This window comes from Gigantopelta aegis, chromosome 9 (genome assembly GCF_016097555.1).
Source record: "Gigantopelta aegis isolate Gae_Host chromosome 9, Gae_host_genome, whole genome shotgun sequence".
In the NCBI taxonomy this organism is placed as follows: Eukaryota; Metazoa; Mollusca; class Gastropoda; order Neomphalida; family Peltospiridae; genus Gigantopelta; species Gigantopelta aegis.
Window position 1 is genome coordinate 76,051,141 of NC_054707.1, and position 121,896 is coordinate 76,173,036.

The 121,896-nt window shown below is 35.9% G+C and overlaps 5 protein-coding genes and 1 non-coding gene across 8 annotated transcripts in view; 2 read left to right on the plus strand and 4 right to left on the minus strand.

The window, feature by feature from the left end:
* LOC121381763 (protein HGV2-like) overlaps nt 1-600 on the minus strand; it is a 2,614-nt gene extending 2,014 nt beyond the window's left edge. The window contains exon 1 of the mRNA XM_041511113.1: nt 1-600. This exon is cut by the window's left edge and continues 55 nt beyond it. Within this exon, the coding sequence (XP_041367047.1) occupies nt 1-570 (570 nt within the window). The 5' untranslated portion in view covers nt 571-600.
* A 10,808-nt stretch (nt 601-11,408) lies between these two features.
* LOC121382153 lies at nt 11,409-25,279 on the minus strand. The gene is made up of 12 exons (XM_041511665.1): nt 25,164-25,279; nt 23,124-23,627; nt 22,115-22,206; nt 21,291-21,424; nt 20,066-20,152; nt 17,858-17,914; nt 16,873-16,993; nt 16,373-16,487; nt 15,095-15,218; nt 13,865-14,044; nt 12,461-13,210; nt 11,409-11,786 (listed from the first exon to the last, which is right to left on the minus strand). Exons 2-12 carry the CDS (start codon nt 23,535-23,537, stop codon nt 11,698-11,700), a joined length of 2,163 nt encoding a protein of 720 aa, XP_041367599.1. The 5' UTR covers nt 23,538-23,627; nt 25,164-25,279; the 3' UTR covers nt 11,409-11,697.
* A 1,571-nt stretch (nt 25,280-26,850) lies between these two features.
* LOC121382154 (mitotic-spindle organizing protein 1-like) lies at nt 26,851-30,727 on the plus strand. The gene is made up of 3 exons (XM_041511666.1): nt 26,851-27,003; nt 29,665-29,810; nt 30,292-30,727. The coding sequence occupies exons 1-3, from the start codon at nt 26,928-26,930 to the stop codon at nt 30,322-30,324; spliced, it is 255 nt and encodes an 84-aa protein (XP_041367600.1). The 5' UTR covers nt 26,851-26,927; the 3' UTR covers nt 30,325-30,727.
* Nucleotides 30,728-37,308: 6,581 nt separating this feature from the next.
* LOC121381083 lies at nt 37,309-112,609 on the minus strand. 3 transcript variants are annotated; one of them, XM_041510183.1, is made up of 8 exons: nt 112,496-112,609; nt 96,966-97,255; nt 70,025-70,188; nt 45,176-46,775; nt 44,294-44,400; nt 40,608-40,892; nt 39,898-40,170; nt 37,309-38,687 (listed from the first exon to the last, which is right to left on the minus strand). In XM_041510183.1, the coding sequence occupies exons 2-8, from the start codon at nt 97,156-97,158 to the stop codon at nt 38,514-38,516; spliced, it is 2,796 nt and encodes a 931-aa protein (XP_041366117.1). In that variant the 5' UTR covers nt 97,159-97,255; nt 112,496-112,609; the 3' UTR covers nt 37,309-38,513. The 3 variants fall into 3 exon arrangements, with proteins under 3 accessions (XP_041366117.1, XP_041366118.1, XP_041366119.1); XM_041510184.1 differs by lacking the exon at nt 96,966-97,255 and having other exon boundaries at nt 112,496-112,563; XM_041510185.1 differs by lacking the exons at nt 96,966-97,255; nt 112,496-112,609 and adding an exon at nt 90,225-90,358.
* Nucleotides 112,610-112,700: 91 nt separating this feature from the next.
* Nucleotides 112,701-112,772, plus strand: Trnaq-uug. The gene has a single exon. It is a non-coding gene; the product is annotated as a tRNA-Gln (tRNA).
* Nucleotides 112,773-114,370: 1,598 nt separating this feature from the next.
* LOC121381293 (60S ribosomal protein L15-like) lies at nt 114,371-119,388 on the minus strand. Its single transcript, XM_041510540.1, has 4 exons — nt 119,343-119,388; nt 116,540-116,728; nt 115,640-115,776; nt 114,371-114,705 (listed from the first exon to the last, which is right to left on the minus strand). Exons 2-4 carry the CDS (start codon nt 116,709-116,711, stop codon nt 114,400-114,402), a joined length of 615 nt encoding a protein of 204 aa, XP_041366474.1. The 5' UTR covers nt 116,712-116,728; nt 119,343-119,388; the 3' UTR covers nt 114,371-114,399.
* Between the last annotated feature and the right edge of the window lie 2,508 nt (nt 119,389-121,896).

Sequence of the window (121,896 nt, forward strand, 5' to 3'; positions counted from 1 at the left end):
TTTAGAAGACTCTTTTTCATCTTTTTCTTTCCTCTCCATTACTTCTTCATCAGTTTCCATTTTATCTTGTGTCGAGTCACTTTCCTTACCGATAGACTTTTCCACCTCATTTTTTATCTCGGTGGTTGATTTTTTATCTCCATTTTCCTTGGATTCCTTGGATTCCTTCTTGTCAGTGGATGTTCCGTCCCCATTCTCCTCGGCTTTATCCTTCTTTTCTTCAGCCATGGCTTCTACGACTTCCACTCGTAAAGAGAAACGTTCCTCGTCTGTTAGTGGGGGACCCTCAACTCCTTCCTTCTCAGGTTTTTCTTCTTCCTCTTTCTCCTCTTCTACATCAACTCCTTGCAGAGCATTTCCCAGCACACCCGTTTCCATCCTGGCCAGCTCGAGTAAAGCTTGTCCGTAGTAGAAATAAGCCTCAGCACACTCTTTGGCAGTTTCCCCATAATGGCTGGCAAACATTTTGCAGGCTTCTTGAAACTGGTTGACAGCGGCTGGAATTTCCCCACAGATGATATTTCTTCTGCCCTGAGCCACCAATCCAACTGCCCGTGTTACTTCATCCATCTTGCTGTCACTGTCTTTGATCTCTGCACCGCTGCTACGGCGTTATAACGCTTTGTAATGCCGTAAAATAAGGCATTATAATGCTGTATATGGCGTTATAACGCATTACTAAAAAGTTGCAATCTTATATTATGTTTACCCACACCTTCCTACCACAAAGAAATACTTTTAGTACGGCGTTTTAATGCCATAAATTGGCATTATAACGCCGTATTACAGCGTTATAATGCCCTCTTACGGCGTTATAATGCACTATTACTGCATTATAACGCCCTATTTTACGGCATATTAACGCCATAATTTACGGCGTTAATTCGCTATAATAGCGTAAGGGCATATGTAATTAAAATAGGTCCCGTGGGAATTTCATGTTAATTTTTGGAACCAATGATATTAATAATCATTATTGTATACAGATTCAGAAAAAAATATGGTGCCATTTTTTCTAACGAATATCAAGGTCATTCTGAGGTCACTAAAGGTCATCACTATAAATCTGTTCACGGCGCTAATTGAAATAATGTGTCACCGTATACTGTCTTTAAAATACTGGCATGTAGTATGTTAAAAGAAAGGAAACCACTACATTAAAACATCAGTAAATATTTGTTTTATTGTTGTTAGGGGCGGATATAGAAATTTGAAAAGGGGGGGGTGGGTGTGAAATATTCTAACTACTAGATGTTATATCATATTTGGTCAAATTAACCACAAATTTGCAGTTTCTGTTTTAAAAAATGGTACATGTATTTAGTGTCTGTCAAAAAGGGTCTGTTCAGTGTAACTCAGACGTAGTGGTGCACACACATTTCTGATAGTGTGTACAATGTGGGCATCGACTAAGCATAGATAGATATAGATGTGTGCAATCTTTCCACTGTAAAATAGGTAGTAGGGCATTCAGACTACTAACTGGAGACCATCCATAAAGTAATTATTCTTAAAAATCAAGTATTGTTTTATCACCCCTCCTCAGGTACATGTTTTGTACATTTGATCATTACACACACACACACACACACACACACACACACACACACCACACACACACACACACACCGCATGTTGAGGACAACGTTGATCTTTCACGCTGAAAAGTACATCGGATACACTTAGGAGCATTGATTGCATCCATCTTACACCAATAAAATAATGTATTTTGGCGTATGTAGGCCTACCCCTTCCCCTTGTAATGCCCAAATCCCTTCCCAAATGGGCAAATGTACGTTAATGATGGCCCTTTTCTGCATTTAAAAAAATAGTCACTAACAAGTAGTGTTTGACCTAACAGTCTGTCACAATACAAGAAATACTAGTATGTCATAAAAAGAGTATTACCCCTTGTACCCCCAGAATTTGCCTGTTTAACATACCCCACTAAATAGCTGTAGTACCCCAGTGCTCCTTTTTTCAAATTTCTATATCCGCCCTAACAACAATAAAACAAATATTTACTGATGTTTTAATGTAGTTTACATGGTTTTCTTTCTTTTAATATACTACATGCCAGTATTTTAAAGACAGTATACGGTGACACATTATTTCAATTAGCGCCTTGAACAGATTTATAGTGGTGACCTTTAGTGACCTCAAAATGACCTTGATATTCGTTAGAAAAAATAGCACCATATTTTTTTCTGAATCTGTATACAATAATGATTATTAATATCATTGGTTCTAAAAATTAACATGAAATTCCCACGGGACTTATTTTAGCTGCATATGCCCCTACACTATTATAGTAAATTAACGCCGTAAATTATGGCGTTAATATGCCGTAAAATAGGGTGTTATAATGCAGTAATAGTGCGTTATAACGCCGTAAGAGTGCATTATAACGCTGTAATACGGCGTTATAATGCCCTATTACTGCATTAAAACGCCATACTAAAAGTAGTGATTTATTTGTTTTGGCGGAAATCAGCCACCGTAATTACTAGAAAAGCGCTTATTTGATACGTGGTTGGTTTGCTATTTGTCATACTAACCAGTTCACCCTACTGGTATATCAAAGGCCGTGTTATGTGCTCTGCTGTCTATGGGATGGTGCATACAAAAGATCTCTTGCTACTAATAGGAAAAAAGTCAACAATAAGCTAGGTTCCTATTGCGAACTACTCGGCATACTAAGTTCAAAATTATATGTAGCTCCCCTTTATTTTTCGGCGGACCGTTAAAAAATGTGCCAAAATTCCTTCATTAAAAACTGCGCAATCTTTCTCCTTTTTTTTTTCTTTTTTTTTTTTGGGGGGGGAGCTTAATCCCATGGAACCTTCAAAATTTCATAGCACCAAAACTACTCTCCACCTGCTACCGACCCCCTCTCTCGCCCACCCCAAACCTTTTCCTGCCCTGGACAGAGGAGCTGGCCAAGGCCGGCACCTGTGCCCATGACAGGTGTGTGCTACAACAGCTTGTTCAGAATGTGCTTGTAAAACCCTCTGACCTGGAAAAATTTATCAGGTTTCCTTTCTAAGACTTATAATATTATGTCAAAATTACCAAATGTTTGATATCCAATACATCGATTTGCTCTAGAGGTGTTAAACAAAACAAACTTCTGGGGTTTTTTTCCTCATATCTTGTCAGGGTTGGAGAGAGCCTGTACCCCTTACTATTATTATTTATTTATTTTTGTCATACTCCATATAAAAATATGCATTGTTCCCTCACTAGTATCTTCGCAAGCCAAGGTGCCATTCCGTATAACTACTGCATATACAAAATGGGACGTACCTTAGCTTGCGAAGATGCCCACTAAGAGACTGTACCTCCTCCACTTGAGGGAGCGAGACATAGCCCAGTGGTAAAGCGCTAGATTGATGCGCGGTCGGTTTGGGATCGATCCCCGTCAGTGAGCCCATTGGGCAATTTCTCGCCCCAGCCAGTGCACCACGACTGGTACATCAAAGGCCGTGGTATGTGCTATCCTGTCTATGGGGTGGTGCATATAAAAGATCCCTTGCTGCTAATCTAAAAGAGTAGCTCATGAAGTGGCGACAGCGGGTTTCCTCCTTCAATATCTGTGTGGTCCTTAACCATATGTCTGACACCATATAACCGTAAATAAAATGTGTTGAGTGTGTCGTTAAATAAAACATTTCCTTCCTTCCTCCACTAAAGATAGTGCCCATAAGATATTGTTCCTATGGGCACGATTTGGCAGTAGCCTGTGACAAGTTAAAACAATTAAGGAGGGGATTCGGGAGGTGGGGGTGGGGGAGGGCAGAATATGATTTAAGACTAATATACTAGGGTAAGTCCCTCACTCAAGCGTGTTTACAGAGGTGCGGAGCATATGGTTAAGTACCACACAGATAATGAGAGGAAATCCACTGCCACTGCTCTTTTATATGCAGTGTTCCAGACAAGATAGTACATACCATGACCTTTTTTACACCAGCCGTGGAGCACTAGCTGAATGAGTTCTACACGAGAGTCAATGCAACATTTAGGATGATAAAGTTTGTTTTGTTCAACAACACCACTAGAGCACATTGATTAATTAATCATCGGCTATTGGATGTTAAACATTTGGTATCGTCAAGGTCCCTAACTGCGTTATGCTTCCAATTCCGTTCACTTTGTTTTCTCGTGCACGGTTCGCGCAATCAACATCCGATTTGTTGTCATCGGCATGTCGTTCATTTATGAGCTTTTTCTTCACAGTTCACGAACATTTTCATAAATAATAAAGTTCAGAAAAGTAAGTATCTAAATACAAAACTTTACAAACCCCTAAGACCATTAATTTTACTAAGTCGTTTTTGTTTATTCCTTAAAATTACCAATATCGGGTCCACATGACTCGTAGAAATTGACTTAAAATGGAGAAAGATAATCGGTGCGTGTCACATGTCCTCACACGTGCCATATCAATAAGGCCAAATCATTTAATTTTTACGATTTTTAAGACCCCTGTTGTTAGAATTTGTTTTCAATTATTATATTCGATCTGCAAAAGGTATGCTACATTTTTGTGCCTCTATTGTAGTGAATAGTATTCATAATCCATTCATAACAATTGTAAATAATTTTGAGTGTATAAAATGTGTTAATTAAGAATCAATTCATTAAAAAATATTTATATTTTACAAACTATTCACTGGTATAAACGTAATGCCTATCAGTATTGACATCAAGTGTTATTCATGTGTGTTGATAAAACGCGGACCGGACCAGAACGCTTCACAAATTGAATTTTTCCTTTTAAAAAAATATTAATCTAAGTATTCGTCAACTGTGCATAGTTAAGAAACATATATTTTTTCATTTAGTGGCTTTAAAAATGCGCGTTACCATACTTTTTGCAAACGCATGCGCCTGAACGCAGTTAGAAACGTCGCACTCTTTCCTGTTTACCAGAGGTTGTTTCACTTTTGTTTACTAGAATGGATTTGTTTTACATCCAAATTGTTGATTTTATACGTTAATTGATTACAATCTATTTTGTTTCACGTATCGTAACTGAAAACTGTAGAATAACATTTCCGTAAATATCGTATTCGTGTTTTTGTCGTTAGGTGAACGCAGTTTGGGACGTCGATGGTAATTATGACTTGTCAGTAAAATTTGTTTTATTTAACGACGCTACTAGAGCAGATTGATTTTTTATCTTATCATCGGCTATTGGACGTCAAACATATGGTCATTTTGACACTGTTTTGAAGAGGAAACCCGCTGTCGCCACATAGGTTACTCTTTTTTTCGACAGGCAGCAAGGGATCTTTTATTTGCGCTTCCCACAGGCAGGATAGCACAAACCATGGCCTTTGTTGAACCAGTTATGGATCACTGGTCGGTGCAAGTGGTTTACACCTACCCATTGAGCCTTGCGGAGCACTCACTCAGGGTTTGGAGTCGGTATCTGGATTAAAAATCCCATGCCTCGACTGGGATCCGAACCCAGTACCTACCAGCCTGTAGACCGATCGCCTGCCACAACGCCACCGAGGCCGGTTTTATGACTTGTCAGAGGAAACCCATTTTTCCTAATGCAGAAAGGGACATATATATGCACTTGACATGCCATGGCCTTTGTCCAGTTGTGGTGCACTGGATGGAACCATGTAGGATGATGTGCTGTTTCATAATCCAGTGGAGGTCAACTTTGAATACTGGGGGGGGGGGGGGGGGGTCACCATAAGCCACTAAAGATCACGGGGCTACAAATTTGAAAAAAATAAGTAAATTTTCATTTTGTTCATGCATCTGCAGTCATACATTTTATATAGGGTTACTTATAAACACAAACAAAATAAAGAGTTGCCTAATTATTGCTTTAAAATTTCAATACAAAATCTTAATTTGTTTTCAGTTTGACTTAATTTTCTATTGTATCTAACATATGGCACACATGCACATTTTAATATTATTTGATTAAGTACCACTTTGCAAAGTATCTTATACACATTTTTAATGATTTTAATAAAGTTAAAACCAGACAAAAAATTTTTTGCCATGTTCTAGTCAAATATGTTTTTATTTCCAATAAAAGCTATTTCAGTTTTATATACATGTATATCCATCAGGAGTTTAATGGAGAAGCATACACATTTTTGAATGTGTTACATGTTGATAAGGAAGAGTCTGGACAAGGATTTCCTTTCATGTGCAGCAGTGCTTCAAAAGTAGGTCACAGTAACATAGTTGTGGTATGCAACACACCACCTTCCCAAGTTGTACTTGCATGGATTGATCAGGAAGATATGGCCTAAAAAAAAAGATTTCCTTTAATGTGCAGTAATGCATTAAAAGTAGGTTACAGTGACCTAGTTATGATACACAATACACCACCATTCCACAACATATTTGCATGCAAGATTTGATGATCCTGTATGAATCAATAAGAAAGATATGCTCCAGAAAAGAAGTTTACAAACAGATGTACAAAATGTACAAACAAAGCCATTAAAGACACACATATACATAAAGGACCGAGTTAACCTTCTTGAATAGTAACCTAATTTGTGCCAACTGCTGTAGGTTCCAACATACAAAATCGATTCCTATTGTCAAAAATGTTAACATTTACAAATAAAAATCATACAAGCAGCAGCTCAATAAAAAGTGTGACACCTCACATTTAATTTACGTGCAAGTAAATAGGGGATTAAATATCATTTATGAGATTTTATGGAGGTTTTTATTAGCTACCCTCCATTTTAGGGGGTACCCTGCACTGGTTTCAACCTCTTGTGTTTACAGCATAACAAATAAAAGTGTATTTATTAGCCATGGATAATACTAATTGTACAAATAATCAATGCCACTTATTACTTCCAATTAGAGCCGCAGTTGTTTCTACTTTGTAAATATTTTATGGCGCATTCAAACTTCAACACAAACTCTCGTTTGGTACAATGCAGCCTGTATAAGAGGAGCCAATAATGTTTAACAAGCCACGTTCTATTTGTGTATTTTACAATATCATGAAACCTACAGGTCTTATCTGCAGTGGTGACAGGAAAAAGAACTAGTCATTAAATTCAGAAAGAAAGAAAGAAATGTTTTATTTAACGACACACGCAACACATTTTATTGATAGTTATATGGCATCAGACATATGGTTAAGGACCACACAGATATTGAGAGAGGAAATCCACTGTCGCCACTTCATGAGCTACTGTTTTTTTTAATTAGCAGCAAGGGATCTTTTATATGCACCATGACATAGACAGGATAGTACATACCACAGCCTTTGATATACCAGTCGTGGTTCACTGGCTGGAATGAGAAATAGCCAAATGGGCCCGATGGGGATCGATCCTAGACTGACAGCACATCAAGCAAGTGCATTACCACTGGACTACGTCCCGATCCCCTTAAATTCAGAGTCTGCATATTATGCAAAGTCCATGTTACTTATGACAGGTTTTTAAAAAAAACAAAATTGCATAAATAAACATATTGTTTTCCTTTTACTAGATGTGTTGATGACATTTCTGCTAATTTATATAATTGCTTGTAATTTTTTAATAAATTTATAAATGTATAATGGGTACAAAATAATAATAACAATTCTTATAATTACAAAGACAACTTATTTGGTCAAAAATACACATAAATCAGATTCTAATGTTCTTTCCATAACCTGTTTTATGTAAAGACTTCCCATTTGACATAACAATGTAATTTTCTGAGGTTTATTAAATAATATCATTCAGGTTTTTATGCCATCCAATCAGAATAGAGTAAATTGTATAACTGAGGAAAGTTTGAAATAATAAATAAATATCACAAAACAACTAACCTGTCCTTAAAGGGACATTCCTGAGTTTGTTGCAATTTTTAAGATGTTATCGACTAACAGTCTTTTTGACGACTGTAATTACATATCAAATATAATTTTCTGCATAAAATATTAGTGTCTGTATTTCTGTTTCTGATCGTTCTAATATTTGTACTAGGTTAAATTTGATTTGATTTCCTAAAAAAAATATTTTTTCGTACGTACGAAATTATTAGAAGACAAAATCCAGTGTGGGCTTCTTACAAATATTAAGACGACCAGAAACACATTGAATATACAGACACTGATATTCTAAACAAGAAAATATATTTAATATGTAAGTTTAATCGTAGAAATATTGTATTAGTTGAAAACATCTTGCAATGCAGCAAACTCGGGAATGTCCCTTTAAAATAGGTATAATAAATAACAAACAAAATTCATAAAATAACATATTAAATTTTTTTATTTAAATATTAAAGTATTATGTACGGTAATTATTTAATCAGTATGTACAACAAAAGATATACACATACACATTCAGTTACCATTACAAAATACTGATGTACTGTTGACATAATCAGTGACAGAAATAAACAAAACTGTTCACCAGTCCACCAGACAATAAATCATTTGTTTCATTCAAGTGCATAGACTATGTTTACTTGTCCATAGGACAACCATTCAGGTAAAAAAAAAATTGTCCAAGCACATTTTCACTTGTCAGGACAAAAAAACGGCCAAGTGCTTATTTCGAACACTAATAATAATAAAACAGTGGAAAACAAAAAGGTAAGATTTTTACACAAAAATACTTTAGCTTTCAATTTACTCTCTTCTCAGTAATACTGCTACAGGTAACAGTTGACAGTGTAAAATCTGTGGTAAATTGTCGTACAAGGTCATGTGTATACTACACTAAACAAAAAGATATGCAAATGTTAATTTAGTTTTCGTTAATTTATTTCACAATTTTCTGTTTCCCAAGGTCTTGTGAATATTTTAAGCCCATTTAGACAGCATTTAGCAAATTAATTTCATCACGAATGAAAAATATATGTATTAAAACATTAGTAATTCTTTTGTTGTGTGGCGTAGTTCTCGAGTTCTTGTTAACTTTCCTATCCTCTCATTTTTCCCCAGTCTTTTCAACAGGTACATTTTTTTTTGGCAGTGGAAAAAAAAAAATCCTTGTTTTGTCTAATACCTGCTATGTTGGATATTTATTAATCTTTCTGAGGTTTTCTTTCACAGATATTTACACAATACGTTAGTAGCAAATGATTGTTCTAGCATTTTAACCACATAATTAGTGAATGGAGCACTTTGAAGATCAAGAAACACTCACTTTCAGTTACTTGTTCATCGAAACTGCTCACAGAAACCAGTTTTTTTAGGGTTGCATGGCAGCCATTAAAGATGAGTTTGTTTTGAGCAAATTTATCACAGCAAGTTTTGATTTGGCAGACTTGAATTTATAATAACCACTGATGAAAAAAATACTGTATATTATGAAATATTAATGAACATAAAATGTACACACCTGGACAGTGGCTGACATTTTCACATTAGTTACTCAACCAAACACAGCTACTGGAGCTCTATAATTAGTCTTACTGGGAGTGTGCTTCAGGCTATCGAATATGCATTCAGTTATAATAATCTTTAAAATGATAATATGAGCATCCGCAAGCCTCGATACCTACACAATAGTGAATCCCTACAATCAATTGATAAATTTAGAAACTTCACATCCCAATTCAAGAATTCTGCATACATATTGGTGAAGTACTTTTGATGAGTTTAAAAATTGGCTTGTGTTTAAGATTGCCAGATTATGTACTAATAAGAATGGCCAACAGACTGAAAAATTACTGTCAAATGTCATATACGTTCCTACAGTTCAGGAGACTATTTCACAAAAACGTTCCTACAGTTCAGGAGACTATTTCACAAAACGTTGTATATGTTTAAAACTAGTAGTTATACTCGTCATACGTTTATATGTGCCAGGCAACTAAAGTTAAACCTGTCTAAACCTGATCCTGAACAAACCAGCCAAGTTTTAAGGTCTCCAATGTCTAAATCTGATAAATATTATGTTGCCGTCGTGATCCGGTTTAGACCGGTTTCATTGTATTTCACATAGAAAATTACCTCATTAACGAAGATGGAAGGAAGGAAATGGTTTATTTAACGACGCACTCACATTGTATTTACGATTATATGGTATTGGGCATATGGTTAAAGGAGAGGACAATTCAGCATTTGGCCTGGTATGCATATTCAACGATATATAATGCACATTATTGCTTAATATCAACAAGTATAATCGTATAGTTAATTAATAAAATGGTTAAATGTGACGGCTATTATATATAACGGGTGCAGCCATTTTGTACCATCCCAGTGAGCTGGTGGTTACGTAATACCTAACGTGTCACGTCAGGAATTAGTCTTCGAACTGAAGAAACAAAACGTACCTGATTTTTGCAGATGCATCGGAATGTTCTGTAATAATAGCCATCCCAGTAAGCCAGCAACAATTATATATTATTTTTCAATACAAAATAAACCACCAGTCAAAGTGTTGAAATAACTATATTATGTACATAAATTAACCCGTGTACTGAAATAATAATCCGAGTGTTTTCTTGGTTAACTGGTCTTTTCTTTCCGTGGCCTGTACCTGTGGTTCCTGATTGGCAGGTGTATATTTAGACGGTCCCCAGACACTGCGTCTAGACACACTAAAAAGACGTGCCTCTTTTATTAAGATCAAATCGTAATGGACTTATCAGCCTTCCTGCTTTATTACTGTAAGTAATTCTGTAAAACCTTTGATTAAGTAGACTTTCCCATCTAAAATTACAAAACTGACCAATTAGGTCATCCCAAAGAAAAGAAAAGTATCACTTGGGTATTGTGAGTGGTCATTTTTGCTCGAACGTACCCTACCAATAGGCCCAATAATATGCATTTTTTTCTTTGGATTTTTTAAAAAAGAAAAATACTATAACTCCATTTCGTTATATTGATGCAAATTGAAATATATTTAGTTAAATAGTTTATTATACTATCAAGTCATTTATGTGGTTTTACAAGTCAGGTTGATGAAAGCGAAGCGCCTTGTCGTAAATTAGAGTGTTTGTTTACACTGTTTGTTGACGTCACTTCGCCCCAAGCTATACCACCGGACGTCACAAAAACGAAACAAAATGGCTGCCCCCAGTTAGCAGGAATAATCATGTTTTTTTATTAACTCTAAAATTACGCGTTTTTCATTTGTTAAAGTGTCAGTATGTGTTGGTCGTCTGGGTATGTATTTTTCCAACACATAAGGCTCTTGTTTGAGTTGACTCTACCATATATATATATATATATAATATATATATATATATATATATATATATATATATATATATATATATATATAATATATATATATATATATATATATATATATATATATATATATATATATATAATATATATATATATATATATATATATATATATATATATATATATAGAGAGAGAGAGAGAGAGAGAGAGAGAGAGAGAGAGAGAGAGAGAGAGAGAGAGAGAGACCCCCGCTGTTGCCACTTCATGGGCTACTTTTTTCGATTAACCTCAAGAGATCTTTTATATGCACCATCCCATACACAGGATAGCACATACCACGGCCATTTATGTATCAGTTGTGGTGCACTGGCTGGAGCGAGAAATTAACGAAGATGGAGCATTGTAAGGACAAAGGAAAATGAAATATGTATATTAGTTGTACTGTTAGTAGTAATACGAACTGTCGTTTAGTCATAGATTTATGTTTATGATGCTTTCTGAAATTGGCCCTAGTTCCTTTATGCAGACAAAATATTTAACACATAACAGTGTTACGATCCAGTCTGCTGGTCACTTTGAAGACTGCCGTACTTTGCTAGGTCACTTCCTGCACGTTTTAATATCTCCAGAGCCACATCACCTGCAAAGACATGACAACTTTATTTAGTGGGATCAGTTGACTTTTGTGACACCTAATAGTCTATATGTATTTTTGTGCTGGGGTGTTATTAAAACATTCATTCATTCGTTTGATTAAGAAATTTCATTGCACATATATACATCTATACCTGGGCCCATAATTTAACTCACAACTTAAAAGAGGCCAAATCGAACTGATGGAATTAAAGTAGCTTGCTCTCTGTTTCACTTACAACAGCAGTCAACAAAAATTAAGTTTCACAACTATATATTATGAGTTAACAGCCGGGAGTAAATTCTGGGCATACACTTTAGCTATCTGGGCTGTTTGTCCAGGACAACAGTTTATTGATTTAGTGAGAAATCAGTTTAGCCTTACATCTTACCCACTAAATCTTTACCGAGTGGGAGCTGGTACCAGGATGCGAACCCAGCCTATAGTCCGATGGCTTTACCAAATGCTACACCACCAACGCATGTCAAAGGATCAGTTGGATGTTATTATTAGATCCCCTCGGTGACCCCCACTCACTACCAAAAAAACAATTTTAAGACACAGTAACAAATATGCATCTCTAATGTTTTTTTTGTTTGTTTTTTTACAAAGACAGTATGATGGTTCCAAAATCAGATTTCCAAAAAATATTGCGCCACCGACAGTGGTACAATACTCACTTGCTAACTGTGCCCCACGATCACAGAGCGTTTTGCGTTTTTTATCAACAGCGTCCACTTGTTCCTCCAACTGGAGCATGATGTTCTTAGTGGGTGTGGAGGACCCAATGGGCTCGAGAGACGACACGTTTGACTGGTTAATATTGAACTCTCCTGTCGAAGACGAGGGACAAAGTGCGTTTGCCTGAGCCAATACACGCCGAGCTCTCTCCAACACATTGTCTTCCGACATCCCAGAGTCAGCACTGACGTTGCTCTGTGGACATTTGTCGTTCTCCCCTCCCGACTCCATCTCATCCGTGAAATGCAGACACACCCTCGGAATACACTTGGATGCCGATGAGGCACTCTCCGTGGAATTCAAACTGCTCTCACTCTTAAAGGGCAGAGAACCGAACTGGTTGGTCAGGTTACTGTGCAGCCCCATTTCGCCGCTGGTCAGCTGCAGGCTTCCTGTCTGGTATCCCGTGTCCTGCGTGGTGGAGCTGGGATGGTGCGCTGTGTGGTCGTTTATCTCCATGTCTGTGATGGAATCCCTGCCACTGAATGTCTCGTCGCTGGAACGGTACATCAAGTCGTGGTATAAGTCGAGTTTCATGGGTTTCTCTGCATCAACGGCCGAGATGGAAGAATGGTTCAACAGCGCCTCCATCAACACAAACGGTTGAGGCGACAGTGTTGGACTTGGATATTCACGATCGTTGAAAGCCACAGGGGTCGATTTATCTGCAGAGTAATCTTGGTTGTTATCTGAAAGAAAAAGACCCCCCACATATTTTAGTGTTAACAGTGATGTATGAAGGAACAAACATCAGTTTTTCCAAAATACATTAATGAAAACAAATTCTATTGGATAATCTACACTCTTGACATTTTCTAAACAAGCATTCTGAGAGTATGTCCCCTACAGAACCCAACAATTTTCCGTAATTTGTCAACTGTACATTGCCTGTTTTAGTAACCGCTTTTACTTTTTTCTTCTTTTAATATTAGTTTTTAACCAACATAGAACATTCTGCTTTGTTCTCTGTGCAATTACAATTGTTTCTGGTAAAATATTAAAGTTTGGTGGAACATTTTATGAAGACATTTTCTAGATTTGTTTGGTTTTCATATGCAATTAACCGATATTTGTCTTTATAAAGCTATTCAAATATGCAATATAATTTGTATTGGTTTAATGCTAAAAGGTTCTGTGCAGCCAAATAAAATGCAAATAACTGACTTATGCTATAAACCGATATGCAATAAAGTGGATTTGACTGTATTAGAAACCAAATTTCTGTATTGTTTTAGAAATTTAATAACCTGTGTTTTAATTAACTAGTTAACTGATTTTTTGTTTCAAAAACATGCACAAGATTCACATTCTCAACTATGACCCAAGTTTCACTGATCTAGGACCTTGTAGAAATGAAGATCCCAAGTCTTCGATATGCCCGCTGTGCTGAATTGGCGACATCTTAGGACTAGGTAACAAATGCATGTCATCCACTGGCTGACTGGAAAACAGATTCTGACCAACAGGACTCAAGCTGAATTTTATTATTGGATCGCCTTTTCTGGAAGAATTTGATATTTTACCTGCAATAAAAATTAACAAGTGAAATCAATGCAGTTAACAATTAACACAATAAAGCTTGCATTCCTCCAATGACAAATAAATAAAAGTTACAGACTATTAAAAAATCAAAAACACTGCTTGTTAAAACTAGCTTGGAGCCTAATTCACTAAATTCTCGCAACTTTGCGATCTCGCAGTGCGAATGCTAAAATACTTGCAAAGAGGATGCTTTGTTGTCCAACAGAGTGTAACAGACCGTTGTGAATTAGGCCCCTGAATGGTAAGTTTGTCAGTATGTTATATATCAGAAATCATGCACATAAATCGATTTCCAGGGTTCTTACACCTGAAAAAACACAAAATTCAAGGACATTTCCAGGACTTTTCCAGGACACTTTAAAAAATTTCCAGGGCACGAAATGTTCAATGAATGAATGTTTTTATACCAAACTGTCTGAATTTAGCCAAGTTATGACGACAACAAAAGCAAAGATGCGAAAAAAAACATAAACCATCAAATATTTGGCCTAAATTTCCAGGACATAATGAAATTTAATGCTTTTTCCCAGGCCTGGATTTTAAAATCACAAAATTCAAGGACATTCCAGGATTTCCAGGACACGTAAGAACCCTGTTTTCTATGTAAAAATGGTAATTAAAACTGAGCATGCTACTAGCTGAAAAAACATAATTAAGCTACATTTTCCGTGAACGTATTTGCATGAAGCCACAAATCTGTGTCCATGTTGATCATCTCCATAGCTGTGCTTGTATGCACATCCGTGACGACGTAATGACAGAAAGAAATTTGAAAGGACACAGTAAGAACATCAGTCAATTCAGACTTTCTTCCATATGACATCATTTCTTGTGGCATTCTGCACCTCTGGTATCTATCAAAAACTGGCCAAAAAGCAATTACAAATTTACGTACAAGGATCACAAGGTAATAAACTGATTTATAGAAAAAATTTACATATGAAAACATGGTTTAAGCCTTTGTAGCAAACTATAAACTAGTACTTGAATTAACAATTGTTCTACCAGAGAAAAGAGGAAGAACGACATACTTTCTGTGTGTTTTTTACTAATCGGTGATAACTCTGGTGAAGCTAGAAGATCTGTCTCGGAAGAACGATGAAAATATTTTGTCTGTTCTTTGGAATCACGAATCGGACTGGATGAAAAATGACCCTACAGAAATAAAAATTAGAAACAAAGAAAAGATCTATTATTTTAAGCTAGAAACAAAGTTTTAGTCAGTAATATAAGAGGGCAAAGTACATTTAAGAAATACAGGAAGTACTAGCCTGTTTGCCAGGAAAAAGTCTGACAGTTAAAAAAAAAGAGAACTTTTCTTTTCTGACTGTCAGCATTATCTAGCTTTATTTTTAATTTAGATCTTTCTCTATATCATATTACTAAATTGCTATTTCAATGGATGGTATTTCAAGTAAAGTGTTTATTTTAACAATAATAATGTGCTCTAGACTGACAGACCAGAACATTTTTCATCTTTGCACCCTTGGTAATATACTGGGTGACAATGAACTGCAGAATCACACAGATCATACAAAAATTTAAATACCATTTTTAGATTTAAAGTGACTGACCCTAGTTTTTAAACACTACAATGTATTTTTCACTATTAAAGCCATTTTGGATCATTTAAATTAGCAGTTCTCACATTTTATTTAGCAGTGGTTCTGGTCATTCAGGTTTTTGTGATACCTCAAAATGCATTTTTCATAATTCTAAAAATGCACGTTCGTCTGTGGATTGATGGTTATCGAGACAAGCTCTGGTCTATTTTTGGACAATATTTCCCCATTAAAACATACAGACTTTAGCTTCTCTCTGTTATAACCTTATTCAAATGTGTTGCAGGTTTGTAGATTAACTAAACTTGGTGTTAACTTTCATGGGCTGAAACTAGTGTCTGCATCTTTAATAGATCTAGATACACAATTAGGCTATTATGCTAACATGACATTCACCTCAGCCAAAACTCATCCTAATTTAAAATAAAATTTAAAAAAACTGAATTAATATTCACAATTCTATTGCTGTCTGGTATCTATAATATTATATACAAGGCCATTTTTAACAGTTTCTGATTATTCCGATCTCTTCTCTTTTGATTTGTACTGCCAACTGCCTTCGTTGTACTTGCCCGATGCCGCACTTCACAACTCCGTCGACTACCATACAAACATTGTGCTAAACATTGTGTACAAAGATGAATTCCATAAATACAACTGCAGTGGAAGCTGCCATCTTTTTGTCAATTAATTTCTCTGTTCTCATATCATACTTAAATTCTTAAAAATTACTGAAAGGGAACGAACCGAGTTAGGTGTTTTGTATGGAGTTTGGCCTTCCCACTCCGGTGTGGCCTGACGTGATCCAGCAGGAGATACTTGTGGTGACGTCACACAGAAAGGTGACTGCGTCTGACACACCCTGCAAAAACAAAACAAAGGAGTTTTCTTACTGTCCAGTGGCTTTTATAGTACATGTTCATATGGCTAAAAAGGTAAATATTTACACCAATTCATTAATATTTACAACAATTCATTAAAATTTTACAATAATTCATTAATATTTACAATTCATTGACTTTTTAATTTTTTAAAAACATTTATTAAATTCTTCACCTTTGAAATGCCATTTCTTTTAATATCACAAACACACCATGTTCAAGGCATATGGAGTTAATGTGCTGTCACTAAATATTGTAATTCTAATAAAGTGACAATAAAAACTTAAGATGGGTCTCTTTAATATCCATACCAAGTCTTATTACAGTACTGGTGACTAAATTAATAGTATCATAAGAATTACATACTTGACAGGACTAACAATTGAGCTTGTATCTCCTTGGAAAAACAACTTGCGTCGAAGTGACGACGAACTTAGATCAGCTTGGCTTATCGATTCTTCTTGCTTATCGAAGGTCATAAATTCCCCTGCAATTTAAATGTGTTGTAACATTCAGTTAAAAATAAACTTTTAATGTCAATTTAACATAGTTAGAACTAAACTTTGCAAGAACAAAAATAGTCTTAATAAATTCAACTGTAACAAAAAAAAAAAAAAGCATGTAACTGAGTGGATATCTTTATATAGCAAAAGGGCTAAAGTATATACTTTAAAAAAAAAATCAAACATCTGGCTTTGAATATTTTAGTGTTTTAGGATATGTCACCATACAATGTACAGATGCTAAAACACTGTACATTGTATGGTGACATATGCTAGTGTTAGAAAAAAAAATCAAATTGCATAAAAGAATGGAATAGACATTGGAAAAAGTAGAAATGTAAGTGTCACATTTATTTATTTGCAAAAAAACCATAATATATTGAAAACAAGCATTCTGTGAGTATTGCTAAAACAATATATGTTCTTTACTGTGCCCGACAAATTTCTGTATCTCCGAAGTTCAAGGGTCATAACTATGTGAAAAATGTGTAAATCGCCATGAAAGTTAAACTTGATCTGTAACAGTACATGATAAATATATACATAAAATTCGATCTTAATAATCTTCAGGCACTGAATTTTTTTTTATAGAAGTTCGGAACTAAATTTTTGTATCTCCTAAGTTCAAGTGTCATAACAGTCAAAAATGGATAAATCGTCATAAGAGTCGAACTTGATCTGTAATGGTACACGATAAAGCTAAACATAAAATTTCAGCTCAATATCTGAAAAACTGTATTTGTGACAGACAGACAGACATGAAACATACAGTGCCCTCCGATTGGACCGGTAAGGGAACTAATAAATATAGACCATTAAAACAAATTGCTACACCAAACAAAACTTACCTAGAATACTTTGCAAGTCAAAGTTCATGGGAAGGGTCAGCGTGGTTTGACAAGAAACTAAAAATAAACAGAAAACAAAGAGGACATAACAGGGTGTTTCTTTAAGTGTATCATTACATCAAACAATCAGTCTTCTCAATGATCACGAGAAACAAGCACACTACCGTTTTAAAAAAATAAATTAATGCATGTTTCTAATTATTTTATGCCTGCAATCCATCACATGCAGAATAAAATTTAAAATAACATTTAGCTTAAGTGCACTCTTCAATCATTAAAATTATTTAATTTTATTTACCATTTTTGGACAACCAATAACCTATGTATATTTTCTGCCTGGGTGTGGTTAAACATTCATTCATTCCACCTACCCACTCACACACAGAATGGATGATTTTCCTTGGCCAATTTTGGTAAATTCCCTAAACTCTGTAAAATCACCCACACATGAGAGCTGTAACAGGGCTTCTAGATAATGGTAGCCCCATTCCCAAAGCTACTTATAATCAATGGTGGGCTAGTAAATAACTACCAGTGTTCTCGCTGCTCCATTTAAGCGCCCTGCCCCACTATTCCATTTTGCCGCCCTCCTTTATTTTGAGCACCCCTCTTTATTTTCCAGCAACTATCTCCGCTATTTCCAAATGCACACTTTTTTTCCCACACAAAAAACAACAATCAGTCTGCACACTGGACAACAGCCTCTATTTTGTCCATTATCTGTATCCATTTGTATGTTTGACAGACACAACAAAAGTTATATTTTATGTGAGCATTGAAAACATTTTATTTTTTACGGATTCGGCAATCTCCAATTGAAAAAACCCTCACTTATTTGGTGCCAAATTTGTCACGTGATCAGAACAGTCATTCTGTCTTTTGTTTCCATTAACTATCGTCAGATATTTTGTCCTCAGTTGCAGTTGTAACTGATGATTTTTACTTTCTGTCATTCTGTTTACTCAGCAGTTCTTTATAAAATATTGTAAACTTTTCATTTTGGGGGATATGAACGCTTATAAAAACAACGTAAGTGGTAGTGTTTATCATTAAAAGCATTTATCTTGAGTGCCAAATAATATATACACAGCCTTTACAAAAACAAAACTACTTTTTATCAGCTGGCGATAATATTTTATAAGCGGTGATATCACACCACCCACCACCCCACCCCTCCCCAAAATTAAACGTTTCTATATTTTATTAAGAATTGCTGAATAAACAAATGACGAAGTAAAAATCATCAGTTTTGACTAATTAAATCTGCAACTGAGGATAAAATATCAGACACGAGTTAGTGGACACAAGACAGAATGACCGTTCTGATCACGTGACAAATTTGGTGCCAAATAAGTGGTTTTTCAGTCAGAGATTGCCAAAACGATAAAAATAAAAACATTTTATTGCTAAAATAAAACATAACTTTTATTGTGTGTATCAAACATACAAATGGATACTGGTATGGGATACAACAGAGGCTGTTAAAAATAGTGTTAAATTACGTTACGATCACTGTCATAAGCTACTGAAGTTTTTCATCAGTTGGGCTTTCGTACACAACACTACTGTTTCCTTTGAAGTCCAGTGTGCAGACTGATTGATGTTTTACAGTGTGAAACAAAGTGTGCATTTTGAAATAGCGGAGCTGGGTGTCGTAAATTATAACAGGGTGCCAAAAAATAAAGAGGGGCGTAGAAAAGAAAAAAAATGGGGCCGTCAAACATAAAAAAGGGTAGGCATAACACGAAAGCAAGGAGGCAAAATGCAGTGAGAACGTATATTATACAACAACACAGGGTACGCGCATGACTAGTTCCATCAAGTGGTACTAACTAAACACTCATCAACTCCAACCAGGATCTGAACGTTCGTGTTACATACTGGCAGATAATGTTCATACATTTTGTCGTCGGTGAGGAGTTTTACCAACGGCAGTAATTTTTATCCAGTGGCACAAAATTGCCATCAGTGACGCCCCCAACCAACGGCAGTTTATATGTCAACGACAGCAATTGCCATTATTGCCCCCGTTAAGTTCGAGACCTGTAGTGAATTTTTAATTGTGGCTAGTACATTTTTAAAATCACTGATCCCATGGCTAGTGGAATTTATAAAAATGTGAGAAGCCCTGGCTATAAGCTAAGCAAACAATATCAAGTAATTTTTCTTGTGTGGTAGGCTTAAGCATCTGTTCATACACTGAATTACCATCTTGAGTAAGTCTTTTCTTGACCAGCTCTTTCTGTATGGAGCCTTGAAGGTCCTCGGGACACATGTTTTCTGGACGTTTATAACCTGCAAAAATAAAACGGTCGTTAATAGCAATAATAAAATATTTTAAAAGAGTAATTTATTGGGCTAACATGTCGTCTTTCAAAATCATATCATTCTAACCCACAGCTGAATAACTATCCTGCATTTGACCATTTGCTGGTTTTTGTACTTAAATGAAGTTTCACCAGCCGCATACTACATGCACACTGAATTAGAATATACATCTTTTGCAGTGACACAACTGACTATGATTATCATTTAATTTACATTTTCCAAACAGCTATTTTCTCCATTACTGATCAGATTTTTTTTTTTTTTAAACCTAAACATGTAGCTACATTTTAAACTGTCATCCCCTAAAAAATATTATAATACATTAGAAGCCAGGACCCATATTCACAAAAATTTGTAAATTTACGTCTACGACTAGCACTTACGTGTGCCGTAGATTTACGTTTACGTGCAAGAAGCGCCGTATTCTCAAAGATGGTCGTAAATATAAACGTAACTTAGTTGGACGTAAATCTACGATTTAACATTCTCACTGGAGTAATTAATAAAAATACATTAGAAACGATGGCTACCGGGTAAATAACAAATGCGCAAAACGCAATTTTGTTTGTCGTCTGCTAACAATAACATTGCGAACAGTGAACCATGGCATTTTGGTATTGGTGGGGATCCGCGTTTTGGTACGGACTTGAGGACATTTCTTAAAAAGGAAAAGATAACTCAGGAGAAATTGGCCAAATCGAAAACATCCGTTCGATCATGAACAAAAATATGTTCAATCCGTGGGCGTTCGCCATAGCAAACTGCTTCATTTATTGGAAATGCTGCTAGTTTCCGTAAATAATAGTAAATAACGGCGATCGTGCTTGATTTATTATATGTACACAACTTACGTGCAGCGTTAGTTGCAACCTGAGGCACTCTTATATTTACGTCCAACTTTACACGTAACTTACGTTTTCGTTGTTTCGTGAATAGCTCTTCAGTCGTAGATTTACATTTGTGTAAAACTAGGCTTACGATATTTTGTGAATATGGGTCCAGGGATGTTAATATGTCAAGACAATTATGTATTTGTCTGTTTACTTATATTTCTATATACAATAAATCAAAATCCTATAACATGTATCAAGAAATGACAACACACGGTTCTCTGATCCCGGAGTCGTGGGTGGGCAGTACTTCTTCTTGCCATCACTCCATGGCGACGGGGCAATGAGATGATTGGCAAAGTAGTTCTCTATAGCTCTTTGTGCTCTCTCCTCTATATCGCAGTCAAAGCTAGTAAACAAATAAAAAACAATCAATACTAAAATCAGGAAAGGAACGCAAATAAATTCTAAAGATTTGAACCAGCAGGTGATAAGATGGGGATGCGGGTGAAGTAAAATGGTCTTCAATCAATATTTCAAACCCTGCACAGCAATGTCGTGGAGTTTTAATTCTCCACGGCACTTTTTTTCTTGCGACTATATTCATTTTATTTTTTTAACAGCATGTTTTTTGCCATGGACATTTTCTTAATTGCATGGGTTGATGTTTATTAATAACAAACAAGAGACATTACAGTTTGAACATATCAGGCAAGTACAGTAATAAATCACTTGTCTCGTAAGCTCCAGCTGAGTGATTAGCATTCTACAGGAATGAAGTTGAGTATAGGACGTACATTAACAAAACAAAATTTTTAATAGCAGAAACATAAACTATCCCAACTTACAATAACAACTCAAAGATGTATCAAATACTGAGGCCAACTAGGGTTAAAGCAGCTTCTATTTAAACAACCAGCAGAAGGTGTGTTGTTCCCCTATGTGAAGTGGACTATAAAAAACGCTCCTGTGATAAAATTAAGTAGACGAGCGCGTTCGAGCATCATAGATGTGAAGGACTGAAACAAAACAAAATTCTAGTGTGAGGCTGTTCATTCCAAATATTTGAAAAACACAAATACTAATAATAGCAGTTTACTGTTTTGGCACATTATCCTGATAGAAAGGCATTTCATCTATGTCTGCTGGGTTCAAAGCTGCAATATGTTCAATGTTCCACCGAAAGGTACCCTGAAAGGAAAGAAAAAACCAGAATAAAAGTGTGCTGAATTTGTTGAATAATTATGATATCAATAAATATACTGATATACATATATGTATGCACAAGTCCATGTTAATGTTGACGAACATGTTTTCGTTAATAACTTGATAATAAAACAGTGCTTACTAATATTAATGGTACGGTACTCAAAATGGGTTTTCACAACCTGTTATCAAAGAACCCAAAAACACTTTCCAACAGCTACCCTTGATAAAAAGATACAGATATGGAAAAGTTCTTCCCTTAAAATCCCATGGCCTGTATCTTCTTATTTTAGTTCTGAGTACTTATAATATATAAATTAATAACATTACATACATTGTATATCTTAGCTAAAAATATCCACACACAATTCATTTTCTTATTTTCATTTAAAATCTGAATATTATATCATTCTATGTAAATAAGCATTGTGAAAGTACTGCTAAAGCAATACATTTTCTCCACAGCTACAAGGCACAATATATTTTTTGGTATTTCCTAACTTTAAGGGTCACTACTAAAAAAAAAAGGGGGGCCCAATAAACATGAAAATCAAATTTAATATATTTAACTCTATATGATAAAGATATACACAAAATGTCATCTCAGTACCTTGAGGCATGGTGAAAAAACGGAAAACTATATGACAAGAGACAGATCTATGGAGACAAAAACATCTGGTCGAATCAGTAGAGGATTAATAACATCTGACAGGCTTGACAAATTTACAGAATTATCTACTAAACTTCAAAAATAGCAAAAACCCAGTTTTATTTTATAATAAAACATCAATTATTACATTAAACTATTTTGCCAAAATTAAAATAAAATTCAGCAATTGTTTCTAAAATTTGTAATTGCCAAAATTTGTTCCTGCATCAGACCACAGCAGTAATTGAATTACCCCATCGTCGCTGCCCGGAGTTGATGTCACAGTGAATAAGCCGGGGCTGCATGACGGCAAGTGCAGTCTTTCGTTGGTGTCGAACGGATTGACAACCATGCCATGTGGCGTGGTGTACACACACTCCACGTGATGGTGCCTGCTGCACTTTGGAGTTTTCGGATTCGACAGTGGGGCACTTCGGATGGGAGTCTTGAATACTGGACTGTTCGCCGATGAATGCTGCATCGACAACATGGGAGTACCCGAATACCCTTTGCTGCATGGGCTGGACAAAACATGTCGCAAGTAAACATCAGACTTGAGGCTCTGCATGGGGTTGCAGAACCTGGCTTGAGTCGAGCCGTTGTTGGGACTTCCATGAACCGGACTGCTTGCCACCATCGTTACTGAATCCGCCACAGCCGAATCCATAATATTATCTGGGACACCTTTTATTTATTTATTTAATGTTTTCACTTATTATATAACCACATTGTTTGATTACAGCCCAACATCAAAGTCCTGAAAATGGAAAACAATATTTTTAATCTTTAATGATGATATTAATGTGTTAATCTGAATTAATGCTTTAAGACTAAAAGTAAAAGCTGATTCTGAAACGGAGTGACTATTAGAAGACATTGTGAATTTTTAGTACTGCAGGGTTTCTGCCAGAGGGTAAAACGGGTATGGCACCATACCCAAAAAACTTTTTGCAGATTTTTTTTTTTAATTTAACCTTTTGACAAAATTAATTACTTTAATCATTACTGTATGATTTTCTTATTAATCTTAATCCTAACCCTAATTTTAACCCATTTTCTTTCTTGGGGGAGGCCCACTATACCCTGTATTGCCTGTGGTTGCATTCAATTCCATAGTGCCATACCCAAAAAATTCTTTCTGGCAGAAACACTGAGTAGCAACTGATTCCAGATTGCTTCATTGATTTCATGCCTTGTAATTCACAACAAACAACAAATTTTTTCTACTTCTTTCCTCTCCTAAAAATGTACTGTACGTGTATAAAATATTTGATTTTGCAATTTTGAGCTTCTTTTTTTTCAGAATTTCGTTCTAATTGCATTCCTAAAAATAATATGACTCAAGCGAAAGTGTTTTTTTGTCAAATGAGGAACACAATATTTTGTTCCAGTAGGATTGAAATTAAGGTTGACGACAGTCACTTTTCAGACAATTTTGTTGTAATAGTCACCTAACAGGCAACAAGGTTGTAGACTTAAACGTAAAGTCCGAAACAAAATGTGGACAACTACAATAAATTGCTCCTACCTTTATTTTTCGTTAGATTTTACCCACATTTTGTCCAGTCAGAAATCTTGAAAAAACTATTACAATGGCATGGATTCCACATACTAGATGATAACCATGTCACCTGTATCGACTTCGCTGAGATCACATAGGGCAAAAAGCATGTAATCACATATATTGCACATAACATATACATATAAATGGTGTTTATGGTTGATAAAGGGTTACAAATTGATAACCTATATATCTGATTTGCAACTAGAGTCACGTAAACAAATTTATTCATCATTCACAAACATAAAAATTAGGGCGAAACAACCCTGTTTAGAGGGCAAAAGAATGGTATCTGGAGTGTGGGGGGATTAATTGTTTTAGTAAGGGAGCTGGTAACTATTAGTGTGTACACTTCCAGTTCCACTTTTTTCAAAAATATATTTGTTTGTGTAAAAAAAAAACATCTTTAACTCCTGCCTCCTGGAGATTGGAAATTGCAGTAAATAAGCCCTCTCCCCATCCCCACCGTAATTATTATTCAGTTTAAATGCTGTGCACCGAAAATAGGAGATATAAGCTCTAAAAATCTAATTTTTACATCACAAACATATTCAAAGCATCAACTGTACTTTGTAATATAAAAAGCCATGCCTTAAAATAATGAAGTTAAATTGAAATAGTTTAATCAAATTACTGTTGTGAGCGTTTTAAATAAATAATATGATACAAAAATGTAACCCTTGGTGAAAGAAAGAGTCTACAAAAACACGTTTGAAATAATTTGATGTTTACCATTTACATCATTATGACAGCGAGATGTGTCTAAACACGTCTTAGTAGCCTTAGTTAAAAATACTGGTAGTTCGAACTGGCGCATTTAGTTGACAGGCCAATGAGCAACACTTCCGGTTATACAGAGGAAAAAAGAGAAAGAAGGGTAATAAAGGGGGTACTCGATTGGACGGTCCGAATTCAGGAGAACTATCCTTATGTTGGTTGTTGAACATTTATATTGGTTGCATGGTACAAAAAAAAGAGAGTTCCGTGTCAATGTTCGAGGTGTATCTCAAATATCTACAGAGTAAAAACAGCTGTGGCTGTGATTGGTAGTAACATGCGACATTGATTATTTTCGCAAAGGGCTGGTAACCAGTCAATTCGTACCATAGTGGGATAGTCATTTCGTACCTAATTTTACCATTTCGTACTCAAGTCATTTCGTACCCTGGTCATTTCGTACCATAGTTATTTGGTCATTTCGTACCATAGTCATTTCGTACCATGGTTATTTCGTACCATGTCTGTTTGGTCATTTCGTACCTTAGTCATTTCGTACCTCAATCATTTATTGTGCAGCTTAGTTGACTGATAGATAGTAAAATGTCGAATTACTGATTTAAAAAATAAACATTACGCTAATGCAGCTATATTGAAGCCCACCTTAAGAAATAAATAAACAAACAAACAAATAACAAGAAAAAGATGATATTTTACTTTTATTACTTTTATCTTCAAACGTTTCCGTTCATCGTTATATTAATTACGAACGAGCACTTTGTGTTAGAATAACATATTAAGATCTTCTAAGAAAAGCTGATCTCAGAAAAACCTTATTTACCCACGAAGACCGTGTGTTAGATAAACAAACGGATTATGGTTTTATAAAATAAACAAAGGCCACGGTTTTCTTCACCAAGTTTATTACAGGAGGACCAGCATATTTACATCTTCATAAATCAAGCCTTGATTTATGAAGATGGCATATTTATTACAAGAAGCCCTACAACAATGTTGTTATTTTAGCAGTATCTTTGAACAAACTGGGCATTTTACAATGACGGGAAAATTAGCGTCGGCCGCCTGTTGAAAATCTGTTCCAGATTGGTGCATGTCGCTGATGACTGACACCGTAACGCTAGTGATTTTAAAAGTGTTTTAACTGTAGCTTGAGTATAGTGCTGTGTTTTGTTATGAAATGTGAAATAAAGTTATAATTATTTCAAGATCGTGTATATTTTGTTATACTTAATCATAGACTAGACCACACAGTGATATTCTACATCAATACTGATGTGACTGTTGATTATAACGATTGTTTATCCAACAGCAACAATAAGGCAAGCATAAGCAGAGAATCTGTTGACAGTGGGCTAAGGACGTAAGCCTATATAAGATGGGGGGGGGGGGGGCAGTCTCGTATCATATGAAATGGTCATCAGTGGCAAAATACATATGTTCAATTAAATCTTTGCTTTAGGTATGTTTATTCGTCAACGTTTATTCGTCAACAATAAAAATAAGAAGTGGCATACCATTTCGTACCATAGTTTATGGTCATTTCGTACCATAGTCAGTGATTTCTGTCAACTGTCATGCGAGTCGACTGAGTTTTTAAATTTATACTAGTATTATATGCAATTTGTGCGGGTCTCCAAAATCAACGGTGGGTATATATTCACCAACCAATCTAGGGCTTCTGTTCGATTTTAAGAATGGTTCTGACTGAATTCCGAGGACCCAATCGAGCACTCCCACTTCCGACCAATCAACCAACCAATGGCGGACGCCTCCAGACACAGTGTTGGCTTGTCTAGTAAACAAAAGGTTTCTCCTGCAAGGGAAACTATGGACAGTGAGTTCTAATGTTGCATTCTGTCACTCTAACTACTGATTTCAGAAACCACAATTATTTTCTGTTTGTAAATTCACGGCACAATATTTCACGTGGAAAATCGTTCATTTCGTACGGGGCGGGAGTCGGTTTAGGCTAGTTCATAAAAATAAACTCTAATGTAAATGCACATTAGTATTACTGATTACAGTAATGTGCATTTACATTCGAGTTTATTTTTATGAACTAGGTTTAGGCCAACTCCAAAATTAGAGAATGAAAGTTATAGATTTGTGTCCGAACAATTTAAAAAAACAATGGGCCTGAGGCTTTTTTTCATTTTTCATTATTCATTATTTTAATTGATCTATTATTTCCATAGTACATTCAAGTCCAAATGAGGTCGACACATCAAGAGTTCGGCAATTTTCGTAAATGTTTGGAATTAGCCCGAGTACTCTGACTGTAAGAGAGCTAGACGGACATTTGGACATAAACACGCTCTCATTACAGTCAGAGACCAGCCTATGTCTTTTTTTGGCAATTCCTGACTACCAAACGGTAGGCAACGAGTCCCGCTCTAATACCACAACAATCCTATGTTTGACGTCAAATACCTTTACATCAATCATTTTCGAGTTAAGTGATACAAAAAAATCCACATATTAATCACTAATACACTTACTACAGAAAGAAACCCGACAGCACCCACATTTAGCTACGCTTCGTGACACTCCGTCGCAACAATTGCAAAGGATTGTTGTGGTATTAGAGCGGGATTCGTTGCCTACCGTTTGGTAGTCAGGAATTGCCAAAAAAAGACATAGGCTGGTCTCTGACTGTAATGAGAGCGTGTTTATGTCCAAATGTCCGTCTAGCTCTCTTACAGTCAGAGTACTCGGGCTAGTTTGGAATATACTGCTTCCTGCTTGAGGATGCAATGCTCTACTGGACTACACTTCAGAATTTATGAAGGAGATGGCAGTTTTGGCGCGAAGGACCTCGTAGACATTACCACTATTGACGATTTGGAACTTGAATTTGTGTGATGATCATTAAGTGCCTTTTTTGTGCAAATAATGACATTTTTTGTAAATAATGAAAATTTTCAGCGGTATCTTTCACGGCATGCAGGCGGTGGATGCAAATCTATAACTTTCATTCTCATGGTCTTAGTGCTCGCTTGGGCAGTTGAGGCCCGAGTCTGACCCGTACCATCAACGTCCTAAACTGCATTCACCTAACGACAAAAACACGAATACGATATTTACGGGAATACTATTCTACATTTTTCAGCTACGATACATGAAACAAAATAGATTGCAATCAGATAACGTAAAAAAAATCAACAATGTGGACGTAAAAATAGTCCATGTTAGTAACCGAAACTGAAGCACCCTCCAGTAAACAAGAAAGAGTGTAACGTTTGCAAAAAGTATTGTAACGCACATTTTTAAGGCCACTACATAAAATATGTATGTTTCTTAACTATGCACTTTGTTTAATATATATCGTCAATGTTGCTAACTGCATTATGCTTCCAACTCCTTTCAATTTGTTCTCTCGTACATGGTTCATGCAATTAACATCTGATTTCACAGTTCAAGAACATTTTCATTTGACACCAATATCATTATCCTGGCATTAAAATAAAAAAAGGTGTGATGTTTTGAACATGGTAAGGTTTATTCATTTCACTCTCATAATCCCAAATAACTATCTCAAATTTGGGTTCTTTATGGAAAATAGTGTTCACTTTATATTTGAAATTGATTCTAAAGTGCCAATTCTTTTTTTATAAAATGTGCCAAACAACCCACAGTCCCCAATTATTATTATTATTATTTTTTTTTTTTTTTTGGCATTTGTAATTAAAATTTATAATTTGTAGAAATTATCTTTTGGGGTTAGCATTTGTTTAGGTTTTTCTCTTGTCTTCTACAGACAGAATCAATACTATTTCCATATATTCATGCTCAAACATTGTCTAGTGAAGCTAAGTAAAATGTCCCATTTTAAAGGTCATTCAGTTCAGAGAGGTAGTTTTGAAGAAATATTAAGTACATTGTGTATAAAAAGATACCATGAAAAACATCTTGAGGTTTTGAGGAAATTCCGGTTTGTGGAGGGTCCCATTTTCACTGTAATAGTGTATTAACAATGTACTTGAGATTGTACTTTCTTCAATTGGTTGAGTGCTCGCTTGAGGTGCTTGTGTTGCACTATCGAACCACCTCGGTGGATCCATTCTACTGATTTGTTTTTTTCTTATTCCAACCAGTGTACCACAACTGGTCAAAGGCTGTGGTATGTGCTTTCCTGTGTTTTAGAAAGACTCAAGTACATATAAAATATCACCTGCTGCATTAGGAAAAATGTAGCATATTTTCTCTGATAACTATGAGCCAGTGCACCACAACTGGTATATCAAAGGCCATGGTATGTACTACCCTGTTTGTGGGATGGTACATATAAAAGAGTGTCGTTAAATAAAACATTTCTTTCTAATAACTGTGTTAGAATTACCAGATGTTTAACATCCAATAGCCGATGATTAATTAATCAATGTGCTCTAGTGGTGTTGTTAAACAAAACAAACATTAACAACAAAAAAAATTTGGTACCTTCTAACATGGATCAACATTCTACATACATTGTAGCTCTGTACATTGTTTTCTTCAGTTCTGATGGAGATGTCTAAATTGCTGAACACTGGCCTGGATGGTGAGACTCTGATGACCTGTGTGAGGCTGTGTGAAGGGGGAGTTAACCCTGAAGCACTTGCTCTTGTTATCAAGGAGTTACGGAGAGAGTCTGCAGCAATAAAGGTTTATCAAATTGGACTAAGATCTGATTTCTATAATTCATTCATATTAATACATTTTTGTACTTCTAATTAAGGTTAAGCTTCTGTTTTTTTCCCCTGGACACGTACCTTGGCTGTCATTTAAGAATCAAGGTTAGGGGTTACTGAGAAAAGAGTCGGGGTAGTTGTTCGGGCTGTTATTGGAGTACAAACTCAGTACCTACCAGCCTTAATCCTTTATTTGTTTTGGTCTTTAAATACAGTTTTCTATATTTAAAATTAGAATTAGGTTTTTCCAAGATTTTTAATGTTACATTTAACATTTCAGCACATTAGATGCCATACATACATGATTGGTAAGCCATTTCATTTTAAAATAAATTATATAGCAAAGTAGACCTACTTAGTAAAGGTATTTTCATTAATTTGTAGGGTGTATTCAAGCCTTCCGAGTTTGATCCAACGAGATTCTACTGTACTGTACAGTACTTTGTTCATTTCAGAGTTCAGAATCATCTGGTCAGTCCATTTCGTGACACAGAGGACAGTCAATATGTTGCATCAATGTCAGTAATGCATGGACATACAAGACTACTAGGATTCCCAGCGGACTGAAAGTGGTACTGAAAGGTTTAACAGCAAAGTGGTTGCCACACCAGCAGTGACAGACATTTCATTAGTAGAGATGTACCAGATTCAAAGATGATGATAAAGCCGGAACTGTGTATGCAGTTTGTTTGATGTGCCACGATGTTATTAAAAAAACTTTTGTGGAATCTTAAGTTAAGATTATAAATGTTCTACAATTCCAGGGCCAAATACAATTGTAAATTAATGTTTGCCCATTTGTTAATTAACAGTATGTTCTAAATTAAGTAGAGCATGTAGCTACATGAACATTGGCTGTACATTGTGTATATAAATTTTTTCTTAACATTCTGTTGTTTTAAAGGTTTTGTGACAAATGGAGGAGTATGATCTTTGGTCTAACTTTGCACTTCAAGCAAATGGATTCATGATTGGTACAGGAAAGACATTTTTCCTAAATTTATATTATTTCTTGGTTTTGAGTGAAAGAATCGTTATTAACATTGTGGGAAGGTGGGAGCTCTCCAAGCTCAAGACATTTCTAAAAAATAATTGTCCTTTGTACAATATGGTGTTCTGAACCATACAGGTAATTTTCAAACTTGTGTATTTGTTGCAGGGTTTGAAAAAATTAAATTGTCAATCTGTCCCACGTGAGGAACAGACTTTATAATCACAGATGTCTGAAACACCCGCCATAATGACCACTATTTATATATTTACTAATTTGTTTAATCATGTACGAGATACAGATGTCTTTGCAGGTCCAATTAACTGATTGGAAAGGTTCTTCTGACCGACAAGAACGACAAAAGTGGGACCGACAAATTTCGGTTTCAGAGATCAAGAATCTGTCCCAGACCAGGAAAAAAGGGCTTTTTCCTCACCCCCGATTTGTTGATATTTATTTACACAAATTATTTATTATCATCTATAGTATATAACATTTGCAATACAGATTAAAGAGAAATGTTGACATGTTTGGTGCCAGAATTATACTGAAGTTGGACATCTAAACTAGTCTACTATGTAACAATTTCATTATTTGGAATGTTTGGTGACACTCAATTATTTACTTGACCGCTGCTTGGGTGCATTATTAGATGTCTTTCTCAAGATACTAGTGATGCTGTTGTAAATAATAATACAGTGTACATTGTAAAACCTGATGCAACCACAAAGGCAACAGGGAATCTTACATTGGTGTGTCTATGGACATGACAACACATCCTTCAGTGAATGACCGGCATACACAACAGACAATCCAGTGAATGAAGGGTGAAGTTGTTTAAAAAACACAACCAACTCAAAAACATTGGATTTATTTTCATTTATTTCCCATGCCCAGATATATAAGATATATAAGTAATAAATAACACTCAGAGATTCATGTATAGACCACCTTGTAAAACATCTTACATGCATCATGCAGAAAATGGCACACATCTATTTACAATTTTTACTTTCTGTTTTCTCGAGCAGTAGCCACATATTTCGTTGATCATACTGGATCACCATTTACAGATCAAACTTGGCTGCCCAGTCAAACAAAGGGAGACACGGTGTAATGTGTAAAGTTAAAAAGATTTGGCATATATTCAACAGTTTCATTTCTTTAAAGTAGTTTTTTAAAAACGTGATCTTGTCAATTAACAAAGTGAATGTGCGATCTGTCTGTTTCATATAAATAAAAACGGTGTAGTAAAAGTAGACCCAATTTGTACATGCTAGTAATGAACACAAAATATGCCAATATCAATGGTAAGAAAAATGTGTATTAAAAAAATCATATCAAAATTATAAATATATCAAACACCTTTCAGACCATTTGAACTGGATTTTGGCAATAAGAATTAAACAGGTTACCAAACTGGTGTCGGTGAAAACATTTTAACAAACACGGTTTTGTAGTCATGGAATTTGCATATAGCATGGGCCCTGTTGATTCACAGTACTTAATTATTTTATTAGCATATGTTAAAACCGATTTGTAATTGTATTATAATTATTACTTGAAAAAATATTTTATTGTTACTTGAACCAATAATGCAAAGAAATCTACATATTGATGCATACATGGTTACAAACACTGAACAAAGAAACATAACTATTGAGTCGTCTTATTTAGTATTTTTAAGTATAAAAGCAGGCTTGATCATCATAAATAAATAAAAAAAACTAGAAATGTTTTAAGTTGCATACAAGTTGTGGGTTTTTGCTCTCTTTTGGTTTGTGTAAAATTTATTTTGAAGGGAAAACGTAACAAAAAAAATGGATATACAGTCAAACTTCAATGTTTAAAAGAAAAAAAATCTTTCAAACTGAAGCAGCAGTCCTGGTCGAATAGCTATATAAACTAGTAATAACGGCCTTCGAAAACTCAAACTGAAAATTTGACCCCTCAAACTAATTTTTTGGTCCCACTATAGATATTTAATAGATATTGATTAAGCTATCATTGTCGGCAGTATTTTAAAGAAGTATGAATTGTTAGCCAAGCGAAGAGAGAGTGTTTCGGCTGGTCTTGGTGGTTGAGAATTCAGGTGTTAATTACAGAATAATAGATTGCCGACTAAGCAGAACGAAGACTGTGTGTTTGGTTGTTGGTGCTTGTACCTGGCAGAGGGACACGTTAATACATAATTACAGTCTGGTTACCAACGAAGAACAATGGTAACAATTGTTAACACTGTGCTCTCAAACAAGTTGTTTGTGTTAAACTAATTTGACTACATATATATAAAAAATAATATATACTTTGTGCTATTCTGCATTCATTAGTTTTCAGCCAACGTTCAAGAGAGCTGTTTTCTTTTGTAGCTTACTTGCATTTAAAATAAACACAAAAGGAATGTGCCGGAAGATGCCATCAGCTAGGTTTGAGTTGAACTGTTATTTATATCTTAAATTGCCTTTCAACGGGAAGTGCAAATTTTCAGCGTTTGGCATGGGGGCAATGTTTCTTACAATATTTTTTGAGGTGAACTTTGAGAATTTCGAAAACTTGTCATCCCCTTCACGTTCAAGTACCTAATCAAAGTTTGACTGTATTTAAAATTTCTTGGCTGCTCAACTGTCTGCCCTTCTAACTGAAATTGGGAAAGTAAACTTTATTATGTGGTGTATTTTGATTTTTACTTCATTAAAGATGAAACCATTTCCCATATATGAGCGAAAAATAAGTGCGAGTAGACTCCACCATAAAAAAAAAAGTGTGCTCTTACTAGCGAAAATAGCTGTGGCACTATGTTCACAAAACTAAGTGTCTGAACTAGTATATAGTTTTAGTTCAGGTTAGAGTTACATAGGCCTTGTTTTAAATGCGAAAGTAAAAAATACGAAAATAGTAAGAGCTTGCTTGCTCATTTCTGCTTCCATGAGAAGAAATTACAAGCTTCTGCACAGCAAAATAAAGCTTCTAAAATTATAAAAGGACAAGAAAACAATGGGATTTATGTAAGATGAAATAAAGATAGAAAAATAGTTTTGTGCAACTAGTGTGGTGCGATACCACTTACCGTATACTGCAGTATTTTTACCACACATTTCTACTTGTTATAAGCATCTTAATAAATTCATATTACTATGCTGCAAAAGACTAGTAAAAATATTGCCAAAAAACATTTTACAATAAAGATGAAAAAAGTTAAAGCGAAAAAGTTTTTAAAGATTATATCTTTGCTTCTTTTTTTCTTTTTTCTTTTTTCTTTGTGTAAAAAATACTTGATGTAACAATTTTTTTTTTAATTGTCTATCCTAGAAAGCAGGCTCTGTATTCATAAACGTACTTAAGTCAGAGTATGATATTTATTTATGTACTTTAAGTATGTATTTAGGTATCATACATTGACTTAAGTACGTTTATGAATACGAAGCCTGAAGATTATATTTAAGCAAGAGAATGAAGCAGAGATGAACAAACAAAACGGTAAAGTCACCACAGGTACCCCAGAATGGCTAGAAGGGTAGCAAACTAATGCTGATAAAACAAATGCAAAAATTAAGTTCTATATTCAAATAAAAAGATAAAAGGAAAGAAATGGTTTAAAACAACGACACATTTTAAGATACTGCCATTTTGTATTTCGATATATAATTTTAACATTTGATCTACCAAAACGCAACTAAGGATCTTTTATATGCACTTTCTCAATGGCAGGACTGGATGGAATCTGCATTGAAGTGAGACGGAGTCCATCATGGTTAATTGATCCTGTAACCCAGTGCACCTCAGGAAAGTACTCTACAATGAGGATTACATTTGGTCCCCTAACAAATGAAGAAATAACGATGTTATAAATTTACAGAACTTCATGTGTGGTTTTAATTTCTGCTTATTGAACTGACAGGAATACATGCCATGAGACAATTAGCAGGATATCTGTTCCAATCAAATCGCTTCATTTATACCATGTGATTGAACAGCTGTGTGTAATTGATGTCAGTCAAACTCATCTGTTTACGTTTCTCCACAGTGCTAATGCTGAAGGATCTCAGAAAACAAGAAACATGAATAAATAAATCAGATGTATAATTGGCCCAAAGTATTAACCAAATATTTAGTCATTCTACAGTTTACACTTTGATAAGCAACGGTGTTGCAATATGATGTCATACAATTCTTAAACATGAAATAATGTTTTCACACCAGCTAATCTAGCACTGCTACTGTAGCAGGAGTATAGTTCTAAAAGAAACTCAAATCAAAATTTACTATTATCAACCTAATAAATTATTTACGAGATGTATAATAAAACGTTTTATTATACAACTTTACAATATGGAATTTTATTTGACTTGATCATATGAAAATCCATATGGATTTTAGCCACAAACAGCTCATACAATAAAATTATGTATTGTAAACAATATTGTATAAAAACATTTTTGTGCACAATAAACTTGTGTGGTAAAAGAATGCATTACTATTCTTTCAAATCAGCTAAAACAATTGAGAATGACCTGCATTAAGATGTCACTTGGGTGGCTACTTGACATTAAGCAGTATTGGTATTCTCCTCTTTTTTAAACAATAACAAAATTAATATCTTCTTCTTTTTTTAAACTAAACTATTTTGGAGCCATTCAGAATTATAAGGGTCATTTCATATAAGAATATCCTTTTTCCCCCATCACTGTTTATTATAAATAATATAAAAAGTGAAATAATGATTCGAACTTGTGTGATGTACGGCAGCAATTATTCCGGGACCCAGGGCTGTACTTACAGTTTTTGTCTATAATCTTCAGACATTTTAAAGATTATTTGCAGTATACAGTTCCAGATGGGACAAAAAATAGATTCTGATGTGAAATGGCACATCAATATTGGGATGCAGTCGATTCGTCCACTGGACAATTCGTCCACAGACGATTCGGCCACTGAGAAACTCGAGACGATTTGTCCACTACACAAAATCAGTTCTGGACGGTTCGTCCACTGGGTTTTTATTTCCCCAGTACATTTCGTCCACGGCCTAAATAATGAGTACATGTACGTGGGGGCTAAATAAATTATTAGATATATTTTACCCCGTATTTTTTTTTGCTGCGTCGTAAATTTACAAAGGTGAAAATAAATTATATTGCATTAGATTACGCTTGGTAGATGTTTTTGTAACAATGCTCTGCAGACCTAATTCTTTGGTGTTTCGATTTATTCGGTTATTATTTGTTTCTATAATGTACGCCTTTCACGCTACATGTCGTAGGATGTTTTTAGTAGCCTACAATATTCCCAGTAAAGATAATCTTTAGCCCTTCCCTTTCAACTTGTTTGGTTTCTGTTTGCTTTACCAATTAAGTGTACGGGTGTACTCTATTGTGATATCGTGAAGTAATTAGCAATGCAGGCTCATTACTGCTTAAGCTTGTTTCACCAAGTTGGATCCAGTAGCATCTAAAACAACACACCTTATTTCAAAGCTGCACCGCTAACTACCTGTATGGATGGAATGAATGAATGAATGAATGAATGTTTAACGACACACCAGCACGAAAAATACATCGGCTATTGGGTGTCAAACTATGGTAATGCAAACAAATAAGCTGATAATCAACATCAATATAAAAATTCAAGATTTAAATAAAAACAGTGTAAAGAATTGTGCAAAAATACAAATATCACAGATAGATACTGACTTTTACTCAAAATTTCAATTTGTGCTGTATTAGCCATTCTCAAAGAGAATGTTACACCCCTGCACGACGGTGAGGTTACAGCACGCTCAGGGGTGTATGGACGGATGCAACGGCTGCAACGGCTGAAGCATAGGACCCGGCAGGGAGAATTCTTTGCCATTTGGAGACGCTACACCAATGACGAAATTACTGCCAAAGAATTGATTCGTGTTGTTGCGAGATTATCCATTCATTAGTCGGCTGACTGTTGGACGTTTCTCTTCCAGTGATATTTGAATGGATAATCTCCTACAGTGATTTGTGCAGTTAACAACGACGAAATACCATTCATCGATTCTACACTGATTTAATTGACCAAAAACATTCGCTTGTGCATTTCTACTACTGTCAAATATGTCAACTTTTGAATGACATTTGTTGTTTTGTTGAATTGTTTTTTAATTTTTAATATACATTTAATTAAATTGGAATTGAAGACAACAAGTTTTAATTTTATTTCGAGGTTATTAGGCATATGGGGATAACGTGACGAGGGAGAGTACAGTGGATAGAATTTACGCCATTGAAGGAGAACATGACGGGGGGGGGGTAATAAAGTCTTCCGACGCGGAGGCTTGCATTACCTATTTACCACATCGTGTACTAGCGAGTGGTCGAATCGTCCGTGGACGAATCATCAGCATGATAATGAATACAAACAGTTAATAAAAACTGGATAGTAATGTTGAATTCTAACTCTATTTTACTTTTTTGGTTATAGTATACCACAAAATAATGTTAAGAAATTATTACAATGTCAAAGAAATAACTATTAATATGTTTGAAAAAAATGCAGTCATCGAGTGGACGAATTGTCCAAGGTGAGTGGACGAATCGTCCGGTGGACGAATTGTCCAGTGGACGAACCGTCTGGAAAGCTCAATATTTTCCCCAAGTATACAGAGAGTACAGTACTTTTTTCTTGCTGGCCAAAGATATTAATTTTGTCACTGCTATTTTTATCTGCATTTTACTCCGTTTTACAATCATACGCTACCTTAATCCCATGTTTGTACTCTCATACAAATGTTCATAACTAAGCTCAACTAATCTCGTGATTATTAAAATCATGGAACATGTTAGCTGTGTTCACAAGAGTGGCATACATAATTCCTGAGAAACAATAAAGACACTGGTAAAAAGATCAACAACTCTAGGCAATCACGATCCTACTGCACGCGTACTGCATTACGAGAACAACTGACAACCGACGGTCTCGGGTAGGCACGGTCATCTAAATAACAAATACACAGCATTGTGATCAGGCACAGGAACATTTATCACAAGTGTAGCCTCCCTGCACCGTCTGCATCTAGTGAACACAAATACTCATACCGGTGATAACAGAACCAGGAACCATTAGTCTCGACTACTCTGAAACCATTCTTCACAGCAGATTCACCAGCTAAGGGATCTGTGCTTATAAAACTATTGTAGTTTGGACTGTATCAAAATTTTCAGTCTGACTCTGGCACTACATAAATGACTATTAGTTAAATACATTCTGTATCTGCACTGGCCTTGGAGTTATATTTTAGTGTCCAGGCCCCGTACTTATAAACGTTTTACAGTGTATAGACTCAAAGACTAATAGAGTCAGAGCTTCAATGTCATTAGAGATTGAGTCTAAACTCTAAAATGTTTTTTGACACTGGTTCTAAGATGAATTATATTAAATTCCAAAACCAATTTTAAGGCCAAATTTCAGAAGTTTTATAAGCACAGGAAATGGTTGTATAAATATCATCTATCACAAATGTTAGACACCATTACAAAAGAGCACTTGGTCTAGAAACTGAAGTAGTGCTAATGCCGTAATGGTCCCCAAATTGGATGGTGGAATGGGTGAACCGCGTATCACCATCTAGCTACCAGAAATCACACCATTTTGGATTTCTTGTGTGTTCTGCCTCTTTAATAATCTTGGCACTCCTAACAAACAGAACCGAGAGAGAGATTAAGGGACGGGTATATTATAGTGGCGATCATCCTCTGCCAAAAGGTCGACCTGTGGCCACAATGGATCTGCATCGTCCGGGAACTGGCAGATAAAGTCTTCCTGACCATGATTCTGTAACCGGGCAACTCGTATTCTAGCTCCGAGTGTGTGACCCAAGAGACACATTTCAACCTGGAAAGATGTAAGAGAAGCAATGTTTTCATTTTAAAATGACGGATACAGTAAACGTATAAAAGAAGCATACCCACTCATGTAAAATCACATTTACTAAGTTGGGAAAAACTAAAATGTTAAAATGTTAAAAAACATTCATGTAGGTAGTTGTCTTGACAACAGAAAATAGCAATTTTGCCAACTACTGTCTAAAATAAAAAGGCAGTGATAAGAAATTTAAATAGTGTCAATATAAATGGTTTTTGGTTTTTTTATTGATTTTTGTCCCTCATTTACAAACAAAGCCCATGTAGATCTAATATTTATTAATGTTTGGGGTTTTTGCGTTTAATAGTTATATAAAATACCTGTACCTAATGGTGAAAGGATACTCTAAATTTTTTATGATAAATATAAAGTATGTCTATAAAAGCCTTAAAAAGGGAACAATATTTCAAAACTTAAATGTAACCGAAAGTTGGTTCATGTGATTTTTTCAGATAAGATCATAACCAATTGTTACGGTACTGAATCCTAACACTCTTGTATTACAATTCAGTATTACACCAATGTTGCAAATGTATTCCTAACTGATTATTCATTGAGAAAGTATTTTCTACTTAACTTCTGTGTTATGCATTAAGTTTTTAAAAATCTGTCAAGAATTGTTTGCAACATTTAATTAGAGATTGTAACAATTTATCATGTAACCATTTGGCAGTTTGCATTATTTTAAACTTGCATAATTAACATGAGAACAGAATGATGTGGCTTGCTACAAACACAAAATGTTCTTGGCATTTAATCAGTATGTTACTGACATCATCAGGACATAATTATAACAAGATATATAGAGAATAACTAATTAATGATGTAGGATATCAGCTTTATCCTGTGAAGGTAGGAATGGGAAATTCTCATTCAGCCTGAACAGGATAAAGCAGATATTGTACGTCATTATCTTTATTTTTCAGATCATAAAATTAAAAAAGTAAGGTGAAAAGCTATCTGTTATTTCAGTTACATTGTACGATGACCTAGATGTCAAATGAGCAATTTTGTAATGTAGTGACACCTGAGTGACATCAAGTCATAATCTGCTAGTATATGTTTTTGACTGCTTTAATTGGTCATCGTAATCGGCCAATCATTGCAGGATAAAACTATTTATTGACACAGTGTGTAATACATGCAGACTTTCATGAGAAAATTCAGTAATTATTCTAACCTGTTCCAGGCCTGCTGAATCGCCCACACAGTTCAGATGGTTAGTTACGAACTTGTCAACTGTTTCGGACGTGTCCCGGGCAAACATGAGCCACACAAAGATTGGTACGTCCTGCCCCGCCAAGTTGGCCTTGTTTAACTCCACGGCATCAACCAGCATCATGATCTTGACTCCTTCCTCAAGTTCAAGGTCAGTGGTTGGTTCCCAGTTTAAAAGACCAACCATTTGGTCTTCTCTTTCCTCGCGGGATGGAAGCTTGCATATATCCTCAAACTGAATTAGAAAAGTAAAAACGTTATTATTTATGAAAGTGATGACATTAAAAGACATGAACATTTTATTTTTCGTCATGTAAAACCAGACTGCATAATAGTTTCTTAAATGTTTGGTAGTCATTTTATGTATGGAAGAAAATAATTTATATGTATTTCAAAATTTTATTATTTGTACTTTTCGTACTTATAGAATTTATATTCCTGTCAGAGATTTACATTTACGTGCAAAAATCATATTTTGCAAAATTGGTCCCTGAATTTTTATCAGAAAATTAATTTGCAACTACTGTTTAATGTTTCAAAATTGTGTAGTGATCTCTGAATTTTGCGAAGTGAATTGCGACGCGGTACTGAACAAAATGTTCCCTGCATAACTGAACTAAAGGTGTCTGAATCTGAATCCGAGATTCAAAATAAATGTGTACAAAAACGTACCGTAGAGTACAGCTTAACGACACATTTGCATATAACAGAGAGCCTTTCTTCGTCACTTGAGCATGGAAGACGGTTAGCAAAGTTCCACTTGGCAAGTCCTGTGGCGGAGTCGTGGAACAGAGTGTTTAGATTGTTCACCAGGTCAACAATACCAGACCAGTTGCTGGTTACGTTGATTCCCGACACTAAAACTTGGTAGAGAACACTCCTGATTGCACAGTAATTATCTCCCCTGATCCGTCTTAGAGATGGACATTTGAAGATGTCGGAGATTTCTGCATAGCCCTGTCAATTTAAACATACACATTAAATTATAAGTTGAATGAAAACATTGCATCACTGTAGCCATTTATAAGATTTGTTTTTCATTTTAGTTTATGTATGTAAATTAGAGTTTTACCAACACAATCATTTCATGACATGATAAAATGGACAGACAAAGCCAGTTACAGGGACTATCCGAACTTTGCTACTATGGCAACATATTTCTCGCTAACAGAGCTGAATTTTTTTTTTTTAATTACATATTAATTATATATTTTTGTTCAGGCTTCTGAAAATTTAGCCCAATCTTCATTCACATATAACATAATGTTTCCCCATGGGGCCGGAAGCACCCAGCACCAACCTCATGAATTTCTTTACCGGGATCGTGAAAATTGTAACCATAAAAAAAGGGACTCAACTCTGTGATCAATTCGCCAATATTTAAAAAAACAATTAAATGCAAATGCTAGTACATGTAGTAATATACTACTATTCCCCAAATATGTGCATTGTTAGAGCCTGATGTTATTAACATTTAGAACATCATTCACTTGGTCTGGACTGTTTATGTACATTGTTAGAGCCCGATGTTATTAACATTTAGAACATCATTCACTTGGTCTGGACTGTTTATGTACATTGTTAGAGCCCGATGTTATTAACATTTAGAACATGATTCACATGGTCTGGACTGTTTATGTACATTGTTAGAGCCCGATGTTATTAACATTTAGAACATCATTCACTTGGTCTGGACTGTTTATGTACATTGTTAGAGCCCGATGTTATTAACATTTAGAACATCATTCACATGGTCTGGACTGTTTATGTACATTGTTAGAGCCCGATGTTATTAACACTTAGAACATCATTCACATGGTCTGGACTGTTTATGTACATTGTTAGAGCCCGATGTTATTAACAGTTAGAACATCATTCACATGGTCTGGACTGTTTATGTACATTGTTAGAGCCCGATGTTATTAACATTTAGAACATCATTCACATGGTCTGGACTGTTTATGTACATTGTTAGAGGCCGATGTTATTAACATTTAGAACATCATTCACATGGTCTGGACTGTTTATGAAAATGAAATGGGTTATCTCCACTTGGTTTTGCCTAACCCATACATGTAAATGGTTTACACGAAAGTTCAATTATTAGAGGTGTGTTAGATTTGTTATTTCACGTTCTGCTAATTAATCATTTACTTGCAGGCACTGTGTGATCATTAAATATCAAAATTTATGTAAAGAAGGTTGATTACTCTGTGTGTGTGTGTGTGTGTGTGTGTGTGTGTGTGTGTGTTTCTTTGATTTATTTAAGTATGTGTATGTAGTTAGTGTGTTTTACTTTATTAAATGACATTTACAATACATCGACTATGTACTTTTGTATAAACATCCATGGTTCTTGTCATTTAAGGTCTGTTTACATTCAGTTTCTACTTTATTATATTACTTCTAATTTATTACTGACACCAAGGCTGTGAATCTACGTAACACAGGTCTACATTGAAAAGAATTTGGAAATGCAGATCTCTAAATAGCAGGTTTAATTTTGCATAACCTATTTTTCATTCGAGCAATAAAATTTAAAACATCATCTGCCTGGACATAACAAGTTATGCAAAATGAAATTAGTTACCTGAATGTATTTTTGTGTGACCCATAAACGGGTAAATATTTTCTCCAACCAGGTCTAGTCATAGTTTTTAACTTTATTATTCTTGTACATTATAAAACAATAATCAAATGCACCCCAACCTCGACATTGCCAATGATCTGGGGTAATAAATGTAAAAAAACAGAAGCGTTTTTAAAATGTAAAGATTTCTCAGTCTAGATCCAGTCTTAAAGTGACGGACCCCAGTTTTTAAACACTATGACCTATTTTTCACCATTAGAGCTGTTTGATAATTGAAATCAGACACTGCTTAGATTTTATTGTTCAGCTTATTAATTCCCATACTTTCAAAGTGTTTCTGGTCATCCTGGTGTTTCTAATCCTACAAAATGCATTTTTCATATTTTTAAAAACCCGCATACGAGCTCTAGTCTATTTTTAGAAGGTATTTCCCTGTTTCAACATCACAGACTCTTGTATTTGTCTTTTGTAAGTTTATCCAAATGTGTTATAGGTTTGTAGATTAACCACATTTAGTGCCCATTTTCCAGGGTTCATACACTTAAAGTCAAAATTCAAGGGTTTTTCAAGCACTTTCCAGGTCAACTTTACCAAAATTCCAGGACCTTACCGAGTTAATGGTGGACAACTTATGACTAAACTTTACCTCCGTTTGTATTTTTGTTTTGTTTTTTAATTTAAATTAATGTGATTTCCAGAACAAATGTCTTTTAATGACCCTTGTCAAATTTTGAGTTATTGGGTTTTGTGGTTTAGACTTTCGTCAAAAAGCAGAACATAGCCATCTTCCTTCTTGACTTGGTCTTTTAACAGAGACAGGAAGTGTGGGGCAATCCCAAACATACACAAGTAAGCACATTTGCACTCCCCACAACCAAATTTTGAGGCAATGTCACTGTCAGGAAACATCATATTAAACAATTCCCCCCGTGTCAGTGCAAGAATTGTAGCTGTAGTGAGCCTTAGCTACTTTGAGTGCCCAGTACACCTCGGCCCGCAACGTGTCATTGGTGGTAACCAAGCTTGTGGTTTTTGCTTTTGTGCAAGTATTAGTGGTCTGTGCTTTAGAACTTTTGTCTCGTCGCGTGGCCTGTTTCTTTCTGAAGAAATCAGCAATGCTTGTGTTTGTTGTTGTTTCGTTCAAAAACTTCCCAAGGCATTGTTTATGCTTCACTCCTTCGCTATGACTCACTAGCGCCAATTCCCCCATGTTCGTCACACTGAAATTGCGAGTACAAACAGTGCATCTTGCGCTGTGTTTGTCGGGTCCACGCACCAACCAGTCCTTATAATTCACTGCCTGTATCCACAGGTCGTTAAACACGCAAGTGCCAATCATCTTTGTGGGTTTACAATAGATTCATTAACTTGACACGCTCCCTGAACTTGCTAAATACCCAGCGGCAAAAAGTGACAAACTTTCTTTTCCAATATGGCGACACTGTCGCTTTGATCTCGTGGTCGTGTGATTCTCGCAAATCGAGATAAAAAAACACAACAAATATTCACACGTCAACTTAGCCGGTAAACATCGATTGGCCGGACGATTGGCATTTGGTTGTGCTGCGGAAATGAAACAAATAATTAATTACATGTTAAATAAAGTAAATAAAGCCTCCGTTTTAGGCGTTTATATTTTATTTGACATCAAATTATCATTTTCAAGGGTTTTCCAGAACGCAAGATGATTTTCAAGGATATTCAAGCACTGGAATACATTAGTTTAAAATGTAAATATTTTTCCTGCCAAGGCTGTGTGACAACGAACCTGTTTTATTTTTTCAGCTACCGCCGTCTCTCCTTTCCACTCACTGGCAGCGTATGTCTGAATATCTAATACTTCTCCGATGTTTTTCAATCTTACATTTGGTTGTTCTGAAAAGAAAATAATTGAAAATAGACGAAGGAAAGGAATGGAATATTTAATTGTACATTACAAACTACAGAGTTCTATCTATACTGACAACCAAAAGAAATTTTACATTAATAAAATTTGAATAATTTAATAAACATTGTTGCTAATTGAAAAGAACCAATTTAGAAACCACCTTACAAACACTTTGCATGTATCATGAAGTGCATTGTGACATTTAGATTTTGAACTTCATTACACTGACAATAATATATCTACCCATATCAGCTGTTGGTTTTCTATAATACAATTTCAAGCCTTGTAATGTTTCTTTGGGATGTCCGTATATTTCGAGTCTTGCATCAAACTGTTGAGTGTAGAGAGTGAAAGGATAAACTTGCTACCATCACATTTTTTATTCTCCCAGATTACCAGCTATAGTCCATCCCATCATTCTATAAATATGTCTTTTGTAAATAATTTTAGTTTGGTTTAACGTAAAAAAAATAAAAAGTGTAAGCATTTTGGAAGTAACAAGAAAATACTCTTTTTTGTGTGCAATTTACAAATCAGTCGGCTCAGAAATAAATAACTTGTAGTAAATTTCATAGTGTGACAAAAGGCGTTCCCTGTGGGACGGACTATAGGTTAATTTTACACACACTTTCCCACAGTCAGAAAAGCAAATATCACTGCCTTTGATATATTTGATATATAAGCTGTGGAACACTCATTGAATAGAGGGGGTAAAAAATTCAACAAAAAACAACAATGATGTAAAAATTAAATATGAAGTACCTATACTCCGATGTGGCACGGCCTCTGTTGCCGGTTCAGAATCTACTTGTAGATCAGCACTGGGAAGACTAGAGACAGTGGTACACGTATCATCAGTGTCCACATCACATGTAGTAGTAGTAGTAGTATTATCAGCAGTAGGCAGTGTATCCTTCACCTCCACAAGTGCTGCTGTATCATCAGGAGTACTGTTGTTGTTACTGCTGGCTCGGCCCGACACAGACAGCCGAGTGTGAGTGCGAACAGATCGTAATCTACAGGGCATATCGCTGTCCGCCAGCTCACACAGATCCCAGGCCAGATCGATGCTTCCCTCTCGAGAACACCGGTTTGAGTCCAACGAAATACTGGGAGATCGTTCCCACCGAGACAACGTCTTATGCAAAATGGAGGCAGTAATCGGAGACATGGGTTGGTCATCTGTCAGAGTCCGAGACTCTGAGTCCGATTTTCCTAACGAAACACTTCTTGGTCGAATTAGATCACCAAGTTTCGATGTGATGACACTGAATTCATCCTGAATGTCATGCAGTTCGTCTTCTATCAATTCTAAATTTTTGGTTGTGCTCTCCTCAAAGTCAATGGAAGCGTTTTCGAATATTTCACAGTCCATCGAGAACGAATCGGACATCCGTCTGTCTAAACTCCGACTTCTTCGCATGGTGTAACCGTGTGGCCGGTCAGGGGTTGGAGAGCGTGAGAGATAGATTTCCGAAGACAGGCTCGACCACTCGTGGAGTCTCTGTAACACGGACTGCTTGAACTGATAGTCGGAAAGTGAGGTGTGTATGTGACGCAAGGGAGACAACACCTCACCCTCCTCGTCACAACTCCAGTCACCAATACTGTTTGTTCCACCACTAAAACTTTTCAGTGATTCCGACACATCAGGCAGCTGATCACATTCAACATTCGGCGACCGACTCCTGTCAGAGACATCGACCGCTAGACCGTTTCGTTTTTCTCCACAAACATGGCTGCCAGTTTTATGTCCAACGTGAGCTGGAGACGTTTCGTCATCAGATGGAGGAGTCAGGAGAACGCTGCTCTTCTCCAAAGCTTCGAAGCTATGCAAACTCTCACTGGAACCCTCGTGGGGACTTCCATTCAAATATCTCATGTGCTTCTCTTTCAGCGATTTAGGACTAAAATTGACATTCATCGAATGCGTGCTTGACGTGTGTCTGTATCTGAACGGATACCTGCCGCTAACACTACTGCCATCTTCCCCGGAATCCGGCATATTTTCGAAGCCACTTTCTGCTGTGCATGTGGAGTAGAAAGAGTCCCTGTTGATCCCAGACTCGCTGTAAAACGATTGGCCGAGATCTGAAACTCCACCGATTGCAGAATCCCTATCAGAATGCTCCTCCGAGGAATTCTGTCTTGGCTTGCGGTTTCTAAATATAACACCCTCTGGTCTTTTGCGATCTGTGACGTCATGTTGGTTAATTAAGTTGAGACCATATGCTGGTTTCTTTTTCTTGTAGTTACGGTTGGTTCCAAATGCAACGCCGAACTCTGGATTATAGAAAGCTTCCGCCACAGAATAACTGTTGGTGTTTCCCATGTTTTCATTACTTTCAGCATCGGAGTTGTCCTGCAACATACAAATATTTAGAAATTCAGTTGTAACCGATATTAAAACATTGTCTATTTCATATGAGAATATCAACTCCGATCACATAAAGGTACATTAGCTGCCAGTATATAACATTAGTACATCTCATATATGTCTACATACAGCAAAATAACCTTTTAGTCTTATTTATTTGCTGCAAAAGTCAGTTGCCATGGGCAGGCTTTAAATTTCCATTGGTGGGACGTTTCACCCACAACAATTTTGTTTTTAAATTGCTGTGAGAAACAAATGCTTAAGTTCGAGCCCTATTTACCTTTAGAAATACATGTACATAGAAAACTTAGATATATTGAAAACTTAGATATATTGAAAACATTATTATTAAAATTGTCTCCCATTTCAAAAGGAAGTACATGTACACCTGTACTAACAATTCTAAAATAAATGTTTATTCATCTTCTTGAAAGTAATGTAACATTTTTTAATGTTGCCGAGAATTTCTGTACCATTGTGTTTCATTTCATATCCATATTTTGTAAATAGTCAGGGCTTCTAGAATTTTTATAAAATCCACTAGCCATGGGATGAGTGATTTTTAATATTTATAGCCATGATTAAAAATTCATTTGCCCGACTTTACTATAAGTTAATACAATTTTACTAATAGTAATAATGTCACCTAAAGATTAGGGGATGGGATATTCATATTAACAAAATATACTTAAATGCAGCATTTGAAAGCTTTTCTTCACTAGCCGTCAGGCATGGCAATAGTAGTTATTTACTAGCAGAACACTGAATATCACTAGCCATGGGAGTGCATGGGGCTACAATAATTTAGAAGCCCTGAATAGTACAATGATTTAAATTACAATACTTTTTTCAATCACATGGGACAATTACATGCATTAGTATATTTAAACAAAAAACATTTCAATAGCAATTTTACACTAGAACTTTTCCAGCATTCTGAACCCAGAAGCATTATGCACCTGTTTATTGTTATTCTATACAACATGACATTATCTGAAAGCTGATGTCATTCAAATTCAAAAACAGCTACTAGTATATTATTACTATACTTTGCCATATTAAAAAAAAAAATCTGGTCTACGGGTACTTAACTACACCCCTGTCGAAATCGGTCCGGGCTTGTGGAAATGATTAACTGTATTACTATAAATACCTAGGGCACTAGCCAAAGCCTGTGTGAGGGATAATGACTTGTGGAAATCATTAACTGTATTACTATAAATACCTAGGGCACTAGCCAAAGCCTGTGTGAGGGATAATGACTTGTGGAAATCATTAACTGTATTACTATAAATACCTAGGGCACTAGCCAAAGCCTGTGTGAGGGATAATGACTTGTGGAAATGATTAACTGTATTACTATAAATACCTAGGGCACTAGCCAAAGCCTGTGTGAGGGATAATGACTTTCTCAAACATTTCTGTCAAAATTTAAATGCATGTAGTTCTTCTGAGTTCTACATTCAGAAAATAACAGTTTTTTAATAAAAATATACTGACCAGTAAACTGTTATTTCCTGAATATGGAAAAATAAAATTTACTTTTCATAACAGTGATTTTTTGTTTGATGTTAATGTTTAAAGTGATGAAAGTAAAAAGAGTACCATTTTAGAAATATAACATAAAAGAATTACTGTCCGATATGCTAATTTAGTATTTTGGATGCACTCTACACATTTTATATACAGTTATATGGTTAAGGACCACATAGATATTGAAAGAGGAAACCCGCTGTCGCCACTTCATGGGCTACTCTTTCTGATTAGCAGTAAGGGATCTTTTATATGCACCATCCCACAGACAGGATAGTACATACCACAGTCTTTGTTACACCAGTCGTGGAGCACTGGCTGGAACAAGAAATAGCCCAATGGGCCCACCGACGGGAATCGATCCCACACCGACCGCGCATCGAGCGAACACTGTACCACTGGGCTACGTCCCGCCGCCATGGGAATGAGTACAGTATTCTATCTTTATTTATTACAACATGCATCAATGAAAACAAAAAGAGGACAATTAATCCTTCCATGGGAATGAGTACAGTATTCTATCTTTATTTATTACAACATGCATCAATGAACACAAAAAGAGGACAATTAATCCTTTCATGGGAATGAGTACAGTATTCTATCTTTATTTATTACAACATGCATCAATGAACACAAAAAGAGGACAATTAATCCTTCCATGGAAATTTAATGCAAAACCTAAGACTAGGAAAAATTACATCACTTGTATGTTATCGTAGGCTATGACGTCACTATGTCGTGTCGTAGTGACATCATAACCTACGACGGTTTTACAATTTTGTTGCACTAAAATAGCTTTGAAAATCTCTAGCCTGGTTATCTATCAATGAACTTTTAGGGCTACAAAAATGATAAATATTTCCTGCCAGACCAGAACAAACTAAAATTTACTAGCCCGCCAGAATTTATACTACTCCGCCAGCCCATAGAACAATATATTAATGTTCAATAATATTATGATATGCACGATCTTCACAACAAATTATATATATATTCTGAAATTTTCAAATAAAGACAGTTTTTTTCATATAGATTTACAAAATTAAATGTTTTTAAAATAAAACAAAATACAGTCAGTCAGAAAAAGACTGATAGTTGCATTTTTTAGCTTCCGTGAGAATGTTTACTCGCATTTGGTGAGCAGGCGAGTACTTTCTGCACCCCTGACCTTCTACACCCACACATCTAATTTAAATTACCACAAACAACATATTCAAGACTAAACAAAGGTCTATGTATTAATACATATTTTTAAATTAAATTATGTGACTAACTTTAATTATAAGAAGTGACCAAAAGTATTTTTCAGGTCATGTAAAACGTAATGTGTACACATTTTTGTATGATCTGCTACACACACCAATAAAGGTAGAGTTATGCTAACTCAGCACTTTTATAAACCTTAAGACCGACGGATTAACCACTATGTCACTATGACCAGTAATATATACATATATGTGTACACCTGTTATAAAAAGAGGTTTATGGTAATTTAATGCCATATGCAGATACATTCATTTATAGTTCGTCCCATTCTCCTACAACAAAATAAAAATGTTGTAAATAATTTCAGTTTGGTTTGATGTAAGGAGAAAAGTAAAAGTGTTTTGGAAATAACAAAAAAATACAGTTTAGAAAACAATCGGTTCAGAAATAAATAACTTATAGTAAATGACAGAGTATGAAAAATGGCAATCCCTGTGGGATGGACTACAGATAGAAAAGTAAATACATGTAAGTTACTACAATGTCACCAGAGCCAAACTTACCTTACACCTGCTCTTTGGTCTTAATGTCAATACAAGAACTGGTAACTTGAGAGTTCCACTACCTGTACCTAACTGAGTCTTACTAATGTCCACCCTCATACTCCGCTAATTACAGGCACAACATAACAACAGTACTGTCTGTTCTAGCTAAGACAGTAACAATAGCAGGGCACTAATTACAGTATACAGGTAGGTTTATATCTAGGTAAGGATGGATGGATGTCCTGGACTTTGAACAAAAGACTGGTCGTCAGCTGATTGCTGATTATGCACGATTTAACAACTCAGGACATCTGCAGTTTAATTATGCTCATTACAGACAGTGATGTGTGTTATAGAAAGGCAGTGCTTGTGTTATCTTGCGTTGAAGGTCAAGTGGTGTAATCACGACAACATAAAAACACAGTACTCATGTAACAAATCAGTATATATATAGTCAAGAGGTTGCCATGGTATAGTTAGTTCTTGGTTTTATTTTGTTTTTTGTTGTTGGGGGTTTTTTTTTGCCTGAAGTTATAAACTTCGTGTGACATGGTTTGAGATATAGCTGAAGTAAGTAAAACTAATACTACAGAAAGGTTCGAAATTGATAAGCCGAAAGATGCAATTGTTGTTCAAAATGGATTTTGATATTCAAGTTCACAGACATCTTTTGATTTCATCTTATTATAGTATTATACAAAAAATAGAATTTATATAAATGTTCTAGAACTGCTTCTTAAAGGGACAGACCCTAGTTTCAACCCGTGAAAATCAACACTAAGTTTAGTTAATCTACAAACCTGTAACACATTTGCATAAAGTTACAATTGAGTGAAACAGGAGTCTGTGACTTTGAAATGGTGAAATACCCTCTAAAAATAGATTAAAACTGGACTCCATAGCTGTTACTTCTCAGACAAACATGCATTTTTAAAATATGAGAAATGCATTTTGTGATATAAAAAACACTAGTATGACTAAAAACACTCCAAATGTACGGAAATGGATAATGTAAACAATAAAATCTAAAGTAAAGTATGATTTCAGTTATCAAAAATGGCTCTAATAGTTAAAAATATGCCTTAGTCTTTAAAAACTAGGGCATGTTCCTTTAATTTCTAGCTTTTCTTTCAAGGTGAAAATTTGAGAAGCAAAGATTGATTTCAACTCCACAAAATGAAGTTTGAGCCTTATACATGTATATGCCTGAATAGCCACTAACAACTAATCAAGTGCCATGAACTCCTGTCTTGAAGGCAGAAATCCCAGATAGCTCTTAAGTGTTCTTGAAGAAAAAACCTAGTCTCACCATATATGTACATGTATGTATACGCTATACAGAATCTTTTATATGACTGAGATGGAAAATGACCTTCTTGGAAAAGTGGGATGTCCTCTGGGTTTATATCAATTTTCTCATGAACATATAGCAATCCATGGAGGACAGAATTTTGTTACATCAAATTGTGGAGCGATGACTGGAACTGGAAATAACCCAATGGGTCCAGTGAGGGCTGAACGATCCAATAAAACGCAATGTACCTCAGGCAAGCACTCATAATTAAATCTCACTTATGTTCACTGTACACTGGCGTAGGAAGCGGGAGGGCAAGGGGGGGCATGTACCCCCCCCCACTTTGCTTTATATTTGCTTTATAATGGTGTAAAAGTGTGTAAATATAAAAGTGTGCCCCCCACCCCCCCCCCCCCCCCCACACACACACTTCTTGGCACCTTCCTACGCCACTGAATCATTGCAATATAATGTCATCCCATTGGTCCAGACGTAGCAACAGGAGTTTATTCAATTCTCGATGAATGTAAAACATTACGTCGTCAGGGAACATCATATCTGATGACGTCATTTTATATGGGTAGCGTTGTTCTTTATGGACCAAAAATAATACAAAATAAAGTTTGAAGTTTTAGTGTTATTATTGGCAAGTATGATTCAAATTTAATTATAAGTATTGTCTATTATTTCTTTTACGGTCATCTCAGTATGAACCAAAAAAAACTTATCTGAGAACGGACAATCCTTAATTAACATGCACTACGATTTAAATTAATCATTGGCTATTGGATGTCAAACATTGGTAACTCTGACACAGTCTTCATTTTTCCATTAGCAGCAAGGTATCTTTATATGCATTTTCCCACAGATTGGAGAAGAAGAAGAAGTTTGTTTTGTTTAATGACACCACTAGAGCACATTGATTAATTAATCATCAGTTATTAGATGTCAAACATTTGGTAATTCTGACTCGTAGTCATTAGAGGAAACCTGCAAAACATTTTCTAATACAGCATGGGTTCTTTTATATGCACTTTCCTAGAATCAGGATAGCACATACCTTGGCCTTTGATATACCAGTCGTGGTGCACTGGCTAGAATGAGAAATAGCCCAAAAGACCAACCGACAGATTGGAGAGCACATACCTTTCATATTCCTGTCGAGGGGCACTGGTTGGGATGGGGAAAACCCAATGAGAGAATGAGTCCACCAAGGAGGTTTGATCCCACGCCCCAAGCATCTGAGGCAAATATACGCTAAGTTACATCCCACTGCAATCCGCATTGAAATTACACTGATCATGAACTTTTGTATTGAATTCACAGACTCTAAGTATCTTTAATTTCAGCTCAGTTATGAAAATCCTGTATGCTTCTTAAACACACACAGACAGACACACACGCACACACATCCATTAACCCAAAGGCATTTGCAGATATCCTAATTAAATTCACTGTAGAGATTTACATAAAAAAAATCTATATGCATAATCAGACATCAGTGAAGAATGCTCCTGGAATTAATACATGACTGAATGATTGTATGAATCAATCAATCAATCAATCAATCAATCAATCAAAAAGGGAAGCAACTATCATCATTAAACCTCAATATACAAGCTACATACTACATTCAGTACTACAATGTAGATGCATGAATCAACCTGGTTTTTTACACCATAATAACTTAACAGTCAAAAAAGTATATAATAAATAAATAAAATTCAACCCCTACAAGTCAATGACTGTCTGTAATAGTGCCCGGAGATCTCTCACCGGGAGATCATGACCTTAAAATACAACACTCAGATCTTGTGGCGAACTAAAACACTAGTACTCTGTACAAGTGGAGGGGCGAGGTGTAGCCCAGTGGTAAAGCACTCGCTTGATGTGTGGTCGGTATGGGATCGATCTCTGTCAGTGGGCCCATTGCACTATTTCTCGCTCCAGCCAGTGCACCACGACTGGTATTATGAAAGGCTGTAGTATGTGTTATCCTGTCTATGGGATGGTGCATATAAAAGATCCCTTGCTGCTAATCGAAAAAAGTAGTCCAAGAAGTGGCGACAGCGGGTTTCCTCCCTCAATATCTGTGTAGTCCTTAACCATATGTCCAATGCTATATAATCGTAAATAAAATGTGTTGAGTGCGTCGTTAAATAAAACATTTCCTTCCTTCCTGTACAAGTGAAATTTTACATCTCTGTGACCATAAAGCATTGTTTTTGTAACAGAAATAAATCACATTTAAAGCTGCAACAGAGTAAATGTAAGGTGTCAATACAAGCAATATATAATCCATAGAACAATCGTGACAAAAGAAGAATGGCTAGTTAAGTGGAGAATATAAATAATTAAAGCATGATATCTTAATTGTCACACATTTTAAATGCACTAGCTGCTTTGGTAAACTGTTTACATCAGTTTTATCAGTCGGGTGGGGGGGGGGGGAGTAAGATGTAGCTCAGTGGTAGAATACTTATAGTCAATCGCCATCAATGGACTTGGGTATCAAAATAACAATATAATTATGTTGGACACCAAAATAACAGCAGTTTAAAATGTGCTGAAGTGTCATTAAACAAATATTCCATTCATTTAATTATCAGTGATTGGAAATAATTTGGTTTTGAGCAACCTTAAACAGATCGAAACACATTTCAACCTCACAAACAATGACAATATTTCACCCCCCTTTACCTTCTCACCCCACCCCGTCCGCCAAACAAAATAACAACCATGAACTATAATGTTGGTCCTATTTTCCCAACACATACTGGTACTCAACAGAGTGCACAATGAGACACTTGTAAGTAATCATCTCTCCATGTTAAACAAATCAATTTAAACCAAAGAAATGTACATTAGATTATATGAATATGGCCAACCTTGAATTATGTTGCTACAGTATTGAAATAATTGCCTCTCTCTATCCTTGTAAGTCAATAAAAGGATAATGGGGGATATTGCACCACAATAACAGGCCACCTGACCTTTTCATAGGGCCTCCCAGGAGTATCAGGATAATGAATGCCAGTCCAGTCTACAAGTACCAGTATCAACTCCAATCAATACACTTGCACAATGTTTTAGTTTACCAAAATGCAAAGGGGTGTTTGTCTAACAACACCCCAGCACACTGATTAACCCGAGACTATTACAGGTCATACGGCAATGATAAAATGTGGTCTAGAGAACGACCACACCAGTTTCTGATGACACATGACACGTAGATATCAAACATACGGCAATGATAAAATGTGGTCTAGAGAACGACCACACCAGTTTCTGATGACACATGACACGTAGATATCAAACATACGGCAATGATAAAATGTGGTCTAGAGAACGACCACACCAGTTTCTGATGACACATGACACGTAGATATCAAACATACGGCAATGATAAAATGTGGTCTAGAGAACGACCACACCAGTTTCTGATGACACATGACACGTAGATATCAAACATACGGCAATGATAAAATGTGGTCTAGAGAACGACCACACCAGTTTCTGATGACACATGACACGTAGATATCAAACATACGGCAATGATAAAATGTGGTCTAGAGAACGACCACACCAGTTTCTGATGACACATGACACATAGATATCAAACATACAGCAATGCTAAAATGTGGTCCAGAAAAGGACCATGCACACCAGCTTCTGATGACATATTACAACACTCACTCTGTATCCAACTTAATTGGGGATGGGATCTTTCGGTTTGTTTTGTTTAATTACACCATTAGAGCACATTGATTTATTAATCATCAGCTATTGGATGTCAAACATTTGGTCATTTTGACATAGTCTTAGAGAGGAAATCCACTACATGTTTCCATTAGTAGCAAGGGATCTGTTATATGCACCATCCCATAGACAGGATAGCACATACCACGGCCTTTGATATACCAGTTGTGGTGCACTGGTTGGAACCAGAAATAGCCCAATGGGCCCACTGACAGGGATTGATCCTAAACTAACAGCTGGCCAAGCGAGCACTTTACCACTGGGCTACGTCCCACCCCGGGATTGGATCAAGCTCAGTCGATAATTGAGCATTCACTTGAGGAGCTTTGGTCACAGAATCAAACCTCCTTAGTAGACCCAATCTTTGATAGGATTTTCCACATCCCAACCAGTGTCCCACAATTGGTAGATCAAAGGTCATGGTATGTGCTGGCCTCAAATGAAAAGCACATACAAAAGACTCCTTGCTGCTAATGGGGAAATGTGTAGAGGTTTCCTCTAAGACTATATATCAGAATTACCAAATGTTTGACATCCAGTAGCAGCAGATGAATAAATCATTGTGCTCTAGTGGTGTTGTTAACAAAACAAACTTTTAACTTAACACAACTTGATGGGTTACAAAACACCCTCTTGCTAGACTGGTTTTAGGTTAGGCGTATCATAAAATATTGTTTGTTTCCGGTTACCTGACCAACCCTAAGTTGAACCTGCCAACCCTAAAACTTTTTTTGTATATCCAAAAATGTTTTTTTAATATAAAAACAAATTCCACGGAAACATTCCAAAACTATCATAAGCACTAATTTGGTGTCATTTAGGGGATAACCCTACTGTGTTTTCCGATTTGCGGACGTATATCGGTGGTTTTACTGTTGCAAATTTAGTTTTATTGGCAACCTGTTAGCCACGAAATGTTTTCTTCTAACAATTGATTGATGGAGTTACTTCCCTTCAAATTGAAGTTCGGTAACTTTTGTGAGATATCGGGCGAAGAGTAGGAAAATTGTTTTCACGAATATATATGCAATCTTTTCCGATTTACTCTACATCTAGCGTAGCGAGGTGTTCCGATTAATAATAATAATAATAACTATATTTAATGATTTATTCCAGCGACAAACTGGCCTTGTAGAAATTTAGTGACCTTCTGATAAACTAGGGGAGGGAATGTTTACTGATACTGATGGAGTTTACTGCCAAATTAAATGATTAAATATGTCAGTAAGATCTCGATGCGTTTCGTTATTTTTTGTAAGTGGTCACTGGGAATTTCGCGGGTTTCCGCTAAAAAAGTTCATGCTGACTACCATTTCTTAGATACACTAGGAAAGATAATATTCATAAAAAATTTTTTAAATGTTATTGTTGGACAGATAAATATAGAACCCTTCTTTTCAGTTTTCGTTAAAAGAAATTGTTATAACTTATTTACTGGTTTCTATCCAATTAAGGTTCAACCAAGTCTGTCCTGGACCAGTACAAAAGTTAAGTGTTAGTATGAGAGTAAACCTTCTGCCTATTATTAAACAGCAAGGGTATTTTGTATGTACTCTCCCACAGATAGGTTAGCACCATGTTGCCCTCAAAATCAAAATGCCTTGCCTTTTATAAATTTATAAGTTGCCGATGTAAAAAGAAGCCTTTAAACACACCTATGTGGATAGTACTACATATTTCCTTTTTTTAAATTAAGTTATGAAATAGATATAGAAAATAAAATGGCCATACGGTTTTTGTCCTTTTGAAAATTGTATAATGGAAAAAAAAGCTCTTATATTTAAAACTGCACATAAAATATGCCCCCACAACGTCACTTTACCATGCCTTACTTATTTCTAGGGAAAACACTGTGATGAATGGTATTGTTGGTTTGCATAATGCATTTCTATACATGCAGAGGTTATTTTGGATACCGGTAGTCAACACCTTTATTTAATATCCATAAATAAAATTATTTTCCAAAACAAAATGTTTTTCCTACTTACCTACCCTATATTTTTCCAGCATATAATAGGAAACAAGTAAAAAAAAAATTCCGGCCTTATGATGCTTAATGTTAAATGAATTTGACACAAGTGAGATACTCCTATCAACTTGTTAGTGGGTGCTTGCAACAAAACAGGGACTGAATACAGTACTAAACCAAATAACATCCGGCTGGGTCAAAGTTCGAGGTGCACCCAACTTTTGATAGAGCAGTTAATACCACAAGTCCTGTCATTGGTAATAAATGTGGCTGTGTTTGCTGTAAAAAAAAAAAAAATGGTTTCATCAGGGGAAAAAAGCAAAAAACTTTATGCAATTTTATTTCATTTAATTCCACTGTGTCAATTAGCCTTATGCTTGAAACGTGTTGGGGTCCTACTAAAAATAACATGACAATTTTTGTGTGGCATTAGAGTAGTCATAGACGCTACCTGTTCTCTCTGAAATAAGCAGCGTAAACCCCATTGTTTTCTGATTTACTTTAAATGTAGTAGTATTTATATCTGTGATGTATATATTGATTAATGCACTGAAGGTACGAGTTTTAGCCACATGTTACTATTGCCATCTATGGGATTCGATTTGGTGATATACACCCTGAACACTGCCCAAGTTTCATTAACTAAAGTTGCCTCACTAATTTAAAAAAACAAAAACACCAACAAACAGATGTGTTTATGGAGGGTAATGCATTAAAACTGGGTCACAGTGACTTAATGACATGATTGAAGATTCAGCAGTAAATAGATCAAACCAGTATGGCAGATTTTTGTCAGACAAAACATGTTCCTTCAGAATTTATTTATTATAAAGCTTTGTAACTTTATTGCTACACTGCATTACGAACTCAAAAAAAAGATATCAATGATTAAATTGCCTGGCCACAGACTACATGCACATAAAAAACTCATTAACAAAACCAAAAGTCAATAAACGTCAAAATTTGATGTTTAAAGCCGACAGTTGTGTGAAAATTCCATTAACATGGTAAATGTCGATCTAGTTTGTAAAGACCTTGATTGTTCACAAAAGGGATGTGAATTACTGTTGTTTTGTCTACACTGTTGTGAAGTTGGTTTAGGTGCTTTAATCCCTTGTAGGTTGTAATCAATGATTAACCACGGCTTCTACAATTGTTATATACTCCACTAGCCTGTTAATACAAGTTTACTATATAATAGTAATGATCAGATAAACAAGGAAATAGAGCTTAAAAACACTAACATTGGGGGTTGGGGTGGGGGCAGGGTATTCGTATTTACAAAATAGACTTAACTGCAAAAAAAATTTCACTAGCCGTCGGGCATGGCAATAGTGGTTATTTACTAGCCCAACATTGAATATCATTAGACATGGGAGTGGGACTACCATAATCTAGAATCCCTGGAATATTTGTCCCTAGTATTATTTATTTATATAAACACAGGCTTCCTTGATGGAAAGAAATAAGGCAAACCAGCAAATACTGACAGCTTTATGTCTGTTTCCATTTTTATTTTAGGGGACCATCCAAATTGTTGTCCAAATTATTGTCAAAATTATCTAAAACTTTTGAATGACGACAATAAACTTATTTTCATTAGAAAGTACACCAACCAACTTTATTTAAGGATTGTCTGTTATTTCTTTTACGTTCATCGGGGTATGAACAAAACAAATCATCCGCAAACTGTGTGAATCGGCGAAGCCGTTCTCACATAAGTTTGCGGATGATTTTTTTTGTTCATACCCAGATGAACGTAAAAGAAATAACAGACAATATTTATAATTAAATTGGAATCATACATGCTAATAATAACACTAAAACGTCATACTTTATTTTGAATTATTTTTTATCCATAAACAATAACGCTCATTAAGACAACTTGCCCATATAAAATGACGTCATCACATTTTACATTCATCAAACAATGAACAAACTCCCGTTGCTAAACTGGACCAATCGGATGACGTTACGTTGTAATGAATGTAACAGAAATTTAATTATTGACTAATTAACCAAATAAAAGCCTAGCACCTTTTGTCCAATCCCCTTTCTGTCCTGAAGAGGCAGTCCTGGCTATATATATAAGTAAGTAACTGACAGCAGTACCCTCATGCATAGTGTCATAAAATTAACCATGTCACAGACTTTGAACCCCATATTAGTTTCAATCCCACATATTTTATATTTTTTAATTTTATACAAACATAACTAGACTAGTAATTATTTAAATTTGATTTAATAAAATGTTATGTCTTCCAATATACATGTAGATTTCTACCTGTATATATTCATCAAATCAACCATTTAACAGTGCTTACTTCATTAAATAAGCAATTTGGAGGTAAAAATCACAGTTAAAGGGTTCCCATAATTAATTAAATGTAATTTAAATTTATTTCTTATTGAAACCGTAACACAAACATTTGTTTTGTAAAAATACAGTTAAAGGAGCAATTTATGATCGAAAAGGTGATTTTCAGAAATACAGATATGTGTAGGTTGTGGTAAAGAGTGGGATAATTTACCATGATGTATGCCTTTGAGGTTTGTACAAGCATAATTTTCTAGTACCAGGCATATATATGTGCTTCAAATGTACTCACCAAAAGGATAATTTTCTTGTGCACTACTTGTTCTGAGCAGCTCAATGTACTGGTGTCTTAAAATAAGTGACAGCGTTTACACTGACAGTTATGTGTACTGGAGTAGATCAACATGAGTAAAGATTCTATTTTACAATAAGGAAGTGACTTTTTAAATGTACCAGGTAACTAACATTTGATCACAACACACTTCAAATATTCTAGACTAGTGTGCTCCTAGATGATGACCAGGTCAGTGCCATACCATCTAATGAAAAAAAAAAAATTGATCACTCTCAGTTAACCTGAAATTGACTTGTCTTTGACACATAAATTAACTACAAGCGCTAGGGCCATACCCCTGTACATAGGTTTTATTTGGAATAGGCATTTAAATTTAGAAATAGAATATTACATTCACTTCTGTCAGATACCATTTACCTTACAAATAGTTGTTTGTAAATGTATTAAACTCACTTTCGCTCGATAATAATTTTAACAACTCATCGAGTCATTGCAAGATAAATGGTATCTAATGGCCACTCATGTAGTATTCTCTAAGTATATGATGTCAACACCCATACCCCCACCCACCACCCCCACCCACACCTAGGAGTACATATTTTATGGTCACTCCTCCCTTAGTAATATAGGCTTGTCAAAATAAGCTGACAACTGTCAAATTTCATCAGCTATTTCATATATTCTGCATCAGCTTCATTTGACAGACAGGGGTACAGAAATGGAAAATATTTAACTAGCCCGCCGGACCAGTATCAACTAAAATTACTAGCCCACCAGAATTTCTACTAGTTCGCCGATATATTATATGTATTAACAATATTATAATATAGTGTCTTCACTTCAAACGAAATATATAGATTATGTATATTGATAAAACATTATTAATAACACTTGGTAAGTGATCAACATTAAGTGTCAAACAAAATCAAAGAGACAGATAGACCGTCGGTCTGGTATAGTTTTTACTCGCATTCGGTGAGTGGGTGAGTACTTTCTGCAGCCCTGACCAATCAATTATGTTGTGCTCCAAAGTTTGATTAACATGTTACATGTGTCTAATGTATTAATAGTCTCATGTTTTTGCTTGAAACCATGTTTTAGGCATGTTTTGTGCACAGTCTTACCAATGAAGATGTCCATTGCAAGCACTAAGATTTATGTTATCTGGTCTTATTCTGTAACATATTTGTGTCTGGATATACATGTAGCCTATACCTAAAAACTGTTCAATGTCCGCTTAAAAAAGTTAATTACTGATGCTCAACTGTGAGTGAGATTGATAAAGTTTGTTTTGTTTGTTTTGTTTAAAGACACCACTAGAGTACATTGATTTACTAATCATTGGCTATTGGATGTCACACATATGGTCATTTTGAGTCATAAAGATGAAACCCGCTACATTTTTCCATTAGTATCAAGGGATCTTTTACATGCACCATCCCACAGACAGGGTAGCACATACCACAGCCTTTGATATACCAGTCATGGTGCACTGGCTGGAATTAGAAATAGCCCAATAGGCGTGAAATTGATAAAAGAATTACTCTTTCAAGAAATAGTACATGTTCTGTTTTTTATACCATAGATTTGAGGTCAGCGCACAGGTTTTCAAACCTTATTGCCAACACTTATCTTTTTTCCAGGTGTATATATGTTTGTTTAGATATGCATATATGTACATCTGTATCAACATTTTATCAACATCTGTTTAACGATTCTGTAGAAAAATAAATAAATGTTTCAGTAACTCAGCTGCCATGATCCTTCTTGGGTTTCAGATGGATGGAGAAATTTATCAGTCAAGTTCTAATGACCTTAACGGCTTTATCAGGATTTTTCGGTTTAGTAAAGATAGCAATATCCCAACTTTATATATGTTTAAAAATCTAGCAAATACCATGTACATAATAATATATAAAAGTATGTAGCCAACTATATACTCCCCCCCCAAAAAAAAAAAAATAATAATAATAAAATAAAAAAATAATGTTTTTTTTTTTTTAATAATAATAATAATTTAAAAAATAAAAAAACCTACCTCACCAAAACAACAAATAACAGCAATAAACTATAACCAAAAGGTATTGGTAATACTAAGCTCCACCCCATGAATTTATATTTCTACTTTTTCACATTCCCCACCAAAAATGGCCATTTTCTACCCATCTTTTACCCATAATTTGTCAGCAGGTTTTCTGAATCCTGACCCCAAAACAAACATTTTTATATATCTCAACCTATGTTGACCTCCCAGATGTACTATCTCAAAAACTGTGGGCCTCCACCAGTTGTGGAATAGATCCTATGATCAATTGGACTTCTGTGGGTTTTTTCCATCTAAATGAATCAGTGTTTCAAAGTGGTAGTTTTGTATAGTTGCTTGATGCCTGTATCATTATGAGTCAGTGGTTCAGCATGGTCTGCAATACCCTGATACAGCTGTAGAGCTCTATGTTTCTGAACCCTGGCTAAATAAAACTTGAAGTCATTCTTACTTAAAGGTAGGGTCAACTCAAACAAGAGCCTTATGTGTTGGAAAGATGCATACCCGGACCACCAACACATACTGACACTTTACCAAATGAAAAACGCGTAATTTTAGAGTTAATGAAAAACCATGATTATTCCTGCTAACTGGGGGCAGCCATTTTGTTTCGTTTTTGTGACGTCCGGTGGGATAGCTTGGGGCGAAGTGACGTCAGCTCCTGACCATCTCCTGTATGTACAGTGTAAACAAAAGCAGTAATTTTCGACAAGGCACTTCTCTTTGATCAACCTGACTTGTAAAACAGCATAAATGACATAATAATATAATAAACTATTTAAATAAATACATTTCAAGTTGCATTAACGGAACAAAATGGGGTTATAGTATTTTTCTCTGTTAAATAATCCAAAGGAAAAATGTACACTATTAGGCCTATTGATATGCTATGTTGGAGCAAAAACAACAACCCACGATACCGAAGTGATAATTTTCTTTTGTTGTGGGACTACGTAATTGGTCAGTTCTGGTTTTTTAGATGGAACAGTCGACTTAATCAATAGTTTTACAGAACTATTTACAGTAATAAACCATGTCCATTACCATTTTAGGGGCGACAGGTAATATTCCACAATACCGGTATGTATTTTTGTGTCTAGATAGCGTCAATTAATTGGCTCGTCTGGTTACCAATCAAATACACACCTGCCAATCAGGAATCACAGATATAAGCAAGTAACAGCATAGACCAATTAACTAAGAAAACACTCCGTGTATCATTTCAGTACGTAGGTTCATGCATGGACAAAACATTGTTAATTATTTTGATTTGTTGTGTAGCCATTTTGACAATGGTATTTTATTTGTATTAAAAAATAATATATATAGTGCTGGATATACTTATTGCTGGCTTACTGGGATGTGTATTATTACAGAACATTGCAATGTATGACTATTTATCATCCCGCAAAAAACAGGTAGATTGTGTTTCTCTAGTTCTAAGGCTCATTCCTGATGTTATGCGTTAAGTATTACGTAACCACCAGCTCACCAGAGGGCGTACTCACCGAGATGGTACAAAATGGCTGCGCCCGTTATATATAATAGCCGTCACATTTAACCGTTTTATTAATTAACTATACGATTATACTTGTTGATATTAAGCAATAATGTGCATTATATATCGTTGAATATGCATACCAGGCCAAATGCCTTAATTGTCCCTTCCTTTAATGCCTGGATCATTATGAGTCAGTGGTTCAGCATGGTCTGCAATACCCTGATACAGCTGTAGAGCTCTATGTTTCTGAACCCTGGCTAAATAAAACTTGAAGTCATTTTTACTTAATGCCTGTATCATTATGAGCCAGTGGTTCAGCATGGTCTGCAATACCCTGATACAGCTGTAGAGCTCTATGTTTCTGAACCCTGGCTAAATAAAACTTGAAGTCATTTTTACTTAATGCCTGTATCATTATGAGCCAGTGATTCAGCATGGTCTGCAATACCCTGGTACAGCTGTAGAGCTCCATGTTTCTGAACCCTGACTAAATAAAACTGAAGTCATTCTTAGTATCTTACTTAACTCCTGTATCATTATGAGTCAGTGATTCAGCATGATCTGCAATACCCTGGTAAAGCTGTAGAGCTCTATGTTTCTGAACCCTGACTAAATAAAACTTGTGGAGACAGATCAATGATCGACGAAACACAGAGTGCACTAAATCAACATACATCCAGTGTTAATGTGGGCGAGTGCGGACTGCAGCAAACTGCATGCATGCAAAAAATATATCGATAATAGATAGCACCTGATGTACATCCATGGCAATAACTCTGGAGATCTCACCACAGCTGTTGTTGCCATCTTTTTTGATCACCTCAGAGAGAACAAACATTAACTGTCTTACACTTACAGATAGTTCACAGACATACAGACTATGAGAATGCCATTCCAACAATAGACAGCAAACACACATCTCTGTATCCAGGTGTGGCTGGTAAGGTATTGGGTTCCGATCCCGTTGTCAGCTTTAATTCAGAGTAAAAGGAAAGGAGTATTTGTTCAATGAGACTTCTGCTCAGTTTAAACTGAAGCTATATGGTGTCTACTTTATAGGCTACCCTCACCAGCTCAGCAAGGATTGTTTTTATATGCTACAGAGAGGACAGTCAGGATTTCTGCCAGAGGATAAAATTATGTACCGTAAAAAAAAATAAAAATTAATGAATATTTTTTTTTTTGTTTTTAGATAGATGATAGTAAGACAACTGCTCAGCAACTGTTTAAAGTTTGTGGAAGCAACTTAGATGAAGTGTTCAATTTCAAAACACCTAGAATTTTGGAAATTAATGGATATATTTATAATTTTTATATACAGTCAAACCTCTCAAAACCGGAATTCCCTCAAAACTGGAAATTTTCATGGACGCTTTTTAAATATCTGTACATAAGAGAACCTCTCTAAACCAGATACTCTTAAAACTGGACTTTTTAGTTAGTCCCAACGGTGTCCAGTTTAGGAGAGTTTCACTGTAGATGATAGTAAGAGAACTGCTGTTTAAACTTTGTCAAAGCACATTAAATGCAGTGTCCAATTGCAAAACACCTAGTAGGGGCACTTGTGGCTTGTTTTTATTATGTACACTCAAATTATACCATGGTGTTTAATGTATACCAGTCATGGGGTGCTGACTGGGACAGGGAAAACAGAGTCCATCAGGAGTGATAGATCCTATGACCTGTTACACCTCTGGTGAATGCTCTACCACTGAACTAAATCCCATTCCCATCACAGCTTCGTGGAAAGATGTCCACGAAACCAAATTCTCTCTCATTGATTATTAACAGGCCTCCAGATTTGATGGAAACCCCTCAACACTAACTCTTCAGTAAACTGGAATTCAATTAAAACAATTTTTAAAATACAGAACCTCTCTAAACCGGATACCTTATAGAACCCAACTTTTTGCTTGGTTCTGTGGGTGTCCAGTTTATAGGCATTAAATATTCAGAGACCATGTATTTGTGGGAAAACAAGAATAATAAAAGTCTGAATGTACAGTACAATAATGTCATTAATATCTGGCTGAAAAACTAAGATCAATAAAACTATTCACATAAAATTGCCAGCTGCATGAACTGAGTTAACTATTAAATCAGAATAAAATATGTCCATATTTATACTGAGTCACTGACCGGTTCCATTTCTGCCACCGGATACCAACAACAATAATATATGTTGTTGGTGATAATATTATTATTAATACTATAAAGTGAAACCCCTCCAAACAATACCCTCTGTAAATCTGACATCCCTCAAAAGTTCTGCATATTTTTCAAGGTTGCTTTTTAAATATCAGTACAAAATGTAACCTTTTAACACCGGACACCCTTTAAAACCAGACATTTTACTTGGTTCAATGGTCGTCCAGTTTAGAGAGGTTTCACTGTATATCATTACAATGGATGAGTTTAGCTTTAAATTTGATATTTTACAAAGTATGCATAAGAAACCATGTATGAAAGCTTCATCAAAAGCAATACTAGGCTACGACTAGTAGTAGCAACATTTGAACAGAAAGAAAGAAATGTTTTATTTAACGACCAACACATTTTATTTACGGTTATATGGTGTCAGACATATGGTTACGGACCACACAGATTTTGACAGGAAACCCACTGTCGCCACTACATGGGCTACTCTTCCGATTAGCGGCAAGGGATCTTTTATTTGCGTTTCCCACAGGCAGGATAGCACAAACCATGGCCTTTGTTGAACCAGTTATGGATCACTGGTCGGTGCAAGTGGTTTACACCTACCCATTGAGCCTTGCGGAGCACTCACTCAGGGTTTGGAGTCGGTATCTGGATTAAAAATCCCATGCCTCGACTGGGATCCGAACCCAGTACCTACCAGCCTGTAGACCGATGACCTGCCACGACACCACCGAGGCCGGTGCATTTGAACAGAATATACTGACAAAGGGTGACTACGGTTCAAGTGGCCAGTTCTAAGGTCACCGACAGTCACTTTTTGCATCCTTGTTTTTGCTTTGTACACAATAAATATAGCATATCTTACTGTAATTTCACTTGAATTCTATATTTCATAGAAAGTATAATTTTTTTAATCACAAGATTTTCTTCAAACACATTCATGTGCATTACCCGTAGTAATGTTCAAACAAAAAAATTTCGACTGCAATTTTGCATTGGAATTTTTCTAGCATTCTTAAAACGGTAAAGTCATGTACCCAGTTTATGGTTATTGTAAGGAGATGCAAAGTGACGTCATTGGAATACTGACGTCTTTCAAATTCAAAATTAGCTTCACCACATTGAAATAAAAACTGGTCTACACCTTGACCCGTCAAATTTCTATAACAAGCAGACAACCTTGTTTACAGGTCTACCGTATATATATTTTTTATAATTCTGGACAAAATATAAATTTTAAGTTTTAAAAGATGAAAGAAACAGAAAGTACCTTTTGTCAAATATATCATATAAAAAAAATTACCATTGGATATGTTTTATTTATACTGTATGAAGCCAAAACAAGGGTCAAAAAAGTGACTGTCGTCAAACTTAAGTTAGTTTGTTTTATTTAACAACACCACTAGAGCACACTGATTCATTAAACATAGCCTACTGGATGTCAAACATTTAGAAATTATGACATTTAGCCTTAGAGATGAAATCTACTACATTTTTCATTTAATATCAAGGGATCTTTTCTATGCACCATTCCAGACAGGATAGCACATACCACAGGCTTTGATACACCAGTTGTGGTGCATTGGCTAGAACTAGAAATAATCCAGGGATCAATCCTAGACTGAACGCTCATCAGGCGAGCGCTATACAACTGGGTTTTGTCCCACCCGCCAATTCTAACATCCAGTGAGATAGAGTCAATTAATTACTACAAGGTCAACAAACAAGACAAGACGTAGTATTCTCTATAGATTAGTCTGTTTGTTGCAGATGCAATTTGTGCACAGCACTGCTTGTTTTGACTCACAGACATGGGTGATGTAAATGTACAGACAAAAGATGCTAACACTATTCAGTGTACCCGGTAATACACATCATTCAATGAGTGGCCTGTGACTGAAATTCAAGTTCCACTCAACCATCTGTTGAAACTTTGATACAGATAATGCACTTAGCTTGGTTTCCCTGGATACTAATGGCTTTTTGTTACCGTTCTATCAGGCCAAAGTAAAAACATGCCTTGTTTCTCTTTACTGTAATTTACATTTTTGCATAATTCTCGTGCTGGGGTTTCGGTAACTTAAACATTAACTCATTCATTCATTCATTTAACAAAACAAAAATTGACACAGCCGTGCTCCATACTTGCTGACAGTTGAGCTATCTCGGTATCACCCGAACTTGGCGTACATGGAACTTGCAGTGCCTGCCAGGTAACCATCCCCACTATGGAAACACACTGATAATGACACCCGTAAGTGGGTGAAACTCTGTGTTTGTGGTCTTAGACCTCCCTACTGAGCCTAGCAGTGCACTCACTCTGGGTTGGAGCAGGTACTGGAATGAAAAATCCCACATTGCCTCAGGTGGGACATGAACACAGTACCTACCAGCCTCAAAGTCTGATGGCTTAACCTCCGAGGCTGTTCATTCATACTCCTTACTGTACTTACGGGTAGATCATAATTATCAACAACAAAAATTACAAGAGTATAAGGTGTAATCTTCTTGCCACCCTCTGCCCCCTAATACTTGTGGTCAATTCTGAAGTAATTAGGCCAAGTAAAAAAAATTGTTTGGTTCCTGTTACATGCCAAAAATAAATACGGTAGGTAGGTAGGGAAAACTTTTTTTTTTTTTTTTTCCCACCCATTTTCGAGCTAATATTTCTTGAATAGTATAGCAGATTAATATATTAAAAGCTCTTTCTTTGTGTTACAATGCAACTGACATTACATACTCTAATGAGAATCATTAATTATTTTCTATAAAAAAAACCCATGTCGAAACCTAGTCCAACCACAATCGGTATTAATGTAAACACCACCCAAGTCTAATACTACACGGTAAGGTTATAAACTACGATAACACTAAAATAACACTATAATTTGTTCATTGGAAAAAAGTTTTAATATCAAAGGTCTGATCCACAACATGGTTACACCCCCTCACAACTATAGCAACAACACTGATCTTCGCGGCCTATTTCATTGCCAGTATTGCAGTAACAAAATGTACATCATGAACACAACGAAGATGTCAATAAAAATTAACAAAATAAGTTAACAAAAAGATCTCCATACTAACTATCCTCATAGCAGAGATATCAAAAGAAAACAACTATTTTCTGGAAAACAGTTTCCCTTTTGGTCGTCCATAAGGACACTGCACAGTATCTTTGCACTGTTGACAAAGAGGTAAAACAGGTTTGTATTTTTGCTTTTAAAGGTCTGATCCACAACATGGTTACACCCCCTCACAACTACAGCACTGCAGACGCTATTAAATGTGAAAAGAGTCGTCATTTCTTAAGGTTTAGGGTACTACCAGTTCATTTCAAATGCCATGGATATCATCATATTTAATAATAAATACAGGGGTTATTTGTCAAACAAATGCAAAATATTGATAGAGTTGATGTCTAAATATTTAATTTAAGTAATCTTTTCAGCATAATCGGCTATTTTCATGTTTACTCTTTACGTTTAACATTGAATCGTAACTCGGTATTTCTAGAAGTTCGATTACGTTTTAGGGAATTCCCCTACCAAAATAGACTGGAAATTTGTATCATTCTGCTTTTTAACAGTAAACTAGCGTAACATTTTGAAGATTGGATTCATAACTTCCGAGTAGTTCCGAATGAGTACGAGAACATGTCCGAGAGCATGTGGTGTCAATGGCGTCTTCCATTTACAGAGTAGAATGTCAAAAATGTGCTCATTCAAATAAAATAATATTACACATGTATTTAAATCAATTTCAAATGAAACGACATTCAAGGAATCGTAACACCTCGTCACATTCCGCTACGCTTATATTTCGTGGAAATGTACGAGAAGTTCCAAATGGCTCTCGGAAGCTTTTCATTTGGAACTCTTCGGAAGTAAAATTGCGCGAAGTGTTCCGGGTCTTCTGGTAACGAGATCTTGGACTGACAGATCTCATGGCCTCTCTCTGCAGTTGTTGTTTTTAGAGTCGATGAAAATTAGGATTGATATTAATGGATTATTAAATAAAACAGGTGGGGGGGGGAAAAAAGGGGGGGGGGGGGTTAAAAAAAGTTTAGGGTCGGCACCAAAAATCTAGGGATGGTCGGGTAACCGGAACCAAACCTTTTTTTTTACTATGCCTTAGTTAACTGAAAAAGGCTACAGTTCTTATAATGGAAGAAATGCAACAGAGACTATAAAATATATTATATATACTGATGGAAAGAAATATGGGAACTGAGACTAAATATAATTCCCTACTAGAGTGGTATAAAATACTAGTACAGATACGCAATGTAGCACTGAATGTCAGTAACAGTTAAACTTCTGGGCCTAATTTCACAAAACATCATATGCCTAGTTTTGCACGTAAACGTAAATCTACAAATAAACCACAGTTCTACTTCTGAATGTTCTGGTTACAGTCAATATTTGCCGATGTTACTAATTACTTTGTGCCTTATTTCTTTTCATCAGTATATTTGGTGGTGTAAAAATCTGATGAGCAAAATCTTCCTAAATCATAATGTTCCTTATTAACTCACCACTCTTCCTAAATCATAATGTTCCTTATTAACTCACCACTCTTCCTAAATCATAATGTTCCTTATTAACTCACCACATAGAAGCAATAATTGTCATCCTCGGAATTTGGATCGGATTCTTCCGAGTCCTTGTTTCGGTCGAGAATTGGCTGGATGTATTTATAGTACAGCTTGTAGATGAGGAGAGTACCCAGTCCAAACCCAATGCCCAGCACACAGACCACGCCCGCCGCCTTCACTGAAAACACAAATCACAAACATTAAAATAATACCCAGTCCAAACCCAATATCCAGCACGCAGACCACACTGAAAACACAAATCACAAACATTAAAATAATGCCCAGTCCAAACCCAATACCCAGCACGCAGACCACACTGAAAACACAAATCACAAACATTAAAATAATGGCCAGTCCAAACCCAATACCCAGCACGCAGACCACAATGAAAACACAAATCACAAACATTAAAATAATGCTCAGTCCAAACCCAATACCTAGCACAGACAACGCCCGCCACCTTCACTGAAAACATACATTACAAACATTAAATAAATAATGGCTAAAACAAAAACATAATACTAAAACCTATTTATGTTTTCCCTTTTCAAATTATTTTCTAGAATGACATCTAATGCTTCGCACACACTAATAATTAATGCTGACTCGACAGTCACATTGGTGTTAACCGATAGGTGTGTGCAGGGTAAAGACATGACAGTCACATTGGTGTTAACCGATAGGTGTGTGCAGGGTAAAGACATGACAGTCACATTGGTGTTAACCGATAGGTGTGTGCAGGGTAAAGACATGACAGTCACATCTATCTTCAGTTTTACCCTGATTAGACTCGTGTCAGCTGGTATATGCACGTGTATCTTTTCAGCCTACTGCTGACTCGACAGTAAACAATGACAAATGTAAACAAAACATACAAACAAACAACAACAAACAAACAAACAAAACAAAACAAACCAAACACAAGCATTCTAAGAGTACAGTTGCTACTGATAAAGCAATACATGTACATATCCCCTACCAGGCCAAACACGTTTTTCAAATCTCATAAGTTCAAGGGCCATAACTCTGTGGAAAATGAGGAAATTGCCATGAAAGTCAAACTTGATCTTTAAAACACATAATAAAGCTAGACACAAAATTTCAGCCCAATATCTTGTGGCATTGCAAAAAAAAGTTTTTTGTTTTTTTTCATATCTTCTAATTAAGTTCAAGGGCCATAACTCTGTCAAAAATAGGTAAATCATCATCAAAGTCAAATATGATCTGTACACGATAAAGTTGATAAATTTTAAGGCATTGTAAAAAAAAAAAAAAACCATCTGGAAAACTATATGTGGGACAGACAGATGGACAGACAGACAGACAGGCAGACAGAAGGATGGAGATGAAACCTATAGTCCCATCCAGTATTTTTAAAAGAATAACTTTCAATAAACTCCCTTTCATTTTCTTATAAATATCAATTCAACCATGTTATAAAGAAATAATAACTAAAGAATCATATCATTCAAATATAAGCTTTTTACCATGACTTTCTCACGATCACACGAAACATGGCACGATCAGAGATTGCGTAACCTGTTGTGCCTGTTTCGGTCGTAACGATAAGAGAACCTGTTATTGACTTGACAACAAGACAGCAGGCTATTGACTAATTGTATACACAACTTTCTGAGGTACATGTATTCACCAGTGTAAAGCATGTGTGATACACATGCACGTATAGCTGCAGTGTCTTTCACCTATGAGAAAGGTGTCCTTATGCTGGGGTTAAAAGTAACAGTGATTATAAAGTCTCTGATCCAAGTTCCCACGGCATATATTCATGTACTTTTTAGGACACATGTACGTACTTATAACCAATGTTTAATAAAACAATGTGCTCTAGTGGTGTCGTTAAACAAAAAACAAACTTTTAAACATGTCAAATGGTTGACTAATTAATTGATTGATTGATTGATTGACTGATTGATATGAACCAATGATTAGACAATGTGCTAAGATTATCATTGAATAAGCATGAACAAACATTATTTTCACCTGTATTTATATACTTACCTTAATTGGAAACCCAATTACCCAATTAATTCATTTCAACTTATTTTCATGCTTATACCCAATTAAAGTTCAAGTATGCTGTCCTGGACACATACCTCAGCTATCTGGGCTGTCTGTCCAGGACAGTGGGTTAGTGGTTAGTGAGAGAAAAGAGAGTGTAGCCCGTAAGAATTTGCTCTGGGTGGGAGCCGGTACCAGGCTGCAAACCCTGTTCCTACCAGCCTGTATTCCGATGGCTTAACCACGACACCACCGAGGCCCATCAATTACCTACATGTAAGTGTTTTTCATGCTGGGGTGATGTTAAACATTCATTCATTTATTCATCCTCTCATCTATGATTTTGGAACCAAAATGAATAAGCTTCCCTGAAACTACATGTATGTTCTAGTCTGCCTAAGTTCTACATTTCATACAATATATCATCAGCACAACCAGTTTGGCTGATCGCTTCTAAAATATGTAAATAACACACTGATGCATAAATGCCTTTCTACATTTCATAAAGCATATCAGCATGAGCAGTTTGACTGATCGCTTCTAAAATATGTAAATAACACACTGATGCATAAATGCCTTTCTACATTTCATACAGCAATCAGCATGAGCAGTTTGACTGATCGCTTCTAAAATATGTAAATAACACACTGATGCATAAATGCAAACGATGGACAATACTCGTCTGCATATAAATTGACAACAATTCGCCGTGGTTTACTCTGTTGAATGACTCACAGAATGAACGTAAAGGAATGTTTGTTGAAGACACAGAAAGAGAAAGCAGTATTTGTTTAGAAGATTTTATCTCAAATGACACACTCAACACATTTTAACAAGAGATATATGGTGTTAGACATATGGTTACGGATCACGGGATACATGTAGCGAGGAAAGACACTGCCACCACTACATGGCCTACTCTTCTCAATTAGCATTAAGGGATCTTTAATATGTATCATCCCACTGACAGGATAGTACATACCATAGCCTTTAATTGTTATACCAGTTGTGGAGCACTGGCTGAAATAAAACATTGAGAAATGGCCCAATGAGCCTCAGCTCATTATAAATCATGGCTATTTGATAACATATTATTTAGACAATTGGTTGGTTGAGAGAGAGAGAGAGAGAGAGAGAGAGAGAGAGAGAGAGAGAGAGAGAGAGAGAGAGAGAGAGAGAGAGAGAGAGAGAGAGAGAGAGAGAAATGGGAAAGAGTGAGGGGGAAGAGCGAAGGGTGGAAGAAAAGTTAGAGATGGAGATAAAAAGAGAGAGATAGCAAGAGAGAGATGGGGAGGATCGAGGGAGAAAGAGAAAAAAGAGAAAGAATGGGAGAAAAAGAGAGAGGGGGAAACCTGTTACTATCATACAGGGTACTATCACCAAAAGGGATAATTTTCATGCACTTTTTATAGACAGGACAGTCCATATCACAATGTGTAATGTACGGTACCAAACATAGGGCACTGATTGGAATGAGAAGAAATAAATTGATTAAGAACGTCTGATCCTATTACCCAACTTAGGAAGATGATGGGAGAAGACCCACTGCTACCACATATAGTCTACTGTTACTATTAACCAGCAGCAAAAGATCTTTTATATACACTTTCTCACAGACAGGACAGCACATACTACAGCTTAGATACAGGTGACAATATTTCAAAATCTTAGGTAACCAGAAGTCGGTTCAAGTGAGTTTTATTTAGTTAACCAATTGTTCGGTTACGTGAATATAGTTCCAGTAACTGATGAGTTAGACCTACCTAACTGTAAAATGATTTTCAAGTTGACTTCTGACAGGGTACTTTTAATTTTAGAAATTAATTGCTTACCACGTAACGTTATTTTAAAGTTGTGTAACCGACATGTGAACAGAACAACAGTTCTTGTGAAATATTGTGCCCTGATATATGCTTGTGATGGGGCACTGAATGGGTCAGAAAAAACACCAATCAAAGAATGGCTCCACAGAGGGGATTTGACCCTTCAATCGAAATATCTAAAGGCGAGTGTTCTACTGACCGAGCTAAATCCCACCTCTCCACAGAGGGGATTTGACCCTTCAATCCAAATATCTAAAGGCGAGTGTTCTACTGAACGAGCTAAATCCCACCTCTCCACTGAGGGGATTTGACCCTTCAATCCAAATATCTAAAGGCGAGTGTTCTACTGACCGAGCTAAATCCCACCTCTCCACAGAGGGGATTTGACCCTTCAATCCAAATATCTAAAGGCGAGTGTTCTACTGACCGAGCTAAATCCCACCTCTCCACAGAGGGGATCTGACCCTTCAATCCAAATATCTAAAGGCGAGTGTTCTACTGACCGAGCTAAATCCCACCTCTCCACTGAGGGGATCTGACCCTTCAATCCAAATATCTTAAAGGCGAGTGTTCTACTGACCGAGCTAAATCCCACCTCTCCACAGAGGGGATTTGACCCTTCAATCCAAATATCTAAAGGCGAGTGTTCTACTGACCGAGCTAAATCCCACCTCTCCACTGAGGGAATTTGACCCTTCAATCCAAATATCTAAAGGCGAGTGTTCTACTGACCGAGCTAAATCCCACCTCTCCACAGAGGGGATTTGACCCTTCAATCCAAATATCTAAAGGCGAGTGTTCTACTGACCGAGCTAAATCCCACCTCTCCACAGAGGGGATTTGACCCTTCAATCCAAATATCTAAAGGCGAGTGTTCTACTGACCGAGCTAAATCCCACCTCTCCACTGAAGGCAATCAATTCTACATTCAGGGGCAGGATCTAGATCAGTTGATAGAGTGCTCGCATGAGATGCTAGCATCATAGGAGTTAACCATCTCAGCGGCCTCATTCTCTCATTATTTTCCATCTTCCAACCAGTGACCCACAACTGGTATATCAAAGATCATGGTATGTGCTACTCTGTCTGTGCTAAAATACATATAAAACATCCCTTGCTGATAATGATTTTTTTTTTAAAACAGATTTCCGTAACGACGTCATGTCAAAAATCACCAAATGTTTAACATCCAATAACAGATCATGATAAATAACTCAATGTGCTCTAGTGGTGTTGTTAAACAAAATTACCTAATTTTTTGACAATTCGACATCCAAGTAATTACTCCTCATGATGCGAGAACTCTATCACTGAACTATAACTCATCCCCATCTACCTTGGAACGAAACAACAAAGCTCTCATAATTACATGTAAGTGTGACATGTGGGTCCTCTCCATAGGTACCAATCAATAGACCGTCTGTCAAGAACATTGATTTCCAGGCAACTGAAAAGACACTGCCAAGGGAGGGGATTTGCAGCATCAGCAAAACTAATCACCGAGCTGTTCTCTAAGTGTATACGTTGTAGTCGTAAAAACATTTCTGGAAACATCACTTTCATATGAGTTAATCCTGAAATAGTCCCGTGGCATGCAAGTGGACAGGAAACCAAATTAATTTTTATGTTTCGTGGATCAGATGAATTTGAGGTCGGCCATATGATAGATTAATTTTGTTTCTGTATGTCTACATGGTGGGAAACGAAAGGAAAAGAATAAGAAAAATATTATTATGTATGATGACACCTCCGAGTCCTCAGCCCATTTTAAACTATGGCTATTTTGTGTCTAATCTGTTTATTTTTTGGATTTTGAGTGAGTAAAAATCCTGCTATTTGCAATTATTATGTTTGGTTTGTTGTTGTTGTTCGGAGGGTGGGGTGTAGTTCGATCAGTGGTAAAGCGCTCGCCTGATGCCTGGTCAGTCTAGGATCGATCTCTGTCAGTAGTCCCATTGTGCCATTTCTCGCTCAAGCCTGGTATATCAAAAGCCATGGTATGTGTTATCCTGTCTGTGGAATGGTGCATATAAAAAACCTTTGCTCTAATGGAAACAATGTAGAGGGTATCGTCTCTAAATGTTAAAATTACCAAATGCTTGATATCCAATAGCCGATGATTAATAAATCAATGTGCTTTAGTGGTGTCATTAAAAAAAACAATTATAATAAAAAAAAACTTTGTTGTTATTTTGGTTTTTTGTTTATGGTGTGATGGGGCATAGGATCAATCATCCTAAAAGCTATGGTATGTGTTTTACCGTCCGAGAGACAGCGCACATTAAAAATATTCCTTACCCTATGTGGGGACAACAGGTTTCCTCTCTTATGCTATAGTCTGTCAACATAACTATATATTAGACCTCAAACAGTCAGAATATAAAACGTGACGTTTAACATTTATTTCTTCTTTTTTTTTATCCATAATATCTCCGTCTGTGGTTTATAAAACAACATTTAATTACTGACCTAATGCAGGTCAGTTCAGGAGTTATTATTGAATCTAAAGGCTTGTCTATTCATGTACCTGTATATAATTAATTATATCATGGCTGCCAGAGCAATTTGCAAGCAGAGAGGTCTGAAATCCAAGCATGAAGCCCCCCAGGCTGGGTTTGGGTGTTTTCTCATACTAATTTTAACATTATACATTCAATAATTTTTCTCACTTGTACATAGTACTTACAAAATTTCAGTTATAGATAGATAACTGGTTTAACGTGCTTATATACCACTAGGGTTTCGAAAATGCCGATCCCGAGTCCGACCTCCGATAAGATTGGTGGCCTGACTCGGGACAGAAATTTCAGTGAAGCTAATGCAATGCCTTGTAAATTTTGAGTAAGAGACAGGGAATGAGAATGAGAAAAAGGTGGATGGAGGGGGACACAAAAAGAGAAATAAGAGAAAGAGAGGTGGATAGAGGGGAAGGAGGAGGGAAAAACAGGGAGAGAGAGAGACGTACCCACATATTCACATCCACACACACAGCACACACTGCAAATGATTGATCCACTAGACACAACAATTAATTCAGTTCCCTGACCCCTTGCATGTCAGCGTGTCCTAGAATGTTTACACTTATTGGTTAACAGAAGTAATACAAGGCAGGTTCATGTTCACAACCACAGAGTCTAAAAATACAAGTGCTGCTAATCCATAAACTATATAATAAGACCCAAGTGACAACACACACATATATACACACTATACATACTATGTTACAGCAATCCAAAACACTTCTAGTTGTCAACGTGATCAGTTATTTATATAACATGCCACACACATCTAAAGACAGGTACATTCAATACTAATAGTCATATCCCAGATCAAGTGAATCATTATATATAATGCTGTTGGCAAAAGCTGTATTTGTTTAATAACACTAGTGTAATAGGTCATATATATCTGCATTGTATGTGTATCGTAATATTAATTAATGTAGTTTAATATTTAATTGATACATTTTAATATTTTAATGCATTTTTCTAGGTAATTAAGATATTCTGTTTACAATATGGTATTAAGTTGAGACAGAGACCTACGTAACATAGCCAGTTATATTGGTCCCTGTTTATCACTGGATGTTTCATGCAATATATATTGGAGGCAACATTCACATACACTTTTACACAAGAACCAACCATACAGGGCCCAATTTCACAACACATCGTAAGCCTAGTTTTGTAAATTAAATGTAAATCTACAACTAAAGCACATTTATTACTGCTATTATAGTACAACAAATATAGTTTAAAATATACATATTTCATTTTCTTTTCTGCTTAAAATGCTCCATCTTCTGTAATTTTCTGCGTGAAATTGATGCCAAAAACTTATAACTGTATGACCGGTATAACCGCTAGTCGCAGACATAAACTTACGATGTTTTGTGAAACTGGCCCTAGAACGCTTTCTTTTTCGTCTGCTCATCATAATTGTGAGTCATATCAGCCATTATTACATGATATTATTCCATCAAATTAAAATAAAATTCACCAGTTGTTCTTGAAATTTGTAACTGGCAAACTGCAAGTGCCAGAGATAGTCCTGCATTATCAATCAATTTCACTAATATGCATGTTTCTTTATTTAGCACATTATTATAAAATACATATATTTGATAAACTGCAATTAATTTTAATACCAGGGGTTGAAATTTAATTTTTTTACCACTATCCCAAAGGAATAGTGAATTTCAAAAAACACTATTCCATCTAAAAATGTACTATCCCTTCAATTATTAATGTACCACTAGTTTTCCTGACTGTGCTACGTCACCCTGTACAACATTGTGTAACAAACAATTGTTTATATACCAGTCTATGCATTACTAGCTGGAATTACAAACGAACTCACTCCAAACATCTTGATCAAAAAGACGTTTATTTTATACCAGTAAGTGCATAAGAAAGGTCTTAGTAGCGCGAGGATTTGTTCTGCAGAAAAATGTAGCTGAAGAAAAAGCGTAAACGGAATAGTCGCAGGCGATTTTTGGTAATCCGTGCTTTATTTTCACTTTCATGACGGAATATTGGAAGAATTGTTTTACTATTCCGTTTGGAAATTTACTATTTGCGGAATAGCAGAATAGCGTAAAATTCGACCCCTGAATACGGAATAATAATTAGTTAACTTATCAATAGTAAAGTATAAAAAGTTACAATCCCAAGAATAGTGTTAATATTTACATATTTAATAAACAAGCCCAACAAATATATGTATCTCCTTAGTTCAAGGGTCATAACTCTGTGAAAAATGGGTAACTTGCCATGAAAGTCAAACTTGATCAGTAACAGTATATGATAAAGCTATCCACATAATTTTAGCTCAATATTTTTAGGCCATACAGACAGACAAACAGACAGACAAACAGATGGACAGGAATGAGACAAACCTATAGCCGTCTCCGGTTGGACCAGTAGGGGACCAATAAGATAGATAAATATAGACGAGCACACTTATGTTTGTTATAATTCTTATGAAATAATAAATGGTAAATAGTGCACTGGCAGGCCCTTCGATTTCACGGAAGTAATCATTTTCAGGTAGCATGTCGGTAAAATCCAAAATTTAGTTTCTCATGATTATTATATCGAGTACAACTATTCAACGAAAATAATATGGCATGATCACAAGGCATGGAACCTGCACCGGGTCTCCGAAGGGAGATAGTTCAATTACCTACATGTATTCGAGTGTATGCAATTTTGCCACTTATGGAATCTCCAGAAACTTTTGAAAGGTTTTTTTTCTCTAATGGATTAGTAAATAATTATTATCAGGATAATATTTGTTGTTAAGGGATTTTTTTCAAGCTAAGATGTGAAGAGTTTAGGCGCAAAATGTGATATGTCCAATTTTCATTTTCAGTAAAAGTGATGTTTTTAATTGGCGTATATCGCGTTTTGATAAAATAAAAATGGGATTTACCCAATACAATTTCATAAGGATTAATCGCGTTTTGCAGCAAATCAACAGGCCTACGATTAGCCCTTACTGACATACAATAATGGCTTTAACTAAAAACTAGAAAGAAAATGGTTTATATCGCATTTTGCGCCTGAACTCTTCATGTGTTAAAAGGAAAAACAATCATCAAATGGGAGTTCATTCACACTGCTGACACCCACCCCCACCCCCACACCCAGTGATGTGTCTGCCACTGAGCTTTTTAGTTAAGAACTCAACCCAGACGGTTAATACTTCAGTTATGACACACAGCTCCTGCTTACACACAATCCAAAGATAGGCATTATCATAAGTGATTCTAGATCCAGATTAATCGAATAATATTATATAAGTTCACTGTACAATGTACAACTAGAATAACAAAACTGTTTTGGCCAAACAGAAACTTAAATTAGGTCACAGATATTCTATGCAATAGTACATGTTCCTTTGTTTGACAATGGGTCTATTGCTATACAGTCATTTCGTAATATTTACCTATAATTACTTGTAAGGGTAAGCTTGGGATCAGAAGAACAATTCTCCAAATTATCTATTAAACTTCAAACAGTACAAAACCCCAGTAATATTGTAACAAAATATCAATTTTTACATAAAATTATTTTGCCAAATTAAAATAAAATTTACCAATTATTTTTGAAATTCGCAACTGCTTGTACACTCAATTTAAATACGGTAAGTAGAAACCTTGACAAAAGTGTTCTCTGTTTACTGCATGTTGTACAACCATGTCCGTGTACCGGCGTGTCCGTTTTTTGGGGGGCGCACTTAGTATTTTGCTTAGGTACGCATAGGAAGTTGTCATGTTGTCGGTGTTTTTAGCGAATTAAAGCTCAATTCCTTTTTAAGTGGTTAATCCCCTGATGTAAATCAAGTATTCACATATTTATTGTTAAAGGTACGATTAAAAATTATTACAATTATCAATAAATATATTATTATTTCAAAAAATAATTCACATGATTTTTGTGTATAGATGTATAAACGGGAAGTAGGTCAGCCGTATTGATATTAAGAATGTCAAAACCAGTCTAAAAAACATCTTTCCCACATGTTAAAAATTACAATAAAGAGTATAACTCTTTTCTTCTTTTTTTATATTTTTGTTTAAACTAAAAAAGAAAAATACAGAAAAATGGAAATAAAACGAAAATTTTAACACCTTACTTGACTGTCAGTCCACTTCAAAATTGTCACATTGTTACAACCTGCACCAAGTCTCCGAAGGGAGATAGTTCAATTACCTACATGTATCCGAGTGTATGCAATTTTGCCACTTATGGAATCTCCAGAAACTTTTGAAAGGTTTTTTTTTTTCTAATGGATTAGTAAATAATTATTATCAGGATAATATTTGTTGTTGAGGGATTTTTTTCAAGCTAAGATGTGAAGAGTTTAGGCGCAAAACGCGATATGTCCATTTTTCATTTTCAGTAAAAGTGATGTTTTTAATTGGCGTATATCGCGTTTTGATAAAATAAAAACGGGATTTACCCAATACAATTTCATAAGGATTAATTGCGTTTTGCAGCAAATCAACAGGCCTACAAAGAGAGGTCATGGGTGGTCTATAAATAGCAATGCCACGGGCCACATCTACTGCGCCAAATCACCGGACATGCAAATCGTTTTGGATACAGGGGGGTGCAATACAGACATGAAACAATTTGTAATGTATTTCAAATTATGCACTGCTTCGTTGGCGACAGACACATTTTATTAAGTATTTCACAGTGTTCACAAAGAAAATGGTCTTTGAAACCTTAGGTGCGCCAATACACCGGACAGCACTGTAACATGTTCCTAGCTAACCATGTCTTCTTAAAATGTATGTATTAGATATATTTTCTTGTTTTCTTCAATATGTTTTTGGTCAACCTAACGATTGTAGTAGCTCAAACTTCATTTTACTTTCCCACACATATTTGTTTCGTATTTATAAAATAAATGGGAGGTAAACATCTAGTTTGAGGTTGTACCTACATTAGTATAACCAGAAATACAGAGGATATACAGCCACTGATATTCTAAACTATCAAATGAAAGTAACATAATAATATTAATATGTAATTTTAGTTCTTAAACATGATAAAATGGAAGAAGACTCAGGGCAATTACAGAGTTACAGGTTGTTTTGTTTCATGGAACTACAAAAGTACATTAATTAATCAGCTATTGGATGTCAGCTATTTGGCAATTCTGACACATTTTCAGAGGAAACCCACTACATTTTTCTATTAGCAGCAAAGGATCTTTTATATGCATTTTCCAACAGGACAGGACAGCACATACCATGGTCTTTGAAGTAACAGTCATGGTCTGCAGAGGAGATTAAATCCAATGACATAGATGAGAGCTCTAACAACTAAACTCCTTTCATAAAGACATAATTTCCAGAAACCATTATATCACCCCACCTCGAGAAAATCCTTTACTAATTATGGCTGGCCTTATAATACCCCTATCATGCACACACTCAAATGAAATTTGATAAGAAATTTAAAAAAACAACAAAAAAACTAAACATGCATAAAATATAAAAATGTTAAGCATACTCACTTGACACTCTCTCTGTAATTAGTTTTATAACCACTCTACAACACATAAGATGCATGTATACTTGCACCTCGAATGCCCTCAAGCCCTGCCATGTTTAGATGTTGGGTCAACTTGACAAGGCTAGATGCACTCAATGCTAAAAACTGTCAATTTGGAAATTTCAGATTTAAAGGCTTATCAAGTACTGTGTCTAAAATACACAGTTTCTTAAATCTGATGGCACAGACTTTTAATGTTATTATCATATAATTACAAACTTTCCGAATTTATACGATTTACTGTATTCTGATTGGCTGACGTCACTAAAAAACCAAACGTTATCCTTCCATAAACCTCATAAAATACGTCATCACGGAAGACCAAGATCGAAATAACCGCACAACACCAACAGTCACTACACGTAAACAAAAGTTAATATCAAGGTCACTTTGCAATAGAAAAACACAAGACAAATCTGCACATGAAATTGTTTCATTTTTTAAAAAGAAGTTATAATAAAGATATATACACTGTTTTTGTTGATTCAATACTTATTTTTATTTTTAGCGGACAATTTCCAATAGTATGTATACATGTATTCCTACGCTTATTTACAGAACATGGTTGACGGTAAGAACGAAAGAAATTATTTTTGAGTGTTTTAAGGTACACTTCTTGTACTGTTTGTAATTATAAGAATTGTTTCTCATTTTTTAGGAATTTATTGATGTATAAAAGTCACAAATGTAGTATAAAATCGCTTCGCTACGCTACGCGATTTTATACATTTGTGACTTTTATACATCGATAAATTCCTAAAAAATGAGAAACAATTCTTATGGAGCTCACTCACAACAATAAAATAATATGTTTCAGACTAGTACGAGCACCAGGAGAAGAAACCCAACACCACCATTCAAAACACACAGTCAGCCTGTTCAGACAGTGGTTTTGGGTTTCTTGTTGTAGCTTCTGTACAGTACTAGTCACTAACATGTTAGTTTAATGTTATGAACAAACTCGAAAAGGATCAGACTAAAGGTCTGTAGCTTCAGATTTAGGAAAATGTGTGTATTTAAGACAGTACATGTACAGATATAGTTGGTAACCATTTAGTTGTCGAGAATTGACAATTTGTTACATAGATTAATCTCTAGCCATGACCCACCATATAAACAGGGCAGGGCTAGGGGATACATGAGCTAGCATACATGCAGTGATCGAACCAACATTGTCACGTTTTTTACTACTATATGTTATCGGGGGGGGGGGGGGGGGGTTTGGGGGGGAAGGCATAGCCCAGTGGTAAGTGCTCACTTGATGCATGGTCGGTCTGGGATTGTTCCCTATCAGTGGGCCCATTGGGCTGTTTCTCGTCACAGCGAGTGCACCATGACTGGTATATCAAGATCCCTTGCTACTAATGAAAAAATGTAGCGGGTTTGCTCTCTATGGCTGTGTACAAATGACCATACGTTTGACATCCAATAGCCGATGATTAATAAATCAATGTGCTCTAGTGGTGTCATTAAACAAAATAAACAAACTATATGTTATCATGAGATCAGTTAAAAGTGTCACGGTAAGATGTAATATCATAAGTTGACATTCACCTTTAATTTGTCACCTACATGGTCACAAAGTAATGTATATACATATATGTGTAAATTGGGACAGGTTTATAAATATATTTACATGCTTGTTTCACATATGTACCATATTCCATATATATAAATGTGTTTAAAAATACATGTGTACATGCTTGTGTCACATGTATTACATATATAAACATGTTTATAATTTATACATGTACTGTACACGCTTGTGTCACATGTATTCCAAATGTAAACCAGCAAAATCAATTGTTTCTGATTATACAGTTCAGTGGTATCTGGCAATCACCATGGCACACCACCTAACAGTACCACATACAGTAACGTGTATTCCACGTGAACCAGCCTGAAATACATACCCTAAGTGTAGGGAGCTTAGTGCTACAGTACTTTGCTGAATAGTATATCTATCATAAAATGTGGAATGTCCTGTCCTGTCTTTGAAAAAGTGCACATAAAAGATTTCTTGCTGCCGTTATGTAAAGTAGCAGTGGGTTTCTTACCCAAGTATCTATAGTCTGTCCCATCATTCTATAAAATTGTTTATTGTAAATAATTTCAGTTTGGTTTGGAAATAACAAAAAAGTACTATTTTTGTGTTCAATTTATAAATAAATCGGCTAATAAATAAATAACTTGTAGTACATTTCATAGTATGAAAAAAGGCGTTTCTGTAGGATGAACTACAGAAGATAAATCACACAATTACCATACACTTGATCGGGGTATGGGGGAGGCGTAACCCATCAGTAAAACAGTCGCCCGATAAGCGGTCGGTCTAGGATCAATACCCTTTGGTGAGCCCATTAGGCTTCTTCTCAGTCCAGACTGTGTTTCACAAAGCCTGTGGTATGTACTATCCAGTCTGTGCTATGTACTATCCAGTCTATGGTATGTACTATCCAGTCTGTACTATGTACTATCCAGTCTATGGTATGTACTATCCAGTCTGTGCTATGTACTATGTGTGTGCTGGGATGACATTAAACATTCATTTTCTTTCTTAATGCATATATAGGCCAAGATCAGCCATTGATCCAGTTGTATTCATGACATCATTCCACATCCAAAACATCCCCTACAAAATTAACCTATATGTAGGAGTTTGTTAATTTGCTTACAAAACTCCTAAAGATTGTCAGTAAATTCTGTTTTCATTACAAAGAATTATAGGCAGACATTGTCAGTTTTTCTTTATAGATTTTATAAGAAAAAAAGTATACTTATTACTAGTAAATAAAATGATACAGGGTTGAAAGCATATTTACGTATTAAAAAAAGAAAGAAAGATATGTTTTATTTAACGACGCACTTAACACATTTTATTTACGGTTATATGGCATCAGACATATGGTTAAGGACCAGACAGATTTTGAGAGGAAACCCACTGTCGCCAGTTCATAGGCTACTCTTTCTGATTGGCAGCAAGGGATCTTTTATTTGCACTTCCCACAGGCAGGATAGCACAAACCATGGCCTTTGTTGAACCAGTTATGGATCACTGGTCAGTTTAAGTGGTTTACACCTACCCATTGAGCCTTGCGGAGCACTCACTCAGGGTTTGCAGTCGGTATCCCATGCCTCGACTTGGATTCGAACCCAGTACCTACCAGCCTGTTGACCGATGGCCTAACCACGACGCCACCGAGGCCGGTACGTATTAAAAAAACAACACAAATACATATTTTTGGTAGGAAGCCACTATTTATCTAAGACAAAACTTGTTTAAAAATAAAATGCCTCACATCTAACCCACTATAAAACTTTCCATGTTACAAAAATACAATATTTTTCATTCTGGCTTACAAAAAAATTAAATGCTTCAACCATTGCAAAACCATTAAAAAAATTGCTGGTTAACAGAACAACTATGCGTTTTCCTCATGGAATAATAACGCCAAGTGTTTTTCTTTCGAACTAGTGCAGATCCAGTTACTTTCTTCCTGCAAGCTCCATGTCGTCATTATAACCAGTGAGTGTGAAGGCCAGATTCCAGAATGAAACAATGAACTCACCAGAGGGAAAACATAGCACTGTTGACATGGAAATGACATGATCTGATTTTGTTTTAATTAGCCTACCAGTTCGTATAGTCTTCAGCATACCAAGGCCCATGCTTATTAAACTGTTAATCTATGCTAGAAGCACCTCAAGCGAACACCCAACCGATTGAACTAAATCCCGCCCCCCATCAGACATAATTGCTGGTAGGTACTGGGTTTGCAGCCCGGCACCGGCGCCCACCCAGAGCAAGTTTTAATGACTCAATGGGTAGGTGTAAAGTCACTACACCCTCTTCTCTCTCACTAACCACTAACAATTAACACACTGTCCTCAGATAGCTGAGGCGTGTGCCCAGGACAGCATGCTTGAACCTTAATTGGATATAAACACGAAAATAAGTGGAACTGAACTAAACTAATGATGTCACACACATACAGTTTGCATGGCGTTGCCATGACGTTAGTCTCAGATTAATAGTCTATTAGTCTTGGGTCTGTCTGTAAAAGTGGTTTAAACACCAGGCCTGAATTGAAAGGGATGGAATGCTGTTTGATAACACTTCAGTACATTGTTTAATCAATGTTTATTCTGGGCACAATATTATTCCACATGACATAGAGTCCATTTTCATACGTTGAAACTAGGGTCTTCACCTTTAAACTGCCATCACAAAATGATCTGAATTTCAGGGGCTAAAGTAACATATATGTCTATACTACACACCTACATGTACCTGTATTCTGCATTTTAGCCTTCATAACAGTGTTTTTTAACAACCTTCATTTTGCTTCAATGTATGGGAAATTAAAATACATAAGTTCCCATGAGAGACCATTTATATTACAAAGAGTGTGTTTTCAGTCATACTTTAATACCTCAATTTGCTCGTGATGTACAATTAAAATCACAAGTTGTAATTAATACAAACAGTCTTTAACAGGAACAAGTGTATAACATTCTGTTTATTATAAAATGCTGCAATGAAAAAAAATTGGATGATTCCTTGCAACATTAACCAAACGAGTGATGGGAATTAGTTTGTTGGTTTTGTTTAACGACACCACTAGAGCACATTGATTTATCAATCTTCGGTAATTGGATGTCAAACATATGGTAATTTTGACAGTCACAGAGAGGAAACCCGTCATGGGAATTAATGTTCAGAGTTAAGACTAGAGAAGAAGACATTCTGTTTACGTAAATGACATTATTTGGTGGTCACCAGATTTTAATGAACAAAGCTAAGACTAGAGACAAAGACATTCTGTTTATGTAAATGACATTATTTGGTGGTCACCAGATTTTAATGAACAAAGCTAAGACTAGAGAAAAAGACATTCTGTTTATGTAAATGACATTGTTTGGTAGTCACCTGAGTTGACTATAATCAATGAACATCTGCATTCCTACATCACACACATCTTAATGCTGTTTACACAAACAATACCATAAACATGTTAGAGGCTCAATAAAAGTATTTAAACATATATTCTTGTTAAATTATTTGACTAACTTTATTTTAAAAACTGACCACAGGTGCATGCAAGAATGAACCAGAACCCCCCACCCCCCACCTTTAAAAAACAAAAAAACAAAAACCCACCAATATACAAATAGTTTTTGTATGAACTTCTATATGGAGTTATATAGTATGACTCCATCAATCAGCTGATCCGAGGTCATGACCTGCCAATAGACATATTATCTGACAATGTGGTATGGTATCTGATGGAAGAGATATAAGGGCCAAATTTAAGAAGCCTAAATGTTTAAAAAATAATAATAATAAAAATTATATGTACTATTATGGTGAATAAGTCTAGTTTATAAATAGTTATACATCTATGGTAACTGACATTTGGTCTGTGAAAAAAAAAACCAAACACAGCAAAAAGCCAACTATTTTACATCAATCACTTTTTAGTAGCACTTTTTCAAACCGATCGCCTAATGCTATGATATATAGGTATCAGATATGTCTTGGATTACTACTAGTAATTACTATAGAGTTCAATTATTAATTCAAACCGATCGCCTAATGCTATGATATATAGGTATGAGATATGTCTTGGATTACTACTAGTAATTACTATAGAGTTCAATTATTAATTCTGCAATCCACTATACACCAACCATTGTGAGGAGTGGAATGTAGTCCAGTGCTAAAACGTTCCCTTTTCAAACCGATCGCCTAATGCTATGATATATAGGTATCAGATATGTCTTGGATTACTACTAGTAATTACTACAGAGTTCAATTATTAATTCTGCAATCCACTGCACACCAACCATTGTGAGGAGTAGAATGTAGCCCAATGCTAAAACGTTCCCTTTTTTATGTGTGGTCAGTCTAGGTTCGATCCATGTTGGTGGTCCCACTGGGCTCTTTCTCGTTCCAGCCTGTGCACCATGAGTGGTATATCAAAGGCTGTGGTATGTGTTATCCTGTTTAAGACCATATGTTGTTCTCTTTAGGACTATATGTCAAAATTACCAAATGTTTGACATCAACAGCTGATGATTAATAAATCAATCTGCTCTAGTGGTGTTGTTAATCAAAATAAACTTTAACTTTAACTTTTCAATCATTGTGCTATACTCTGCACCCCCCTCCCCACCTACCCAACCCCGCAGAACCGAACAATAGATATTAAAAGCACAATAAACTGCCATTTACCAATACCTTTTCACATAAATTTAATATTACATTAACAAACAAAAACTTTATTTGTGACAACTATAAGTCACTGCTATAAACCTATGTACCATCTGTCTTGACATGTATTATAATTACTGTATTAACAAGCATTCTGCAGAATTAAATGTATTGCCTGCCAGAAACTGATTTTCAATTAATAAAGAAATAATTTATAATGTAACACATTCAGGATTAATACAGTTCTTAGAGAAAGAAAAAAATTAATTAAATAAATAAATAATAGAAGATTATTTTTTTAACATGCAATGAGATATAAATCAAATTTCACTGACCTGGGACATACAAACTTAAACACAAAACTATTTAACAGAGTTCAAAGTGTATAACTGATGCTGTTGTAGCTGTTGTTATCAGAGAAGCAATGTGTATATACTAAATTTAGCATTTTGATTTCACCAAGGCGAGACATAATGGCATTTACAGGTACTATTATTGGTAGAATCCACCAACTACTAACTATCCTAGACCTATATAAAATAAAGTATATTGCTTCCAGTACTTGTAACTTTTGTAATCAGCAACCAAAAACATTGCAACACTTGTTTTATGATTGCCCTAAAGTCAGTAAACTTTGGAAAACTATAGAACAATGGTTACAGCAAAAAGACTAATATATTCAGCTTGATAAAAGTATGGTTCTATTCGGCAGCATACATACAAATCATAAATTTTTTAATTGGCTTATTGTCAATGTAAAGCATTATATATATAGAACAAAACTTCAAAAGAATATACTTCATATAACTGGAATTAAAAATGTAATTACAGATAAATTACAAATAGAGAAATACATACTCTATAAAAACTGTTCACATAAAGAGTTTGATGAAAACTGGGCACCTTGGCAAAGATGTCTAGAAAATTAAACTTAGCCTTAATAGTTAAAAATAACTCCAATATAAGACACATACTGTTGGTGGTGGGTTTTTTGTGGGGGTTTTGTTTTCTATATTTGGAAATATGGATTTTTCTTTTCTTCTTTTCTCTCTGTCTATCTGTTTAATTTCTTTTTTTTTATATATTTAGTCTGTCATTAATTTTGTGCTCCAAATTTGACTGTTTCAATTAACTAGTAATTTTATTGAATGCACTTTATATTTATATATCTATTGTAAGATAATGATTTCAGGGCCACAACCCTGACATTATCAATATATAAATATCTGGGACAATAAATATATTTAAAAAAAAAAAACACTATCCTAGACCAAAGTTTTCTATTCATGAGCAGTCTACAGCTTTCATATTTATTTTTCATCTAGATTTTATTATTACTGTAATGGAAAATAATTTAATAAGAAGGAAAATGTTTTATTTTGTAACACTTTTTCAAAAAGAGTAACAATATGAGATAGCACAAACTTCTGAGGATCATCTGTATGAATATATATGTATATAATATATATGTATATAATATATATGTATATAATATTCATGAGTATGCAAAGGCATGAGTGGAAACTGTCAATTGTAGTATGGGATTATGTGTGAATGACTGGATGTATGTTTGTTTGTATGTGTGTCTGAAAAAGAAAAAAACATAATTAATTCAACTGCCAAATGTTCTATTCCCAGTGTCGGTGAGACTTATAAAGGACCTATTTTCTGGGGATAATAAAGAATTTGAAAAAAACCCACCAAAAAACAAATAAATGTTTTATTTAACGACTCAACACATTTTATTTTCGGTTATATGGCGTCGGACATATAGTTAAGGACCAGATATAAACCTGCTGTCACCACTTCATGAGCTACTCTTTTCGATTAGCAGCAAGGGATCTTTTATATGCACCATCCCACAGACAGGATAGTATATACCACAGCCTTTGTTACACCAGTAGTGGAGCATTGGTTGGAACGAGAAATAGCCATATGGGAATCAATCCTAGATCAATTGCACATCAGACAAGTGCTTTACCACTGAGCTATGTTCCGTCCTCTAATTTAATAATGAGTCACATTATCAAAATGAATATTAAACATGAAATGTAGTTAACAAAAACTAAAATAGTCAGGCTATACATACCCCATTACATGTACACATGTGACTCTATATCATATGTATGCTGTTATTTCCAAACAAAAGGTATCATAAAAACGCTGGATTCCCAGGCCTCCTAGGTAATACTACTATCACTAGAGAACATATGTACATGTAGATGTGCAGTTGTCAAACAGGACATAATCAGCTGTTTGTGACTCACAGGAACCATGTGTACATCAAGTTACGCAGTACATACAGAAGCAGTAGGTCATGATGTCAGATTTCAGGAAATTAAATATCAAATGGCTGTCTTGAATAATAGGTTAATGACGTATGTTATCAGCTTTATTCTCTGTGGGTATGAACCACAACCAGGACTGCCGGGCAGTTTTAAGCAGAACACTGCCGAGTGGATTTCCCCATTTCTCCTGTTAAGAATTGTCTGTTATTTCTTTTACATTAATCGGGGTATGAACCAAAAACAAATCATACGCAAACTGTGAATCGGCGAAGCCATTCTTACATAAGTTTGCTAAAAAAAAATCTTTTTCATATCCAGATGAACATAAAAGAAATAACAGACAATTAAATACTCATAATTAGATTTGAATTATACTTGCTAATAACAGGGCATAAAACAACTGATATGTCGTTCGTGTGGTTTTAGTGTTTACACAAACGATTTTCTTCATAGTTCAGACACGAATAAAAATGTTAATAGGCCATGGTAAAGAAATGAGAATCTAATATGAATGATTTTCGTAGTTTTTCTCCATCAAATTTCCTATTATAAATAGATTGTTGGTAGGAAAAAAACAACTGAACTCTGGCTGAAACTAAGGACAGTCCCTTTAATTTCAGAACAGCATATGATTTTGTGAACATAGCAAAATGTTACTAAACTTGTTCTAGACTTCTATTGACTGCGATACTGATTTCAAACATGTACATTGTATCTTTTTCACACCGGCAATGTAGGCCCGTTCTCTTATTATTTTCTTCCAAAAAACAGTGATAAAATTAGCCAACATGTCTTTTTCCATTTTCTGACGAAGATTACAGCTTTTCCACAAATAATCCGTCATTTATGTTGATATTGGTTTTGCATAACTGACAGATGAACAACAAAATTGTTTGTGCCGAATTTTATGCACTGTAATAATAACACTAACAAGTTCAAATTTGATTTTGAATTATTATTTGGTTCTTTTAAAAAAAAAACACTCAATAAGACAGAGTACCAATATAAAGTGACATCATCACATATGACGTTCCCTGGCGTTATTTTTACATCCATTGAGAAATGAACAAACTTGCACTGCTACGGTTGGACTAATGGGATGAAGTTAAATTGTAATGAATGTAATGGAAATTTAATTATAACTGCAGGATAAAACTCTTATAACCTACATTGAGGTACAGGTGGATCCATAAAATATTTAATTATAACTGCAGGATAAAAATCTTATAACCTACATTGAGGTACAGGTGGATCCATAAAATATTTAATTATAACTGCAGGATAAAAATCTTATAACCTACATTGAGGTACAGGTGGATCCATAAAAATATTTAATTATAACTGCAGGATAAAACTCTTATAACCTACATTGAGGTACAGGTGGATCCATAAAATATTTAATTATAACTGCAGGATAAAAATCTTATAACCTACATTGAGGTACAGGTGGATCCATAAAATATTTTGCAGAGGGTGGAGGACTAACAGGCAAAAGGACACATGAACCGACTCTTGAAAAGAACAAACCATGATGAAAAAAGAAAAGAAAAAAACCCACCTGAATATTTTTTGTGGGGATGGGTCCCCTGGTCCCCACTGCATCTGCACCTGCCTGATACTGATTTTACCCTGTAACTCTACAAGATTAGTGGGGAAATTATCAATATTCCTAGCTAAAATATGGTTAACCTAAATAGGCTCATATTTGCAGTATCACATACAAAATTCATGACTGCATTCTTGTGATATGTTATATATGAATTAGTCAAATTTAAAAAATAAATTTAAACTCATAATTCCTAAATAAATATTTAATTTCTGTTATATTTATCACAGCACAAAAATTTATTTGAAGAGAAATGAATGATGTAATGAACATATGCAACTGAATATCTAGACAAAGCAAATGAGTCATGATGTCACACAAGCCACAGGACAAGTGATATGCTCAGTCAGTATAAACAGTGGCTGCAGTCAGAGCTGCTGGAATATGGTAGCCTGTTAGGCAAGTAAATACTTTCCATGGCCAAGCCCAATGTCCAGTAAAAAAAAATGTACATGGGTCCCAGAAGCTTGGGCCAGTAATTTTAGATTCAGATAACAAAATAATTACTTTGGGTCAGCCTGGTGGCTAGTAATAAAATTAATTTAAAACAAAAAGAAAAAATGGTTTAAGATATCGATCATACGAAAACAAAGAAAACTGATTTACAAGTCACTTCTTTTGATTTGCTTTTGTGTGTGACATTTCAGTAAAGAATATTTGGCTACCAGTAAGCTGTGACATTAATATAATTGTATTACAAATGTACATGTACAGTGCACAAAGAACTAGTAGATGTTTTACTATGGCTATTGAATTTTCAAAATCATTGATTCATGGCTAGTGGATTTTTTGAAAATATAGAAGCCTTGTTTTAGAACAAAATAATTTAAAATTTTATTTAGAAAAGTAAGTAATGGGAGATACATACAAATCATGATCTAACAATATTGACTTGACAGGTAGAAATGGGAAAATTTAACAAATAGAAAAAACTAGTAAGATACATAGGTCTGATAAAATATGGCACTTTACTGTACAGAATTGTGACCAGACCCTCTGCTTTTAAACATTTAAAGTCCGGACTCAGAGTTTTAATTAAAAAAAGAAGAAAGAAATGTTTTATTTAAAGACGCACACTCAGCATATTTTATTTACTGTTATATGGTATCAAACATATGGTTTAGAACCACACAGATAGCGAGACATGAAACCCACTGCTGCTAGTCCGTGGGCTACCCATTTCAATTAGCAACAAGGGATCGTTTTATATATGCACCATCCCACAGACAAAATAGTACATATCACTGCATCCTAATTTACTAGGTCACGTACTCAAAGCATTAAAAGAGAATACATTTTAATCCTAATAACAGATTACAATAAGGCAAATGAAAATGGTTTTTTTAAGTGTCAATCATACACTAAGTCCTACAACATATATACAATGTATGTACGTTTTTTTTATATGTATTTATTACCTATGAGGTACAGCGTAACGAGGGTCATATTTATTGTACGATTTCCCTCGTATGTCATAACTAAATCGTATGTCCTCCTGACATTGTCGTTTAACGATTGGCTGTTGTAAGAGTACATTTCTTTCTGATTGGCTGACACGACATTCCACAGATACTACTTTCTTCATTAATACATTTTTATTTCGAGTGTAAGCTGATCACATGCCGTAATGACAAATATGTGTTTTTAATTAATTTAATCAAACATTAATTGATTATTTATGATAACTTGTATTATATTATGATGTAGTTAATAATGTTCAAACAAAAACAATTCAATAGCAATTTTGCACTGGAATTTTTCCAGCATTCTTAAAACGGAAACGTCATGTACCCAATTTATAGTTATTGTAAGGAGATGCAAAGTGACGTCATTGGAATACTGACGTCATTCAAATTTAAAACCACAATATACAATATACAGCTGTTGATACATGTGTACTCTTTACTTATGGGCATATAAATATCACGTAACTTTAGAACAGGTTGTGATTTGGTTTTCAAGACATCAATGAACAAACATTACTCCGCCGTTAAGGAAACGTTAGTTTGTAAACAATGACGGGAATGTTCATTTAGCAAGACAGTTCTACGATAATAAACAGAATATTACATTCGTGTCCATGACAGACGATGTTTACGACACGAGTGCCAAAATTATCGCATTTCCCTCGCTCTCGCTCGGGAAATATTATAATTTAGGCACTCGTGTCGTAAACATCGTCTGTCATGGACACTCATATTATATCCTCTATTTATTTTTTATACACAGAAAACTCTACGGGCCGATTTCATATGTCTGGGTTTCGAAACACCGGGTTATATCAAAACCTAGTTTTAACACTGGTTTATGTAAAATGCTGAAAAACCTGACCAAGACATAATCTGAGGTGTATTTCATGTGTGTGTGTTTTACCCGTGTTTACAAAACCACGCTTTTTAAATGGGTTACCCGCAGATTTGGAATGGGACATAAGCGAGAGATAGCTTACACTTCATCTTTTTGTAGTTGAAACTCGTTACCAGTATATTATTAGCATTCGCGTTCGAGATGGAGGATTAGTTACCTCCTCCCCTCCCCCCAAATGTGGAGTAAACCTTCACGTTCCGTCAAACATGATGGACATATTTGGGAAAATTAGCTGGCCTTAAAACGTTTCACCATGTATTTCCATCATTTTACTCACAATATTAGTTATAATCTATGTCAAATGCTTACAGAACCCTACATAGCTGTTGGTAATAATGCAAAAATTCTTACAGAACCCTACATAGCTGTTGGTAATAATGCAAATATGAATAAACGTTTTGTTATTGGCATTTCCCTTTAATTCTAACATAATATTAATAAAACAAAAGATGGGACGCGTAAACCTGAGGGCACCGAGATTACGTATGGTCAAATTTTCAAAACTGTGGGCCTGTACCGCCTTGTTCCCCCTTTATTAAGACGAGACAAACACGAAAGTATGTCATTATAAGACTGCAGTCTATGATAGACGTTTATTGCTTTGATACCGGTGGTAACCGATCAACTTTCATTACTAGTACTTCCTGTTTTCGTGCAGTTCATACACCATGAAGAAAATGTATATTTTTACTAATTTAATAAATAACTATATTTATTACCTCTGTATTTTCTCAATGAGAAATATTATGCAGTGTTGTGACGTACAATATTACTGGATGATTTGACGCTTACAAACCAATGACTTTGTCGGTACTACATATAACATCATCACGATTTGGCAAACACACAAAATGACGTCATGTACTTTAATGAGTTCACGACTGTTTTATTATTAAATTTATAACAAAATGTAATTTTAACACAAATCATTATTTATATTTTTGGCAGAATAATGATAACTTTTGTTTTTGAAAATTATCTGTGAACGTAATTAAAATGCAAAGTTATAGCAATACCCAGAACAGTGTGTAAAGTGGTTTACATTGTTTCTATAACCTACATGTACGTGCATGTGCGCCTAAAATAAAGGCGTTTAGAGAAAACATAGCTGGGGTAATAAATAGAATAGCGAACTCAGCACCAGTTATTATCAATGTATGTCCCAAGTGAAATACTTTTCATTTGTCACTCACTAAAAATGATTTGATTCGGGACATAATTTTGATAATAACTGGTATCTTGTTTATTATCCTTTATATATTTCAGGCGCTTTGTTGTTCATTTGCCACGAACATGGTGAAGGGGTGGATCTAATTATACAGTCGTGCTAAAAAAAAACAGGCAAAAGGGCATCTTGTCTAAAGGGGGAGGGGGATGGAACCCCCCTACCCCCACCCTGTATTCGTTTCTGTACAGTGGCGTAGGCAGGATTTTGTATTGCGGGGGGGTGGGGGGGCACCTGGCAGCCAAGTAAACAATGGTATTGAGTACGCCACTGTTCACCCCTAATTTTGCCAGGATTGGGGGGGGGGGGGGGGGCATGCCCGAAATTATCCATGAAGAAAAGTTACTTTGAGCAAACCCAGCGAAAAACCACCTCAAAGGCAGGTTTAAACAAGCAATACAATTGTAACCCAGTGTTAAACTAGGATTACTGAAAACCAGACATGTGAAATGCACAGTAAACATGACCCAGGGTTTAACCTAGGTTTAAACCATGTTTCCAAAACCCACCGATAACCTAGACATATGAAATCGGCCCTACCAGTTTCCTGTAAATATAGGCTTACCTAAGAACTGATGTAAACATCTACTGATATAATGTGTTAAAATGATATAGAACATATTAATTTATTTTATTCATGTGTATATTTAGATAACAGATGCAAAAATTAAAATTTAGTTGAAAAAAAAACAGGGCTTACCCTGTCCATTGCCAAATTAACCAATTGCTAATTTTACACTGGGGCTACATTTAGTCTTTGGCTAATAAAATATTCCTTAAATTAACCATAACATTTTTATAATTTTCAAGGAAACAGTCTAAATATCTAAAAAAAAAAAAAAAATGTTAATGTTATCATTACACCTATAACACTTAATTATTTAAAAAGATGAATGATCAATTAAAAACTTGATGACTAATCCCAATAGAATATTAATGAATGCATTAATTAGGAGACTTACATTTACGAATTAACGAGCTTGCTGTGACACGGATGATCATCGTTTTTTGTTATGTAACAGATTTCTACATCTAGTACCACAAACGGGTAGCATGCAAAACACAAATCATAGCTTTAAATGTACATGCAGAAAGGTCATCCAATGATATACAAAGCACGTTACTCAACAGCAATGTGCACGTTTGATATTACTGCACTGATTGAACAAGATGATAACAAAACACAGGACAATGCACCACTAATTCTTTTGATTATCCTATTTCACATCTGACCTGCAAGGGAGATTTAAAATACAATGGATAATGAAAATAGAGGACAAAACATACACCCTTATAACACCAGCAGACGGCATGCTAAAAATAGAACAGGTGAGTGCTGCTTACCATCTCCCAGATCTACTTTCACACTGGTCCCACGGAAAACAAAGTAGAAAATGAGTCGCCTCTTGAAAGGGAACTGGTTGACAAACTTGAGGACATCTTGGTAGATGCTGGACACAGCGGACCAGGTCGGCTGTAGCAGATTCAACGAACCCTGGTCCTTGTTTGTGTATGCATCCTGGCAATGGATCTCCATCTTAGCACCGTCTCCACTCTCCACTATATTGATCTCCTCACAGAACCAGCCAGTGTAGCGCAGTCCATTGTGGCTCGATAGGGGAGCAGGTCACAGTCTGAATGGGGAAAGAGGATTTAAAAAACCATCACCAAAACAAAATGAAGCAAAAAATAATAATAAATAATAAAACTGAATAGGAGGAAATGTCCTAAGTGATAAAACATAAAATTCACTAACTATTTTTCAGTGTTGTTTTAAATGATGATAAGCTAATACCCCTTCACCTTCAAAATCAACAAAGAATGGAAGCAGAAAATGTTAAGCAACATTTTTTTGCAAATGCTCTATTTTTGAATACATATAAAACAATCATGGTAGAGTGGGAGTTTCATGATCTGTTGAGATAGTTGGAAAACTGGCTGATAGTTTGTTTGTAAATATTGTTTTAAAAAGTGGAGCAATCAATGTACCAGTACATTTGTGGTTGCACTATGCATAATACTCACAGAAATCCAATATAGATACAACATTGAAGTGCATGTAAACATAGTTCACTACCCGCCCTATTATATGGTATTATGCAAACATTGTGGTGGGAGTCTCAATGCAGAAATATGTTAAGCATTTCTGTCAGATGGGGGAAATGAAATATCACTGCACTGAACATAAATAATATGCACTAATTAATCAGGGGCGTATCTAGGACTTTTGGAAGGGGAACATAATCTGAGTTGGTTTGATGTTTCAAAGAAGACTTTTGCCTCCTTTAGATAACTGTACCTAGCTATAGGAGATACTACTTATCATACCTAGCTAGGTCTAAGTATATAGGCAGCCATCTGTTTTCGCAAGTGTTACTTTAATATTTTCGTAAATCATTTTTCACTATACAATAAAATCCGTCTAAACAGGAACAAGTAACATACCAGATACCCACAGGACCAAGTAAAATGTCCAGTTTTAAGGGGTATCCCGTTTTGAGAGGTCACACTTTGTATTGTTATATTTTTAAAAAAGGAATGGTGAAAAAACGTCCGGTTTTCAGGGTATTCTAGTTTACAGAAGATCCAGTTTTGAGAGGTTTCACTATATAGATCTAGTAGGGTTTGGTTTTTAGACAGTTATGCTTAGTCCACACAACCAACATTCATCATCAACAAAGTTTTTTAATAAATATTGGTCGTTTGCTGCAATTTATTATTTTTAAAAGTTGTTGCTCAACATGGTTTTATGACCGAACATATTAAATTTCGTTGGTAATGAATGTTTACATTGAACAAAAATCGACTGTGCATGGAAAACTCCAACAATTATTTCCAGTAAAAGTGCACACAAAAAACTGCCACACTGATCAATAAGTATGAAATCTGTAATCATATGATCATAAAATCATGGAAGAAGAAATTGGCAGCTTGGACATTTTAATATTATATCATACATGTAATGACTAATTAAATAAAACTGTTTAATATAAAAACACAAATTCGGTTTGGTTTTATGATTATACGTAGGCCGGCCTATGTACTAGTAGTCAATGTAGTCAATGAGTTGTTTATTATAAATAATGCATTCTAATAAATAAAAAAATGTTTTACAAAATTAACATTTTATTATATTTTAATTTGTTTATTAAACTATTATGTGCAACTGAACTATGGTTTTCAAATCTATAACCACACTTCTCCATGATCTAAATGTATGTTAATTTTTAATCAGTGTCAACAGAATTTCACAGGTACAAAGGTAGCGATTTCCTAGCTTGTTTAATATTGTGTATAAATAATGTTACCAATTTTATGTTGTTAACATCTGGTCGTTTGTATAAAACAGAATTAAAACTGGTGCTGAATGTATATTCCAGAGAACTTTCTACAAAAACAAATTATACAGGATTAACCACCTGTATACGTATGTTTTTCAACTGTCATCAAGGTACGCATGTGTAAACAGTAACCTGTGAAAATTCAGTTAACACAGCTCATGTTTTTGTGTACACAATATCAGCTGTCACGTACTTCACCCAGATAAAAATGTATGATCTAACACTGGCATAATACCACACAGCCAAGTTGTATCACTTGTGGCAATGGAGACATGAAAAATAGATACTCTTTTATTCACCAAGATATTGATAGGCTATCGATCAGTGCTGTAATCGCTCACAGCAACATGAATTGGGAAAACACCATTAGAGGAGTTCTTTCAAAGTCGCTTTATGGCTGCGTCCCACCAAAATTATTTATCAAGTATTGCTTTGAAGTGTAAAGATTATAGGCCAAACATATGAAGCCTCTTTTTCTTAAAAGCAGGTGTTTAAGCCTTGTAAATGTATGTACTTGTATGTAAGACATAAACAGGCTTTGGAAATTCGGCCCTATACCTTCTGCAATATATATGTACACACCAGTATATGCCAATAAATATTTCCAACATAATAATTTCATTTACTAGTTGAACAAAATTAAATTTACAGGAAATTCTTTACAGGGTGACTGGTATGCATATATAAATACATGTATAATATTATGTTTTGCACATGTTTACCCAGAATTCTTTGTGTTGTGAATACCAGCTGAGGAAACTACTAGTACATGCATGGCAGCACATGACAATGTTAATATTCTCAAGTGAATTAAATTTAAATATTTATATGTGAGATCAATTAATTAAGATCTATTTTCATGCATGTAACAGGGAACATTTTGCTTCACAAGTTTTAGAGATCGCTACACAATTTTAAAACATTAAACAGTAGTTGTTAATCAACATAGGCATATAGGTTTCCATTTTTGTAGGCAGACAGACAGACAGGCTTTTGCCCGAACTAAATGAAAATGTCTGAATTTGGATAACATCATTGATTCATATTAGCATTACTACCAAACAGCTGATATAGGCTTGCAAACGAATCAAGTGCTACACATTTTTACAACAAATTTTGAGGGTAGAATGATGGAAATACACAGTAAAAAAGTATCCGGTTAGCACAAATAGCCCGAATATCTCTACCATTTTTGCCCGAATTTGAAGTTTTGCTCCAGAATTTGGGGGCAGTTGCTACCCTCCGTTAATAAATTTTCAATAGACCAGATATGTTGCTAATCAATATTTTGAAAACAAAATGTTCCCTGTGCAGCTGAAGCTACCCCTTTTTGTCTACCATTTTCTGGATATAGATGTACATTTAAATGCACTTCAATTCTCTTCTGTGATTAGTGGATAACTCCACTAAAATACCATAACAAAACTACACCCCTGCCCATTGTTTAAGCTGCCGTTCAACAAATCGCCAAATGTGAATAAAAGCTGAACTTGGCAAATATATTTTATTATTAAATCGCCACAGAGATCATTCCTGAAGCTGTATATTCATTCTGCCAATTTTTTTTTTTAATTTGGCAATAGATTTTCTGACCAAATTCACCAAATTGCCGATATTATGTTGTGTCCAGCTTAAACCCTGCAACCCCCACTCCTCCAATCCATATTATCGTTTTTGGAACAACTCTCACAGACTTATTGTGAAAATGAACACTGCACAGTTGACACTGGTCACTGACTCAAGACTGATAAACACAGTGACAGTTATACTGCTATCCAGCACGACCATGCTTGATAAAGTGGACACTCCTGTAACAGAGCCAACCTGAAGAGTCAGAACCCCACTTATAACAACTATAATGAGTCTACATGTATATTGGTATATTTCATGTTCTTCACCAGTTGTCAGTCTCAACGTTTCACAAATTGGCATCTTTTTATTAATGCAAAAGACAAACACATGCAAAGGCACTGATAATTATAGACGGTGACAGTGTATTTCTATTTTTAATAACAGTGACCTTGAACTTTAAATTTACATTCTCTGGTTACCATATTATAACATCATGTACAAATGTGAAATACAAGCTCAAATGCACTTTTAAAAAAGTTGTGTGTGTTCACTATGAACGAATATCGTCAAACGTATACGCTTGATTCGTCGCCTGTGCCGTCATAGCTCGGCATAGCACAAACGACAGCCTATTGTCAGTTTCAGTTAACACGTGCGTTTGCCGATTTCAAATTGTAGGGTTCATCTCAAAAAATTAAGAGAGAAATTTTGCGCTGTAAGAAGAACGTTTGGTTGAGGATACAGTACTAGAGTCTTTCGTTAAAACCAGTTTGATCTTGACAACGTATTGTCAACAGTTGTACCTTCCTATTTCAGAATTAATATTATATAAAGTGTTAGTAGAACTTTCAAAGTTTAGTTTGTATACTAGTAACACATTAATCATGTATATATTTTTAAAATAAAATATACTAATGTAGACAATGAACGGTTTCACTTCTTAATTTTACGTGTTAAAATCTACAAATTCGAATAAATATTCTTTCGTTTGGAAAGGGTAAAGTTAGCGGGGTGATGAGTTTAACAACATCAAAGTTAAAGCATACTGATTTAATAATCATCCGAACAACCGTAAATAAAATGTGATGAGTGCGTCGTTAAATAAAACATATCCTATCCTTCCTTCCATCTGCTGTTGGATGTCAAACATTTTGGTAATTTTGACATATAATCTTAGAGAGGAATTGGGTGCATGTGCAGGGGGAGGGTATTGGAGGTCGAAACCCTTACTTGCCCAAGCTTAAAAAAAATTGAAATGTATTTTCTGGGGGAGCATGGCCCCATATAAACTTCGCTCAACAGTCTATAACCCCAACCCCGCTGAAATCCCTGCACACGCGCCTTGGAAACCCGCTACATTTTTTTTTAGCAAGGGATCGTTTATATGTACCATCCCACAGACAGGATATCACATACCATGGTCTTTTATATACCGGCCAATGGGGATCGATCCTAGACTGACCGCGCATTTCCAAAAAACACCTTTTTAGGTCTAAGTAATGAATAAAAATAACATATAGTCTTAAATTTTTTTACGTAAATCGAACACAGTACCCTCTTCCTCTACCCCTAGAGTGTTACGTAATTAGTAACACCCCCTTACATGTAACGCGTATGCCAACAGCTGGCCACTGTCAAAAATTCAAGGCAAATCCCCCACCCACCGACCCCTGGAAAGGCGTTGTACCATACCTCTCTGTTTTGGAGATATGAGATGACCCCTCAATCAAGACAGTTAAATTTGTTCAAAAATTGCGAAATCTCACGTGATCTCTTGTTGGGGAATTCTATACTTGTGATAAGCCAATGAAAACCGAGACCGGTAGGAGCCCGTCGAAATACTGGCTTTGTTTTTGACCAGCGTAGTGAAACCAATACGGAGTGTGGCGTCATATATGCACCAAACGTAATTGGATTTTCTGTTCTACATGCTTAAATAATAAAAATATTCCGGATACTGCCGCTTTAACAGACACAAAATGCAAACTTGTTCCAGATAGCATGATCTTAATTCTATATGTGAAGTTTCGTAAAAAAAACAAAATCGTTAAAGTGTATGATGACATATGACCCCAAAAAATAAACATTTATACATCCTTAATAAACAGGTACGTCTGGATTTACTAAGCCTGGTTGTTTTTTTAATGCATTAAAAAAACATGTAGTTACACGTGTATAACTAAAAAACAGGCTTTGTAAATTTGGCCTATAGTGTTTTAGCTTAGCTATGATTCACACTGACATTAAAAAATAATTGCCATTTTTCTAAAGTATTCACACATGAATTGCAGCAAATCTGTTACATGTTTGCACATTTTACTAGACAGGGCAGAACATACCATGGCCTTTGATGCACCAGTTGTGGAGCACTGGTTGAGCTTTTCCTGCCCCAATCAGTGCACTGGTAACGTCTATAACACACAATGATGTTCCCACTTTCAACTTTCTTGGCATTTTCACATTTACCTTATTCTAAGTGCAGGCCTCCATCCATCTGTATACTATAACATTCCACTGATTCCAGTTCTAGGCTATCCCTTGTTTTCATCCCAATATTCCCAGAGGACTATTTTTATTACTTGATAAATCTACCTTGATCAAAAGGCTATTGTATTCTTAGATTAGTTAATACAAAGAAATGGAATGTAGGGTTTTTTTCTTCTTCTCTTTTTTTGTTGTGTTTTTTTTAAGTGCATTCAAGCATGCTGTTTTAATTGTCCATAACTTTAGAAAAGTAACAAATGTTTAATTCTCATTTATAATACTTCACTTCAATACATTTTCCATTTTAACTTTATGTCAGTCAATATGGATCAAATAATTAGCTACAGCAATTTGTAGTATATTTTCTACATCATTTAACCATTTAGAACATACCATATAAGTTGATGTTTCCACGCATGCCCTTCTGCAATACCTACTAGCTGTTGCCACTAAATTAAGTTACGAAACAATTTATTATTAATCACCATTTTACCTAGTATGATAAGACTTCACATTTGTCTACAGGGTCAGACCTAGCCTAAAATAGTGACAGTTCAAAAAGAATCAGCGTGCAGTATTAGAGGTACCGTATATCTTCGCCTATAAGTCGAATTTTTTTCACCCAAAAATTATTTTATAACTTGGGGGGTCGACTTATAAGAGGGTAAAAAAATTTCACCCAAAAATATTACCGTTTTGGGGATTATTTTACAAGTTTTATTGTTGAAGTTTGCCCTGTATTTATTCTCAAATATGTTAATTTGACACGTTTGTTTTTTATAACCCTTTTTTTTTCACATTAGAACGGTTTTGGTTATGCAAAAAGGCGAACGATCTCACTCGCATGCCAAGAGAACAGTCCACTTAGTTAAAATAACAGTCATCACTAATAGCAAAAATGTCAACAATACTAACTACCTGTTGCCTGAGTTTATTTTGAAATCTGGTCACTGGCATTAATGGTTGTTCAAACAATGTTTTGTTGGTGATTAACTTCAGCTTAGACTGATATTTGCAGTTCACTATTTGTAATAGGGACATACATAAAAACCAGTGTACTTTCCAGAGTTATCCTCCTTACATGTATTAATATGGCGGCAAAACAGTTGATTAACTGATATTTTCAGTTTTATTGTAGTTATCTGTTGTCAGTGTTTATAAATAAAGTTGTTGTCTGTGCACAAAACCATGCTGTACAGTGCCATACGGTAACAGCCAAACAGCTTTCACTATCTACTAAGGGTATATTTCGTTTTGATGCTATGTTACTTGTTTGCGATGTACAAAACGTTAAAACCGAAGTTTGTAAAATAATTTTCATTTGTTCAAATATTGTACATTATTGTTCTCATGTGCTGAAAATAAGAAATACTTCAATATTTATAAGTTGTTTTTTCATGGGTCGACTTATAAACGGGTCAATAAAAAAACAACGTTTTCAGGGCTTGAAATTAGCCGAGATTGACTTACAGGCGAAGATATACGGTAGACAAAATGGACACTTTTTGTATTTTGTTGTGGGTGGGTGCAACTACCCCCTAGTTGCCCCCTTCTAGATTTAAGCCACGCCTACTACCCACCTCCCCCTACTGACTCGCACTACTTTTGTGCAGCAAGCTGGATTATTCAGGCAACCATATTTAGATATTTTGAAGAAAATACACATGAAAGCTTCAAAAGTAATTTTAAAAATGTATATGATCAATTGATAGAATATGCTATAGCACAGTAGACATGCAGATCTATACACATTGATTTAAAAAACAAAACAAAAAAACCTCTTCGCTAATCATGACATGAGACTCGGTTGGTGGCCAAAGAAATCATGTAGGAAACTTCACACCTGTAACTTACTTATATGCGATGTTCTACAGCTGTTGGTGAAAATTAAACGGTTCCACCGACAGCATAAATGTTAGACATGTTCCCTTCATTCACTTTCATAAAATATAAACTAAACACGAATAGGATGCGTAGTCATACACACTTGTGCACATCGTTTTTTCGGTTCATACTTCCATGAACCAAAAAATAATTGCGGTCAATTCTTAATTAAAATTTACAGGATCGTTTTATATACCCATTTTTTATCTGAGGTAAAGATAAAGATCGTCACAAGTCTGTAGTTGTAAGATCCATATTTATCATATACATATACTCTTCAAAAAAAGAAACGCAAAAGGGTACAAATGGGTTATAACTCCGATTTTATGTTTCCTACCGGTTCATGCTTTGTGAATATAAGGTCATTGCATGTCCCAAACACATTCCCACGGTTACATTCGATAAAACGCAGCTACTGTACAATAAAGTTCCAAAATGTGAATATTCGCAAAAACGCAGCCACGTGCAAACCATGTCACCACTGCACGTGCGTTGTCTGCACGTGCAACATGAACACCGACAGTATAAAAGTGCAGGGTGTTCGCTTGCCTGGCCTCTGTATCTGGCCGACAGTTGACAATCCAGGACATGCCACGTCTCAGTGAACCGCAGAGAAACAATGCCATCGGCCGACTAGACGCAGGCGAATCCAGAACGGCCGTTGCCAGGGCATTCTATGTGTCCCCAAGCACCATCTCCAGACTGTGGGACCGTTACCAGCAACATGGATCAACACGTGACCTCCCTAGATCCGGTCGACCACGGGTCACTACCCCCGGGCAGGACCGCTACATCCGGGTACGCCACCTTCGGGAACGATTGACTACTGCCACCTCCACAGCCGCAGCAATACCAGGTTTGCGCAGGATATCCGACCAGACCGTACGGAACCGCCTACGTGAGGTAGGAATTCGTGCCAGACGTCCAGTTCGAGGTGTCATCTTAACACCACAACACCGTCGACTCCGACTGCAGTGGTGCCAGATTCATCGACAATGGCCTCAACTGCGATGGAGACAGGTGTGGTTCAGTGACGAGTCCCGATTTCTGCTCCGACGTCATGATGGAAGATGTCGCGTGTATAGGCGTCGTGGTGAACGTTATGCGGCAAACTGCGTGCAGGAAGTGGACAGATTCGGCGGGGGTAGTGTCATGGTGTGGGCAGCCATCTCACACACTGGCAGAACTGACCTGGTCCACGTGCAGGGCAACCTGAATGCACAGGGCTACATTGACCAGATCCTCCGGCCACACATCGTTCCAGTTATGGCCAACGCCAACGCAGTGTTCCAACATGACAACGCCAGGCCTCACACAGCACGTCTCACAACGGCTTTCCTACAGAACAACAACATTAATGTCCTTCCTTGGCCATCGATATCACCGGATTTGAACCCAATTGAGCATCTATGGGACGAGTTGGACCGACGCCTCCGACAGCGACAACCACAGCCCCAGACCCTGACCGAGCTGGCAGCAGCCTTGCAGGCCGAGTGGGCCACCATCCCCCGGGACGTCATCCGTACTCTGGTTGCTTCAATGGGCAGGCGGTGCCAGGCAGTTGTCAACACACGCGGAGGCCACACCCGGTATTGACTCCAGATGACCTTGACCTTGGTGGTGTGTCCTATCACTTACTCACAATGGACTAGAGTGAATTGTGAACAATCCTGCAACATTTGGTAATTATCGGACTCACCATTCAATAATTAAATCAATTCTCCAAATGTTACGACAATGTGGTTTTGCGTTTCTTCTTTTGAAGAGTATATATTAGCTAGTATATCCAGTGTAATCAAAGTATGTGATATTTTAAAGATCACATACTTTCAGAATTTTATAACATTGGAAATTAGATGTAAATTCATCTAGATCAAGGCACGTTTATTGACAGTTAAACACTCCATAACTGACATATGCATTCATAGTTATCAAACAAAAACATTTCAATAGCAACTTTATGCACTAGTTTATTTTTATGTAAGGATATCCCAAATGACATCTTTTCCATTCAAAAAGACACTGCAACACATATTCTTATGTCATTTGAATATCGGGTAATGGCCGACTGTAATTAAAGTTGTGTACACAGTTTACAAAAACATGTTATATTAAGACTGAGATTATATGATAAAGAGATTATTGCCCTTGTGTGTTTCAAAATTGTATCATATGTGAACCTCTGGCGTGCATTATACATTATTTTTATTCCTAATATATGATATTGACAATACCGAAAAACACTCTGGTAATAACCCAATCTAATTAAATTAGCTCCACTATTACATGTGGATCTAACAGCAGCCAGTTGGAGCTCATGTCCACCAATCAAAACCTTACTTGCAGAATCATGCCAGTAATTTAAAAATAATTTGAAAACATTCCAAATCCCCCATTGATGTCGCATATCTTGTATCTATGATAGCACTTCGGGATGTCACAATAGTAGAATATGTTGCCTAAATACTGGTAACTCATCAAAACTATGCTAGTATAACTATTACTTACCTCATAGTCATTAGTTTTATGTATCAGTCACATATCGGCGAGGCACAAAAAGGCATGTGCCCATCCTTTTTAGGCCAACATAAATAAAAATACTAATAAAATAAAATCATGTTCGAACAAATCTTACCTCCCCCCCCCCCCCCCCCCATCACAAAACCCCTGATCCGTGCCTGCTTATATAAGAAGGATATATTGTGGTGGATGTGTCCACTGGCATGCTCCTCTGGATAACCTTTATTTAAATTTCAAGTAACTGAAGAACAAAATAGCAAACATGTATGAGACAGGGTGTCAAAGAAGTTTGTTTTGTTTAACAGCAACACTAGAGCACATGAATTTATTAATCATCGGCTGTTGAATGTCAAACATTTGGTCATTTTTGACATAATAGTCTTAGAAAGGAAACACACTACATTTTTTTTATTAGTAGCAAGGGATCTTTTATATGCACCATCCCACAGACAGGATAGCACATATCACAGCCTTTGATATACTAGTCATGGTGCACTGACTGGGGTGTCTTCGGATTCGGGCAAAATGGCTGGCCTGAAACATTTTCACTATGTATTTCCATCATTTTACTCTTATGAATATTAAGGGGTGGGATGTAGCCCAGTGGTAAAGAGCTCGCTCAATGCGCGGTTAGGCTGGGATCGATCCCAGTCGGTGGGCCCATTGGGCTATTTCTCATTCCAGCCAGTGCACCACGACTGGTATATCAAAGGCTGTGGTATATACTACCCTGTCTGTGGGATGGTGCATATAAAAGATCCCTTGCTGCTAATCAAAAAGAGTAGCCCATGACGTGGCGACAGCGGGTTTCCTCTCTCAATATCTGTGTGGTCCTTAACCACATGTCTAACGCCATATAACCATATATAAAATTCACTATTGTTTGGTATCTACGTATACCTTTTACAATATATATGAAGTATCAATAAAATTTTAATAAATTTACCCGTTTTTAATATATTCACAATAAAAAGTCATGTTTTTCCCTATCGCTTGCCAAAAAGTCTCTGAACTCCAAGAGTCAAGTCACATGACCCTGTGACGCACTAACCGGTATAACATGAACATGTGATTCACAGCCTTTTCTGTCATTTTACATGGAAGCGGAACACGTGTATTTTTAAAACGCGAAAATGTTATTCTATTGAATTGAATTGTATGTTTGGAATATTATTTTGAAGATATCTTTCAAATGTGAAACATGGTGAACCATTGTTTGGTATATGGATGTACAAATTAAAGCTGCAGTTAAAGGCAAAAGAAGTTTGCATATTTTTCCGAAAGACAGACGTTGTTTGCACGGAAGCAGTTCTTAAACCGAACATGTGTGTATTGGAAAGGACCGTCAAGATGGGATTCGATTTGCAGTGACCACTTCGCACCTGGGGATTACGACAATTATCTAAGATGGTTGATGGGAATGGCACCAAAACTTTTGTTAAAGAACTTGTCTGTTCCAAGCCTGTATCTCCCCTGTTCAGCCTATTTGCAGCCCGGAGCCCGAACGTCACCCAGAGACAAAAACAAAGCCCGAATGTTAATGCAGAGGTGTACATTGTTCATATTTGGCACAAAGTTACACCTCAACACGATGCATTTATATGTTAAAAAAATAAATGTAGGACAAATATTTGGTACTACGGTTCAAACTGATAGGGAAGTACCCCCAACTGATTTTCTCCTTCCTCACCAATCGAGGTAGCATTAGAATAAATAGACAAATGTGACAAGTCCTAAATGTCCAAACTAACGTCCAATAAGAATGAGCTATTTTCCGAAGAATCATTACATGCTAAGCTACTAGTTAATGAATGAGTGGAATTCACCTGATGCTACGTCACAGGTCAGATGCGGGTCATATCGACTGGATCAGTGTGGGGTTTTTCGAGCGTTTTACAAAAAGTCACTTTATTAATAATTGGGGTGGTATTTTGGTTTTTTATGGTTAATAAAGTAATCTTTATGTATTTCTTTATATATACTGTGTATTAATAATGTGCCATGATTGTGGACCTTTAACCATATAACAGAAAATAAAATGTGTTGAGTGCATCGTTAAATAAAACCTTTCTTTCTTTCTAATGAATATTAAAGTAGTTTTAATCCAAGTGACAATGTGTGGTGATTTGTATGGAACCATATAGCTGTTTGGTAGTAATGCAAATATATGAATATAAGTTATTATCATTCTGGCATTTTTATTTTAACTCAGCCCTACAAAAATGGGAGACTGTATGTCCACCAAAAAAAGTCAGTGTTATAGGCTTCTAGGGTCATTCTCCTTTAACTGTAGCAACTAGAAAATAGTTGTCGCAGCACTTTGACCTCTGATTGTACAGTAATATTTAAATGTATTGTAAAATAATCACTATTTCTGAGTTGTCTAGTTCATTCCCTGTACTTTTGAGTCATTATTGAACCTGCCATTACTCTCCTTTCCCTCCAAAAGGACCGTCGGAAAATGCCGACCCTTAAAAATACCCATGTCGCAAATGAGGATCAGCATAAAACGGGCATCACAAATACATGATTGTTACCTCTAAAGTATGTTTTTATACTCGGGTAAACAACAGCATGGCACCTTTTCAAAACATGCGTCTACTCTACTTAAAATCATCTTAAATTATGGAATATTCACTAATAAATCATGTCGTAAATTCTAGGTCACGTACGTTATCCAATTTGAAAGAGGAAACTACGTAGGCCTGACGGCCTAGATCGATTGGGATTAATGACTAAATTCTGGTAAATATACTTAATTATGTGTATCTGCTCATCCTTCCTCTGAAAAATGTACATTAGAGATGCAGAAAGACAATTAATCCATAATACTGGACCGTGTCTGTAAGGGTGTCACGTACGAACGTTCCCGTCTTACAAAAGTAGACACTTGAGCGCATTAATACATAGTTTGGCTTGGAGTTTCTGAGATGTACAAGGGCACAAGCAGAGAAATGATGATAAAATCTAGTGCATGTATGACTACAGGCCATTCTTACTGCAAATGTCACGTACGAAACTGTCACGTACGTTATCCGACATCCATTAGTCTGCGTTCCAGGCTGAATCAACATTTTAGATACAACATCGACGGGCAAAATTGTCGTCTGCATGGCGCACGTTTGGACCCCGATTTTATTCTTAAATACATCAGGTATGCTAGAGATTCATTAGATATTTTTGCATGTACTGATAGTTCACTACATATAGCCCATAAAGAATCAAGGTTTGAAAAAAAATAAGCTCCGAAATAAATCGTAATGCAGTAACTAACCCTCCCCCCACTGCGACAGTATCTACAAGTAGCCCAGCCGTGGAGGTCACACAAACTACCCCTCCTCCAACCATGCCGGCTGCGACAGTATCTGGCCCTGCCGTGGAGACCGTGCATCAGAAACCGTTCGAACTTGTCCCAATTCCCGCTCCTGTTCATCCAACCGCCTATTTGAACAAATGGGTGATAGTACTGTACAATGGCAAGCTCTATCCTGGAATGGTACAAGCCGTAGATGAGGACGACTTGGAAGTGAAGGCAATGTCTCGCATTGGGCGTAATCGTTTTTACTGGCCCATCTTTGATGATGTTGTACGGTATGCCAATACTGATGTCATTTCCTTAATTGACAAACCTACTCCTGTAACAAGCCGCAGCCGCCATTTTCAAGTTAACCCGTGTGAGTGGGACGCTATAATGAAGGTACTTGGTTTGGATTAAAGGGATTGAATTACATAGGGCCTAACCATAACGTTATTCTTTGAACATGTGGATGGCACTATGGAACAATCATTTTAAACCAAACCGAGTCACGTACGTTATCCCCAGATGTTGTGAGGATACACCGTTCGTGTGTCCTTTGGAGATAATGTGCTGGTATCTTATATATGTCATAGTTAGGGGAGATAACCCTGTACATGTTTTGTTAGAATTGTTTTATTTTAAGCACTTACTTGTTGGTCAAAAATCAATTTATGAACAATTTACTTGTATTACAGGCATATTTTCAGTAACATTCATTAATTAAATGGGCAATATGCACATGATTCTCTAGATTATCATTCTACATGTTAGCCAAGGTCATGGTGATGGATAGTTTTGTTAGTAAATGTAAACAGATTGCAAGAAACTTTTACAAACGACCATATCCTAATTTAACGTCACGTTCGTTATCCGTACCTCTTCTTTTGATACAGTTGTCAATAATAAGTGAACACTTCTGAGTAGTATACTTCCCTTTTGTGTGATTTCATGTGTTTGTTAGGTGCAGATAAACTGTGAAATTTACCTGGAGCAAGTATGTCACCAATTCTATGCTGTTTGGAACATAAGGTATCAATCTGTGCATAAAAATGTAGTCAGAGTGTGTTATTACAAACATCGATCTTGAACAAATTAGTAAAGAAAGTTGTATTTTTCAAGTTGATTTCATTAAAGATGTTTCTTCTTGTTCAGAAAATGTATTTTGTTCACTTCCTAACATGACCAATTTGTATATTTATAGGGTACAATTCCTAAGGAGGGCATGACGGGTCGCGTACGACTTCCTTAGTTCAACATCCGCCACTGTTAAAAGGGCGACTCTTTACAAGGGAATTTATTTTTAAATAGTTACAGACAATTATTTAAGACTATGCAGGCAGGTCACTTTTAACATTCTCAGAAGATATTTATTTTTCAACATTCATACTTTAGGCCTATTGGTTGCTACAGTTAATGGAGAATGACCCTCTAGTGGTGGGACACCCAACCCCCACACCCAGCCTTGTCTTCATTCATTATGTTCATCACTGGAAATAACCGTTGACAGTGATTCTATACAGAAAACAATTACAGCAGTACAAAATCCACAAAATGATTGTACGAATTCATATTTATACCGAACTTAAATTTTACTATAGTTGTGGGAGGTGCCTCAGGTGTGGGTGGAGGATAAATTATACGGCACTGTTACGACTGTATCAGTGTATGTCAGGTTTAGTGTCTTTATTATCAGAATTCATATATTTACTGCATGGATAAAAACAGATGATGATGACGTGTAATATCATTACAAAAAAAAATGTATTTCAACTTACCAAAGACATTAACTCCCATAAAATCGTTGAAAGTCATTTATCTCGATATCTTGCGACTCTCAATGCACACACACCTGTGCGATCACAAATTTATGTCCGAAACGCAAATCGAATATATGCTACATAATGATTGGTTCCTAAAAATAGACACAACTGCAGTCTCGAAGCCTATATTACTCTATTCTCCAACAAAAAGCGTTCAACTGGTCCCATGGTGTAATGGTTAGCACTCTGGACTTTGAATCCAGTGATCCGAGTTCAAATCTCGGTGGGACCTGCTAATGTTTTTTTTACTCTACTACAATATTGTAATTGTTAACATGATGAACAAATATACTTCAAATTATTTCTAGTTTTTATGATCCACGAGGATATAACAATGATTGTATCCAAGACTTTAATCACCAAGACCCTAGTTAAAATTCAGTGCTGGAGTGTAGTGTGTTGGGTGCAATAGATTATAAGTCGTATATAATATCCCTTGCCATGTTTATTACGAATAGTCATGTGGCGTACATAGACCAGGTGTCAAAGTAACCTCGTTGAATACCAAGTAGTTTTAAAATGTGCTGAGGCTAACAATACTGACGGCAAAAGAAACGTTTGTTTTACGACACTACTGGCGCACATTGATTCATTAATCATCGGCTACTGAATGTCAAATATTTTGTAATTCTAACACGTCATCAGAGTAAACCTGCTACATTGTTCCTAATGCACCGAAGGACCGTTTGTATGCATGTAACAGAATAAAACTCAACCTCCACTGAGGAAATTCGAACCACAGACTCTCAGTACGAGTCCGGCGCTCTAACAACTGCAGCGCTCTAACAACTGAGCTAATATGGAAACACTACTGCATACACCCCCCTCAAGTGAAGCTACGTCCCGGAGCTGTGGGCAGAATCGTAACTGGGTTATAATTGTATTTTTGTGTTAAAAACACACCCAGTCCCCTACGTCGGGTCTAAATGTACGAAAAACCAACCTCCACTGAGGGGATTCGAACCATGAACTCTTGTACAGAGTTCGTGGTTCGAATCCCACATACAGAAAAGCACATACCACGGCCTTTGTCCAGTTGTGGTGCACTGATGGGAACAAGCACAAAAATCAGCTGAATAGATCCTCTGAGGTGGTTCGATCCTGCGACGCAACTGATCGAGCTAAATCCCACCCCCTCAGCATTTAATTAACGTGTTCCCATGATCCACAGAACGCTACATGTATTGGTCAACTTCAGACATCGAGATTTGTGTATATAATAGCGGTTATCCAGATTCGGACGCATACTTCAGACATCGTTCCAACGGATTTGTGTATATAATAGCGGTTATCCAGATTCGGACGCATACTTCAGACATCGTTCCAACGGATTTGTGTATATAATAGCGGTTATCCAGATTCGGATGCACTCTTCAGACATTGTTCCTAAGGATCTCTCTGAGTGTGTGTGTGTGTCTGTGGGTATATATATATATATATATATATATATATATATATCCTATGGTGGTTATCCAGATTCGGAAATGTCCGAATCTGGATAACGGCTATGTATACACAGATCCGTTGGAACTATGTCTTAAGTGTGTGGGGCGAGGAGGGACAAAGTATTTAGTGGGGAAAATTCGGGCAGTTTATCTGGGTAAAATTTCAGGCAAATCAACCCCTCCAGCCCCCCTAAATCAAAGAGTCCCCATACGCCCATGGGTGAAAGTAATGCCCAATCTAATAGTAAAGTCTGAAATTCAGAAATAACAAAAATATTGTTTTTTGCATACAAGTTTATTCAGAGCTTGCTTCTTGAATTTGTTTCCACCAACAAGCAATTAAATTTCTGGGTTTTTTTAATAACAGCAGAAACGATTTTTGAAAAAAAAAAAAAAAAAAAAGTTATCATCTTCTTATCGCTTTCTGCGGATACTGAGGGAATTCTTCCTCTTCCAGTTCTTCCTGCGTGAACCTCCAGTGGTCTGGGTGAAGTGATGACCTTTGCCGAGACCTCTTGATGACTTGCCCGCAGAGGTAAGGCCACGTAGTTCACGGTGCTTATGGACGGCCTTGCATATCCAGTTGGCTTCTGGATTGCTCCGAATAGCCTTGTGGAATGGGTCGACCAAAATCACTTCATAGAACTTGTACGTGGAGTCTTGACCTACCCAGTACGAGTTCAAGACTCGAAGTCCACCACATCTACGACCAACACGCTCCTGGAAAAATTAAAATATTACAAAATAAAGCACCAAAAAAATATTCTATAAATCCTGCATTTCCCATGGCAATCGGCAATGCTATGAAATTTTTAATTCTCCACAGCACTGGGTTTTTTGCTGTGGACTATATTGTATTTTTTTCCCCACTGCATGTTTTCTTGCTGTAGAGATTGTAATTGCAGGGGTTGTTGTACCACATACCTGGGGTGGGCTAATCATAGAATGTGCATGCTATATGCCAAACTTTCATATTATCAAGGGAGCATGCAAACTTGGTACTGAATTAATACCAATAAATTGAGGCCGAAATTACTACCTGTTCATGTTCATCAACTTGGATTTTTCATTATGAATACTGTCAAGCTTTGGCAAGTATGGAGAATTAAATGCGACTTACAGAAAAATTAAATGCAAGCAGCACAGATGTGTCAAATGTAGATATTACTGGCTTTATGCAAACTTTACATTATTAGCGTGCCTACATCTAAAAGAGGTTCAGGTACCACACAAACTAAAACACTGTGCAGAACACAAGGGAAACAACTCTTTCTACAAAAAAAACACACCCTCAAACATTTGAGTACTGGCATTTAGCTTTTAAGCAATAGGTGTCCTTATCTCCCAAGTTCAAAGGCCACAACTCAGTCACAAATAGGTAAATTGTGATGCAAGTCAAACTATCTGTAACAGTACATACATGTTAAAGCTAAACACAAAATATCTTGAGGTATTGTGAATATTCGGTAAACTATATGTAGGACAGGCCAAACCTATAGTTTAAGTTATGTTTTGTTTAATGACACCAGCACACATCGACTGGAATTGATCCTAGACCAACCATGCATCAAGCGAGTGCATTACCACTGGGCTACATCCCGCCCCCACTCTAGTTGGACCAGTAGTAGACTAATAATCCTATAGAAACAATTACCTCTGCAACACTTCTGTGGGAGCGCTGAAACTTGAGCTGGTTAACTCCATGAGTCTTGGGTTTACCATACGTACAGCCCTTGGGAACTGGTCGCTTGCGGCCTCCACGACGAACACGCACTCGGTAGATAACATAGCCTGAGAAATAGAGAAATATTTTACAGGTATACAATATTTCAATGTTCAAGATAATTTTTGTCATATTCCTTCACTTTTGCCAATACAATAACAAATTCAGTTGGAATCTAATGGCACCATTTTGTGCTTTATGTAACTTGTATCTGCTATTTTGTCACACCCGAGTAGATTTTTATTTTTAATGTTTTGAATAAAGATATCAATTAATCATGGTATGCAGGATGTCAAATTTTTTTTTTAAAGTCTTCAGAGAAAAACCTTGTAATTTTTTTCCATTACCAGCCAGTGACCTTTCCATTGCCAGCTCTGGGTGTGCAAACATTTCATGAAATTATCCATGCCTGACAATTTTAACTTGGCCAAAAGGGTTATGCAAAATAAATTCAGGAAACTATTTCATTTCCACATAATCTACGTAAATAAAGTATGTGGAAGAAATTTTGGTTATGCAAAACCAGACTTGCACTTATAGATCTTGCAATTTTTCAGAGACCCGTTATCCATTAAACTTAGTAAACAAGCCTTTTTTTCTTGAATTTTTTGCCTAATTTTAATCAACATTAAACTATCTAAAATACCATAAAAGTTAGAAAAATCTACAAAAATAATACTTACCGATTCAAACATGATCATTATTTTATGTATTTATAAAACATTTAAGTGAATTTATGCCAGTAAAAATTATAAACTTGTATCCACTCAACATAGTTTTTGTCAAAAAATTAATCCAGTAGTTTAAAGGTTAATGTACGTCCACGAATACCTTGTTTTGCCTTGTATCCAAGTCTGCGGGCCTTGTCTGGGCGAGTTGGGCGTGGGGCTCGGTGGATTGCAGAGAGTTGTCTGTATTGCCAGCATCGAATACGAAGCAAAAATCTTAGCACATCACTCTGTTTCTTTCGATAGATTTCTTGCATATACTTGTACGCACCCATGGTTTCTGTTTACAAACCTGAAAATATTACACCAAGCTAACGTTAAATAAATGTCACAAATAATCACCAATTCAGGGTTTTCGTCAAGACAAACATGATGATGCAAATAAATACATGTATGTACACAGTGTCACAATTCAGGATTTACTTTCCAAACCTGATGCCCATACTATGCCAATTAGTGATTATATTTAATCTAAAGCCGATTAGTGATTATATTTAATCTAAAGCTATCAGCAGTCAAAATATACATCATTCTGAAATTAGTGACTTTTCATAGTGAAAAAACAACTTCCAGTATTCCATCATGAATAATTGCAATATAACACAGACAGCAAAATCTGAATACCACTTGCATTTTAATGACTGGCACACACCAACCAATTAATGCAGAGGTTACTGGGCAAAGATTGACAGTCGCATCTAATCTCCAGTTTTGCCCCGATTAGACTGCGTACAGGTGCATTGTCAGACTACTGGTGACCAGACAGTAATTTGCGTTAATTGGCAGGTGTGTCGAGCATCAACTGCAACAACATTCTGGCTTAACAAAACCTATCTACGGAAGGACTTTACTTTGGCACAGTCACTAACCGTAACTATTTATTGTAAGTATTTATATAATGTTCTTTATAAGTGACAGTGCCAAAGGAAAGTCCTACCAATATTTGTTACTGGCGAACTAGAAAATTATCAATTTAAATGTAGTTCACGTCAAAACTTTGATGGGTTTTTTGTATTAGACTGGGAATCTTTGTCTTCCATGTGGTAGTCACCCATTCTGGGTTTTCACTAGCCCGAGTACTCTGACTGTAAGAGAGCTAGACGGACATTTGGACATAAACACGCTCTCATTAGTCAGAGACCAACCTATGTCTTTTTTTGGCAATTCCTGACTACCAAACGGTAGGCAACGAGTCCCGCTCTAATACCACAACAATCCTATGTTTGACGTCAAATACCTTTACATCAATCATTTTCGAGTTAAGTGATACAAAAAAATCCACATATTAATCACTAATACACATACTACAGAAAGAAACCCGACAGCACCCACATTCAGCTACGCTTCGTGACACTCCGTCGCAACAATTACAAAGCTCGGCGATCTATTTCGAGACTGGGCGATTCCGCTTTGTGCAGCAGTTACAGGGGTCGTCTCATAAGAGGCGGCAGTACGTAGCACATACTTTTGCCGTATCCTGTCGATAACACCCCAAATGTATCCTTCAAATTCAAAATGGAATCAATAATGTGTAATTGTTTTGGTTTAATGACGTAATGAAATCCAAATTCATCCAAAACGGCATTAGCCAACTCTTCCATGTCGTAACTTCGCTTGATATGAGACGGCCCCTGTAACTGCTGCACAAGGCGGAATCGCCCAGTGTGCGATCACGTGGTCTACGTCTCGAAATAGATCGCCGAGCTTTGCAATTGTTGCGACGGAGTGTCACGAAGCGTAGCTGAATGTGGGTGCTGTCGGGTTTCTTTCTGTAGTAAGTGTATTAGTGATTAATATGTGGATTTTTTTGTATCACTTAACTCGAAAATGATTGATGTAAAGGTATTTGACGTCAAACATAGGATTGTTGTGGTATTAGAGCGGGACTCGTTGCCTACCGTTTGGTAGTCAGGAATTGCCAAAAAAAGACATAGGTTGGTCTCTGACTGTAATGAGAGCGTGTTTATGTCCAAATGTCCGTCTAGCTCTCTTACAGTCAGAGTACTCGGGCTAGGTTTTCACTAGAGTAATCTCCGACAGTGATCATGAACCATAAAAATGTCTGTCTATCTCTCGAACACCAGAGTAGGTCTACTCAGGCTATAGCATAGTTATTTAACAGTCTGCCATGAGAAAGAAAAATAAATATTTTATTTAACGACGCACTCAACACATTTTATTTACAGTTATATGGCGTTACGGACTATACAGATTTTGAGAGGAAACCCGTTGTCACCACTACATGGGGCTACTCTTTCAGATTAGCAGCAAGGGATCTTTTATTTGTGCTTCCCACAAGCAGGATAGCACAAACCATGGCCTTTGTTGAACCACTTATGGATCACTGGTCGGTGTAAGTGGTTTACACCTACCCATTGAGCATTGCGGAGCACTCACTCTGGGTTTGGAATCTGGATTAAAAATCCCATGCCTCGACTGGGATCCGAACCCAGTACCTATCCAACCTGTAGACTGATGGCCTAAACACGACGCTGGTAGTCTGCCATGAGAAACATGAGTAAAATAAAGACCATCTTCAGATCGATTTATCATTTAAGGACCTTTAGGCAAGTTGAAAAAGCTAGACGACCAGTCGCATCGTTTCAACAACAAACACTGTATTGCAATGCGATACATTTTCCAAGTAAGTGTGGACGGGAATGGAGTGATCATTCGTCTTTTTAAGTTGAGGACAAGAGTTTTTTGGGGTTTTTTACCGCCTATCCAGATCCCTCATCTCAAATAAGTTTAGATTTTTTGTTCCAGCAAATACTATCGTAACACGATTAATGTTTGCACGATAGTGTAAATATATATATATTTATTTAACTGGCGTACACTACTGATGTATGTATATTGTTTCTTATCTACGATTTATTAGATTTTAAAGGAACGATTCCATCAACCTGCCATACGATCGGAAACCTTAGCCGGAAAAGGAAGTGGATATACATTCTGTGTGTTTGTGTTGTTTCTAACCTTTTTTACAAGCGCACCGATCGCTAAGTTACTAGAACGAGTTGGAGTTCGTATTTGTTTAACAACACCACTAGAGCACATTGATTTATTAACCATCGGCTTTTAGATGTAAAACATTTGATAATTCTGACATGTAGTCTTCGAGAAGAAACCCATTAATTTTATTACATTATAAGCAATGGATAAATATATATACTGAACAGCATTGAAAACGTACCACCAGTTGATGATAACAAATGTAAATGGGGTGTATATCAGCATTAAAAATATCAACGAATAAGTACCGTATTACCTTATAGACCATGCATGACCACGAATAACTTACAAAACGATTGCCTAAACACTTCATGAAATTACAACACCAAAACACAACATATTGCATGCATAGCATGAGAAACGTAAATTGAATATGCAAATCATGATGATTGTGCTATAAAAGATGGTCTGTGAAAAGCCACTTTCAGTTATTCATTTATTTATTCATTCATTTGAGGGAACGTCAAACAAGTGATGGCAAGGTTGACAGCTGAGGAACGTGAACGTGCCTTAGGCATGCTTCAAGTTGGCATTTTCGAGTAGTCATCGCACAGCGGTTTGGATGCCACCATTCAATAATCACTGGACTCCACAGGAGACATCAGCAGACAGAAACCACCAGAGACTGTCCAAGTCCAGGCCAATGACATGTTACGACACCACGACAAGATCGCCATATTGTTTGCCTCCATATTCGTAATCGAACGCTGCCAGCTGCCAGGACTGCACCAACTGTTCACAGACGAGGGGTTATCAGCGCAGACACTGTGCATCGCCGTCTTCACTCTGCTGGGCTGCGTGCTCAATGAGCGCTGACGTTTGGCAGGAAGGTATCATCATTGGAGATTACGTTGGCATGGTGTGCTATTCTCTGACGAATCCCGTTTCCATTTAAGGAATGCCGATGGTCAGTTGTGGGTGTGACGTAGGCGTGGAGAACGTTACCACATTGACTGTCTTGTCCTGACAGATCAATGGGGTGGAGGGAGTGTCATGGTGTGGGGTGGGATCAGTTATCATCACTGAACAGCACTGCATGTTTGCCGTGGCAGAATGAATGCCATTTACTACCAGGATAACGTCTTTCAAAATCACGTCATTCCCTTCTTTCATCAGCATCGGGATATGCATACATTTCATCAAGATGACACCTGAGTGCACACAGCATGTGTTACAACACAGTATCTAGCGAACAATAGTGTCCTTTTGCTTGAATGGCCAGCACTGTCCCCTGATTTAACGCCAATAGGGTCATTGGGATTACCTTGGTCAACGCATCTCATGTTGTTCACAAATGAATAACTTTTAGAGAACTGGAAAACACACTACAGCAGGAATGGAATGTTATCCCCCAGAACACTATTCATAGACTTATCGGGTTGATAAGAAAACATTGCTGCAGATGGTGGTCATACATGCTATTGACTTTTCATTGTGACCCCATATGTGTTTCATATGTAGATGAATTAAAACTAATCAATGATTGTGCATCCTTTTTTGTTTGTTGTCATTATCAATCCATGTATTGCTGTTCACAACAAAAACATTTATTGCTCAGGTATTCTTTTTGAAATCCAAACCTTTCTTGGTGGTGCGTTTTCAATGTATATATATATATATATATATATATATATGCATCATCCCACAGACTGGATAACACATACCACGGGTCAGGTGTGGTGCACTAGCTGGAATGAGAAATAGCTCCCAAAAGGCGTACCAATGGGAATCAATCAAGCAAGTGCTTTACCACAAGATACCGTCCTAGTTACTAGAACAAGTCAAATGTTAAATCAAACATATGTGTCTAACATATGTACTAAAACATACAGTGCTATGCTAATGCTGTCTGAGATGAGCTTGACCTTAAATCTACATGTATTATTTCATCTTTTTTCTTCTTCTTTTTTTGTAAAGACATTATAACACGTTTCCATAATATAATACAAGCACAACTATATGTCAAACTTGATGAGCTATACATCACAATATTTTCTAAAAGTACCAGTATGTAAAAACAAATTTACCTTGATCTAATTATCAAAATTTCATATTTATTTTACAAAATAATTTTTATAATATGTGTATGTACATGTTCCTATTCATTCTTACCCTATAACAAGTTTATTTCAGTTGTGGATTTTCACCTTTTAAAAACACTCCACCAAGACTATTCAACAAAAGAACAATTAAACAATGACTGATCAAACTAGCACCATATTTTGGTACTTGGAAAACTAAATTGTGATAAAGAGCTATAAATTAATTGATCCCACATAATAAACTTTGCATAGCTAACTTGATAATATAAACTTTTGCAATGTGCTGTCACTGGATATAAACAGTGGTTTTCCCAAGATTCCTTGGCTAAAAACAGAATAAACACAGAAATATCTGCAACATTTTCTGGCAACATCTATACCATACTGTATTTCAACCTCTGCC

What these genes read in the sequence shown, in the direction of transcription:
- LOC121381293 (XM_041510540.1), bottom strand. Translation starts at nt 116,711, where the DNA reads ATGGGTGCGTACAAGTATATGCAAGAAATCTATCGAAAGAAACAGAGT. An exon ending in TGGATACAAGGCAAAACAAG is followed by an intron (nt 115,777 to 116,539) that starts GTATTCGTGGAC and finishes TCTATTTCTCAG; the next exon opens with GCTATGTTATCTACCGAGTG. An exon ending in CCCACAGAAGTGTTGCAGAG is followed by an intron (nt 114,706 to 115,639) that starts GTAATTGTTTCT and finishes TAATTTTTCCAG; the next exon opens with GAGCGTGTTGGTCGTAGATG.
- LOC121382154 (XM_041511666.1), top strand. Translation starts at nt 26,928, where the DNA reads ATGGCGGACGCCTCCAGACACAGTGTTGGCTTGTCTAGTAAACAAAAG. An exon ending in TGCAAGGGAAACTATGGACA is followed by an intron (nt 27,004 to 29,664) that starts GTGAGTTCTAAT and finishes TGTTTTCTTCAG; the next exon opens with TTCTGATGGAGATGTCTAAA. An exon ending in GAGAGTCTGCAGCAATAAAG is followed by an intron (nt 29,811 to 30,291) that starts GTTTATCAAATT and finishes TGTTCATTTCAG; the next exon opens with AGTTCAGAATCATCTGGTCA.
- LOC121382153 (XM_041511665.1), bottom strand. Translation starts at nt 23,537, where the DNA reads ATGGATTCGGCTGTGGCGGATTCAGTAACGATGGTGGCAAGCAGTCCG. An exon ending in GAAAAGACTTACTCAAGATG is followed by an intron (nt 17,915 to 20,065) that starts GTAATTCAGTGT and finishes GTTTATTTTTAG; the next exon opens with TTTCTTGTCAAACCACGCTG. An exon ending in TCGTGGGGCACAGTTAGCAA is followed by an intron (nt 11,787 to 12,460) that starts GTGAGTATTGTA and finishes ATGTCTTTGCAG; the next exon opens with GTGATGTGGCTCTGGAGATA.
- LOC121381083 (XM_041510183.1), bottom strand. Translation starts at nt 97,158, where the DNA reads ATGGAGATCCATTGCCAGGATGCATACACAAACAAGGACCAGGGTTCG. An exon ending in ACAATTATTGCTTCTATGTG is followed by an intron (nt 46,776 to 70,024) that starts GTGAGTTAATAA and finishes TGTATGTTGCAG; the next exon opens with GACAACTCCGATGCTGAAAG. An exon ending in ATTCAGCAGGCCTGGAACAG is followed by an intron (nt 38,688 to 39,897) that starts GTTAGAATAATT and finishes ACATCTTTCCAG; the next exon opens with GTTGAAATGTGTCTCTTGGG.